The sequence below is a fragment of the Ochotona princeps genome, chromosome 27 (assembly GCF_030435755.1).
Source record: "Ochotona princeps isolate mOchPri1 chromosome 27, mOchPri1.hap1, whole genome shotgun sequence".
In the NCBI taxonomy this organism is placed as follows: Eukaryota; Metazoa; Chordata; class Mammalia; order Lagomorpha; family Ochotonidae; genus Ochotona; species Ochotona princeps.
Window position 1 is genome coordinate 23,089,562 of NC_080858.1, and position 144,179 is coordinate 23,233,740.

The window sequence follows — 144,179 nt, forward strand, 5'->3', positions numbered from 1 at the left end:
TCTTCAGAAGAAACCCCGTCTACCCCCACGTCTCTCTCTCTCCATCTTTGGGATAGCGGAGATGGTATTACCTTGGTGTTTCAGATTTGAAGATGGCTCTGGATAACAACCTGCCTGAATTTACTGAAAACTTCTTTTACCTGGCTATTTTCATACACTCATGGGTGCAGTAGGTTGCAATCAGCTTGAGGGCATAAAGGAAAATTTAAGAAACAAGTTTCTTAAGTTTATAGTCTTGCTATCTAAAGAAGCCCCTGTGAATAAACAGAATCATACTGAAACATAGGCTAGGGCCTAGAAAATAGATACTTTGTGAAAAGCCCAGTACTGACTTGTACTCTGTAGAAACTTTCTTTGTACTTTCTGTGCCAACTATGACATGGTCTAGTTTTTAATAAGAAGATCTGCAATTCCTTCAACAACAAAAACAACCAGAAATGAACACTTCCAACCCCAATTTCCCCTCTCCGACGCGGACACTTGGAGGTGCTGCTCCCTGCCACCTACCTGACAGGGCAGTGTGCAGCATGCCTCAACATCATCCCCAGGAGAGCTAGAGTGCAGGAGAGGAAAGGCAGCAGCTTCCTCCAGCAGGTGCAACTGTAAAGAGAGGTGGGCCCTGGCATTCAGGGTTATCTCAGCAGTCCTGGGTGGTGCGGTCAGAAAGACACTACCCCATCATTAAACAACACCTTATTTATTAACCAGCCCATAAAAATAATGAGACTACTTACACTGCGAGGCCTAGTGTACAGTCCAGCTTCTTGCTCTGACTTGCAAAAGCCAAGGCATAAATTACGGAGCCAACCTTTCTTATTCTTCCAGAGTGAAAATGGGCAAGTCAGAACAGGATGATTCTTCATCATAACTGAAGCCATTTTATGATGTAGAAGTTCCTTTTTCCTATTTTAAGTAGGGAAAGTCCATTCTTGAGGATGTGCTGTCCCACAACCAGAACGCTCTCAGGATTTGTGACTTGTCTGTGGTTTATACTGACTCCACCTTCCGTTATCATCTTATACCTGGAAACAGAAAGGCGTGTTACTACAGAGGCACTCGCTGCTGACTTCTTCACTGTATTTCACTTCCGTTTCAGAGGCTGACTAGTTCCTGTCTTCCCTCTGCTGGTTCACTCCCTAGATGGCCGCAATGGCTAGAGCTTGAGCTCATCAGAAGTAAGGGCTGGGAGCCAGGAACTTCCATGTCTCCCATGTGGTTGCAGGGGCTCAAGGAGTTGAACCATCCAACACTGCTTTCCCAGGCTATTAGCACGGAGCTCAATGGGAAGAGGAGCAGCTGGGATACAAACCGGCACCCATATAAGATGCCAGCACCACAGGTGGAGAGTTAGCCTGATACACCACAGCACTGGCCCCACGCTTTTCCTTCTGCCTGTCACCAGCCTTTTCAGACGGGTATGAAAAGGGCCCCTATCAGGGGTCTGTCACATGGGTTGTGACAGACTCCCAAGGGTCCACTACAGGTTCATTTCACTGTTAGAAATGCCAATGAAGGAAACAGGCTGGGAGCCTTCCCCTTCTGACAGAGGACAGGGTCATGGGGCCTGGGCCTGTTTCTGTGAGGTCATCCCTGAGCCGACCGAGCCAGCTGTGTCTACTCAGCTGCAGCACTGCCCCAGCGCGGGGGTACCGTGCTCTCCAGACAACGGAAGGTACCGTCGTCTACGCGTGTTGGAACGACGCAACCTCTTCAAGGAACAGGATGCTGTGAGAGCTCTGTGAAGAAACACCCTCTCAGCAACATGCGCTGTGCACCCCAACTTCTGGTGGCAAATTCACCGTGAACCCGAAAGTGCCCTCCTCCTACCCTCGGGGGCCATCCGGGATGGCGTTGGCTTTGCGGCATGTGTCCAGCACACTTGTTCCAGGGTCAAGAACCAGCTCAGAAAACGAAGCTTCTTTAAACAGCTCCTTTAACTCCTCGTCAGACATGACCTCTAGTGCGTCGATGCTGCTGTGGTAGAGGGCTCGGGTGCACCTGCAGCACACAGTGACACACGCATGACCAAGTGCTCAGGCAGACGCACAGCCCCATGCCCACTGATGGGTAACAGGAGGTGACATGTGCCAGGCTGAACTTTGGGAAGGACAACACAGATCCAATTTGATCATTCTTATGATGTAATTAAAATGTGATATTTTATATTATATATAAAACATAAAATATATCACATAAAATCTGCATTATCACATACAATATACTAAATAAAATATATATAATACACAAAACAATTATGTAATATATAGTTACATACTATATATTAAAATGTATGTTAAAATAGAAGCAATCAATTACAAATAATATGAAACATCTGTTATTATAAAATAATAAAAATAATTATAATTTAAGTAATTAATTCAAGACCATCTTTCTGTCGAGTAAACGGGCTGCACTGTCAAACTCTGACGACAGCAGCTGCCAGTGGCGAGTGATGGGCTGACCGCAGGGAGCGCTGCTACCTCTTGGCAGAGTCCAGGCCCTCCCGGCCATGGACCAGCTTCGTGACCTCGGCGGCCAGGCGCTTCTGAGGAGTCCGTTTCTCTGGCTCTCTCTGGTGCAGCTGCATGAGATGGTCAATCTCCGGAAGGGGCAGGAAGGTGAAGAGCTTCAGGTACCTCAGGGACAAGAAGCCAAGGACTGCATTCACGCGGCACGCCTCGGGTCTCCACCAGCTCTCCTACTCTAGGAATAGCCCGCTGCTTATCTGTCTGAACCATGAAACGTAGATGTGTAGCAATGCACGCCCAGTGACAGCACACAGCGCCTGGGCACACACCACGGCGGAAGAGAACACTGGCTTGTGTTTTCCCTGTTTCCTGTGGGCACTGCGGCAGTGTTCCCTCCCTTACTCACCTCAAATGGAGGGCACCTTTCCACGGCAGTGACAAGCGCACTGTCACAGCCTTTACTCTGCTGACACAACACACACAAAGGGACAGACACCAGCAATAGCTTTAAGAAACCTCTTAAAACATCTATTGAACTTGCATTGCAGTTAAGGAACACAACCCTGAGGCCAGTGTGGTGGTATATCAGGCTAATGGCCTGCCTGCTGTGCCACTAATGCATATGAGCATCAATTCTACTCCTGGCCGTTCCACTTCCTGTCCTGGATGTTCCAAATCCAGCTCCCTACTTCTAACCTGGGAAAGCAGGGGAGAACGGCCCAGCTGCTTGGGCTCCTGCACCCACTTGACAGATCTGGAAGAGGTTCCTGACCAGCCCAGCTCTGACTTGTGGCCATCTGGGGAGTGAACCAGTGGATGGAAGAGCTCCCTGTCTTTCCCTATCTCTCTGTAACTCTTTCAAATAAAAATTAAATGAATCTTAAAAAAGAAAAAAACAAAAAGACATACAACCCTGGTTGTCCCCAATGAAACCCAAAGCCACACCCTGCAGCTTGGCAGGAACCCCGCCATCCTGCCTCTGGGAATCTCTTCTCTGTCCTCACTTCATGTCAGGAAGTGTTCATGACTGCACAGAAAGTGACACGTCGGAACCTTTTTTTGTGCTTGGCCCCCGGGGTATGTCAGGCTGTTGGGGCAGCCCAGGCGTGCCACTGTGTGCCCAGCACTCCAGGTGCTGATGCATCCCACCTGAGGCGCACTGCGCGAAGGCAGCAGCGAGATGACAGGCTGAGTGTAGTCGCCTTGGCAAGCACTGCCGAGGGCTTCCCCAGGTCTCTCCGCCCTCGGACACTCTCCCCAGCACCTGCCCCCACCGGCTCCGTGGTCAGTCGTTCTGCAGTGTGCCACCTCACCTGTGCTTTTGTTGCTTTTCCCTCTGCATTACTGAGGATCAACCAGCTGCTGGCCGACGGTATGGGATCTCCGTGACAAGCCTGTCTCTGGCCAGGTTTCTGCTGCACTGTCTTTTTTGTTGATTTACAGAAATTTATATGCATTTGAATGTGAGCTCTTTATCTGTTAGCTAAGTGACCTTAAAAATACTTTCCCAAGAGCCCAGCTCTGCAGTGCAGCACGTTAAGCTATTGCTGGCAGCACTGGCATACTGTATGAACCCAAGTTCAAGCCTGGCTTCTGCTCCAGCTCCCTGCTGATGTGCCCGGAAAAACAGCAGAAGATGGTCTAAGAGCCACTCAGTGGTGGCTTTTGATGAACAGAACTTAATTCTGACTTCGTCTGGTTTATTAATCTTTCCTTACGCCCAACTCCTAAAGATCCTTTCCTATTTATCTTCTAAAAGATTGGTTTAAGAAAAATATTTTTTTGAAAGGCAAAGTTAGATACAGAGGGAGAGTCAGAGAGAAAGCTTCCATCCACTGGTTCACTCCCTAAATGGCCACAATGGCGAGAGCTGGGCCAGCCCCAAGTCAGGAGCTTCTTTCAGGTCTCACATCTGCATGTGAGACCCACGGACCTGGACCATCCTGTGCTGCTTTCCCAGGCCATTAGAAGGGGGCTGGAAGTGGAGCAGCTGAGGCTTAAACCACACACATGGGAGGGTTTGGCTTCTATTATAAATGAAGGTGCATAAGTTCCCTGCACTGATGTCTGTGCACAGCATATAAGGCTGTGTGCCCAGAGACCTCTAACTCTCCAAGTGGGTCAGCAGGCCAGCCTCACCCCACAGCTGCACTGCCTCCTTTGCCAGAGACAGAGGGAGCAGGTAGGAGGAGGCATACTGGGTACCAAACAAGGAGGAATTATGCAGCTTTTTTGTAAGACTCACTTTCAGGAACTTGTTTGAAGACATCTCATATCTGAGTCTGAATTCTCTAACTTGCCGGTCTTTATATATATATATATATTTCCTGAGACTCAGGGATTTCCCTTCCCATCCTATACAACAGCATAGTCCTTCAACAACAGTCACAAGCTTATTATTCTGCTATATGAATCCTGACATTGTAGGTATCAGACAATGGCAGAAAGCCCAGCACACTACTGTCAAGACAACAGCTTTGTGGGGAGTCCATCTCTGATTCGGTAGTAGAGATGCACACTGCATCCACCCATGCTTCCTCAGGTCCGTTAGCAGCAGCAGACACCAGAGCAGAGCCAGTGCCCACACAGAATGCTGGCACTGCAACCTGCGGCTTTGTATGTTACATAAACATGCAGGTTTTTATTTTCTTCAATGGCATCTTCCAGTGTTTTCAGAAATTCAATTTTATAACATTTTAAAGAATTATTATTCCTATTTTGATAGTACAGTAGTACCAAAATAAAGCATTTTCTTGGGTCTGATGTTGAGGCACAGCAAATTAAGCAGCCCCCTGCAAATGCCAGCATCCCAAATGAGCATTGGTTGGAGTGCCAGCTGCTCCACTTCTAGTCCAGCTCCTCGAGAATGTGACTGGCAAAGCAACAGAACATGGCCCAAGTATTTGGGCCCCTTGCTACCCATGGTAAAAGTGCCAGAGTGAGCTTCAGGATCCAGTTGACACACTGCTGTGTAGCAGCCATAACTGCCCTTCTCCCTCTCTGTGTAATTCTGCCTTTCAAATAAATTTTTAAATCTTAAAAAGCAAAACAAAAAACAAAAACAGCCTTTTCTGCTTTCAGGTATGTCTGCTTTATCATTAATTTCTGCTCTTCTAAGAGCTTTAACAAAAGCCATGGTAGCTAATGAGGAAATCCTTTCGAAAAAGAAACTTTAGGTACTTTGTGGCACAGCATGTGAAGCCCCTACTTGGCAGCCCATATCCATAAGTCCCAGCTGCTCCAACCCAGCACCTGGCTAATGTGGCTTGGAAAGCACTGGAGGACGACTTAAGTTCTTGGACTGCTGGCAGTTTGCAGACCCGGATGGAGCTGCTAGTTTCAGTCTGGCCCAGCCTGGCCACTGTTGTATTTAAGGAAGTTAACCAGCTGGTGGGAAGCTCTCTCTCCCTGTTTGGTACTCTTTCAAAAAAAATAAATCTTAAAAAATAAGGCATCCTGGGAGTGCAACAGAAGGCTCCTGCTGCATTAAAAGACCTTCAGAGGTGTATTGAAAGGGAGACAAAGTCCACACGAGGGTAGTTGAGATGAAATGAAATGAATGAAGAAAAAGATGCCAGGGAGGAAAGCTGCAGGTCTTCTATTTCACCCATAAAACAGCCTTTGGAGCACAGTTTATATTACAGTGTTGCATGTTGTGTGATACACTCTGGGCCTTAAACAGAATTTAAGCAAAGCAAAGCAAAAACAGTAAAGGGCAGGCGGAGACACACTGGCTCACACTGCACCCTGAGTCGGGAGCTCGTCCCAGCCCTTCCGGAGGACTTACCTCTCCACCGCACTGTCCTGCTGCCTCACGAAGAACTGATAGAGCTCAAACGGAGACGTCTTCTCTCGGCTCAGCCACACTGCATTGCCGGCCGACTTGCCCAACTTTGCTCCGGCCGTGCTGGTGATGAGAGGGACAGTGATGCCAAACACGTCTTCTCCAGTCAACCTGCGCGTGAAGAACAACCCCAGGAGGTGCCTGAGCGCGGGGGCGACGTGCCACGGCTCGCTCTGCCCTAACTCCGCATCCTTGTCGCAGCCTCCGCTCCTTCCACATCCACAGTAGAGACTAACCGAAGGCAGGCAAGCTCTGGACCAGTGGAGGGGACGGTGCCAAACCACCGGGGACCAGCAAAGACAGATTTGGGAAGAGGTGGTAAAGTTACTGCTTCAGGGATGTTTGAGTCGGGCTGTGTAACACATGGGCTGGTCGGCTACCCCCTCAAGAAACGCCATTAAGACCTAGTTGTCAAACACTCGGAGCTGGGAAAACACTTTTGAGATGCCACCAAGGGGCTGAGATCAGCTTCAGGGCGGGGGCAAGGTCAAGGTGGCATTCCACAGAGGAATAACAACCGAAGGCCCGGTAAGAAACAAAGGGAGGATGCCTACGCGAGACCCCACCCACACACAGCCGACAACCTTCCGGGGGTCAGCTTCCTGCACAGCTCTGCCTGACGCCCCTTCCTTTAATGCCCTCAAATCCGTCGGCTGGTTCTCACTAGTCTGTGCTGCTAACGCCATGACAGACCCCAGAATGAGAGCAGGGCAGCACCCCACTGTTGCTAACCGCGCACCCCCAGCCGCTTACCTGTGGATGAACTCGTATCCGGACATGATGTTGCCCAGCTGGTCGGAGCCGCCCAGCTGGACCCGGCACCCGTAGCGCTGGAACAGGTGGTAGAAGTCGTAGGCCTGGAGCACCTGGTACAGGAACTCGGCCAGGCTCATGCCCTCGGGGCTCTGCAGGCGCGCCTGCACGCTCTGCCGGCTCAGCAGCGTGCCCATGCGGAAGTGGCCGCCCACGGCCGACAGAAAGTCCACCAGGCGCTGCGGCTCGTACCAGGCCGCGTTGTCCAGCACGGTGAAGCGGCCCCAGGGGCGCCCGTCGGCGAACACCTGCTGGTGGTTGGCCGCCAGGGCCTCGAGGCCTCGGCGCAGGGCGCGCGCGTGGGCCTCCACACGCTCCGCGCCCAGCGCCTCGCGCTCCTTGGTCCGGCCGCTCGGGTCCCCCAGGCGCGCCGTGGCGCCCCCGACCAGCGCAATCACGTCGTGGCCCGCTCGTTGGAAGTGAAACAGGCCCAGCAGCGCCAGCAGGTGACCCACGTGGAGCGAGTCGCCCGTGGGGTCGAAGCCGCAGTAAATGGTCTGAGGAGAGAAACTGGCCGAGCTGCGGTCGAAGAGCTCCGGGAGCTCCACCTTCGTCCCCCTCTCAGGGAAGAACTCTTTGAACAAACCCCTGGCCTTCTGCGCCGCCAGGACCCCCTGCGTGCCCGAGTGAGCCCTACGCAATCCGGGGCGCAGGACTTTGGACGGGCCTGGGGTACCGGGCCACCAGCCCCAGAAACGGCACCTCAGCAAGGGCGCCGCCATCTTGGCAGCGGCACGAAGGGAATGCTGGGAGCCGCCCTTTCGGCGCCCGCCTCCTGCGTCGGAGGCCGCGACCGTGTTTTTTGCGCATGCCCGGGCTGCCCGGTTGCTTAGTAACGGCTCTGGCGTTCGCTAGAATTCTGCGGGTCCGCCGGAGGAACACCGCTTACATTGCTTAAACTTGCTGCTTGTGCTTCTGACGGCAGTTCCTACCTCCTAGGGCTGTCAGGAAGATACGTGAAGGCATGTATCACCTAGTAAAGTTCTCTGCGAACGTTAACTCTGAGTTTTCACGTGACAAGACTGTGGCGCGTAAATTGTTTGAGTACTTTTAGGTAGTGGAGACACGGCTGAGCGTATCTCGGTCCCCCGTATTACTTCCTCCTGGAGGTGGCAGTCACGTCCAAGCTGCAGCAAGAGAAAATTCAGTATCACGAGCAAGCCTGGATTCAAAGTCGTAGTCCCTGTGGTCTCAGCGCGCCGGGTGCCTTCACCACCGACAGCTGGCTGACAGGTGACCCAGCTCCAAATTCCCGTTTTAAAAGGACGCATCTGCCAGCACGCCGTCTCTGGTGGAGCTCTGCACTCCGTGCTGGAAAGCTGGGTGCAGGAGGTTTACCGGGACCCGACTCTATCTGGGGGCAGAAAGGGAAGCAGTGTGAGGACAGGGACTCGGCCCTGCTGGGAAACGTACCCCCATTTTAGTCTGGCCCTGCCAAGGCAACAACAGCAGACAGGAGTGGAAATTCAGTGCATGCATACCAGGCTAATTTTCAGTTGGATAATTTTATGGCCCAAGGCTGATGTGATAAATATCCCTTCGGTCCTTGGCAAAACAACAACAAAAAACCCGTGGCCACCCCTGCACCATTCCCTACAGACCTTTCTGTTTCTTAACACGATTAAGTCGATTCATAAGATAAAATTCCATTTTAAAAGCTTGTTTATTTGCGTATATACTGACCAGTGAGTTGACTTTCTCATTGCCCAATAGTAAGTTTAACAAGATAATGAGATGTACCTCCAGCAGGCTCTCTAGTGTAGCTCCAGATGTTGAAGACAGTAACCATGACGTGTGTCCTCATCTTGTCCGAGACACTGGGCAATGTGCTGGCACCACCTGCTGCTCCACCCGCCAAGCTCCCGACACTCCCAGCCCCTCCACTCAGGCTTCACAGCAGGAAATGCTCCTGAATGCTAGGCATATATGTGTACCCTTGACACCTAATGCAGACTTGCACAATTTTCAGATTTTTTTTTTTTTGGAAACTTTTTTTTTAGTGTTTTAGCCAATCAGATACAAATTTATCTGTGTATTTTTAAGCTGTATAAGTAATTTCATACCACAAACTGACTTCATGTTGCGGCTTAATGACTTTGTCACTTCAGGAAGCCCTACTCCTCCTTGCAAGTGTGTGCACCTGTGTCAGCCTTGTAGCTAAATCCTAGCCTTGCATACATCAGGATCCTATATGGGTGCTGGTTTGTATCCCGGCTGCTCTACTTCCCATCCAGCTCCCTGCTTGTGGCCTGAGAAAGCAGTGGAAGACGGCCCAAAGCCTTGAGACCCTGCACCCACACAGGAGACCTGGAAGAAGCTCCTGGTTGCTCGCTTCAGAATGGTTCAGTTCCAGCCATTGTGGCCACTTGGAGAGTGATCAAATGAATGAGAAAATTCCTTTAGAATTTTATTTCAGTTTTTCTCCCAAATTTCTTTTGTGATCTCTCACATACTGAAAATAGTTTTCCTTCAGGAAATTTCAATTATAGCTCCTTTTTTTTTTTTGTTCATTTCTCTGCGTCTCCCAAATCCCAGATCCCCACCTAGATGGTAATCAGAGCTTATTAGGACATAAGTATGTGTGGTTTGCTAAGTTACAATAACAGGTACAGATTTCTGCTTGGGTTAGTCTTTCTTCCAGGCTCCCTTCTAGGTCTTATTCTGACAGGCATCTCCTCCATCTTCATTCCAGGAACTCCGGGCAGAAAAAGCAAACCACTTCCCACCTGGTCTCCAAATATGTTTTGGGTTATGTCCCCCATCAGTAAAGTATGAGCATTCACTATTTCAGTGTGTGATAGAGTGAAAGCAAGCGAGCACGAGAAACAGCTGCTATTGTACTACTGACGTGATTCATTATGTAATAACACCATCCACAAAAATGAACTAAAGTATAAAGTTCTAATTTTTCATCCTGAATCCCAATGAACAAATCTATAGCTTCTATTGGTTGCACACATCCCATTCTAAGAGAAATATCCTACAGTTCAGAACAAAGTATGACTAAGCCAACCCCCTGCAGTGGTCAGTTTCCCATGGCTCTTTTCATGGGACAATTTTAAAACTAGAATTTAATAGTTTTTTGGTTTTTTTTTTTAATGCATAATCCTTCTTACTTCAGTCCCAACTAACTTAATCCTGGATTTTTTCTTGTTCTTTTATGACTTCTGTCATATTGTTACTTCTTTTATTCAGTCTTTGAAGTCTTGTCTTCCCTTAGGTAAACTGCTTGCCATCATATTTTGACATTTAAGAACACATGTGTCGGGCTTTAGCCAGTATTGCTCCCAGCAGTACTTGGAAGGATACACATACAAACGAGCAGGGAATTCTCTGAGAGTTCACCTGGAGTCTGTCCAAGATGGAAAGGACCTGGAAGCCATTCAAAGACTAAAGGAGCTACCAATTGGGTGGATAATTGGAAAGTAAGGTGGAATTTCCCACATGTAAAAATATGAAAAGAAGACCTCAATAGGTACAAAGGCTATGTTATTTTCCATTAGAAAACTGTTTACTCCACAGGAAGAAATGTAACCACAGCCACTTCACTCTCATATGCTGGCATCAAAAACCTCAAATCTCAGGCATTTAACAATGCATCCAGTTCTCCCTCAGAGAAAAAATGAACTGGTTTTATTTTTCCATCTTTTCAGATGTATCAGCTACTCGAGCAACAGTGAGAGTGATAGTCCATAAGGTCCTTTTGGCATCTTTTCATTTCACCAGCTCTCTTGGCCAAGCTTCTCGGCAGCATCTGAGGAACAGTTGCCTGTCTTTGTCTCCAAAAGGGAAGACTGTGGACTTCCCCTCTGCAGATGCTGAGGACAAAGATGGACACACTCGAAAGCCCCGCTTGGGGCAGGGCCCAGTCAGTCCCCTCAACTGGGCAAGAGGGTGTGTTCTCACGGCATGCCCCACCCCAGCTGGTCCCTAGCCAGGCTCTCGCTGGAAATGGAGGATTTCAGCTCAGAGCTCAGCATATAACTCACATGCCCACACTCCTCGTAATTATCTGTGGGTTTCACAACAGTGAAGAGGAAACAGCTTAGAAATTGCTCTTTCATAACAAATACCCTTATATGAAGGCCAATAAATGTTAATGTATAACCCCCAAAAGCTACAAACAAGGAACTCACGCAGTTTCGTGTACGGCCATAAGGACAAGTGACAACTTTGCTAACACTAACCAATATTTTTGTGTTCTGCACCCAAGAGAGATTCAAAATTGCTCGAATCCTTTTGCAAAAATACTTTCAATTCTGAAGGCTATTATTCAGTTTGCCTTCTGCCTCCTTTTACTAAACTAAGTGATTCTAATTTTAAAAGAATTCTAAATGTTCTTTCTTTTAAAAATCCATTCAATTGTACTTTGAATTCGCTCCATAAACCATACTTTTAAGTCAAATTAACCTCAACTTGATCAGTTTTGTAAGATTTAAACAATTGTGGAAAAGTCAGAGGAGGTTTTTTTTAGACTTATTTTATTTATTTGAAAGGCAGAGATATAGGTTGAGAGTCAGAGAGAGAGAGAGAGAGAGAGAGAGAGAGAGATCTTCCAACTGTTGGTTCACTTCCAAAATAACCACAATGGCCAGAGCTGAGCCAGTCCAAAGCCAAGAGCCCGGAGCTTCTTCCAGGTCTTCCCCGCGAGTGCAGAAAAGGGGCCCAAGTACTTAGGCTATTATACTCCACTGCTTTCCCAGACACATAAGCAGGGAGCTGGATTAGATGTAGAACACCTGGGACTCGAATGTGGCAGGTTGACTGCTATACCGCGGTGTGGTCCTGAAAAGTCAGTTCTTTTACCTGAAAGACTGGAACCTAGTGTTTCTTGATACCCTAAAGACTCTTCTGTACTTCATTTTCTATCTTAAGAGTGTCCCCTCCCTGCTAGAGAGGACAGCTGTTTAGTGGCTTTAAGAGTTACCAGAGGGCTGGACCCATGTGTTAGGTTTGTTCCTCCAGGGATTTAGAGTTTAGACAAAGATGGCACTGTCCATCAATGGCAAACCTAAAAGCTGGTCACACACGATGACAATCACACACAATGATGATCACAATGACAGTCACACACGATGACAGTCACAACATGACAGTCAGACTTTACACACTAGGAAGAGCCATGTATAAGGTCATAGTAGCACAATGTATTCGACAGCAGGGAGAAATGTGCTGGTCCTCTGTCTCAAACGTTTTACTTACCAGTGGATGACCAAGAGCACAAAGCTAGAATTCAGTAGGTAGGGCAACTCTATGACATAGAAACCGCTTTAATATCAATTGCTCAGATGATAGAGCTGAAGTATCTTGGACTTGGAGCGACAGAGCTGGTTTAAACAGATTGCTCTGGCTTCTGGGCCCAGGTTTTAGTCCCTGGCTTATCTCACATCTATCTATGCAGTTTTTTCTTGCATTGCAGTTGTGTTTGCTCACAATGACAGACTAAAATGTTGTTTTAAAGCAGGTGTTAAGTGGGTCAAGTAGTAGGACCAGACAACTTTAAAACAGAAGCAACTCCAGTGAAAGTTCATCATAAAAATTTTCTTCTGAATTATATCTAGAAGGGTGGAGGGAAGTTTGCCGGGTGAAGCAATGGGGAGAAAATGTATTTCAGGGCAATGGTCGTACATGAGCGAAGGACAAGACTAAATGACTGAAGAACTGTGGCAGGTTCATGTGGCTCTAGTTAAAGGTTTGAGGGGCAGGTGTCAGTACACTAGCTGCTTATAATGGAATTCACAGATTATAACAAGTTGTTCACACTCATGTCAGACTGGAACACAGACTGCATCTAATAATGAGAAGGAAAGGTTCTGTATATGACAGAGGTTATAAAACATGAGCTAAAAGACAATTTTGTTTCTCACAATGATGGATTATATAACCAAGCTTATCATTTTTCAGGGCTTAAGGAGGCCACTATACCAGAGATGGCTTAACGGACTACTATCGTGAATCAGCAGTGGCAACTACTTTCATGGACACCAGGTGAAACTTGGCAAGAGCTGAAGCCAAACATCATAAACTGTATGACTATATAGAAACTTTGGGCACTCCTCTTGGATTTTGTTCTACTACGTCTGGGGAAAAGAGCATAGTGCCTGCAGCCTGCAAGTTGGGGTTGGCCCTCCCATTTGCTACAACTTAACTGCCAGGAAGCTCGATGGCCGCAGGAGGGAACTGAAGGCAATGTGAGGTGCCTCCCAGAGACCGCCACAGAGGCCGAGCCCTCATGTGTGCACTGGCAGGGGGTTTCTGGGAATGGATGACTAAAGTTGCTGCCTGCCTCAGCTCAGCTCCAGAACGCACGTTCACCAGGAACCATGCGTGTTGCCTGTGGGATGGGGAGCAGCTATAGATGGATAGGGGATGAGCACGCTTGCTGCAAGTGAGGATTTACTGTTAACTAATGCTTTGATCTAAGCCCTCTGCAAGGATTTACTTGCACTTCACCTTTGCGGGTGCTGTTCCAGCCCCTGGAAAGCATCCCTGTCGGTCCAAACACTTCGTTCCACCTATGTCTAGGAGTGGACTTTCTCTTAATTTTTGTAGCATTCTGGGCCAAATCACAAATAAACAGCTTTGCTGCTTTCTCAGGTGTGTGTGTGTGTGAGTGTGCGCGCGAGCGCCTCCCCTTCTATGGTGCCAATTTCTTCAGGTGGAAACTAAAGACAATGGTAAGTCTCTTTTACAGTTTTAATAGATTTTAATTTTTTTTGAAAATAGTTTTAGGGGTCTGGCACAATGGCTCAGTGGCTAAATCCTTGCTTGCAAGTGCTGAGATCCCATATGGGTGCTGGTTTGTGTCCTCGTTGCTCCCATTCAGCTCCCTGCTTACGGCCTGGGAAAGCAGTGGAGGATAGCATAAAACCTTGAGACCCTGAACCCACATGGGAGTTGCAGAGGAAGCTCCTGGGTTCGAGTTGGCTCACCTCTAGCCACTGTGGCTACTGGCGAGTGAACCAACAGACAGAGATCTTTCTGCATCTCCTTCTCTTTGTAAATTTGCTTTTCCAATAAAAATAAATAAATCTTTAAAGTAAAGAAAATAGTTTTAGGACAATGAAGCTTTAGGTCATTCACTCATGACCTATCTATGAAACTTTTTACCATTCAGTTTTACTTGGGGATTGACAATTTTCAGAGAAGACAGAGACCCTAGCTGATGTAAGTTCCACTAGTTAGAATGGATATCTGAGACCTAGCAGACAGCAGATGTTTGTAGAATGAATGAGTGGGATTGATACGAAGGTCCACTCAAATAAAGAGACATAGACATGATGGCAGAAGTGCTTGGCTTCCTACCACCCACATGGGAGATGCATATGGTGTTTTTGGCTTCTGGCTGCAGCCTGACCTAACTCTTGCTAATGCAGGCGTTTGGGAAGTGAACCATTGGATAGTGGAAGATTTTTCTCTCTGTTCCAATGATTTTGGTACTTGCTAAAATAGATGTTGTCTACCTTTTTCTAGCTCTTGCATAAATTAGGAGTTTCTCAAGTCCCAGTTGCTGCACTTCCACTCTATCTCCCTGCTAATATGCCTGGGAAAGCAGTGGAAGATGGCCCAAATACCTGTACCCTTGCACCCACATCGGAGAGCTGCATGACACTCCTGGATCCTGGACTAGGCCTGGCTCAAACCTAGCCACGGCAGTGTTTGGGGAGTGAGCCAGAAGCTGAAGGGTCTCTTTCTCCCCCATCTCTCCTGCTCTCTCTGTAACTCTGCCTTGAAAACAAACAAATCTTAAAAAAAAAAAAAAAAATTTAGGGCCCAGCAGCGTGGCCTAGCAGCTAAAGTCCTCGCCTTGAGCGGGATCCCATATGGGCGCTGGTTCTAATCCCGGCAGCTCCACTTCCCATCCAGCTCCCTGACTGTGGCCTGGGAAAGCAGTTGAGAATGGCCCAAAGCCATGGGTCCCTGCACCCGCACAGGAGACCTGGAAGAAGTTCCTGGTTCCCGATTTCAGATTGGCGCAGCACCGGTGTTGCTGTCACTTGGGGAGTGAATCATTGGATGGAAGATCTTCCTCTCTGTCTCTCCTCCTCTCTGTATATCGGACTTTGTAATAAAATAAATAAATCTTTAAAAAATTTAAAAACATTGTTCGGTCCATTTTCCCATTAACTCTTTGAATTGCCCTAGTACAGCTGAAACAGTATATAATGGAAATACTTTCTTAAAAGCAAAAGGAACAATGGGATCAAAAAGATAAGCAAGACTCAATAAATAACTGGAATACAGAAACACATTTTGTCGATGGACACTGCACAAATAATTCCTTTCTGAGTTTCAATGCAATGATTTCCAAAGGTGAGGTCTGAAGCCAGAAAACCAAAACAATGACTCACAGGCAGCAAGTCCAGAAATGTGCAACTCCTGTCCACGGGTTTAAGAATGAGGAGTCTGGCTAATTGCTGGGGGTTTTGTCAGCCTAATGCTGCGAATCATTTTTCAAGAAAGATTAATTTGCAGAGCATAGTCTTGCTGCAAATGGGCTTTCTCTAATGGCTTCCTGGTGCAGAAGACACTCCTTCAGGTGAGCTCAACCTTCAGTGCAATCTGCAGTTGTGAAAGACAGGAGAAATTATTTGTTCCCCAAAACTTAACTAAAACTCTTGAAAACCAAGTTCCCAATAGGGCCTCATTCAAAAATGATTTAGAAGCATCTCTCAAACTGCTGGATTGTTTGATCCAGGAAATTTTTGAAGTTCTTTTTTTAAAGGAAAATTTTAATTAAAAATTTTTTTTGAATCAGGACCAAAAGTCAGCAATGTCCACATGACATCTCAAAAAAAAAAAAACAGAGTGCAGATGAAATAGTTTAAAGCAATAAAGCATAAAGAGTTTAATTATAATGTGTGTGCTTGCAGAGTTCAATTAACTCTAAAAAGGCAAAGAGGAAATGAGTTGCTACATCAACTGAGTGAGAGCATGCGTGTGAATGCAAATTCATCCTCATTTAAGCAAGATAAAAGAACGGTGTGAGAGGGATGGGAACAGGGGAACAAGAGAAAACCTGCTTCGGAAGTCCTATGTCTCCAAGGATCCTCTGGGAGAGAGGGCACAGGAAGGTCATCTGCTGGTGTGGAGCGAGATGGAGCCGGATGGCACCAGATGAGACCAGCCCCCCGATCCCTTGCCCAGATCTGGAGTCCCTGGCTGGAAGTCTGTCTCAGACAGCCTTTGGGTCCTTGATTTTACAAAGAATGGACTCGGAAACACAGACAATTATAGTACCCAGAAGACTGCCTTGAAAACCTAGTTTTTAAAAAGAGTAAACATTTCTGGGAAGCTAATTATCCCAATACTTCGCAAATAAAAATGGTTGGAATGCTGTAACAGGATTAGCTATGCAGGAAATAGGATTGATTCTAAAGATTTCCCCACTTACCGAGCTGGAGACCAGACCCCAGCATCCTGACCCCTTGCTTGCTTACAAACACAGCTGTTGCAGAACAGCCTCCCAAACCTTCCCTATGCTTGTTACAGTAGGCAGGCCTAAGCACTCGCCAAGCCCTAGGTGTGAGTCTCAGAAACTAGGTTTTCCAATACAGTAGGGTAGAGTGAGAAATTTAGAAGCCTGACTGGGTACTGAGTACCCCAAGGCAAAACTTAAATCCAAGTAGGGCTTTTTATTTGTTATGTCTTAATATCATAATAAGCAGACCAAAATCTGGAAGCCTCTTATCCAACAGAACCCTGTCAGATTCACTGTGCAGCTTGAATGTCCGCGACCCTTAATGCTTAGGACCAAGGGCTTTCAGATTCTGGAGGGATTTGTTTGGAAATTTGCCAACTTTACTGATTGAACATCCCTGATTCCAAACTCAGAAACTTGGGATGTGTTACGTCGCACAGATGTGTGGAAGGCTTCAGTTTGGATTTTTGGATCACGGATGTTCAGCCAGTGTGAGTCAACTGTAGATCAATTTCCATCACATCATTTAAACATTTGTGGCTTATGGTATGTGTCTACCTAACAGCTCTTTTAGTCATGCAGGAACTATGTGTTTTTGACACTGGTCAGCAAATACACTATGGAAAAAATTGCTAATCACATAATTTTTTTTTTTTTTTTTTGAAACTCAGATCTACAGAGAGGAGGAGAGACAGAGAGGAAGATTTTCCATCTGCTGATTCACTCCCCAGGTGACCACAAAGGTCGGAGCTGAGGCAATCTGAAGCCAGGAGCCAAAAACCTCTTCCGGGTCTACCAAGTGGATGAAGGGTCCCAAGACTTTGCGTCATCCTCAACTGCTTTTCCAGGCCACAAGCAGGGAGCTGGATGAGAAGCGGGGATGCGGGGTTAGAACTGGTGTCCATATGGGATCCCAGTGTGTGCAAGGTGAGAACTTTGGCTGCTAGGCTACCACACAGGGCCCAACCCATTACTCTTTATCCATAAACTTTCATGCACTCTGTCCAAATTGCAATGCAACAACTATGGTAGAAAAACTTGCCATAGAAACACCTGCAGCATTTTAAAGCTCAGATCAAATAGATTAGCTAAAAAAAAAATTGCTGTCTTCCTTAAGCATCCCTACATATAGAAGATACTACTGGTTGGCTACTAATCTGTTTGTTTTTTCCTTGATAATAACCCCCTAATTTTGTACAATGATTGAAGCTTCATGGGGGAGGGTAGGCTCACCCCGGGTGAAATGTGACTGTCTTAGATAATATCTTCACTTTTTGGCCTAGGAATGGACATGTATGAAATTCTTGGCAAGAAGAAATGAGAGGCATCTAGGGCCTGGTGTGGTGGCCTAGTGGCTAGGGTCCTTGCCTTGAACATGCCAGGATCCCATATGGGCGCCAGATCTAATCCTGGCAGCCCTGTTTCCCATCCAGCTCCCTGCTTGTGGCCTGGGAAAACAGTTGAGGACGGCCCAAAGCCTTGGGACCCTGCACCCATGTGAGAGACCCAGAGCAAGCTCCTGGCTCTTGGCTTTGGATAGGCTCAGTTCTGGCCATTAGGGACAGTTGGGGAGTGAATCATCGGACATAAGTTCTTCCTCTCTGTTTCTCCTCATGTCTGTAAATCTGACTTTGCAATAAAAAATAAAATAAATCTTAAAAAAAAAAGAGAGAGACATCTGAAGAAGACCCTTCAGAAAAATTACTAGTATCAGAAGAGGTAGGGGTCTTATTGTGGTTCATACTTGCGACACCTAAGTATTGCGTCGCAGTACTAACCCCTGGCCTGGCTCCTCCACTTCTGTGCCAGCTTCCTGCTGACATAGTCTGGGAGGCCCAAGAGGCGAGATCTGCTAGGAGTTTGCAGCTGTTGTGGGCACTTGGGGAGTGAGCCAGTGGGTGGGAGATTGCTTTCTCTGTAGCCCCAATTCTCTCCCTTTCAAGTATATACAAAACATGAACATTTTTAAAAAGGCTGCAAGAAAGGAATGTGCACCTTTCTGTCCTCAACCTGGCTCCAAGACGCTCTGTGGAGCTGCAGAGACTGACAGGAGGGCCAAAGGCAGCATGGGGAGGATTTTGAGCAGAAAGATGGAGCCAACTGGTTCTTGACAACTGTAAGAGCTGCTGAAATAGCTCAGTTCAAGTCTATTTCTGATCTTTCTGCTATGGGAAAACAAAAGAAAACAAAAAACAACATGCTTTCTGCTTAAACCAGCTTGAACTTTTGTTATTCAAATACGAAACACAAGCTAAGTGACAAAGGAAGAGCCGCAGGTGGACATAAAGAACTTGGGCGTTTCTGGTAGGAGCCACAAAAGGAGTGTGCCATCCAGCCTGCTCACACCCGACTTGTACAGCAAGGAAGCTGTAACAGCAAGACCACATAAACAGGAACTTCAAAAGCCTCCAAGAGTAAGAGAAGTTCCTAGGGAAAAAGAATGGTCAATTTTCTGCACATTATAATTTCTCCATTCTTATTATAGGTTGGCTAGGTTGCTTTTCTTGCTTACCATTAATTCTGATTTAACTTTTTCTCAGTGAATGATGGCATTGGTCCAGTGATGTGGTGTAGTGGGTAAAGCTGCTGTCTGCAATACCAGCACCCAACAAATGCACCAGTTCAAGTCCCGGCTGTTCCACTTCTGACCCAACTCTAGCTCCCTGCTAATGCCCCAGGTAAAGCCATGCATGATGGCCTGAATGCTTGGTCCCCTGCACTCATGGCATAGACCTGGAAGAACTTCTGGGCTCCTGGCTTCGGCTTGACAAAGCCCTGACCATTGTGGCCATTTGGGGGAATGAACCAGCGGGTGGAAGGTCTCTCCCTCAGTCTCTCTCTGTGTAACTCTGCCTTTCAAACAAATAACTTAATAATTCACCTCTGTCTCCCCGACCATTTCCTGCTCACAAGCCATCTATTCCAGATGAACAATGTGGACGTAAAACTCCTTAACCTCAACAGCTGATGGCTTTTCCTTTACCAGGTGCAGGGCACAGGACTCAGGTGATTGTGCTCAAGCAAGACCCGGAAGAGCTGAGGTGGCTGTTCAGACTCACTGCTGACCTGTGCTTGCCTCCAGGAGCAGGAAATCAACATATATGTACTAAAAAATGGAACTAAAAAAAGCAAACCGTGTCCAAAGGCCTGGTGGCTTCTGGGAAGCACATCCCACGGCTATAAGAGGATCTGCAGTAATGGGGACTTGCTTTCATTCTCTGCCAGATGTTCCGGGGTAGAAGCGTACAGGCACACCTCACGTTCCAGAGAGCTCTCCGTATCTGCATGCGATGCTACAGGATGTCTGTCCTGCCTCGGGGCTGACTGTCTGGTTCCCCTGGGCAACAAGCCACCTACCTCCCAAGCCACACCCAGGTAGGAAGATGGAAGAAGATGTTCAGCTGATGATCCCAGTCTACTGAAATCACTGACTTCAGAGTTTTCCAAAAGTGTTCGGGACTAACCCTAGATAAGGTTATTAGTAATCGAAGGCTGAGTCTCCTGAGCTGGGCTGTGAACCAGATAAACCCAGATGACGCATTTTGTCCTCTTGTCTGTGGCTTCGATCTTTGAGCCAATCATATCTACAAAGAAAAATGCCAAAGAGATGAGTTCACAAGCAACAGCAAAGGTTTCGCAACCAGAGAACCTCCGGTAATTACCGTTTACTGAGCCGGTGCTGTCAGGCACTGTTTGAAGTGGATTTATGAAACTGGTCATCCTGAAAACAAGTGGACAGGGTGATTACTGCTTTCACTCACACATCACAGGCCGGGAAAGGCAGGCTCTGTGAGGAATAGAAAGGTCCCAGTTACTAAGTGGAGAAGCAACCCAAGCCCAGATGGGCTGGGTGCACAATCAGTCCTCTTAACCATGGATGCCACAGTCTAAATATCAGGACCTCCACGGGGAGATTCCTGCCTCACTCCTGGTTTAAGGGGGACCTTGGAGAGAAGTCAGCTCATCTGGGTTCAGGCAGCCTCTGTCTCCTTCTACCCAGGCCACTCAAGGGCTGGGAATAACTGTCTCTGCTTCAGGGTTTTGTGGCATGCACGTGAAATGTAAGCAGGAAGAAAAAGAAAAAGAAGTCCATCATTGATAAGGAGGCTGTGACAAGAACTCAGTGTCCAAGCTTGTCCACCATTCCAGTCAGAGCTGACCGCGCAGCCTCCTGCTGGTCCGGGACCCAACCTCGTTCTGTCACCTTCTACACACCCAGGTTTTCAGGGTGATTTGCCTCTCAGGTGTTAATCCACTTTGCTGGTGGCAGCTGTGTGCGGTACCGCAGTTCAGATGCTGCGTAGGATGCCCGAGTTCGACATCAGAAAGCTTGGGTTCAAGTCTTGGCTCAACTTCAAACCTGGCTTCCATCAGGATCACCTGTACCCTGGGAGGCAGTGGGTGATGGCTGCCCTTGGGAGAAACTGACTCTGCTCCTGCCTCCTGGATTCGCTCTACTCCAGGCCTGGCTATTTACAGGGACCTGGGGAGGGAACCAGCAGAGAGAAAATCTATTTTCATCTTTCTGCCTTTCAAAGAAACAAAACCAAATGACTTCTATCTCAGTACATGGAATTCTGATCTTTCCTGACTATGATATCAGGCAATTTTTCTTACAGTTCTTAAAAGGCTAAGTTTATTTTATAAGTGGTGAAACTCAGCATCATGAAACTCAAAATGTTAAAATGGGATTTTACTTTGAAGATGCACTTCCTCTTTCATTCATTTCCCTTCCACAAATCCCTTAATGAAACAGTTACCAAGTCTCAAAATGGGAAGTGAACGGGGTCATGTGGGCATTAGCTGAATGAAAGATTGCATGTTTTTCTTCTCTGTCACATTAATAAGAACTGATTCACTGTTAACATGAAAAGATACTCGGAAAAGCACTTGGCCAGATGCCTTCTAAATTCCTTCCTAATCCTGAGAATCTGCGAGCGAGGCTTCTGTGATCTTGCACAAAGTATACATATAGTGAAGGGCTTCTCATTCCAATGTAGTATGTTCATTACATTTTTCAAGTAGGGGTAATTTATTCATTATAGTATATAAGTTTATATGTAACAATATGCATATACATACACATAGCTGCTTCTCATGTCTCCTAGGGAATTGCTTCTTCAGAGGGGAGTAAATTGGTTTGAAAGCAATTAATCCTCTTCTGCTGTTTGTTCTCCCACAAGACATGTTAATTCTCCCCTCTTTCTCCAGATAACCTTTTAACTGTTTGTCAGGTACAAATGTTGCTAGTGATGGAAATCTAGGGCAGCACCCATATTCCAGAAGACAATAGCAATATTTTCCTTTCTAAAAGATTAATTTTGGGCCTGGAATAGTAGCCTAGTGGATAAAGCCCTCATCTTGAATGTGCTGGGATCCCATATGGGTGCTGGTTCATGTCCTGGTGTCCCTGCTTCCCATCCAGCTCTCTGCTTGTGGCCTGGGAAAACAGTTGAGGACGGCCCAAAGCCTTGGAACCCTGTACTTGTGTGGGAGACCTAGAACAAGCTCCTGGCTCCTAGCTTTGGATAGGCTCAGCTCTGGCCGTTGTGGCCACTTGTGGAGTGAGTCAACAGACAGAAAATCTTCCTCTCTGTCTCTCTTCCTCTCTGTATATCTGACTTTACAATAAAAACAAATAAACCTTTAAAAAAAAAGATTTAAAAAAAATTTGAAATGCAAAGTTACAAAGAAAGTGACAGAAAGAGCGAGAGTGCTCCCATCTGCTAGTTCGCTCCCCAGTTGGTCACAATATTAAGGGCTGGACCAACAGCCCAGTTATCCCACTTGGGTGGCAGGGGTGCCTGCACTTGTGCCCTCTGTTTTCCTGGGCACATCCGCAGGTAGCTGGATCTGCAGTGAAGCTTGCAGACCTAGAACCAGCACCCACAGCGGATGCAAGTGTCACAGGTGGCAGTTTAGCCAGCTGCCCCACGTCACTTGAGAAGGGAGCAGTCTTTTGGAACCTGAGCAGCAACAAAGAGGCCCAACTCAGCCATCAGTTCCTGGGGTGTCATGGGCACAGGTGGTCACAGAAATCAAGAGCTGGGAGCAGAGAGATTGTTGATTCAACACAAGGACTCCTGCCAGCTCTTCCCGACAGTAAAGGAGAGAGGGGGCAGAGCAGAGGGGCCATGCAGGCGTGGGCATCAGGGCCACACACAGAAATCTCAGAGCAGCTGTCATTTGCATGGCCCTCCCTTTTGTTTTCAGCTAGCGCCACCTTTCTTACAGAAAATGGCTTTTGGTAAAGAATTTAGGATTCTAGGGAATCAATACAAGAATTACAAAGTATTAGACCTTTAGAAACTGAAGTTTACAAAGTCCAATCCTCAAATGTCATGTGAATCACTCCACACAGCCAGATATAAACAAATAAATCACACAAATCCATGCGGGCAGAGGTACTCCGGCCTTGTTCTGGGTTGAATAGTTTTACGTGCTTGCTTATTTTCAACTACTTGAAAGGCGGTATCTTCTATCTGTGGGTTCACTGCCTGTTTGCGCACAGCCGCGCTAAGCGGAAGTCAGGACCTGGTGCTCCACCGAGGTCTCCGTGAGGGTGGAAGGCGCCCAGGTGCTGAGCCATCACTGACTCCTCCCATGACACACCAGCAGAGAGGTCAGAAGCAGAGTAGCTGAGGTTTGAACTGATGCTCTGATATGGGAAGCAAGCACCAGGCAGCAGCTTCACCTTGTGTGCCACAACACCCATTCCTGTCTTGGTAAGCACTGGGGACTCTACTAATGCTTAAAACAAACAAACAAGCAAAAATCCACATTATCACTAGAATTCTACAAAAAGGATAAATTCTTTTTAACTCATTTTTGTCGTAGATGATTAACCTACGCTGCCTTCATTAAGCTTTTAAAATTGAAAAATCACTTAAGTTACGAACGTAATACAGACTTAGTAGACATTTACATGGGAAATGGCAATTTACTTTTTATTAGACTTTTCTGGTCAAATGGCTGAAGGATTTTCTTATTTCCTTAGGACAAATGTCAATGTTTTTAAAAAGCAAAACAACAGAATCGAAGTGAGCCTGTCTCTACGTGAACAGCTTTCATTACAGCCCAGCCAACCTAACACTGGACACAGGTCCACTTGGCTGGACCGTGGGCCACCTTTCCAGCACCGTGGTCTCTCCCGGTGGCAGATGGCCTTGTGGTCTCCTCACCTTCTTCCCAATCACGACTCTGCCTCTGCTCTTCCCAGAGACTCTAGAGATGCCTCGACTTGAAGCCTCAACTTGAAGCAACGGCTTGAGAAATCCCATGAGATGCAGGCTCTGTGTAGTACTTTTTAAAATGTTGAGCAAAGTTGGGTTGGTTGATGATGTCACTAATTAAGTTGAGTTTTCTGTTTCCTGGGCTGGCCCATCAGTCTGACCCAAGGGTTTGGTTCTTTCTGGGGCTGAAGAGTGCAGTCCAGTTTTTCCTGGCCTGAAACAGCCTAGGCAATAGGTTGCACTGTATGGAAGATATTTGCATTAAATTATTTATTTCTTTGAACAGAAGTATCATTTATTCATTGCTTAGGGACAACATTGCATTTATAGCCATATGTGCTTTTCTCTGTGGGAAAAAAAATTCTTAAATCTGCTATAAGCACTTTCTCTCAACTGTGTCTTCCCACAATCATTCATGCTCTGAAATCTAAGTTCCTAAGGTTCATTTAAAATCAGGGAAAACCCCAAAGGGATCAACACAAGCAAACCTACAATTTTGCTGTTACACTGTCTCCTGGAGAACTCTGTACATTTCTTGGCATTTCCCTTCTGTTTCACTGCATAACAAAACACTGTGGGCTCAGTGGAAAAGCAATGCGCATGTGTGAAAGCAAGGAAACCCGCAAAAGAACACGAGTGTCCATCAGACTTGCAGAGCCCTAGTTATAGAAAAGTGTCTTCCTTAGCAGTACTGTCAGCTTCCATTCTCCAGGCACTTGCAGCTTGGTCCTGGGGGCCGTGCACCACAGGCCCGCTGATGGGGTATCATGTGCAGAGGGAAACACTGCCTGTTGCCAGGATCCACTGGCAGCAAATTTGCAAGAATCTTCCAGAAGACTAAAAAACGGTGTTCTCATTATTTATTTTCTGGATTCTGAGAACATGGGCATAGAAAAGGTTAGAAACAAGGCATGCTGTCCAGGCTTTCTTGGATTGGGTAGTAGAAAAATAGGTGGTTTTCCTTCGGGGCTTTCTTGTAGCCGAGAATGGGGAGGTGGGGGTTTCAGAGAGCCCTTTTCCTCGTTCCTCAGTCCTTCAGAGAGTGGTAGGCTTTGGCAGTCCTGCTGTTGACAAAATCTGTCTTCTTAAACTGAGCCTTTGGAATAAGCAAACAGAAACATGAAAGGCAACAAACTCCTGAGATGAGAACCAGTGTGCTGTTGAGTGCTGTCTCACCTCTCATCCGGCCACTCATCGGACTCGGCCCACCGTTCCACCCCTGCTGCTTCTTACCTTTTTGTAGGCGTTGTGGAGCTCGGTGTGTGCCCACAGGGAATACAGCAGGACACTGGCTGCTTTGCTTGCCTTGTTGGGGGCGTAGCTGAAAACAGAAAAGACATTTCAGGAGCAGTGCGAGTGTGGGAGGTGCCCGGCCCAGTGGGTTCCCTTCCTCAGCAGCCACGACCACTAGAGACGAGCTTCCACAGGCAGGCAACACACTTTGTTTGAATTCTTATAAAGTACGAGGGCAGTTTAGACAGAAAATCCCTTTTTACAAGGAGCACATCCTTAGAAATGTTACAAACTTTGAATTTGTTTATAGAAAACAGTTTGTATGTATATATTAATGAAGCATGATTTATAGAATAAGATGTGAGAAATCCTGAAAATGTATGTGCCTTTTAAACTTAGTGACTGTGAATATCAGAATAAAATTATTTTTCAAGCTAATAAAAGGGATTCCTATGGCAGCAATTGTTAAATGGCTATCAAAAGAACTATAAAAGTTTTAGTACAGAGCCAATGGGAAAAAATGTTCCTGTACAATGGTCAAGACAGGAAATGAAACTAGGTGTCTATCAATGAGTAAATGGCTAAGGAACACATGGTCTATATACACAGTGGGATATTATTCAGCTGTAAAAAAGAATGAAGCCCTGATATTTGCAGCAAAATGGAAGGAAATGAACACCACTATGTTAAATGACATAAACTGCACATAGGAAGACAAACATCATTTGTTTTCTCTCATGTGGAAGTCAATCTGAGCTTAGACTGATGATTAGTAGGAGCTGGGAACGGTAAGAATGGACAGAGGTGGACTGGTAACAGGCACTAAACACAGTCATACAGAAGTAACAAGTTCGGGCTTGGCACGGTAACCGAGTGGCTAGGGTCCTTGCCTTGAACACACTGGGCTACCATATGGGTGCCGGTTTTTACCCCAGCGGCCCCGCTTCCCATCCAGCTCCCTGCTTGTGGCCTGGGAAAGCAGTCAAGGACGGCCTATAGCCGTGGGTCCCTGCACCTACGTGGGAGACCCAGAACAAGCTCCTGGCTCTTGGTTTCGGATTGGCTCAGCTCCAGCCGTTGTGGCCACTTGTGGAGTAAATCATCGGATGTAAGATCTTCCTCTCTGTCTCTCCTCCTCTCTGTTATCTGATTTTCCAACAAAAAAATAAAACTTAAAATAAAAAAAGTAACAAGTTCAAGTGTTCCACAGGCTAGTAGGATTGTTAACAGTTCACAGTGATGCATGACATATTGTACAAAGAACCAGAAGAGGAGAGCTGCCTGGTTCCAACAGAAAGAAATATGAAAGGCTGGCCGACTGATCAATTTAGGTTGTACGTAGGGCACTGCTCTGTGCCCTACAAAAACATGTAGTTATTACATTAATATAAAATTTAAAACAATATAATAAGCTGATGTGCAAAATGATCATGCCAAGCACTAACTGAATGACACTGACATAAGCTCTGGATGTTCTGCTTTTAAATTTGTGCTTCTCCTTAAATATCCACCAGGCCACGCTGCCGAGCCCTACTTCTCCTTAAATATCAATGCCTCCCCAGATTTCCTGTTACTTCTTTCATTGACTAGTGCATGGCTGATTTTTGTTTAAAAAAATCCCCTTCCTGGAGAGGCTAACGCACACCCAGCACAGTTACCCTACCCACTGAGTCCCACCCCAGATGCTCACCAGAGCCACGACTGGCTCTGGTCACAGCTGGGAACCAGAAGTCAGCACTGCAGCTCCCCTACAAGGCTGGCAGGAATTGACTGCGTGGCCACCATGACTCCTGCCCACAAGGGTCTGCGTGAGCAGGACGCTGGGGTCAAACACTCTGCTCACGTGGGTCTTTTTGAAAGAAAACTATCATTTAAACACTATTTAGATAAGGAAAATGTACAAATACATGATGAAGTATTACTCTGCCATATAAAAGGATTTAATTCTGATATCTGAAAAAAAAATTAAAAATGGACAGAACTGGTAATCATTACAATGAACAAAGTAAGGTAGAAATACAAAGACAAATATTACATTTTCTCAGATATGGAAACAAATACATATGAGGTGATACAAATGTGAATAGCATACTATTTGTGTTTAGATAATTAATATTGTTTTCACTGAATTATACCACCAGCATAATACACCCTTCTTTTCTTGTGTTACGATTAGTGTCATGAATACATGATATTAATATCCTGGTTTCAAAGAAAAATAGTATGTATGTGTTCATGTGTAATAGCTACATATGAAATTAATATGACAAAATCTTAAAAATGTTTAAGCCCAAAAACAATTTTAAAAATAAGCATTGAATATAGGTATAGGCATAGTAAAAATTATGTTAACTACAGATAATAGTACATGCACTACAAAAATGACTTTATATAAAAGACATTGAGACTGAGACAGAGACATGGAGATAGACAGCTCTCACCCACAGCTTTGCTCCTCATCTGCCCTCAACAGCCAGGGCTGGGCCGGGCCACAGCTGGGATCGTGGACCTTTAACCCAGGTCTCACACCGGGGTGGGGATTCGGTGCCTGAGTTGTCAGCTGGTACCTTCCTGACCGCACAAGGCAGGGGGCTGCACTCGGAAGGGCAGCCAGGCCTTGAGCTCAGGCATTGCGACAGTGGATGCTAAGGCTCCAAGCAGTGCCGACTGCCGCACCACAAGTTTGCCCAGACGTGGGCATCCGAGCTGCTTAACTGATGCTGAGGCAAAACTTTTCAAAAATAATTTTTCTTTAAAAATTACTTTTATTTGGTTTTAAAGGCAGACAGGAGAGGAAGAGAGAGAGAGGAGAGAGAGAGAAACAGAAAGAAATGGTCAGGTTACGATTGATTGGATTGCCATGTGGACTTGTGATTTGCTATTTCTAGTGGGCCCTGTTATCACCAAGCTTGGTTAATAAAGATTCCTTAATAAACTTTTTAAAAAGGAAGAAAGAAAGAGAGAAACAGAGAAAGAGAAATCTTCTATCCACTGCTTCATGCCCAAATGGCTACAATGGCCAGGCTAATCCAGGTGGAAGTCAGGAGCTCTGTTTCTTCTCCCATGTGGGTGGCAGGGAGACCTTGGGCCATCTTCTGCTGCTTTCCCAGGCTCATTTAGCAGGGAATGGAGGTGGAGCACCTGGACTCAAACTGGCACTGTAATATCGGATGCCAGCATTGAAGGAAGCAGCTTAGCTTGTTGCCACAATACTAGCACCCTAAATGTTTTTTTCCACATCATAGGAGTTTGTAAACACATAAGCCAGCACCAGGAACGCAGAGCTGCACAGAGACTCATGCTGAGTTCATTCATTATCTGAAAGCTTTTCCGTTGGTATCAGTCTTGCAGCGAGCCTAAGTCTAATGAACACTTCTTAGATGTCTGTAGCTCCAGGATGTCTTGCTAATAAACACATGTGGCAAACAGATTCGTGAAGGTTGTAAGGTCTCTAATAGATAGAATTGCAAACAGTTCTTAAACTGTTAAGGGTGTCATATTCACTTTTTTCTTTACAAGCTGGTTGTTTGGCACTTGGAACTCATTTATCAACAACAGCCTGTTGTAAATGATAATTGGTTCCCAGGTTAGCCCATAAACCATAAATCAAATTCAATCCTGTAAGGAAAGAGCAGCAGGGAGACCCTGTGGACACAGCATGTGGGGACAATGCATGCGCAGATCCACAAGCAGCTCAGCAGCACACCGCCTCATCTTGCTAAGCTGCAAGAAGCGGCCTCAAGTGATGGTCTAATTTCATTGGCAACAATTATGACTGAGGACTCAAGTAATTAAAATCATATTATCTTACAGCAATTTGCTTAGAAGGTTGAGCCCCTGGGAGAGAGTCAGTTCTGTTTCAAACCAATCATTCATTTGAGCAGTTGAAAGCTCCTGAGTCTGAGGGATCAACATTCAGGTCTGGGCTCAGGGACGCAAACGCTCTGCAGCGAGGCCATGTGCAGAGCACGAGGGGCTCACCCTGGGTGGGACTGGGGTGGTGCAGGTGTGTGTTCATCTCAGGACAGCACGGATCCCCTTCTCACTCCCACACAGCAAAGGACATGTCTGTCCACCGCATGCAGAGTCAGTTTGCTTGGCATGGAAAGTAGGCAATGATAGATGTTGTTTCCTGGTTCTTTGCAAGGTGACATATTGGTAACAAGATGATCAATCCAAAAGTATTGAAGGAGCAAAAGATAACCTTCACAACTCCCTCCAATCCCATCACTCTAAATTAAAAATCTCTAGTAACCGGATTATATAGGATAGTTGAAGAAGCTCAGAAAACACAGAAATAAAAGACTTGGTGGGAAAAAATTTTGTACTTGTGTATGATATTTACATAAAATGCATCCTCCATGAACTTGAAGACCTTTTGTGCACAGGGACAGGGAGGTGGGAGAGATGTGGAGACAACACAGAGACCGACATTGTTGCTGGCCGCTCCCACTGCTCCTCCAGTGCCGTTGTGTGTTGGTTGTCACTCCACAGGAGCCAGTAAGGAAGAGGCTTTCCCAGGCCACGGCTCTGCCTGGACTCTGCTGTTCTTAAACTATGGCTGTGGCTCTGGGAAATGAATTCATTAGGTCAATAACATGCTGAAATGCACACCAAGACAATGTGTGGAGTCTGACTCTGTGTTGATACTTTACAAATGTATCTCTCAATGCCATTTTTTCCATGAACTTAATTAAAAAAATGTATTTGAGAAAGAGAGAGACATTTCCCAGATACAGGTTCATTCCCCAAATATCTGCAATGGCAGGGGCAGGCCAAAGTGGGCTCTCAATTCACAGAGGAGCAGAAGATCTAAGTACCTGTGCTATCACCGGTCACCTCCCAGGGTGTGCAGATGGGAGCAGAGTGGAGCTGGGATTTGAACCAAGGTACACTGCCTGGGTTGCAACGTCTGTGCAGACTTATCACCACGCCCAACATTCACTGCTAACGATGCTACTGAGAAGAGAATGGGTGACTATGTGACGGGGCTGTCTCATTCTCTTGAACACCAAGGACTCAACCATGTGGCTGGCCCACCCTGCTTCAGGATCTGGTCTGTGACCACGCTGCCGTGGTACTCACAGCTAGGTTATTTAATCATGGTGGCTGGCACAGAGGCTAAGGGACTTACGTGTCACCTGCGCTGATGGCCATCACCTTCTGCAGGCCCCCAGTGTTCAGTAGGTCTCGTGCATTCTGGTAGCTGTTCTGGACAATATTGTTCAGCGTGTAACAGGCAGAGGCTGTAGTCTCAGTGAGCAGCTCAGTGCTGGGGACTGTGTCAGGAATTATGGAAACCAAATCCGGCAGGGTTTCTTTGGCTATAAAATGAAAATGAGAGAGAGCGAGAGAAAAACATTTGATTAAGAAGATTTTTTCCTAATTCCAAGATCCCAGGACATGTTGGGTAAAGGAAGTTTTTGAAAACAGAATTAACATATGAGAAGATGCAATCTCTCACATCAAAGTTTTTAAAACAAGATCTTTTAGAAGGGATGCTTTATGCTTAGTATATTAAAAATCTTTTCAAAACTAAACAGTGTGACATAAACGTCAAGCATGTAAAACATTTTCATGTCCTTGAATTCAGTAATCCTACTGGGAGTAGACTGCAGAATGACTTTAAAATAGAGAAAGCTTACTGTGCAGATCTTTAAGCATTATACTCATACACGCATGAAAAATTATAAAGCCCTCAATAACTCAATAAAAAGAATATAATTAAAGAACAGAAAATAACTACGAATAATTTTACCTTTTCCTAAACAAATTCATGAAGCATATATAACAAGAAAATGTTTATGTTAACACTGTCTGAAAAATCAAGCTAGTAATGTATTATGCAAAAACGGGTACGAGAAACCTAAGAAAAAAATACACTAAAATGCTAATAGGATCTGTTTTTCTTCAACAATATTAATGGTGACCTGAAAAGAATCATAAAAAATTATCTCAACTTCCACTTCAGATCTCCCATGCAGGTGGCGGGGACCCAAGTATTTACGTTATCAACTACTGTTTAATTAGCAAGAAGCTGATATGAGCAGCACAGCTGAACTCAAACTGGAATACATGGTCTTAAAATGCATTCCACCCACCGGCTCAGATGCTCAACTCCTGAATAAGACTTTTAATAGTGCGATATAAAATTAAAGTTGCTATATGACACTGCACTGGAAGGTTATAGCTCAATGTTGCATTATTGAAGCATATTTTATTTAATGTGTAGGCTTAACAAGCTAAGCTTGTTAACATAAATGTGAACTGGGATTCTACAGACTAGTACTCCCACATACATTATTTCAGGTGAACCCTGGGGAAACCCTGTTAGGTGGTGGTCTTTAATTCCACTTGGTTTAGAGCAGTTTAGTGACCAGCCAGGAGTCTGCGAGTAGGATGCAAAGCCATTTCTCCTCTATGACATACGTTAGTCATCAGACTATGTTGCCTTTCTTTAAATTTTGAGAAAATGTAAATCTGAAGTTTACTGGTATAAATTGAAGCAAAACATGATGACTTCATCCAGGTCAGTACATGGAAAGATTTCTAGTCTAGAAATTTTTCATGAGAAACAAGTGTGCACCCATATGCAAGCTGATTATATTTATGGCTATTAAAGCTCTGGCTCAAGATGGGTCCTATGCTTTAAATTCTGTATCCGACATGAAGCCAATTTGGAATGAAAAAGCTTCTGTGTATATTTGTATTTTTTTGAAAGACAAAGAAATGGAGAGAGAGAAAGAGAGGAAGGGGAGAGAAATCAATTTCCGCTTCCACTGATTCACTTCTAAATGCTCCAAGTGCCGGGACCAGAACATGCTGAGAAAGCCATCTGCATCTCCCCTTGGGTGGCAGGGTCCCCACCTGCTGCCTCCCAGGATGTGCGTTAGAACAAACTGCATCTGAAGTGGAGGGATACTTGAACCCAAGCACCAGGATGCTGGATGCTGGCATCCCACACAGCGGCTTAACCTGCTCTGCTGCAGTGCCAAATTCAATTTGGAATTTTTAAATTGCATCTATGTGGCTGAGGCATCTTTCTGCTGAGGCACTTTATTTTTAAAGATTCATTTATTTGAAATGTCGAGGTGTAGTGAGAGAGAGAGAGAGAGAGAGTGAGAGAGTTAGAGACAGACACAGAGAGATCCTTCAGCCGTTGTTCCATCTCCCACTTTGTGGGAGCCTCATTGGAAACGGGGCAGCTGAACACAAACCAGTGTCCATATGGGATGTAGGTGCTACAGATGGCGGCTTTACCCTCTATGCCATAATGCGGTGTCCTCACTGCTGTCCTTAAAATGAGATTTACCCATGGAGCCATCTTACAGAATCCTCTGGGCTTTCGCTATACCCTGCCACCAGTCAGGGGACTGCAGGTGCTGTGTCCAGCAGCGTTTCTGCCCTGGGGTACGCGTCAGTGAGCAGAACAACATTTACCTCTGCAGTGTTTTGAAGATGGCGTTGAATATTACTTGAGAAAAACAAAACAAAACAAAACAACATGAAAGTAGAATATACCTCTATTGAAGCCTGGCAGAAAAGACCACAAACGAGATAATGGTGAGAACACATTCATAACCCTGAGTGCCCAGGGCAAGGTTCCTTTTAGCTTCGCTGAAAAGTTCTAGGCTGTCTTTGTAATGGTCACAAAACCATTGTATGAAACTTCCTGTCACATGAAATGACTTTAAGGGCTGTCATTGTGGCATTGCAGGGAAGAGTCACCACCTGTAGCCTAGCTGCTGCTCTTCCCATCCAGCTCCAACTTCAGGGCCTGGGAAAAGCAGAGGAAGAGAATCAGAGACTCAATTGCTTGGGCCCTGCCGGCCGTGTGGGAAAGCCAGATGGAGTTCCAGGTCCCTGGCAGGTCTATTCATCACCTTTAACTCCTGATTTCCACTTCCTGTTCATCGCTGTACAGAGACTATCATGCAGACAATGAACTGCATTTGGACTTTCGGTTTCTTCTTTTTTTGTTTGTTTTTAAAGATTTATTCATTTTATTACAGCCAGATATACACAGAGGAGGAGAGACAGGAAGATCTTCCGTCCGATGATTCACTCCCCAAGTGAGCCGCAACGGGCCGATGCGCGCCGATCCGAAGCCGGGAACCAGGAACCTCTTCCGGGTCTCCCATGTGGGTGCAGGGTCCCAATGCATTGGGCCGTCCTCAACTGCTTTCCCAGGCCACAAGCAGGGAGCTGGATGGGAAGTGGAGCTGCCGGGATTAGAACCGGCGCCCATATGGGATCCCGGGGCTTTCAAGGCAAGGACTTTAGCCGCTAGGCCACGCCGCCGGGCCCAGTTTCTTCTTTTTTAAAGGTTTATTTTATTTTTATTTGAAGGCAGAGTTACAGAGAGAAGGAGAGACACAGAGAGAGAAATCTTCCATCTGCTGGTTCACTCCCCAGATGGCCACCATGGCTTGAGCTGAGCTGATCTGAAGCCAGGAACTAGGAGCCTCCTCCGGGTCTTCTGTGTGGGTGCAGGGGTCTAAGCACGTGGCTCATCCTCTGCGTTTGCCCAGGCCATATCCAGGGAGTTGGATCAGAAGCAGAGCAGCCAAGACACCAAGCAGCACCCATGTGGGAACAGCCTGCTACGCCATGTCTAAAGAAACCAAAAGAGCGCACACAGACACAGGACTGACTCACCGATCTCATTCTGCAGAGAAGGAATCCGAGACAGGTTTCTCAGCAGGGAGACCGCAGTCTTTTTGACACTTGGGTCGCCAACGTGCAGCATCTTGCGAGTGTGCTGCAGGCCGTTTTCCTTCTGGACCACCGTCTGAGCTACTGACGTCGGCATCTGTTGTGAGAGATGTGCCGGTGAGTGCTACAGCGCAGCATTTGGGGAGTGAACCAACAAATGGAAGGCTCTCTCTCCTTTTCTTTAACTCTTTCAAGTAAATAAATAAATAAAGGGACGGCTCTTTTTTTGTCTTCCTATTCAGTTTTGGCACTTTACATAATTTGGCAAACTCATGTATTTGTACAAAACCCAGTTGTTTCTGAAAGAGATGCGAGGCTTTTGAAGGCAGGAATGTCACTGATTCAACTACCTGTATCCGTACCAGGGACCAAATGGCAAGTCACAAGTCTGGTCCTCCAGAGGCCGATCTGATTGGAGTTCGGCCGACCACCTGCTTTCAGAGTGTCCGAATGCTGAACAGGCCTTGCCTCACAATGCTGGCTCTTCAACAACGGCACCGAGGCCCATGCCTCTGCTTTTGTAGTAGATATTTCATATTACATTTCTACTTGAAGCTACTTAGAGGTCACCACGCCAAACATTTCTATACTTTTTTTTTCCTTTTTTCTATATTTTGAATTTTATGGTACAATTCCACAGGGTCTGGGATTCCCCCTATCCCAATTCCTACCCCCAACTGATTTTCACCATATTATTATACTAGTAAAGCCCTTCCTAAAACTCCTATTACCCTTTTTAGCACTGTTTGGGATATTTATCTTCTGCATTTATCTCATCTAAAAACTGCTTATCTCCCAGCCCCAACTCCCCATTGCCTCTTCCTTCTTATACTTTTCCATTCTAACTTTCATAATGGAGATTTTTAAAAAGTATGTAATTGAGCTGGAGAGTGAGGGGCAGTGTCTCGCACTCCCTGTTCCCTCTCCACATGCCTCCAGGAGCTGGGGCTGGGCCAGGAGCAGGGAACTCAGGGTGCGTCTCCCACATGTGCACCAAGGGCCCATCACTGGAGCCATCACCTGCTGTGCCTTAGCAGAAGCTGAGCAGGGATGAAATCAGGCCCTCTGATACAGAACGACAGAACAGTCATTCTCACACATTTTCAAATGCTGGCATATAGGAGTTCTAGTTGGTAATTCTATTTATTTTCCTTATGTAGCAAGTTTATCTTATTTAAAAAATATTTATTTATTTATCTGAAAGAGTTAAAGAGAGAGAGAGAGAGAGCCTTCCATTTGTTGGTTCACTCCCCAAATGGCTGAGGCCAGAGCTGAGCTGGTCCAAAGCTGGGAACTAGGATCATCTTCCAGGTCTCCCAGGTAGGTGCAGGGGTCCAAACATCGGAGCCATCTTCCCGTTTCCCAGGCCACAGGCAGAATACTGGAGCAGAAGCTGAGCAATGAGGACAGGACATGGCGCCCGTCTGGGATGCCAGTGCTGCAGGCACATGATGAGTTGACTCCACCATGCAAGCCTCATGAGCAAGGTTCAAAGCCCACCCTGCTGAGATTTTCCCACTGTCCTCAATGAATGAGAATAAATGAATGTGCTCTGAACTTTCCCTATGCTGAGTAAACATCATTTGAATGTCCATATTTCATCCAGAGTCACATGTTTTGAATAATTTTTATGTTAATATTAAAGTGCTTTACATTTATATGTAAACAGCCCTAAATAATAGGGTATCATACAGTCTTTTTTTTTTTCAGTCTCTCATTTGTGGGTTGTCTCTTTGCTCTATTATTACTTTTGCTGTATAGAAGCTTTTTAGTTAATTTGTTAATTTTTCTTAATCTTTGTTTTTTTAAAAAAAATTATTTATTTTTCTTGGGAAGTCAGATTTCCAGAGAGAAAGATCTTCCACCTGCTGGTTCACTCCCCAAGTGGCCCCATCAGCCAGAGCTGCGCTGATCCGAAGCCGGGAGCCAGGAGCCTCTCCCGGGTCTCCCACGCAGGTGCAGGGTCCCAAAGCTTTGGGCCGTCCTTGACTGCTTTCCCAGCCACAAGCAGGGAACTGGATGGGAAGTGGAGCTGCCGGGATTAGCACCGGTGCCCATATGGGATCCTGGCACGTTCAAGGTGAGGACTTTAGCCACTGTGCCGGGCCACTTACATTTTTCCATGTACAAAGTTATGTTTTCACAAACAGATAAACCGGCTTCCTCTTTTTCTTATTGGGATCCTCTTTTGTCCCCCACCCCCTTTTTTTGCCTTATTGCTTTTGTTCCTTTCAAATTCCATCTTTCCTTCCTTTCTTGCTCCTTTCTCTTCCCCCTCAATCACTGTCTTTCTTTTTGTTTGAGTTATATTTAGGGCTAGGAAGTCTTCTGTCTGATAAATTCTGTTGCTGAGGCTCTCAAATGCATTTTTACTTGATGTAGTGAATTTTTCATGTTTTTCTAGTCAATGGTTCCTTTCAGAAATTACAAAAATGATGGACTCTATCACACTATGTAAGAATAAAAATGAGAAAAAACAATGATCATAACGGTTGTAATGTAGGACAACTTTAGTGAAAAGCATCTCATAATTTGCAAGGATCGCCCCGTGGGCTGCGGCTCTCCTAAGTCCCAGCCAGGCAGCGCTCTCTCGGCTGAAGTCTGAGGTCGCTATGGTGTTAACCCTCTGGCATGATCAGGACAGCTAGAAAGACGTCTTCCTGGGTGGCCCTTTTTGGAACAAAACTTAAAAAGGATTTTTCCCAGAATGAGAAATTTCTGCCCCCATTTTCCTTCTTGAAAATCAGAGTTACATGTTGGGGTCCGTGCAGTGGATGTGGGAGACACGAGGGTGTGAGGACATTGTTCCATTGTAGGCAGGGCCACAAGGAACTTCCCGCTGAGGCAGGGCCCAGCGGATGTCTACAGTCACCTGAATGCAGCTCCACCTTCCTTTGCATGGATACCGGACCACCCTGCGGAAGAATTCTAATCTGCCCAGGCATTTTTGCTATTGTGAGTCTGGCTTTTTACACAATGTGAACTTGGAGGTTAATGTCAATGATAATGTCTTACAAAAAGGCCTTCTATTATTCCTACTGTTTTGGCTGTCGCCATTGACCTTATGCTAATCAAGGGACTTATATTTAGGGTTCCATTCTTTCCTTAATCTTTAGGTTCTCCTTTTCTTTGTGTACAAGATTAGGTTGTAGGATAAGAATTGTAGCAGGAATTTCTATTGTTTTTGGATAAAGCAGATGGCATGGTTGTCCTTAGAAACACCCACTTGACCATGACGTGGAAAGTCTGAGCCAGAGTTTGACTGATTCTGTATAAATAAAGCGGACAGCTTTACTGCGTCGTCCACTATCATCAAGGAATTCTGGTGGTCCGTCTCTTTCTTTCTTTGCGCCGACTCCACGCACACTTTGCGAGTTCTGAACCTCGGCTGGAGCTGGACTCCAGCAGTTACAGAGAGAGCAAGACAGGTATTTCTGTTCATGCACAAGCGTGTTTCGCAGAAAAACAGAGAGATGAAGATCTGAACATAGTCTTAATCACATGGTCAGTGTTTCAGACTGAGGACAAGCTTCTGTGTGAACACAGTTATCAGAGAACGGCTTCTGAGGTAAAGAATAACTAATCACCTTGTTCGCTTCAGGCCTGCTCTTCTCTGTGATGACGGATAGCTGGCAACTGGCTTTATAATGAACTATTTAGCAGTGCACTCAAATCATTTTATGATCAAAGCAAAGAATATAAGCTTAGTTAAACGAATTAAATATTTAGAGAATTCCTGAATATGTGTAAAGTGCATAGGAGAAGAAATAAGCTTTCAGTATGTTGTATATTTTACTTTACTGCTCTGAAGTGACTACATCTGGAAAGAGAATCAGCTTTTCATTTTGTAATTAGATTTCTAGGACACAAAGGCGCAGATGTCCCTCCCAACCCCACACTGCCAGCAGGCATCTGTTGTTTTTGCCTGCCTAGCATTTATTCCTCCTTCTTTTCCTAACTCCACTCCGATTTTTCCATTAGGAAGCCATTCTTTTGCCTTTTCAGTCCATGTGGGGTACATGACAGGGACCCTGCGCTGCTAAGATGCAGGCTCCTGAAGTCCACAGGCGGGTGTGTGGCCCGGATCTGGTCAGTGAGGACACCACAGCCTCTCAGCCACCGGCCATGGTTCCGAACGGACCAGCGAGCCAGAGCAGACACATTCTCTGAGTTGTTTACACTGCAGTTGGGAACATCGTCTTGTTTTTCCTTGTGGGGATGGTGGGCTGGCAGAATACCAGCCTCAAATAATTCCTGGCTGTCTTTGTTACAATATGGGCAGTGCTGTTTGGGAACGAAATTAACAGAGCAAATGAAGATGCAGCATGCTTGTAACGCCCAGGGCACCTAAGTCTAGTTGTGACAGACACCCTGCTCCACAGTTTCAGTTCCAAGGGCCAAAAATGCCTCTCTTTTTTTGCTTGAACCGCTGGAGTAGGATTCTGAAATGTGTACTGAGTGATGCTGAACAGCACAGGTATCTCCAAGTCTTGTGTCTACAGTAAGGCTTGGCTTTCTTCAGCAAAGCTGAAGGCCCTGGAAAGCTGGACCATTCTCTGGCAACTGCTAAGAACTGTCCTGGGAAGTGAGAAAGCTCTTGCTGTTGGTTCATGCTTATGCTTCACTTCTGAACCTAACAGGGATGTGTGTGTACTGTGGGTTTTTTTTTAGGTAGAAGAATGGGCATAATTACCGGTCCACTTCCTGCTGTGAGGTTCTGGAGAGCTCCCAGAGAGGCTTCCTGCGTGAAGTTCCGGACACTCTTGGCAATCAAAGACAGATACATCCTAATCACGATGGAGTGCCACAGCCACTCCACACCCTTGGGGTTGCTCTTCTCCTCTGGCATCGGCATGTCCTGGTAGTGCTAACCACACACAAGAGAATCCACGATTAATGTACTTCCAGGAGGGTCTACAATCCACACTCAAACCAAGAGACCAAAACATGATCTGAAAAGACTAATAATTTGTCCCCAAAGTTCTTGAAGAAAAAACTTAACAAGCTCCTTAGCTTTCAGCCCATCATGATCATTTCTTTCTAACATCATCCTACCTTAAACTGTTCATTTCATAACGTGAGAGAATTCTGAGGACTAAGCACAGATAGTTCTAGAATGGTTTTCAGGCTGCTTCTAAGCTAAATGCTAAATTAGTCTCCACCACTCCTAAGATAAGCAAACAGCCCTGTCCTGGACAGGTTGTCCAGGACAGCACCAGACTTCTAAATTTACCAGCTGTTCTCCAAGTTCACAAATATGATATTCAGAGGAGTAAAGGGTCACATTCTTTCAAATCCCAAATATGTATTCTTCCCTGTGATGAGGTTTGCCTTCAGCGTGGCTGACATTTGCTTTTAGAATGCTCAAAATCAACCATTAAGCTGCTCTGGGCATTAAAACAATGCATGTACTATTGGCCATGTTGCATTAAGCTTATTTTCTAACCTAAAGGACAAATAGACTTTAATAGCTAACAACGCAATCATGCAGCCAGATTGCCTGGGACTGGATGCCATCCCTTCCAGTTATTTGTTGAAACGTTATAGGAAACTTAATTAACCTTTCAGTACTCATTTCCTCATGGGTACATGGTGGCGTTAATAATATACAACTCAAAGGGTTGATGTAAAGACTCAAAGAACTTAAACTAATGCCCACCCACTAAATACTCAGAAATGCATGCACATATACTTATGCAGCATACACTCTCTCTCTCTCTCTCTCTCTCTCACACACACACACACACACACACACACACACACTTTCTCTGTCTCCCAATGTACCTCTTTTACTTTCCTGCTTCGGCTGCCAAAACACCCAACACTTTTGTTGTTGTCAGTCTGGATAGTTCGGTTTTGAATGTAGACATTCTGGGAATACTTCTCCGGGAGCTCTGCCTCCAACTGGTAGGAGAGGTTATGAAGAATGCACACGCAGTTCTCTGTGGCCTGAGAAAACAGAACACGAATACTAAGCACATACAATTAGATTCTCTTGTGCAAGCAGAGCATCGTGGCAGTGGCCTGGCCAGATGTGACGGCCGCAACTGCTCTGGCCGTGGGGTCCTGGGGGAAGTGGAAGATGACAGCTTGAAAGGCTAAGGTTCCCTGATGAGCAGTCAGGACAATGCTCAAAAGTTCAGGCTGAATTTCTAGTTATAGTTTGGACACAAAACTTACTAGTAGCAATGCTGAGTTGGAGAATCGGAGGAGATAATGTTGACAGGGGCCCCTGGGGAGGCTACCGCAATCTACTCAGTAGAGAAGAGGCAAAAATGAGGACAAAAGTTATAGCATAGGACTTTTCTGAGCCAGGGTATGTGTGATCTGCTGTCAGTGGAGGTCAGAAGGGAGGGATGGGATGTATCCACACGCTTGTCTTCTTTTCGTGGGATGATGACCATGAGTAAAGATTACACAGGGTAAGCAAGTATGAGGAGATGAAGGAAGAGACAAATTCAAGTTCATGGTGTAACACAGAGCATATGGGTTTCTTTTCAATTTTCTCATAGAAAAATTACACAGGTTTGCTGGGCTTAAAAAAAAAAAACCCTAAAATAATGAGGCTGGATAGATTTCAGTTTTCCTGGAGCTGGATGGGAAATCTTAGGATTGGCAAGTGAGTCTGTGAATAAATCCAAACCTAAGCAGCTACTTTAGAAATATTCTGAAATGTCCTGCTAGGACAAAAAGAGATAACTCAACATGTGAGATACTTAGTCTTGAATTACCTTGTCATCTGGCTGGTAATCCGCAATGGTTCCTCTGACGTAGTGGACCAAGGAGTCGATGAGCCCATCACACCTTCTCATCACTTTCCTCCCATCAGAGCCAGCTGAGCTCATGTTTCTATCAAGAAAAACAGATTAATAAAACCACTTCTGAGGTCATGTATCACACGGCTCTTAGTTGAGAGCTTTAACTGATGCTCAGTGCTGGTGTGTGGCGGCTGGTAAATCTGTGAAAGCGTCTCAGGGTCAGTAGAGTACCAATGCCTAGTGGTTGTCAAAGCCGGACACAACTTCCAAACATCGCCAAACAACACATGGCCATGTCTGCTTCACTCCAAGTACCAAGGGAAGGGCACTCTTCAGGCTTTATGCCGCTCTCTGGAGGGTAGAGAGAACCAAGTGTTCTCCACTAAAAGAACGAACAGTGCATTGGAAATCACAATGCACTGGATATCCAGGTCTCGATTCGCTTCATGTCTTGGTGTTTAAAAGATGTATTTATTTATTTGAAAGTCAGGGGCCAGCATTGTGGTACAATGGATAAAGCAGTCACCTGCAATGCAGGCATCTCATACTGCCACTGGTTCAAGACTAGCTAGGCCACTTCTGATCCAGCTCCTTGCTAATGTAACTGGGAAAGCTGAAGATGGCCCAAATGCTTGGCACCCTACAATCATATGGGAGACCCCAAATAAGCTCCGGGCTTCTCGCTTTGGCCAGGTCCACCACAGGTTCTTGGAGCCATCTAGAAAGTGAACCAGAAGATGTATTTATTTATTTATTTGAAAGGGTAAGAGAGAGGGAGAAGAATCTTTCCATACACAAGCCCCAATAACAAAATCATTAAAAAAAAAAAAATCACAGTTGCACAAAGAAGTTCTGTATCTGCTTGTTCACTCCCCAAGTAAGCACCACAGGGCTGATTCAGGTAGAAGTCAAATACTTCATGTACTAATTATAAAAGAACTTAAAGGTGTGATGATTCCTCATTTGTAACAAGTATGTTAGATTGTATCATTTTGGGGCTTGTAGATTTAACTATAAACTGTTACAAATATAAATCAAATGCTGTATAGTATGACTTTATAATGAAAATGGCAGAGAGGGGCCAGGAAAAAAAAAAGCAATTTTCTAGTGTTTAAGACCTAATTAAAAAGCATAACTAATGGAGTGGGCATTTTCTAGCAGTCAAACTGATACCAGTTGGGCCGCCCAAACCCCCTATTTGTGGAGTACCTGGGAGTCTCTGCTCTGTTTTGCCCATGGCTGTGGGTATCTGGTGGCTCAGTCAGTGGATGAAAGCTCTCTGTTTTTCTCTCTCTGCTCCTCAAATAGATAAAACAGAATAAAGTCCTTGCCTTAAAAAAAATAAAGAACCCTGACCAATAAACTTTGGGCTTAGTCTATTTCTAGCTATAACCTAGGACACCTTTCTATACACAGTAACTAAATCTGCAAGTGGACCATGCTTCCTCTTACAGGAATGAAGCTTGTTAAATACAACACGTTGATGCATTTTGGTATAACACTGAAGATTGAGGCCGTGTATCCATTCTGGTATTATTGTTACTATCTTCCTTTGGGATATGGCTTTCTTCTTCACATTAGCCATTCAAAAATGTCTTTTCCCTAAAATGTTGCTGCCTCAATGAACAAGAAAGCACACCCCTGCAGATTTCAGAATGTGAGAATCATGACTATTCCCTTTAACCAATGTTAGTTGCTAAGAACTGTTCCTGTAAGATAGAATGTATCAAACCAGTTTCTTTTACTGGTAGCAAGACTATCCAAAATATATTCAAGACTTTTTCTTCATAATGTCGTGGTATCATTCTGAGCACCAAGAAGTAAAACTGATATCTTTTTTGGTCTTATTTTCTTGATCTCTAAAATCATATTAGTACTTAAAAAAGTTCATGAAAATACAATGAAAATATTTTAGTGTCATAAAAAGTTTTGAAATTCATATATAGTTTCCCATAACACACATTTTCCATGAAATATCTGAAAATCCTTATAAATTGTTACACCCTCTTTCAGTTCCATTTTCCATGAACTTTTTCAAGGACCATTGTAATTGTACTATCTTATTTTAAGAGGGCTCCTGTTTCACAATACCTCTTCAATGCATATTTGCCAAAGAAGCAAACAGAAGTATATCCAGAGCTGAGGAAACCTGGAAGTGTAGAATATACTACTATGTTCTCTCAAAGATCACACTTGTAGGCTGATAAACTCTTTGAAACTGACAATGTTCACTGTCTTTAAGTCACAAAATAGCTATTTCATCATGCAATCTAACATTTGAGATGAGAAGACTAGTATACCTAAGAACAATACTACAATATTTTAATGATTGCTGAATTGAAACAACGGAATTTTTAATTTTAATAAAATTCCTTTTGTGATTGTGACTCTTCTAAAAAGATTAAAGATTCACTCCCCTATTTCCACTGTGTCTTTGATTATTTGACAACTAAGAAAAAGGTAATGAATCATTGTATAAACTCAAACCATTTTTGCTCTGGCTTTGTCTCAAGAACCTTAAGCCAACATTCTCGCTGTTGTGAGCCCTTTCATTTCATGGGCTCTTAGGAAGCCTAACAGAAAATGCAAGGATCTTTTCAGGCCTCCTTCTCTACTTTCAGAATTTAGCTTTTCCTGGGGACAGCAAATATGTGGAGGAGGAGCCTGGAGGAGAGGCCTCTTCTCCATTCTTAGTTCTTATCAGCACAACAACCCCAGAATAGGGCGAGCTCATCTAACAGGTGACCAGCCTGTCATTTGTTTAGTAAACACCACAGATGTACCCCCGCCCACCCCCACCACCATAAGACCATGCTAGCACATGTCTCAGAGCTCTCCTTTGAGCTTTTCAACTTCTGGTTTGAAGAAATGGCCGTGGTCAAGAACTGCTTTGACAAATCAAGAGGCCTGTCCTTCCTCCTGGGTAAGCCCACTAGCTACCTGGCAGATGGATGACTTAGCAGTGTTTAACTTGAGGGTGTTTATTTTGAGTCTGAACGGTAACTGGATTTGGCAGTACTGCCAGTTCACACGTACTGACTGCGGCCTTGTAGCATGGCATTATCCAGACTTGACTTGCTTGAAATGGAACTTATCAGGGGATTCTGGCAGCTGATACCTTTGCTGACAGGAAGTGCATGGAAGCTAGTGCTTCAGTATTTGCTCCTGCATATCAGAAATAGTTCCAACCTTACTCAACTTCCCAGTATAGAAATGGTAAGGGCAGATTATTTTATAACAGAAGGCAATTTGTTCTGTACCATTCTGAAAATAGCTAATAGTTATAGAAAATGATGTATCCATCTTAAAATACTTTTTCAGTAGCTAGCACTTGAGTTTGGGGAATTGATTAACACAGCTATCCTTGGGCAGAATTAATCGTTCTTCAGCTTATCTCCTGAGTTCTGATAAACATTTATTTCTGTCTCCCATAGAAAAACCAGTGGAGGTTAACGATATACAGTAATAAAGAATGTATAAATGAGGGCCCGGCGGCGTGGCCTAGCGGCTAAAGTCCTTGCCTTGAAAGCCCCGGGATCCCATATGGGCGCCGGTTCTAATCCCGGCTGCTCCACTTCCCATCCAGCTCCCTGCTTGTGGCCTGGGAAAGCAGTCGAGGACGGCCCAATGCATTGGGACACTGCACCCACGTGGGAGACCCGGAAGAAGTTCCAGGTTCCCGGCTTCGGATTGGCGTGCATTGGCCCATTGCGGCTCACTTGGGGAGTGAATCACCAGACGGAAGATCTTCCTCTCTGTCTCTCCTCCTCTCTGTATATCTGGCTGTAATAAAATGAATAAATCTTTTAAAAAAAAAAAGAATGTATAAATGAAACACATCGAAATAACAAAATTATTTTTTTAAAAAAAGAATGAGCACACAAACCCAAGTAGTTACTTAATAAGAACTACCAGGCTTACCCACAGAATGAATTCTTTAATTTGGTGCCCATGATTTATATTCTAATATAATTTAGCCTAAATCTGAGTAAATATGTAGGTCCACGTAAGGAAACAAGCTACATCATGTTTTACAGTGGAAAAACTAGGTCCCCGAGGGGTGGAAATTTGGCACAGTGATTAAGATGTCTCCTGGGGAGCTACAGTAGCCTAATTCTCTTCCTGCAGCGTTGGCATTCCATATGGATGCTAGTTCAAGTCCCATATGGATGCTCCACTTCCGATCCTGCTCCCTGCTTATTACATGGGAAAGCAGCAAAAGATGGCTCAAGTTCTCAGGCACCTGCACTCACAGGAGACCTGGAGAAGCTTCTGGCTTTGAATCAGCACAGTTCTGACACTCAGATCTTTCTCTCTCTCTCTCTGGCTGTCCTTTTCTCTGCAATTCTTCCTTTCAAATAGAAATAAATACATCTTCAAGAAATGATGCCACATGGGATGCCTTCATCATCCCATGGCACAGCCCTGAGTTTGATTTCAGCTGCATTTCTGATTCTGGATCCTTGCTCTCCATACAGGGTCCCAGGCCCAACTGCTGGGATTGGAATGAGAACCAGCAGATGGAAGATTTCTCTCTGTGTGTCACTGCTTCTATATACAATACAAACAAAAACTGGTTCCTAGACTGGGGGCTTTTAGGCTAAGGGCCAAGGTTTTTCTAAGGAGAAAGGAGGTGAATAAGGAGACGAGCCACTTTTCAAACACAAGCAAGGCTGTCTCGAAGTTCTTCACTTTCACTGGTTCCAAATGTTCAGGCGCCGCTCTGACCTGTAGGCCGGTGTTTGACTTTAGGAATAGTTAGTCTGGTAGTATGGGGTGTAAGGGCTGGGGTGTGGCAGACTAGACCGTCTGCCAATGAAATGTCCAACGAAATGGCGGCACAGCCTCATTTATTTAGGAGGATTCAGGTGTTTTGGATGAAAGATGATCAGGAGAAGCTCCTGACTCTGTCCACAATCACTCATTTCGCACATTCCTGAACATCACAATGAAAAAGGGAAAAGAAAATACTTTGGATCTTGCTGGAATTAGGAAGAAGAAGGGCGCGTCTTTGTTAAGATTGTTGACAGTGGGATTAAACCTCAAGTTCATATGGTAAACTAACCAATGTGTAAAGCAAACAGAAAAACAGCTGCAATTCAGTGTGTGTGCTAAGTTATATGGGAGACAACTTAGGAACACATGATCTGTCACTCTCAAGAACTCCAGAAATTAGAGTACACCTGGAATTCAGTTCAGAATCCTGTCCTGTGACTAGCATTTGCAACCAGAACTCATTGGTTCTAGCAGGGCTTTTCTCTGGCTCTCCAGGTAAGATGGTCTCTGTGTGGCCATGTGCAGGTGTGCTGTTCTTACCTGGTTTGCCTTCCCAGCACTGGAAGGCAGGCTGTTACAACACAGAGCGCCCCAGGACAATAGCAAACTGATACAAAATATTCATATTTACAAGTCACAATTAGTTACCAGGACATAATGAGACAATAACAGGATGGAAGTGCATCTTTTTATGACCTGTCACCAACTCCAAAAAATATTTCTGTGAAACAGCATTTTTGTTTTGGTGAGGCTACTTAATAATGAGGGTGGCTTTCCACTAACATAGTGTCTGTGCGTATCATATAAATTACTGGTGGCCATGAACTAATTTTCATAATTATTAGAGAGGTACACACACACACACACACACACAGGGACTGAGAGAGACAGTACATTTCCATCTGCCGGCTTATTCCACAAATCCCTGCAATGCTCTGGGCCTAATGGAGCTGAAGCTGGGATTCATTCCAGGTCTCCCACATGGGTGGCAGGAACCCAGATTACTGAGCTACCACCCTTGCAATCACAGGAAGCTGGAATCTACAGCTGCAGTTGGATGTTGAAGCCAAGTACATGGCACCACTCTTCAAGGTCTGACCAGGATACTGAGCAGTGATCAATGTGCTTTAAAAAACTGTGGCTACATCTTGTGTTCAACAATAACTACAGGCTTCAAATCCTGTCTACTGTAAATTGTGCAGTCATGCCCCAAGGGGTGCCAATCAATCCAGCACTTGGTAGGCAGAGAGAGAATTCATTCCAAGACCCAAGTAAATGCTTGATGAGACATCAGCTGATAAGGAGGCATCCTCCTTCCTCCTGTTATTTAAGATGTAGGTCTGGGCTTTTGTTCAACTCTGGGCTGACACATATCCAACACTTGGGCCTTGTCTGTGATTGTCCAGGAAGCCGAGGCACAGGCAGCTGTGGTTGCACACAACAAAAGGAGAGCCTCAATTGAACTTCAGAGAACAAAACCTTATGGCCGAAGAAGGGCTTGTCTGGGACTCAGAAGACAGCATCAGTTCCTGAAGGAATCAGCAACCGTCTGCAGACAGGAGCAGTCCTGGGAGGTCTAGCAAGATCCTGTACCTCCACACCTCGTCCCTTCCAGGGTAAGCAAAAATAATGACATTTCACTGTCTGTCACACATTAGAAACCAGAGGGTGATGGAGCAGAAAAATCTATGTTTAAAAATCCCTTAGTGGGCCTGGCATGGTGGCCTAGCGGCTAAAGTCTTTGCCTTGAACACGCTGGGATACCATATGGGCACCGGTTCTAATCCCGGCAGCTCCACCTCTCATCCAGCTCCCTGCTTGTGGCCTGGGAAAGCAGTTGAGGACAGCCCAAAGCTTTGGGACCCTGCACCCACTTGGGAGACCTGGAGGAAGCTCCTGGCTCCCAGCTTCAGATCAGCGCAGCATCGGCCGTTGCAGTCACTTGGGGAGTGAATCATCGGATGGAAGATTTTCCTCTCTGTCTCTCTTCTTCTCTGTTTATCTGACTTTGCAACAAAAATAAATAACCCCCCCCTTTTTTTTTAAATCCCTTAGCTCTGCTTTTGTGTATTTTTGAGCTTTTCAAAAGCATTTTGAATACCTGCCTCAACCAGTAATCATCTGGTTGGCCCAGCATGTTGGCTCAAGTGGCTAATCTTTCTCCTCCAAGCTCTGGCATCCCATATGGGTGCTGGTTTGTGTTCTGCCTGCTCCACTTCCCATCCAGCTCCCTGCTTATGGGCTGGGAAAGCAGCAGAGGATGACCCAAAACCTTGGGACCCTGCACCCACATGGGAGATCTGGAACAAGTTCCTGGCTCCTAGCTCTGGATCAGTTCAGCTCTGGCTGTTGCAGCCATTTGGGGAGTGAACCAGCAGATGGAAGATCATTTTGTCTCTCCTTTTTTCTGTAAAATCTGACTTTCCAGTAAAAATAAATAAATATTTTTTAAAATGGTAGCAATTTTATAAGCCATTTTCTTAAGGAAAATGTGTTTTCAGGAACTTATGCATTAATATTTTATATATGACTATATTTAAAAATGAGGTGGACAAGGGATAGAACGATGAACCAAAGACAGAGAGGGACGTTCAAACATCCCCACTCATCCTTTAACAGGTCTTTAAGTATGACCTGCTCCAACAACTTCCCTCAGGCAACCTTAGGCAACCAACTGTCTCCATTCCAGCTCATTCCTTCTTTTATTCCTCTTATCAAAAGTGTTGTTAGGACCTCCTCAGGTGCTTATCATCTCTGTTAGTCACAAGCTGCTCCAGGGTGAAGTTAGGTTCTATTCATACCCTGTGGAATTTCTAAAACTCACGTTGCTTTAGATTCAGCAGGCATTCACTAAGTATGGAGGCAGTGATGACAAGGCTGGATATAAGCCAGGGGTAAAAGCCCAAAAGGGCTGAAATGGCGGCCAGCCTCCAAATTCTGATAAATATTTCTATATATAACTGCGGAAGAGTCTCAGGCACTTAAGTTCTTCCACTGAAGAATGAGAACGCCAGAACAGACTGCCTGGATATATTCATGCTTGGTCTCAAGTGCTTTCTAACACTCTGAAACCCATGCTTTGGGAGTAAGCGGGGCCCCTACCATTTTTCATGGTCATAAGTTTGCTCAGGGCTGTCTTCAGAAGACGCACCAATTTCTCACCCATACATTGCTTCAGAAGGCGCATGAGAAGAAAAAGGAGAAAGATGCCATCATAAGAATGATCTGGAAGATATGGGCACTGCAGTACAATAGGCCACGTTGCCATTTGGGGTGCCCAGAAGCCATATCAACATTCCTGGGATGGAATCTTGACTTCGCTTCTGACCCAGCTTCCTGCTAATGCCCCTGGGAGGCAGTGGATGATGGTATAAGTAACTGGGTTCCTGACACCCATGAGGAGACCTGAGCAGAATTCCTTGCTCCTGACATCTGGCTTCCCCATCTCAGCTCTGGCTGTTGTGGACATAAGGGATGTGAACCAACAGATGAAGGTTCTGTGTGTGTGTGTGTCTCCCTGTCACTCTGCCTTTCAAATAAATATATAAAACTCAAAAAAAGGGAAATCCCAGACTCTGTGGAATTGTGTCATAAAATTAAAAAAAAAAAAACACTAAAAATAAAAACCTGATAAAATAATGGTATGGGGAATGCAGAAACAATGAAAAATCTTTGGCACAAATTTTGGATTTACCTCTGGTAAGAACCACTGGCATTATTTATCTGACATCCAAAGGTTTTTGAATAAGCGCTATGGAACCACAGTCACAACTCCCAGAGCTGGCACTATGAATCCCAGGTTACACAGGAAAGCAGAGGACCACATCGTGTGTGTGTGTTTGTGTGTGTACAAAGGCAAACATGTACACGCAGTGGGGATACAGAATCAAAGGAGGCTTTTTCAGTAGTTCAAAATTCTGTGATTACCACACAAATCTGGAATTTCAGGTATCTGAATAGCCTATTAGTTGGAATCAGTTAGGAAACATTTAAAGTAAGTTACACTTCATACTTCAAGTAAATAAAGACAACTTTGAAAAAAAATGATCAAATCCATAATCCCTTACAAGAAAACCCAGGAACTGCTTCTCTGAAAAAAAGATGTTTCTGGGGAAATGTGTGTCTTAGCTGTTCACATTTTGATGTTATGGTAATAGTGAAGGACAATTCAGGACCAGAAGCAGGGGCTGGAAAATACTTAACCAGGAGGAACAGGATGGGGGGGGGGCCTCAGGGAGAGCAGGTGCCAGCTTCTGAGAACACTCTCACTGAGGCTGATTTCAAGCTGCCAACATTATGTCACTGAATATGGAGTCATGAAAAGATGCCAACAGTCAGGCTCACAGAGCGGCTCCGGGACACACAGGAGCAGTCGGTTTATTTGCCCTTTCCTAGCTTGGTGTTTCCTGCTCAGTGTGCTGGTGTAACTTAAAAACACAAACTTGCAAGAGCCCATCATTGTGCCAGCTGTAAAATCTGTATCGCCTTTCAGTGGAAGACTTCAATCGTGAAAAGCACGTCATTCCAAAGGAATCTAAAGACAGCACCTAGGCCCTGGCCAATGCCGCAGGCCGATGCTAAGCCTCCAAGTCAGTCATTGGCTACTGGGCACATACGCTGCACCTGCAGTGCTGGTCTTTTCAGAGGTCAGGCAGTTCATGCTCTCTTGGATGAATGTGCTTTCACTGGAGCCGGCTGGAAGGGAGAACTACTGTCACAGTCTCCAGCTCAGTAGCAGAGCACACATCTTCACTTGCCGAGAAGACGCAGCACGACTGCCACATGCAGACCAGAAATTCTCTCAGTGTCAAGCCTCGTCAACAGAGAAAGTCATTGGTGTTCCTTAAACTTCTTCTCCAGAGCAGACAGATGAAAGGATTGTAAAACACTAAGCGACATCAAACATGCCAAAAATCTATGCGGCCAGTACAATTTACTGTTGACTCTCAACCCACCAGAGGATGGAGTAGCTCATGAATTAGTATCAACTAAGAGAGTTGTTGATTTCATGGTCTTAAAGGATAACTACCATTGATTCTTACTAGAAGCAGTCAATATCTGTCTGAAAACACATTTAGAGTAGGCAGGGAATAAAAAGTGGCTACTCAGCAGACGACTCTATTGTCATGGAAATCAGTGTTCTTAAACTGCTGCTTCTGAGACACCTCTTCTCACATCTGACATCTGGAATACGTTCCTCCCGGCCCTCAGTGGCCAAGCGGCGACAGCTGGCTACCTTGCAGTCACCTACGCAGCTCCCGGGAGGATAACCAACTAGATTTGCTTCATCCTGACTAAACACCACCTGTGTAAGTTCCACCTGTATAGAAGTTCTACAGCAAAAACACAGAAACACAGACCCAGTGGCCTGCCGAGAACTGGGCCACTGTACAACGGCCTTCTTGACATCATGATCAAGAAGGGGGCTGTGGACACACGCCAAACACGAATGCAGCTAGCATTCTGATTAAAAGCTAGGGTTCTGAAGGCTGGACTCCTGGCTTTGGATTCCAGCTCTTTTATCAGCTGTTTGGAAAAAATCACTTAAGCTCCCTTAATATCAGTTTTCTTATCTACAAAACTAGGGAAAATCTCCTTTATAAGGGTTAGAATATTGAGAAAATTCCTATATAGCTTAGAATAGTTTCTATAAAACAATAAATGTTAGTTATTTTTGAAATAAACTAGATATACAGATGAAATAAGAGCAGACATTTTAGGAAGCACAGAGAGCGTGGTACTCAATCTCCCAGCATTGTGTTACACTCTGCTTTTGAAAAGAGCCCAAATTAGTAGTAGGGATCATTTTGAAAAAACTCTAAAACATTGCCATTCTGACTGGAGTGTTACATGTTCTGGAAAACATATGCCAACCAGGGCACTGCCTTTCCTATTTTAGGAATAAAGTCACTTCAAAAGATGTGTGGAATGTAGAATTAAGAGACAAATATACACTGGTGCAAAAATATTTTTGAATTCCATGCACAGAGAACTCTTCAAAAGTTTATAGAAAACTTATTTCATAAAAAAATCCTAAGCATGAATTTGAAACTTCTTTAATAGCAAAGCCAATGCATCTTTTAATTTCACTTTTCCATAAACTTTCTGAGGTATGCTCATGTATTTTCTGATCTTTGTTCAGAACTGGAGATCATGGAAGAGATCCAAAACTTTCCAGTTGCTCAATGTACCATTTCTAGAAATACTATAACTCCTTCCTCTTCCACTAAACTTATATTTTTGTCCTCCACAAAGCAAATTTTGCTTGCAGAAGAAAGGAAAATTGAACTGCTTAACATTACCCTCAGGGCCCCCACAATCTGGCTTTAGCCTGTGTTTTCAACTTCTGTTTCTTTAGTTACTTTCTGTTACAAATCCCACTGACTTGTTTTCATTTGTTCATTCACTGAGTTGCTCATTTCATTCAAAAACTATATATGCTTCCTTACACTATGCTAGGAATTAGGTCTGATTAAAGATGTAAGAAATTAAAGATGTAAGAGATTAAAGATGTAAGAAAAACATACAGAATTAGCTTTTTTATATTTAAAAATGAATGGTTTAATTTTGAAAAAAATTATATAAATTAAATTTTAAAAAGAAAATAAAAGTATTTCATGATCCCACTCATAGGTAGGTGGAACATAAAACAAGCTTTTGAAAGATGGTTATAGATGAGGAGACTAAGTATTCCAGGAACAGATAACAGAAAATGCTTCCTGGGCTGATCAATTAAGTTTTGACTATGCAAAGGGAACTAGGACATCTTAGAAAAAAAAAAAACTGCTTTGGTGTGTATGAGGCATGTTTGTGGGCATAAAAGGAACACAGTGTGGCCCAACGCAAAAACACTGTTCATGGGTATTTCATAAAGCTCTTGGAAATTGGAATTAAAAGACATTTTTCTTTGATTAATAAAAATCAGAAATTCATAGATAGAAGGGTTAGTCAAAACATTCATGCAACATGCATACTATGAAGGAATTATGCATGCATTTCAATCTTATTTTTTGAGTCAATTTTTACATAAACTTTTAAAATGTGTTTATTTGGAAGACAAAGAGAGGTAATAAAGATCTGCCATCCACTGGTTCCCTCCCTACTGGCCGCTGCTGACACTGGGACAAGCCGAGTACGGCCAGGACTCATCCACTGCCACCTGAGCGTGCGTGCAGCAGCAGGAAGCTGAACTCAGGTGCAGAGCACCACTGCATTCCAGGAGACAGTTAACCTCTAGATTAAACACTTGCCACCACAAACTTTGGCAAGTAGACTTGTCTAGGCTGTAATTTTTGTTTTGTTTGCTCAAACAAGCATTTCTGTGCCTCTTGATATCTAACAGAGTTGACCATTGTTGCAGTATAGCAAAGTATACCTGACTAGGCAAGGCCAGTTCAGGGAAGGGTATTTCCTTTTTTTTTTTTTAAAGATTATTTTATTTTTAATTGCAAAGTCAGATATACAGACAGAGAGGAAGATCTTCCATCTGATGATTCACTCCCCAAGTGACCACAATGGCTGGTACTGCGCCAATCCGAAGCCGGGAGCCAGGAACTTCTTCCGGGTCTCCCACACGGGTGCAAGGTCCCAAGGCTTTGGGATGTCCTCGGCTGCTTTCTCAGGCCACAAGCAGGGAGCTGGATGGGAAGTGGAGCTGCCAGTATTAGAACCGGCGCCCATATGGGATTCCGGGGCGTTCAAGGCGAGGACTTTCGCCACTAGGCCATGGTACCCAGCCAGGGGAAGGGTATTTCAAACGACATGTACCTCTCTGAAGCAGTCTGGAATGAGACTTCCCGGAGCCTGGCACGGCCCTCTGAAGGAACAGGCTGATTTTGTCTGACACAGGCCTAAGTCAAGTTTGCCTGTGACATTTGTAAAGAAGCAGCACAAAGGCCTGGCGTGATAGTGTAGTGATTAAAGAAGCAGCCCAGTGTGCAAAACAAGATCCAGCAGAGATGAGCTCAAGACAGAAAAGAATGAGTCCCAAGGCTGCTCAATTTCTCTCCCAGGCGGCGAGGCCATGGCTCATCGTCCACTTCCTTCACTTCCATAGGTCAGTAAATGAGGCTCTGTGACCTTGAGCTAAGTTTTTGCTAGTTTGAATGGACGGCTCTGATTGCTATGTCTGCCTGGTAAGAAACTTGACATGGTAAGGCCATGGCACTTCAGACAAATGCTAAGACCTGAAATGTGTTTAAGCAGCTGGATCAGAAGCACTGTGGAAAAGCAGTTCAAAAGAGGGATTCCATGGAGACCAGGCAGGCTCTTCTTAAGCCTTCAGGAATTTGATCCTGTCTTCCACTCCTCACCCAGGAGAGTCCATCAGGGCCTGGCTTGCCTCGCACATTTCTGATCCCACTTGGCTGGCCAGCTTGGGCCCTTGGCTCCAGACTCCTGCTGTGCTTTCTGGACCTGAGTGTCCATCAGCAACCCCTCGCAGGGGATATGAAGCCAGCCTACGGGGCCTTCCTGTGTGAGTTCTGATTCAGTAGCTCTCGGTGGGACCTGAGACTCCTAACAAGTTCCAGGGAAGCTGCTGTTGCTCTTGTAGCCGTTATGTTCTGAGATCTTGTGCTCTCCACACAGGTCAGTGTAACTGTACTCCAGTTCATTTGGTCATCTAATCTCCTAGGAGATGAAAGGTTCTTCATGCACCCCTGAGTAGCTACCACACAGCTTTACACAAAATTAGCAAAAAAATTTCTGAAATCCATGTATGGAAGGGGTCTTCAAAAAGTCCACAAATATATGTGTTCTGAAAACACTACATGAACTTCGAAAGAAACTTTCAAAGTCATTTTTCATACACTTTTTGAAGTGCCTTCATATTATGTTATGATTAACTTTGGGGATAAAATAAGTGTCATAATAAATCCCCTTAGCTACCACCCAAATAGAGTCTCTCAGAAAATTAGGAAAAAAGTTGATCAGCCATTGGGCACAGCGGTTAGGACACTTCTAAGCTAAGCTGCTGCCTGCACGCTGTCATCATGTTTGCCAGTGTTAGTTGGAGTCCTGGCTGCTCCACTTCCCATCATGCTCCCTGGCAATGTGCCTGGAAAAGCAGTGGAAAATAGTGCAAGTGCTTGGACCCCTGCACTCAGGTGGGAGATCTGAATGAAGCTTCTGGCTCCTGGTTTTGGCCTGGTCAGTTATGGCTGATGAGGCTCCCTTCCCCTACCCCACTCTGTAACTCAGCCTTTCAAATGAAAACAAAACAAAACAGAAAAGGTCATTCTTGAGATGTCCCCCCATGCCATATTGGAGCACCCGGGTTCTAATCTTGGCTCTGCTGATTCCAACTTCCTGTTACTGTGCAACCTGAAAGACAGTGTGATGGCTCAAACAGCTGGGGCTTGCCACCAATGTACGGGGCCTGGATTGAGTTCTTGGTTCCTAGCTTTGGCCTAGTTCAGTCCTTTCTGTTGTAGGCATTTGGGGAGTGAAGCAGATGGAAAAGCTCTGTCCCTTTCAGAAAAACAAAAAAAAACAAAACAAAAAAACAGTATATCTAGAGAAAAGACAGAGAGGTAGAAATATCCTGGTTCCCTTTGGGCTGCCTAATTTTAATTTTTCCACTGGGCTGCTGTGGGTAGGTACAGGGTAGCATTACCTGAGGCATCCTGTGGCATTGTAGAATATATCAAAGTCAAGTAAACCATTTGCCTTGGGGTAGTCTCCTTCCGGCCACCCAGAAAAGGGGATGATGATATTTTCAGTCAGGATGAGCAAGGCTTCTGTTATCATGAGATTCTTGAGTTTGTCGTTAGAGGACAAATTCCACAGCAAACCTAGAAAATCAGAGTCATCGTGAGAATAGTGCAAGGTGGAGTCAAAAGTTCAGACTGTCACCTCCAGACCCAGCTATCCTGCTCCTAGGAATATACCCAAAAGAAATTAAAGCTACGTGTGAGAAGGAGATCTGTAATCCTATAGTTACAGCACAATCTACAATAGCAAAGACATGGAAAGAATCCAGATGCCCATCCAAAGACGAGTGGCTAAAGAAACTGTGGTACATCTACTCCATGGACTATTACTCAGTCATTAAAAAGAATGAAATTATATAATGTACAACTAGGTGGTCCCAACTAGAGATCATTATGCTCAGTGAAATAAGTCAATCACAAAAAGAGAAATACCATATGTTCTCTCTAATATAAGGAATCCATCAAACAAACTGGAATGTATAGAGGTAGAGTAATAGAGACTACCATATCCAGAAGTGAAGACACAATCCAACATGCACCTCTACTTCCAAACAAAAGATGGACTCCCAGTGAAAATGTTGGATATATTTAGACAGTGGGATGATGGAATGTCTGACACTGTCCGTACCAGCAATGTTGGGGCACACTTAAACAGGAGACTGATGAAATTGTAACTCCTTATGAAGAGTTGTAACATATGAGAAAAATCAATCAGGGGGTGGGGTGGAAACTGGGGGTTGGGGGTGAGAGAGGAATCCCAGACTCTACAGAATTGTACGATAAATTTCAAAAATAAAAGTTAAAAAAAAAAAAGACTGTCACCTCCAAGACTTTGAGTAGTTATGGCAAAAGAAACAAACAAAAAAAGATTTGGTGACCAGGAGTAGGAGGAAGAGGAAGGTAGACAAGTCCTTTGTCAACTGAAAGAATTTGTTTATGGCTCATTACATAATTAGATGAGAATGGAAGCTGGTTCAACGAACAATTAAAGATACACAGCCTAAGACATAAAAATGTACATGTTGAAATTAAACAGAATGTCAGTGAAAGCCAGTAATACTTAAACATTTATTGCTGTTTGTCTTTAAAGACCCTATTACAGAGCTGACCTCATTGGGATAATGAACTCTGGGCTCAGCAACAGGCAGACACGAAACAGTCCTGCTGGGTGTAGGGCATCACCATCATAAAGAGCCTCTTTGCTTACTTCTCCCTGCGATCATGGGGAGACTACCTCCCCTGGCCTCCCATCCTCACTACCCATAAATTTTACTTGACATTTTGCTTGAATAAACAGCCAGGAGAGCCTGCACTAAGTCTTTTTCCATGCCTGTCAGCAGCAGCTGATCACCACCACCAATTAGTGTTTATTGCCTCCAAATCAATGATAAATGTATGCCCTCCAGGAGTTTACCCTGGCTACCTGCTGTACGTCTTATTTTACAGCTTGGCAGCGTAAGCCAGAAAGAAGCACTGCACCTCATCTATCTGCCAGCTTGCACCGCCTAAATACTGTTCAATACTAGCACGACAGTTACTAAGGTTCCCTTTCCTTCTCAATCCCCACACTGCAGGGAAGGACCACAAAAGCCCCTTAGGAAGACGTGAGGACGACACGGTGCTTTCCAGGGCATTTATGACGGGGAGATTGAAACTTGATCCTGAGAGAGAATGGAAAGCAGTATTTACATTTAGGATTTTTCTAGTAAATTTGGTGCTCAAGTATTTATGACTCAGTGGCAGAAATGCATAACGACTGCTACCCCAGCAGGGGTGTACACTGGCTTCATTATCTGTTATATTTCAGTGAGATACCCCAGCTCAGTATCTAGGCAAGCGGAAAGAGCTGAGGCTTTCTTCCTTTCCTGCCCTGCCTCTGCGCCGACAGTTCCTAAATTCACTGTTGTCTGTCCCAAGAAAAGGGGAAGTACAGGCACAGAGCACGGTCCACTTTATGAAAAAAGTGCACGTGGCAGCCTTGGCTGAATGAGGTGGTGACATCACCCCCCCCCCCCCCCGCCGATCTTAATGCATGATAACTTAGTCTGCACAGTTAAAGCATGGTCATTATTCAATCATACTTGCATCTGGCCCAATCAATTAAAGCACCTTATGCCAAATATGGACTCTGGGCTGAACTAGTTTGCTCTAGTTATGTATACATAGAAGGGAATTCAAAAATTAGTGAAAACAGAATTAAGAGTTCATTTTAGTGTAAATCATTTTGAAATCCATACCTAGTTTTTTCCATAATACACATTTTTCTTCAGATTTTGTGAGGATCCCTCCTGACTGGTTTTTGGTACAATAGCCCAATGTCGCCTGCAGCCTGTAGCCTACATAAGGCTTCTATTAAGTTCAGTAACACTGGGTCCGCTGCCGGGTGAGTATGAGATCTCTGGCCTGCTAGGAGCCTTGTCCTGGTTGAGCTAGCCTGTGGCTTAGGAGCAGTGTGCCCCGCTGCGTTTTATAACACAATGACCTCATTCCTCCCACTTGATCTTAAGAGGCCCTGGAAGAGGAACAGAAAGAACGCAACTCAGAAGGTGGTTCAAAGGCAGCTCTGAGGTTGAGTTTTAGTTTCTAAACTACAAAAGAAAGCTAGAAAGGAGAGAGAAAAAAGAAAACTTCCTGAGTTCTAAATAAGCAAATAAATTAATAGTCTCAGCCTGCCCGAGGCAGGCATAATGACATTTCCTTTTTAAAAAGGACCACACAGGGCACTCAAAGGGAAGCATACCTTACAACAAAAACCAGAGAGGATTAACCCGAACAAAGGGAATGGAATTTGTCCTCCAAGAGGCAAAATATCCTTTGTAGCACAGCATACCACATTATTTCTACAGAAGTATATCGTTCGACAAGTTTTAGTGTGATGTTTGAATTTTCAATGTAGGCTATTGTATGGAAATGTCAAGCCTGTCACATTTCTAGATGCCAGGAAGGTGGTAAAGCTCCAATGCTCAGCACAGATGTGGAGTTCTACACAGTACTGTACACACACCCTCACACACACATACACACAAAGCAGTAGTGTGAGACAAAAGCGCAGTAATCCGAACATACAGTTCTGCCACATTTTTGAACAGTGAAATACCAGTAGAAAAATCAGGAAAATATTTTACACTAAGATATTAGGGCTAACATGAATAAGAATACATGTTCCTAAGTAACTATGAAATGCAGATTTAAACCACCAGTCATAATTTTCTATGACTCTAGGAGGCAAAACTAGAACTAGAAAATTCTAAGAAAGAAGATTTCAGCTCACAGAAAGTCTGTGACAGTTCTAAGGCAACACTGAAAAAACTAGACAGACCTGCTTGTAAGGTGATCCTGGCCTGTCAGTGGGGCAGGAGAACTGAGCTCATCCCTTATTGAGACAATAACAAGGGCTTGTGTTCTAGCAAAACCAGTGTTTGGACTAGCAGCCTCAGCAGGAGCCCAGCAGTAAATCAGACCGAGTCGCCAGCTACACCCGCACTCACTGAGCCAGGGATTCGGGCTGGATTCTAGAAGTTTACAGGTAGATAACCATTCCAATTTGTGGCCGCAGAAAACCAATGTACTAGGGAACTCTGAACAGACGTTCCTTACAGGGGGAGACTCTGGACTGTTGTATGGGTCAGGTCCTCCTCATGCCAACTGAACATGGAAGACAAGCTGTGTACGAGGGAGGGAGGATTATTTTGGCTCATGGCTTTGAAGAGCCAAAGTCTAGGTCTGGCAGGCCCCACTGGCTCCACAGTCTGGGTGGCAACAGTGGAGTGTCAGTCACTTGGTAAGCCAGGAAGCAGAACAGAGAAGCCATGCCTGCTCCCCAGAACTAACCTCCAAGGTTAGTTCCAGTGACCTAAGGACTTCCACCTCCTAGACAGTGTCATCTGCTTAAGTGACCACGCTTTCAGCACTGACACACTTAAGTGACCATACTCTCAGCACAAACCATGCAAAACTTTTGGGGATTTAAACTGTGAACAACTACTTGAGTCTGTGAGCCATATCCTATTCAATCCTTAGAATTCCCTAATATGTTATTTACAGTTTAGGCTTTTTTTTTTAAAGATTTATTTATTTTTACTTGAAAGAGTTTCAGGGAGCTACAGAGAGACAGAGTGAGATCTCCCATCTGCTAGTTTACTCCCTAAATGTCCTCAAGCTAAAGGGGGGCTGTTTCAAAGGGAGAGGCCAGGAGACATGTCTGGGTCTCCCATGTGGATGCAGGGCCCCAAGGCCTCAGGTCACCCTCTGCTGCTTTTCCAGGCCATTGGCAGGGGACGCAGGAGTGGAGCAGCTTGGACTTGAAGCAGAGCCGATACAGGATGGTGGCAGCACAGGTGGAGGGTTACCTTATGATGCCACCTGGACAGCACCTGTTTTCACTCTGTATTTTCCCACTTATTCACAGTACGTAAGTTCCTTTTATTATAATTTTTTGTTGCAGCTGGTGTATTCATGATTTTTATCACTAGGCTCTTATTCTAATCAGAGAACTGGATTCTGATAGTGCTATAATTTGGGTAATTAGTAATTATGAGTGACTAATAATTGTATTAACCAGAAACTGACTGCCAACTGTGATGTTTGCAACACTGCAGTTAGTTAATAAAAGCATCTTACAGATATTAAAATCCATATTTTACTAACATTGCCTGCTAAGACAGGAAATAGTTATTTCCCTAACTCTGCATAAACACTCAGACAGCAAAACTTGTGCACTGTAAAACTGAATCCTTCCTTCACCGAAGAGGAAAAGAGGGGATGACAGGAGTAGCAAGGGCAAAAGACAAAAATGGTCCTTTTTAAACTCGCTTTTCAAAGTGGCCACTAAGCAAAAGGATTATTATTATTCTTTTACAATTCCTCTGGCATGGATATATGCCTTTTTTCACCTAATTTTTAAAAGTCTCACCTGGAATTATCAGATTAATCCAAAAACTACTTTTCTAAGTTAAATAAAAACTCAAAATGATGCATATTTTGAGTGCAAAATAAAACATACACTTAGTTAAAGAAGGTACAAAGGGCCTGGAGCAATAGCTCAATTGTCTATTCCCCACCTCCCTTCAAATGCCAGTATCCTAAATGGGTATATGGGTACCAGTTCGTGTCCCAGCTGCTCCACCTCCCATCCAGCTCCCTGCTTGTGCCCTGGGAAAGCAGTCGAGAATGACCAAAGTCTTGGGACCATGCACCTATGTGGGAAACTCAGAAGAAGCTCCTGGATCCTGGCTTCAGATTGGCTCAGTTCCAGCCATTGCAGCCACTTGGGGAATGAATTAGTGGGTGGAAGGTCTTTCTGTCTCTCCTTTTTTCTGTAAAACTGCCTTTCCAATAAAAATAAACAAATCTCTAAAAAAAGAAACGAAGGTACATAATGAGTTTTTATAGCAATACATTTTTCACAGGATTAACTTATTTGAAAAGCAGAGTTAAAGAAAAGTGAGGAAAAGACAGAGGTCTTATCCGCTGGTTCACTTTTCAAATGGCTGCAAAAGCCGCTGGTCTAGGCTGAAGCCAGGAGCCAGAAGCTTCTTCTGGGTCTCCCTCATGAGTGCAGGGACCCAACCCCTTGGGCTATTCTTGCTGCTTTTCCAGGTGCATTAGCAGGGAGCTGGATGGGAAGTAGAACAGCCAGGACTCAAACCAGCACTCATGGGATGCTGGTGCTGCAGGCAGTGGCTTTATGTGCTATGCCACAATACCAGTCCCAGCAATACATTTTTGATGTTCTCCTACAATACAGAAATTCAATTACATACTTTCATGAAGTGTGCAGAGATCAATATGCATGTCTAGCAAATTTTGCCACCATCCCCTGACTTTTCTTAAAACATGCTGTTTGAAAGAATGACACCCCCTAACCAAGGCCCAGTCCACTCATTCCAGCCTATGCTCACAGCCCAACATGCTTGAAGGTGAACTAGGATGTGCTATTCTCATTTCAATTAAACACCACCACCACACTGAGGAAGGCAGAAAAGCAACTTCACAGGAAGGAAGTCTTTGATCCCAGTGCTTTTCTACCAGAAGACAGAAGAGCTTCCCTCCTAGGCTAGTTGGGAAAATGCCAGAAGGTTGGTGAATTTATGTTCCTTCCTGGTAAACAAAAGTTCTAATGATGAACTTCCTATCCATGCACAGAAACACATGGCTTGAAAAAGTCCGAATCTTATCTTCAAGCACACCTGAGTCTCATACTTGTGCATAGTCTAAGATGTTCACAGGCCACAGGCATCGGGTTTAGACTCAGCCATAAGAAGTTCATGTGGACTGTGCAGTTATGCTGCAATAAACACAAGCATGGCCTAAGTGGCAACCTAATTAGTATTCCCAGATGCAAAGGTAGTTCAGGGAGGAAGGAAGGAAGGCATCTGGAATGCCATAGAGAAGAGACTTCAGCGGGTGTACTGCAGGATCCGGGCTCTGCAAGTGGTCCAGGTGTGGAGAAGGATTCCAGCCCAGCACTAAGGCAGAGACAAAAAAAAAAAACAAGGATGAGAAGAAAGTAGGAGATAGATCGGCAGCTCCTTGGGGATTACAGATCCTGAGCTAGAAGGAGTGAGAAAAGACATGGCCACCAAGGATCTCTGGCCTTGAATCATAAATGTGTGGGATGTTACAGAGCATGGGCAGTATCTTACAAGTGACAGGGAGCTTCATGCGACAGAAAGCTTATTTTAAAAAAACTCACTGGGCACAGAGTGGAGGATAGACTGGCAATGTGTAACGCTGAACCCCAGGGAAGAGGCTACTCTGAGACGTAAAAATGGCAGAGGCAAGAAGAGACACAATTAGAATCAAAACGGAGTCAGGTAGAACGCTGATCTGAGAGTCACAAATTCCTTCCCAAACACAAACAAACATGAGTCACCATGTACCCCCAAAGGAACACACGTGGTGATGCTGCAAAGCATCCCAGTCAAAGTGGGTGTGAACCTGGCCTTGCTCTTCAGTAACTGTGTGGCTCTGGACAAGGTACTTACCCCGCCTGGCGTCACCGTGACAATATGCACATCACCAGTTATGCTCTCCGCTCTCAGGCTCTTGTCAGGAAAGAGGCAAAACAGAAAGTCCTATCTTAACAAGGGCTTAGTAAAAAGCCATAGGAATAGGCCAATAAAAAAAGATTCAGGAGAAGTAGAGAAAACACTTATCTGGCACTTATGTTAGCAGAGCCAAAGGAGTTATTTAGAAGGGTGTATCTCAAAGGCTCACGTATCGCTTTCATTCAATTAACAAGTAATGAACACTCTCCAGGAAGGATGTTTGGCTTGTACCAGAAATTCTCAGTACTGCACAGCCAACATCCATTTATCAGCTCTCAAGATCATCTAATGATGCCTGGATGGTTTCTATGGCATTAAGATCACAGAGCTTTCCCTTCCTACTGGCTGCGCAAGAGGAAAGGCAGTGTGAATCGGCGGACTACTCCCGTGAAACACACACACACACACACACACACACCCCTTTCCTCCCAAGACCTTAGTTGTGCTCCCTAATGCCAACAGCTCTATTCCACTGCATGATTAGCAGCTTCTGTCTGTTTCTCTAGTTTGGCAGCGATGTTCACCTTGCCAGGAATGACTTTCATTCTTTACAACAACAACCCAAAGCCATCCCTTCTTCAAGGTCCACAATGAAACACACCTCCTTCAGGAAGTCTTTTCTGACTACAAAACAAGAAAATCTATTGGAATCTCTCTGAGGTTTATCACTCTATTTTAAACATATTTTTAAAAAATTTGTTGAGTAAGCAGGTAGAAAAATGAGAGGCCTTTATTGCTTCATTTTAATTTGAGATGCAGAGGGGAGGAAGGAAGTGGGAGGGAGAGAGAGAAGGAAGGAGAGAGAGAGAGAGCGCGAGCGCGTGAGCGCTCACATCCACTGCTTCAAACGCTAGCAGTAGCCCCTACCCAGGGCTGAGAGCTGGGACCTCAAGCAGGCTGCTCTGGGACGGCAGGGAGCCACTGACGTGAGTCATCACTGCCGCCTCCCACGGTGGACACCAGCAGGAGGCTGGAGTCAGAAGTGGACGGAGGCAGTAGCCTAGGTACTCTGGTCTGGCACGCGGGCATCTTCACTGGGAGTCAGATGCCTGCCTATCTATTTCCATGAAGGAAATTTTAGGCTCTAAATGTGGTTTGGTCTTCAGTTTTTTATGGTTATCTTTCACGTCTCGGTAGATGGAAAAACAAAATCTATAACCTCAGTGGGGTATGATTCTCCATGCTAGAACCCCAAAAGCTTCTCAATAAATGCTGGCTGAATCAAGGAGACTCAGCTGCTGTATGCGCTGTAATGTGAGCCATACATATGGAAGGAAACTCTCACAGGACACACAGCACACGGGCTGAAGGGCAGCTCGGTTACCTTTCCTTTTGTCTTATCAAATTAAAATACATCCAGACAGAGCCTGGCGCGGAAGCCTAGCGGCTAAAGTCCTCGCCTCGGACACACTGGTTCGTGTCCCAGCGGCTCCGCTTCCCATCCAGCTCCCTGCTTGTGGCCTGAGAAAGCAGTTGAGGACAGTCCAAAGCCTTGGGACCCTGCACCTGCGTGGGAGACCTGGAAGAGGCTCTGGGCTTCTGGCTTTGGATTGGCTCAGCTCTGGCCATTGGGAGTGAATTAGCGCGCGGAAGATCTTCCTCTCAGTCTCTCCTCCTCTCGGTATATCTGACTTTGCAATAAAAATGAAATAAATTAAAAAAAACCCACATCCAGACAGAGAGCTCAGCTGTGACATCGTATGAACACATGTTCTAGGAAATGATGAAAGCTGATATGGAGCAGAGGAAGGAAGGCAAAAGTACAAAATACCCTCAATGAAAAGTGAGATTTACACTGTATTTCTTCTTAAACTTAACTATTTATCAGAACACAGTCAACGCTTAACACTAATTTCAAACAAAATTGCATGTAGTAAAAAGTATTAACTTCTTGGAGCCTATATTTTCTCAACTGTCAAACAGGTTTACTTTCCAATAAGAGCTGGAACCCTGAGCGTTCTGTGAGAACTATTTAAGAATGACCGTGCATCCCTGGAGACCCTGAGGGTTCTTACTCAAGTTTCCATAAGGCCACACTCGAGACAGCTGTGCTCAGCCACCCCACTGCACCTGTGACCTGCGCAGGGGTCACAGGCTGAGAGCTCGGGGTGACGGTAGGGAGACTGGTTCACGCTGAAACATGAACTTCACCGTGTTCTTCTCCACCGCGAACATGATTCATTTAAACAAAACTAGCCCCCTTCCTCTAGGCTTCAAGGACATACTGCTAAAACTACTGTTTTAATTCTGAGCACTGGGGAGAAAGTTATTTATTTGTGTAAACCAGCATTTGAGCAGAAATATGAAGTACACAATGAAAACATGTATCCAGCCATTCTTTCTCTCATTTTTTACAGTTTCAGGGAAGGGAAGCTAGGGAAATGGCACTAAACTGGGAGGGAAAGATCGGATTTTTACACCATTTGCTTAAGTTGACCCTATGTATTGGGAAACTGTGTGACTCTCAATCTCACTTTTCTGCATGGATCTAGCTGATTGCTTAGTAAATAATAAAAATAAATGGGTGAGGTTTTTGTTGGCTTCCTTTAGAGTGTTTTGAATACTTGAAACTTCACATACACTGTCAAATTGTTATGCTTGATTATGGTGAATTTATGCAGAATTTTCATGCATTTAATCTTGCCAACAAACTATTTTAAAATCATTTAGTAAAAGGCACATAGAGTTTTTAATTTAAAATATTAAGGGGCGGGGAGAGAGAGAGACAAATGCTGTGGCATGAGGGCAAAGTCACTATATGCAGGGCCAGCATCCCACAGGAGTGCCGGTTTGAGTCCCAGCTGCTCTACTTCTGATCCAACTCCCTGCTAACGAGCCCAGCAAAGCAGCAGCAGATGTCCCAAGTCCTCGGGCCCCTGCACCTACATGGGAGGCTGGGATGAAGCTCATGTCTCCTGGAGTTGGCCCGGCCCAGCACTGGGTTTCACACCCATTTGAGGACTCATCAGTGTATGGAAGATCTCTCTGTGGGTGATTCTCCCTCTCTATTAACTCTGCCTCTCAAATAAACAAACAAATCTTTACAACATATATGGAGCAAAAACTTTAGAATTGTTCCTTTCATAAAAAGGAAGGAATTCCTGCACGGCTCGGCGGTAACGATGTTCCTTTAGAGTCCGTGACTCAGGTGGAACAGCCGCACAGCGCTCCCGGCCGCTGCACGGTGGCGCGCAGTCACGCTCACCTGTAATCTGCTTCTTCGTCTCCAGGTCTCGGGTTTGCTTCAGCACCTGCAGCAGCCGAGGCACCCCGTTGAGTTCTGCTACTTCCAATTTGTTGTCATTGTCTTCAAACACCAGATTTCTCAAGGCGCCGCACACGGCTCGCTGCACGTCCTCATTCTGAACTTTGAGGAGCTGCAGCAGCTTGGGGATACCGCGAAGCTGATTAACCTGGGGAGGAAGCAGACGCATATTCCAGCTATGCTCCACCACACTCAGCATCGCACATCATGGACACTGACCTGCCCACACCTCCATCAAGGTGGCACGGCCTGGGTCTCACATCATACAACACACACACCCCAAGTCTAAGGCAGTAACTAGTGTCAGTTTACGAAAAATGTAGAAAGTTCAGACTGAAATGTGTGAAACACTTGAAGGGGAAGGTTAAGTGATACACCAGCTAGTTCAGTCATAGAGCTGAAGTCGGAGAGAACTGGGAACCCAGGGAGCAAGAAAAGCTACATGGGAGACAAATTCCAGAAATGTCTTTTCTAGTACAAAACTTTGCCTATGGATATAAATTGCTTTCATCAATATTAGAAGCCAAAAATTAATTTACCATGGCAACCATGGTGGCGAACTGGCCCTAAATACAAGCTATTCTAATTGCCAATTGCTTTGAATATTTCAAAAGATTCTCATAAATTATGCATGTATTTTAAGTAAATGTGAGGATTTTTAAAAAAAGAAATTCATGAAAAACTTCTCTACTAAAAAATAAAACTCAAAAATAGTAATTTTGGATGCTTTCATCATGAAGAAAGATACCCTGATTGGATTTTACCCAATTTATATATGTATTAAAATATCATGTTCCATCCCATAAATATCTTAATTTTTATGTCTTAAAATTTTCACTAACTAAGTTTTCACAAGAAAAACAGAATTTAAAAAAATTATTGTGGTACAAAAAATTGTGATAGTTTTTTCATAATGTACAGTTTTTTACAAACTTGTAAGATTTCTTGTAAGCATGGATCTTAAAATACGTTTTGCACTTAAGTCAATGTCTTGTTTCTTAATATTTTTAATAATGAATTTAAGCTTAGTTTTGTAATAATGCTTTAAAAACATTTCTGCAAATCATGACTGGTGGAAATATGTGAAGTAGGAACAGAAACAAGACCATCTAAAAAAAAAAAACAGATTGAACTAACAAGATTTATTTTTTGTCCAATGGGCAAGGGAAACTATGTCTGCAAAGGTCTCCGTGGCTGCTTGAGGAGACTGAATCAGGGACAGATAAGAAGAAAGGCAGGGAACTTCTTCAGGAACCAGCTGCATTCACATATGGTGGTGACGGGGACCAGGACAGCAGCACCGAGCAGCAAGGGAGAGAAGCGGGTAGATTCAGGACACTTTCAGGAATAGCAGCATCAGTTGGATCTGAAGACTGAGAGAACACAGGGGAAACCCAAGTGTCTCTGACATCCAGGAAGTGGTGACTCCCCGAGTGCATCGACCTTCCACAGCAGAGGGGACCACACGCCCTCAGGGAGCACTCTGGGGAGCAGGTCTACACCACCCGACTGCGCGCTCACAGCCACTCGGCACTGCAGCTGTCACGTCTCCTTGATTAGTAAGAAAGCCGAGCCTCAGAAAAAGCAAACACGCTGCCCACGGTCACCTGAGTACTCAGGGGGCTGGGATTTCAACCCCAGCACCGTGTGACTCAATTCCCCATGGTCCAGGTTCCCAAACAGCAGGGAGGACACACTAAGCACAAGTTGGAGAGAAGGGAAACAGCAGATCGTGTGCTCATTGATGTTGAACCCCCTGTGGGCTTCCGGTCAGCTGAAGGGCGTGTGCTGTGGAATCCAGGCAAGACCCAAGGGCTGGAGAGGGTGAGTCACCAGAAACCAAACCGTCACAGCACCAGACAGCAGAAAGAGGTCAGGGGGCCGTATACAATAAGAAAAGCCCGAAAAAAGCAGCTCAAGAAGGGTATTTCAGAAACAGAAAATACATAGAGGAAAAGTGGAGGAACCTAGGAAACTATGGGACAAAGTAAGAGTTTCAAAAAGAAGAAAGTACACCATGTCAAATGTTAAGCGTCTTAAGTAAAACACAGACTGAAAAGTTGACAGTATACCTTAAAAATAATTGATTTAAAATTTCATTCTATATCCATGTCCCAATCATTTTTCAGATACATTCAAAACTACATGATCATGCTTAATATTAACGGGAATTTGTTAATGCTATTTGTGCTAATTTATGGTATTAGATTTTTTTCCTACCAAGCATGTTCACTATCAGCTTTGAATACAGTTTCCATGCTTCACTATTCTCAAAACCAGTCATTTTTCCAGCTTTGCATGTGAAAAAATTCAATCCTATGTGTAAGCAAAATATTTATAATCATATTAGTAATTCAGAAGATGGCAGAAATCTGGCCCAGACGAGGCAACAAAAGAATAATTTCACATTGTAAAGTGAAAGCTCATATTATAATGCCTGGTTTTTTAAACCTGGGAACAAAAAGAGGTTTAGATTTATGTGATTTCCATAAAAAGACCAACTTCTAGCACACATATCTTTATCTATATATATATAAAAAGCGAATACTAGCTATATACTTTTAAAAATACTTATTCATGCTTCCCTTGGAACAAACAGCAAAAATAATCGGATGTGACGATAGACCTTTGTAAGCAACTCAAAGGCCACAAAATAGATAAACTTGACTTCGTAAAGGTTTTTAAATCTTGAGTGATGACAGACACTAAAGTCAGGTTAAAAAAATAATCAAGTAGGAAAACACACATGCCTCATATGAAGGCAGTTCAAGTTCACGCTGGTGGAGTGGTGGTGGGTGAAGCCTGTGACACTGGCATCTCACACTGGAGTGCCAATTCAAGGTCCAGCAACTCTGTCTCCCATCTGGCTTCCCGGGGACGCACCTGGGAAGGCAGCAGCAGATGGCCTAAGTGCTCTGGCCCCTGCCGACCACGTGCGAGACCTGGACAGTGTTTCAGCTCCTGCCTTCAGACTGGCCCTGTCTTACCTCTCGCGGCCAAATGGAAGATCAATACTTGTCAATTCTTTCCCTGTCACTCTGTCTTTACAATAAATAGTAATGTTTTTTTAAAGATACAAGTATGGATTTAAAAAATTTTAAAGGTTCACAGAAAAATTAAATAGAAAATTTATTGTGGCATAAAAACTTTGGAAATTCATGTGTAGCTTTTTTATTACTCAGATTTTCAATTTACTTTTGGAAGCGCCTCACAGACAACTGTGGATGAATGTACAATCATGGGTAAAGAATCTCTACAAGTCAATTAAGGAGACACAAATCTTAGGAAAAAAATAAGCAATGGATTAAAAAAATGACAAGTAACCGAAGAAATACAAGGTAAAAAATACGCAAAAGTTTCTCAATTTTATGACAAATTCACAAAATCAAGTGAAAATACCAGCATTAGGTCCTTTGACCTGTTTATCTCATTTTCAGGACTAACCACATTCCTCTCCCCTTGTGAAACTTCAATTCCAGTGCACCATCAAAACCAGTAGGCTGCTGGGATATTGTGAAACACAGATTTGGTTCACATCTGTGTCCCTGTTTGTTAGCACAAAACTCCTAAAATCCCGCAGTCTCTGAGCAATTTGTGTCCTGAAGAGCTGCCTGACGGGCTGGCCACCCCTAAACATCCAAGACAAGACTGGAGGGGTGGGACTGTGAGTCCCACTCCACAACCTCCAGGGAGAGTGGGAGGGCTGAATACTAAACTTACTGTCATTGGCCAAGAAGTTAATCCATGAAAATCCAGAAAGGGTATTTGGCCTAGTCATTCAGCTGCACATTGGGACTCCATAATGGAGTGCCTGGGTTTGAGCTCCTTCCCCTCTTCCAATTCCAGCTTTCCATTAGAGCACAAGCCAGCAGACTGACGCAGGCACTTGGGACCCTGCCACCTGTGTGGGAGATCTGGATTGAGTTCCCACTTGTAACTTTGGTTTTGGTCCAGCCCTAGCCATTGCAGGTAAAATGTGTAAACCAATGGCTGAGAGCTAGCATGTACTCCCCTCTCCTGGCCACCCACCACCTCACAACCTACTAACCAGCCAGAAGTTCTAAAGGGATGAGTTCCGAGAGCTCTGGACAACTGAACATGCTGAGCTTGCTCTGCCCAGAAAGGACACAGAAACTCCAGACCCTTCCCGCACACCTCACCCTTTGCATCTCTTCACATGTAGCCTCAGCAACTGTTGTGTGAACAACCAGGCACATTAACCAAACATAAGAAGAGGACTGTGGAACTCGTGGTTATTGCCAGCAAGACACCCTGGGGCGTCCACCACTGAGCTCTGACACTGTCTCCAGGTGGGTGGCTGCGAATCCATGCAGTGGACACTCCAGACAGAGGGTGCCTCGTTAGCGTCTGCTGTAGAACTACTCCTTTCCTTGCATTTAGGTGGAAATTCCCACACCTTTTCAGGTCACAGGTACTTTCAGTGCTGACTGGAAGGAGAGGACATTAACAACAGTTATTTTTTTTTCTACAGAGTTATTCCCTGTGGCCTTTGATCCTTTCATGCTGGGTTTGATCCATTCAGGCTGGGTTTACTACCAGTAACTCAGGTCTGTTTTCCGTCTTTTTGTTGGCTGCACTTGAATTGTAATTATGCAATTTATTTACCTCTCCTGTAAGTGGATGAAACATAAATAAGGAAAGAGTTTTGTTTCTCTGAAAACTAATATGAATGTTTTGAAAATACCAGATAAAAGTGAAGAGGTAAAAGCTCTGTAAGTAGCTGGGCATGTGGTGAAGCAGGTCAGACCACCTGGTGGCATGTCTGCATCTTGTATCGGAATGCTGCTGGTTCAAGCCCCAGCTACGTAGTGGTTCCAATCCAACTTCCTGCTAACATACTTGGAAGGCAGTCACACACATGGGTCACTGCCACCCCGATTTCCTGGCTTAAGCCTGGTGCAGCCCTGTTTGTTGCAAACATCTGAGAAGTGAACCAGATGATGGAAGACATGAAAAATCAATCTTCCATCTGCCTTTCAAATGAATAACAAATAATTTAAAAAGAAAAACATTGTATTTAATTTTGGATGCAATTAATGAAAGAGACTAGGGAAAATACAAATGTCATTAACTTTCCCCTCTACTTCAAAGAAACTACTTAAGTTTCTTTGACATCTTCAGGTGCATCAGCAGGAAGCTGAGTCAGGAGGCCTGGACGTAAGCCAGGGTTCCAATCAGCCTGCACCCCACGGCCAGAGTGTCTGTGTTCGTGTTCAAGTGCCCTCTCTGTTCCGATTCCAGCTTCCTGCCAATGTGCAGGCGACACAGCTGGCTCGAGGAACGTGCTCCTGCATCGTGTGTGGGCACTCTGGGCTGAGTTCCCCAGCTCTGGCTCTGGCTCTTGGGCACATCTGGGGAATAAATCAGTGGGTGAGAGATAGAGCTCTCCCTCTCCTTCTTCAACTAAATACTAAAAACAAAAAAACCAAACAACCTACAGGTAAAACATTTTCAGAGATAATAAGTCTGCAATCATTCATCATTAGCAGACTTGGATTAAAATAGATGTTACATAAAAATTCTTCAAATAAAGGAAAACGATAATAGGACTTATCTGCACAAAGAAATGAAGAGCACTTCAACAACTCAGATGAAATGGACAGATCTTTGGAATGACACGAATGACCAAAGATCACTAAGAAAAAAGCATCCAAGTATCTCCATATCAATGGGAAACAAACAAAACACAAAATGGAATCTGCAGTGAAGAATCTTCTCACAAAGAAAACTCCCAGCCCAGACGGTGTTACTAGCATATTCGACCAAACATGCAAGGAACAAGTGATTGCAATTCTAACCAAACTCCTCGAAAGTGAAGAAGATGGGATGCCCCTACAATTCCTCCTTGAGTTCAGTATTAGTCTGTCTCTATTGAAAACGACACCAAGACATTGCAAGAAAATTACCAAGCCTATCTTTCATAAATATTGGTATAAAATTTCTCCTGCTTAAGAATTATTTATTTATTTCAATGTCAAAGTTATAGAGACAGAGAGCGAGAGCAAACCACACAGAGAAGCTTCCTTGGCTGGTTCATTCCCCAGATGGTCACAACAGCCGGGCTGGGCCTAGCCGAAGCCAGCAGCCTGCAGTTCCATCTGGGACACCTGCATGGATGGCAGGGACCAAGCACCAGGGCCGTCAGCAGGAAGCTGGATCACAAGTGGAACACCTAGGACTTGGACTGGTGTTACAGGCTGTGGCTGAATCTGCCGTACCACAGTGCCAGCCCCCAAACTGCTTAATAAAATTTTAGTAAATCTACTCAAAAAACACACAAAGTTAGAGTACCTCCCAATCAAGTAGGGTTAATCACAGGAATGAGGTAATACTTTAAAAATCAATCAAGGCAATTTAGCACAATAGTAACATTCCAATAAAATGCCACTGAAACATTTTAACATGTATAAAAGCACGTGAAAACTTCCAATATCCAGTAAGGATCTTAGAAAGCTTCAGTCAGGCATTTGGCCTAGTGGTTAGGCCAGCAGCACAGCCGGATCATCTGCATCATACACCCAAGCGCCAGAGTGTGAATCCCGGCCCTTCTCAGGGTTCCAGCTTCCTGCCAGTGCAGACCCTGTGACGCAGCAAGCAATGAGGAGTGAGCTCTGGTCTGGTCAGTCACCTGAGAAACGTGGACTGAGTTCTCAGCTCTCAGCATCAGCCCAAGTCCAAGTGCTGCAGGCATTCAAAGCTCATGCCGAGCAGGGCAAGGGCGTGCCTGCACACCCTCTCTGCCTCTCAGAGAAATAATACGTAAGTTTTTATTTTTTAATTGCAATGTCCATAAAAGTAGGAGGCAAGTTCTTCATTTTGATGTGGTCATTATGGAAAACCACACAAGTAGCTAACACAATTAATGATGAAAAGATGGCTATTTTCCTCAAAGATCAGAAAAAGAGTAACATGCCCACCCTACTTCTCAAGACTTTATTGGTAAGGCTTTCACCATTACAAAAAGAAAAAAAACCCAACATGTCTAAGGAACAGGAACTCTATACATTGTTGGTAGAAGTGCCAGATGGCACAATTACTTTGTAAGACAATTTGGCAGTCTTTTAAAAGGTCAAACATAGAGTTGGCATGGTGGTATTGTAAGCTAATCCTCTGCCTGTGGCACTGGCATCACTTATGGGCACCGGTTCAAGTCCCAGCTGCTCTACTTCTAATACAGCTCCCTGCTAATACGCCCAAGGAAGTAGTGGAACATGGCTCAGGTGCTTTGCTGCCTGCATCCGTGTGGGAGACCTGGAAGAAGCTTCTGGCTTCCAGCTTCAGACCTGCCCAGCTCTGGACGTTGTGGCCATTTGGGGAGCAAACAGATAAAAGGTCTGTCTCGTTCCTTCCCTTTGTAAATCTGCTTTTCAAATAAAAAAATAATTTTTTAAAAGGGTTAGATACATAATCTACTATGTCACCTAAGCACAGTACTCGCGGGAAGCAGCGGAGGCTCAGGTTACTGGGTTCCTGCCACCTGTGTGGCAAACCTGGATTCAACTTCAGGCCTCCGGTTTCCTCTGCGGCCACTGCGGACAGCTGGGGAGGGAGCCGCTGGACGGCCCAGCGCTGCCAGTCTGATTCTCAAATAAACCAATAATTACAAAGAAGACTCTTAAAAACTGATTAAAATTATCTCAATTAAGTCGTTAAATATGAACTAGCAAAAATGGCCACATTTAAACAATTCTTGCAACCACTGCAGCAGTTTGAAAGAATGAGGTGGGGTTAAAATATATGGAAGACTTCCAAGATAGAGTAGTAAATTTAAAAAAATAGGTACTATGATATTCTTTGTCATTTAAACAAAAAGAGGATATTGAACTACTTCTTCCAACAACTATTTCTGTGTACATAAAATATTTCTGGAAAGATACCCAAAATGTGTGGGGGGAGGGCAGGTGTAGAGTGTAGTTTAGAGTGAGAGGGAGTGACTTGTCACTGAATATCTTCTTGAACTACAGTTGATTCTGCCCCCCCCAACCAAATGTATCACTTTTTAGAGCAAATATATCATCACCTGCATATTCAGGCTCTGTTGAGGTGCCCTACAGGAAGACCTGCAGAAGTATCCAAAGGTGAAGGTACACACACAGCTATTCATCAAGCAACTGCCGTGATAATGAATAATTTAATAAACACGAGTTGTAAAGCAATGGCTGTTTAATGCTTTTTTTTTTTTTTTTGAAATATAGAAACCAATTGCCCAAGATAGCTCTGCTTCTCTCTCTCAGAAAAATCTCCAAGTACACAGTGCTGACAGCAAGTGCCTCTGCAGATGGTTCTAAATGGGGAACTGGAGAGAGAGAGGCTAAGGGGGAGGTTTGTATAGTACTTTATTTTTAAATTTCTAATTTACTGGGAATGCTTTTTTTGTAATGACTATTTTCTTTTACACTGAGGAACCTCAATGGAGATTTTTAAAGGCTTATATAGAAGCTGGCATTGTGGAAAAGTACCTGAAGCTGTTTCTTGCAACACCAGCATCCCACATCAAGAGAAACGGTTTGAGACCAAGTGGGAGACCCAGATGGAGTGGGATCTCCAGACCCTGGCTCCAACCTCAACCAGCCCTGGCACTTGGGGCCACTTGAGTGAATCAGAGGATGGAAAACTCATCTCTCCCTCTGCCACTTTTTCAAATCAACCAGCCAATCAATCTTGATAAACACGAGTGTAAATGATTAGCCTTGGGTCAGGGTCGCGCCCACAGACCTGACCCTGCGCTGGGTTTTGAATGGCCTGAAGATGACACTCACCCTTTTCCGTGCTTCGGACTTCTGGAAGCACTCATGCTGGATGAACGTGGCGGCGGCAGGGATCCTGGGCAGCGGCGTGTGGTCTGCATCCAGCATGCTCACGGCTCGCTCCAGGGTCATCTCCAGGTCCGCATTCCTAGAGAGATGGCACAGATTCAGCAGGACCCAGACACGTACCCACTCGTCCTCCAGAGAGGACTCAGCTAATCCCGGGAAGCACCTGGAACTCCGAAGTGTCAGCTTTTCTTCAGCCAAAAGAAAAGTCAGGAGCCGGGACTGGAAGGCGTAGAGCTAACTGTAGACTAGTCCGTGGAGACAACACTGCATCAAACAGAAGCAGGGCGTACATCCAGGAAAGGAACTAGAATGTTTTTTTTTTTCCTAAAAATATACAGCATCATTACTGTACCTTCAAATGTGACTTTGAAGGCACAGTAATACTTTTTAAGTAGGATTTAAGGTAAATTTATTCATAGAAATGAAGTTTTTTTATTCTCACCCTGATAACTTCACACACAAGAACGTATTTCCCCTTTAAAGCCATCAGATTGTTTTCAGAGGTACCTAGAATCCTAGTTCACCTGAAAATGAGTTTAAAAATAGAAGCATTCAAAAATATTCTTATTTGTTGCATGGAATAGTGTGTGCAAGCAATGAAATCTAGAAGAACTGAATTCTGTTTTATTAAAAGAAGTCACGCTGTAGTGATGATATCAGGGATGGTAGCAATTATGTGCAATCATGTGTTTTCCTGAAGAAAACAGTTCCATGCACGTTCTGTCCCCACCTGCTCTGCTGTTGCAGCAGCACTCCCTTCTCATCTCTCCCAGGAGCACACACCAGTTCTAGGTGATGATGCAGTCCAGTGCAGCCTGGGTCAGAGGGCAGACAGCAGTGACTGCCAAATGCCTCCACTCTTCTTCCTGCCGGAGGGATGGCGAGCCCGGGCAGCTCGTTATCCACGCGGGTGCTGGTGCATTCGTGCCGTGGTTAGCACTGCCCTGTAGAAGCCTCACTCAGCTCGGACATCTTGGAGTCACAGTTAAGACTCATGCGAGAGGTCATCTGGGAAACTACTTGCAAAGACGGTTCACCTGATTCCTTGCAGGTGATGGAACTGGTGAGCTCCCAGGACCCTCTCCAGGATGTGCCGGCAAGAACACGGGGCAGATTCTCTTCTCAGGCTGTCCCACAGGACTGCAAATGTGCACAGGTGTGAGTGTGGATGGGCAGGGAAGGGTGTGCTTGCCTGGGGTGGGGGTGCTGCATGAGGGCACCCCAATGGCCTCTTGATTGAAAAAACAATCTCGCTGCTTCTCAAACACACCTCCCAACATACAACTGTGACCTAAGAGCACATGGGGGCAGAACATTCCTGGTATCTATTCTGAAAAATATAAAATGATCTCATATTTTAAAATATGGTGGTCCAAGATTCAAACTTAACTGGTTCAGCAAAAGTAGATTTAGCATTGAAGCTAGAATGTGCGCCACTTCTACTTCATATAAACAGTTTTAAGCCTTTTAAAGAGATGTACATACTTTCACGTTCATAGACTCATGCTTTTACGAAGTAAGTCAAACTCTGAAAGTCTCAATCTCAACAGCAATTTGAAATATTTACCACTCATTCTTGTAGGTGTTTTAACAGCTGAAGAAGAGCATTCCGCTCAAGGTTGTTTTGTTTTGTTTTGTTTTTTAAGATTCAGCCATTAATCAATCACAAAACCCATAAATGACTCAGGAAAGCTTGAATTTCCCATCTCTTACACCCACAAATAATTCCATTACTCTAACCCTTTATTTGCCTGGACATGATTCACTAAGAAGCCCTGCATTCACTCCGGGTCAACGCAATGGAGACAACTCCCTAGCTACATAACAACTTCCTCAACAAGGCTCTCTTTCTTTTTCATTTTTTAAGATTTATTCTATTTTTATCGGAAAGTTAGATATACAGAGAAGAGGAGAGAGAAAGAGGGAGATAAAGATCTTCCATCTGTTGATTTATTCCCCAAGTGACTGCCATGGCCAGAGCTGCGCTGATCTAAAGCCAGGAGCCAGGAACCTCTTCTGGTTCTGCCACGCAGGCGCGGGGGCCCAAGGCTTTGGGCCATCTTCTACTGCTTTCCCAAGCCACCAGCAGGGAGCTGGATGGGAAGTGAGGCCGCTGGGAGTAGAACCAGCGCCCAGATGAGATCCCAGGGCGTGCAAAGCAAGGATCTCAGCCACTAGGCTACTGCAGCAGACCCTCAGTAAGGTTTTCTATGATACCATGGCATCACTGACACCCAAACTCCCTAGCATGTTTTTTGTCATCATCGTGACCCCAACCTGTCTCCTCTCCGTCACGCTCAGCCCTCTTGCTTCCCACTTCTCTGATCCACTGCCTACCCTCTAATCACCCCGAACTTCCAGTTTTTCTCCAAACTGCCGCCTTCTTCAGAGGCCACCCACTTTGGCTCTTCCCAGGAAGTTTTCCCTTCTAGACTCAGGTCATCTCTGGATTTTCCGTGCCTCTCTCCCCAGTTTAGTCTCGACTATCCAAGCGCATCTTCTTACCCTTTCTCTCTCTTTCTTCCTTCCCTCTCTTCTGACTCACTTATGAAACACTCGGTGAAGCCTACAGAAACAAGGCCTGAAAGATGGCTTGGGGCCTGGCTTGGGGCACCCAGGAGAGCAGCTGTTCCTTGCACCCTGGATCTGCTGAATATACTCTCCAAAAGAGTCTGCCAACAACTCTAGTTAGTGGTAAAACGACATCAGTATGAAGGAAAAACTCAAGAGGAAGCACAGTAAAATATCATTGATTAGAATATGAGATTCTAATTCCAGAGAAATATTAAAAACAGTAATTCGTGCATGTGTGCAGTTTCCCAATAATCAGCACTTCTGTCAACCAACCAGCTGAGCCGTGCCCACATTAGAATGTGGCTGCGCTGCATTCTACAGCAGGCCAAGCAACCATCAGAAGGCAGCCTGCCAGTGTGTCGGAGGCTCGGAACATGAAATCCCCCTACCGAGCAGAGTGCTCCGGACGGGTATGTAACTGTAGACGCAAAGACAGGTTTGAAGGTGTTGTGAGAGTCTTAGATGAGGCCACAAAGCTTTAAACTGGGGTGTTAAAAATGGAAATGGCAAGGAAGGTAGAGTTGGAACAGACTTGAAATCAAAGAACTAAGGCAGTCAATGATGAAGAGAATGTGAAGGCAGCTGAACCTCTTTTGTGCTCTGTACTATGATATAACCGGGCCAGTGACCTTGCAGAAGACCGACTGTCCCTATGCCAGCTAATCCCAGAACACACGAGTCAGTGCCCTGCAATCCCTCCACACAGCAGCACATAAATCATCACCAAGCACTCCGGCCACATGTTCCGTTTACTTTCTCTTTGATGCTCTTCTCGATCTTCCTGTATCCCACTTGACTTTTGTCTCCATGGTGCTTGCTGCCAGAGCTGACAACCCAATAGTCTTCGGTTGGCTCATCAGTCCCCAACAGCAGCAGCAGGAATTCTATTTTCAGAAAAATCAATCTATAATTGTAACTTGGTGATTTATTCCTGAATTGCCTGACGTTTACAAAATTTATTCAAGAGGGAGAACAATCGGGAGAATTGCCCCCTGCTGGTTTTATCACCAAGCACTTAGAGTGGCCAGGACTGGTTAGAAGCTGGGAGGTGGACTGGTTAGAAGCTGGGGGGTGGACACTCAGTGCAGTCTCCCCTGTGGGCCATGAATGCTTTCATCTAGTGTAAACAGTAACAGAAGCTGGAGTCCCCCACAGGAATTATGTATCAAATCCAGATGCTCCAATAGAGGAGGTGGGTGCCTGAACCACTAGGTTAGCCGGGTCTACTTAGTGCTTTCTTAAACTGTTTTTTCTTTTAATCAGTCTGATTTAGAATAGTTCACGACTGTGTCTTTTAATTCCAATGTCTCAGTTTTCAGCTGCATTAGTAACTGGCTTGCATCTATACATGTTACCCCATTATATAGGCTTATGGTTACATCTTCCTACAGTGTTAGCATATCCCACATCACAAAAGAAAAGTCCGTTACGTGGGGATTTATAAAGCCTGAGAGTAGCTGGAGATAGTCTGACAAGTGGGACAACTGAAGTCAAGGACCAGAGCGTGCAGTGCTGGCGTAGACACCTCAAGGGCAGCCTGGGAAACTGACAAAAGCCATGAAAACCCAAAGAAAAAGGGATGCAGGCAGAGGTAGCACCTTGGTCATTGTAGGAAATAACTCTGGCTTGTTCTTCTTCCTTTTCATGGGGAGTAAAACCCCTCGAAAATCAGAGAACACAACTGATTGCTGATAAGACGCCACGTGGAATGTCCACCTGCCAATCTGGCGTGGCTCTGCGCCCACGGAGGCAGCAGGTGGCGGCTCCAGCACTCGCATCCCAGTCACTGTCCTGGCGGGTGTGGATTTTCAGACTCTGGGCTTCAGCCTGGCCCAGCTCTCGCTGTGCTGGGCGTTTGGGGAGGGAGTCAGCGGACAGCACAAGGCACTTGCTTGCTTTTTCTCTCTCGCAAATAAAAGTGGAAAAGATTTAAAATAATTAATTGCTATGATTTTTAGTTTCTAGAACTGGGAAAATCTCAGGAAGATATTTTTGTCTTTTGCTTTTAATTTCTGGATCACAAGTATTCTGTGTTCTTTGAAATAAAATTAAATATAATAATAATTTATCATCTAGGTAATGATCTGAAACAGTATAGTGAATAGTTTTTCAATAGTATGAGCAGCAAAAATACTTAGATGACAAAAAGAGTTCCCACTTCCTTTCTTCTTTCTTCATGCTTTTACCAGAGTGCCAGGCACAGCCTTCCCTGTGTTACCGAGGGTTGGGACTGTTAACATAGGCAAGATGCTCCAATGCAAGCTCAAAAGACGCTCACTGCTGTGTTCAGCAGGTTAAGCCACCACATGCAGTGCCAGCACCCAGCTCCTCCATCTGGGACCCAGCTCCCTGGGAATACACCCGCAGACCATGGTCCAACTGCGTAGGCAAAACACAGACGCAGAGCTGCACACGTAAAAGGCGATGGGAAGAGACAGCAAACACCACAAGATCACTGGTAGCCGCAACCAGCAAGCAGAGACTCAGTACCCTGCCCTGAGGGGATCAGATCACGACTGCCTGAGTCACCGATCTTATCACCCATCCGTTTCTCTACTCCGTTCTCAGTCACTTCCTCGGTTTACAAATCTGTGCCTCAACTTTCACCTCGAATAAGGTCAAGCTCCAAAAATGCGATCTGCCAAGCCATAAAGAAAATAGGAACGTGGGGAAAGCAACGACCTTCACAATCCCGTTATTCGTAACAGTACCATTTTGCCAGACAATAGGTCAGAATCAAAACAGAAGGTTCTGGAGAGCAAGGGAAGGAAAGCGACACGACGACGTCAACGGCCTTTCTTCAGTGCCCACAAAGTTGTCATGGCGGGACGACGCTGTTCACAAAACACACTGCCAGGAGTAAGCATTTTCTCTTACTCTCCCTTCACAGGGACTTCCCGGGCCCAGCAGTAAATGCCGGCCGCCAGCATCTCAATGCCACATGGACACTGCAGGGCCCATGCAGCCATCCCCTGGGAGGACAAGTCTGGCCCCGTCCCTGAGGGGGTCCAGGACAGAGCGTTTCCCCGATGCCTTCCCGCCATGGCCACAGCCCACTTCTGAGGAGACTCACCCGAGCTGCCCGTCGGGGTAGGCGCCGGCCGCGGCCTGGCCGGCCGTCAGGTGCGTCCTGCGAATGCCGCCGTCCAGCGTGGCGCTGGGCCCGGCCTCCCGCTGCGAGCGCGCGCTGTGGAAGGAGCTCTGGTGCCAGGAGGTCCTGGCGCCCCTGCTCTGCGTCACGAGCTGCAGCGGCCGCGGCGCCCAGCTCAGGTAGTTCTCCTTCTCCAGGAGGTTGCCCATGCTGTGACTGGTGGCGGGCCGCGGGTAGGTGAGCACGGCCGGGCTGACGGCCGCGCCGCCGTCGAGCGCCGTCGAGTACTGGTACTGCCTGTGGTAGGTGTCATAGCGGCGCCGCCGGCCTCCCGCCTGGCTCAGGCCCACGATCTCGGAGCGCGCGTAGCGGGGCGGCCCCTGCGGCGTGGGCCGCGCGCCCTCGGGGGGCCACGGGGCCACGGGGCCCGGCCGGCCGCGCGCGCCGGGCTGGGGCTCGCTGGGCACGTAGAGCAGGCGCTCGGGGCTGCTGTCGGGCGACACCTCGAGGCGCCGCAGGGGCTGCCTCAGCGCCCGTTCTTCCACCGACTTCTGCGAGCTGTACTGCGCCGCCCCTCTCCTCCAGCGGCCCTCGAAGGTGGCGGTATTGCCGGCCTGCGGAGAAGAGAGGAGGTGAGCGGAGGCGGGAGTGCCATTACCCCGGGAGCCTTTCCTCTGAATCCAAAGACCACAGCCCCTTAAACCAGACTTGACTAACCTGAGTACTGCTTTTAGTTTCATTTTGTTTTTGCATTAGGAACTGATAATGCTATGGGCTAGCAGTCAAGACACACTTGGGACACTCGCATGGCACATTACTTCTGATCCAGCTGCCTGCTGAGGCAACAGGATGACTCCAAGGGCTTGCACACCTGCCTCTCACGTGGGAGGCCTGGACGGAGCGCCAGGCTCCGGGGCTGCCGTGGCCCAGCCCTGGCTGTTGCCTACATGTGGGGAGAAAACTGGTAGAAGACCTATGTCTCTCTCTCTCTCTATTTGCCTTTCAAGTAAAACACATCAATAACACGTTGAAAGTCCCCAACCTTCCATGGTGCCCACACACTCGGTGTTCTCCACACTGGTTTAGGAAATAATAACACTTAGAAATAAGCATCTGAGAAAATAAATCTAGGGGTGCTTGAGGGTGTTTTTTCTTAAAGATTTATTTATTTGAAAGGCAGAGTTAGAGAGAGAGCTCTTCCATCCTTTGGTTCACTCCCCAGATGGCTTGGGCTGGGACAGGCCACAGCCAGGAGCCAAGGAGCTTCACTGAGGTCTCCCAAGCTCTGGGCACGTCTTTGGCCGCTTTCCCAGGCCATCAGCAGGGAAGGTGGATGGGAAGTGGAACAGCTGGGACTCCAATCAGCACCCAAATTAGGCCACAATCCTGGCCTTTGAAAATGTCTTCTTGGGAACCTGATAAGGTCCTACCTTGAGCACATCATAGGTCTTAGTGACAGGGGACCGCCCTCCGACAAAATCGTTTTCCACCAAGTGTAGGTTGTAGACATATTCAGGAACACTGCTGGTTCGGTGTAGATTTCCTGCAATCAAACCAACACCGAAATAATTCAGCATTTAAAGGGACTAATCACTGCATAACAGCTATAGATCAAATTCTTACATTTTTATAATTCAGGCTAATGTTAAACAAGTGTACCATCAGTGTTTTTAAATGCTGACTGAATACTACCCTCAGATGTGGCATGTGGTCGAAAATCATTCAGACGTTTTCTGTAGAATTTTCAAAAGCAAAACTGATTTTAAAATAGAGGGGAGAAGGGGCTGACAAAAATGTAAATCTGTTTGGCTGTTACCCTGCTACAGAATATGACTGAGGGGTCAGTACATTCTGTTTCTCAAGTCAGGGAAGAGCTGTGTTCCCGGGGCCCAGAAGTCAGGAGTTTTTTGTAATAAATAGGTGTAGGCAAGAAATACAACAGTGACTCAACACCGCTAGATAAGACTGCTTGTGTAAACAAGGTGGGTCAGTGTGGTCAGAGGAAACTGGGGCAACTTCACACAGGGCGGGAGTATGTGCCAATACACAGGAGTGTTAGAAAAACATCTGTGTTCTGCAAGTGACTGCGCCTCTTAGTTGCATGGTCTCACACGCAGCGCAACCTCCCAAAAACACCGAGCCCGAGGCAACCTCACTGCCACCTCCGTGAAGCCGTAGAGGAATTCTCAACGGATGCAGCTCTTACACAGCTTAAAATAAAATGCTCCTCTTTGACTTGGGGACCCAACGCTATGTCCCTCTTCTATCCCCTTTTATCCTTTTTTTTTTTTTTTTTTTAATCTTTACTGCTTTACTCCTTGCTTACCTCGACAGCCCCATGCTAAGGCAAATCCAAACTAGAGTCTCCAAAACTGGGGTTAAGCATGTAGCCTACTGTTGCAGTGTCCATGCCCTCCCGTGGAGGCCACGGTTTGATTTCAAGCTCTCATTCCTGATCCCAACATCCCGCCAACGCCTGCCAGGAGATGCAGCAGTGACAGTCCGGGAACTGACCCCTGCTGCTCTGCGGGGACCTCTGAATTGAGTTCTTGGCTCCTGGTATCAACCCTTGCTGTCACAAGCATTTGGGAAATGAACCAAAAGTAGGGAGCTCTATCTCTCTGCTTCTTATTTTCTAGTTCCATCATTTAAAAAAAATTTTTTTTTGAGAGATAGTAGTTAAAGGCAAATCTTTCATCCTGCAATAAGCAGAGCGAGACCAGGAAGAAGTCAGGAGTCTGGAGTTGCATCTGGGGCTCCCACTTGGGTGCAGGGACCAAGCGCTTGAGCCATTAGCTGTTGGCTCCCAGGCTGCACATCAGCAGGAAGCTGGATCTGAAGCACATTAGGGGCCTGAACTCCTTGGAACATGTACATCTCCACCGCTGAATAAATGTCTACATGTCTAGTTCCCTCTTTTAACAAAAAGTTTTCAGCCTGTTATGTAATGTTTTCATAAATCTGAGAGGGAATTGGCCCAGTGTGCTAGCCCAGTGGCTAAAGTTCTCGCCTTGTATGTGCTGGGGTCCCATATGGGTGCTGGCTCTAATCCCGGTGGCCCCGCTTCCCATCCAGCTCTCTGCCTATGGCCTGGAAAAGCAGTCGAGGACGGCCCAAAGCCTTGGGACCCTGGCTTGGCTCCCAAGGCTTTGGGCCCCTGCACCCATGTAGGAGACCCGGAAGAAGCTTCTGACTACTGGTTTCGTATGGTGCAGCCCTGACCACTGCGGCCACTTGGGGAGTAAATCATCAGATGGAAGATCTTCCTCTTTGTCTCTCTTCCTGTCTGTATATCTAACTTTCCAATAAAAACAAAATAAATAAAAATTAAAAAAAATAAAAATAAAAAATCTTTAAAAACAAAAAGAAAGAAATCTGATAGGGAAAATAGTCAAATAATTCTTCTAGGCCTCAGAGAATCACAAAAGATACTGAGAACAAAACACATAAGCAACCCTGTTCTACCACAAACAGAACACACTTTTCCCACAATCTGTTACAAAGCTGAATTTCAAGACTGGAGCAGGTGTTGTAGGGCAGTGGATTTAGTGTCCTCTGCGGCTCCAGCGTCCCACATGGACACCAGTTTTTGAGTCGCAGCAACTCTGCTTCCCATCCAGCTCCCCTCTAATGGGCCTGGGAAACCAGCGGAAGAAGCACAAGTGCCCCTGCCATGGAAGACCTGCATGGAGTTCCTGGCCTCTGGGTTTCACTTGGCCCAACCCCAGCGACTGCTGCCATTTGCAGAATGAGCCAGGAGGTGGAAATCTCTCTTTCTCTTTAACTCTGCCTTACAAATTAATAAATTTAAATTTTTTTCAAAATAGTCAGGATTCATTCACAAGTTAATCTGGAGGGAGGAGGAGCAGAAATTGTTGATGGCAGAGCTAAAGAGTCTGAATCCTCCCAGATTGTGTTTGTCCACATGTCCTTCGTTCCTGGAGCCAAACAATCTGGCGGGCAAACAGTTTTATGGTCTCAAGGGATGCTGGGGAGGTAGCTGCAGACTGCTAGCTGTCAGCCTACACACGGGGGAAGTGAAGGCAAGCCAGGTGTGTCCTCTTTGCAGGGTCTCGAGTGCTGAGAGAATCCTGGAACCTTGACCCTGTGTGAGGGGAAGGGTCTTGCAGATGCAGCTCAGCGTGTGGCTAAGCTAGCCCTGGACAGCCCTGCTCAGGCCCAGGCCACACTCCCAGGCCACCAAGGAGGGACGACTGCACGGGTCCTGTCCGTGTGGGAGAGCAAGCCAGCAGGACAGGTTTAGGGAACACAAAGTCTCTGATCTTGGGGTCCAACACCACAGGGCCTTCAGCACCAGGCATGTACAGAGCCGGTAGGGACAGTGCTAGAAGTACCCCAATCCCTACCTCATCTCCAATAAAACAGAAGCCTCTTCATGAGGCTGTGACCAGGCAGAAAAGGATCAGTCAGCTAATGGATAAGAAGCCAGATCTATGATCTTTTTTGGAAAAAGTAGTTTAGGGTTATCCTCGTTCAAAATCTTTTTTTTTTAAGATGTATTTTTTTTAAAGATTTATTTATTTTGTTACAAAGTCAGATATATAGAGAGGAGGAGAGACAGAGAGGAAGATCTTCTGTCCGATGATTCACTCCCCAAGTGAGCCGCAACGGCCGGTGTGCGCCAATCCGATGCCGGGAACCTGGAACCTCTTCCAGGTCTCCCGTGCGGGTGCAGGGTCCCAAAGCATTGGGCCATCCTCGACTGCTTTCCCAGGCCACAGGCAGGGAGCTGGATGGGAAGTGGAGCTGCTGGGATTAGAACCGGCGCCCATATGGGATCCCGTGGCTTTCAAGGCGAGGACTTTAGCCGCTAGGCCACGCCACCGGGCCCAAGATCTATTTATTTTTATTGGAAAGGCAGATATACAGAGAGGAGGAGAGACAGAAAGATCATCCGTCCGCTGATTCACTCCCCAAGTGGCCACAATGGCTGGAGCTGAGCCAACCTGAAGCCAGGAGCCCAGGCTTTTTCCAGGTCTCCCACATGGGTGCAGGTTCCCAAGGTTTTGGGACGTCCTCGACTGCTTTCCCAGGCCACAAGCAGAGAGCTGGATGGGAAGTGGGGCTATCGGGATTAGAATTCGTGCCCATATGGGATCCTGGAACATGCAAGGTGAGGACTTCAGCACTAGGCTACTGCGCCAGGCCCCCTTGTTCAAAATCTTAAACCATATGAAAACTGCAAATGTGAATGTGCAAGTCAGGGACCATCTAGAATGAGAAAATAGTAACGATCTCTTGGGGATCCTGGGGGAACCATCAATTCGTGTATGCTACAATAAAACACCAGATCCTGAAAGTGTGTAATTTTAGTATTCCAAGAAAAATGTCTACAGTTGGGGCTAAACCAGCCCGTTCTTACCGGTGATAATCCTTCTCTCCTACTTCTAAGAGTAGGTAAGTACTCAGAAACCTTACTGTTCACACCAAGATTCCTGCCAATATTTGTAAAATGACAGGACTCAGTGAAAGAGTACAGCTTAACCAGCTAATTAACCAGCGACTTAGAAACAAGACTGCTGCGGTGAGTGGCGTCACTCTCGTCAACACTCACGTGGCTGGGGGTTCAAGGCTCTGTCAAGCAACTCTACAAATTCCTTAGATTGCAATTTATGCTCCTTTTAAAGAGCACAGATTATTTTTGCTTCTTAACAGTGCTGGAGGAGGCAGAGCTGATTTGTTGTCAGTTTAGTGGAGGAAAGCTTAGGCTATTTGCTATGAATTTCAAAGATATGATTGTTTAGACTCCAGGTTCCTTCTTTATGCTATTTTGCTATTCAGTTGCTCAGTGCTTACTCTGGAATTGTCATTTATCAAAATACCAGAGGGGAAGTTATCACAGTTTTTTCTAGGAAGACCAGAAACAATTTTCTCTTCTAGAAACTTTACCTGGGCCAGTGCAAGTACTCTGTAATTATTAATTCTTGATTTATTGAAATAATTTTAATACTTATGTTTCTATTACTTCAAAGGCAGAAAGAGGAAGGCAGGCAGGAAAAAAGGAAGGATGGAAAGGACAGAGGAAGTGAGGAAAGGAGGGAGAAAAAGAGAAACAGAAATATTTTCCATTCTCTGGTTCACTCCTCAAATGCCTGAGAATGCCTGGGCAGGCCCGGTGGGAGGCAGGAGCCTGGAACCCAGTATGGGTCTCCCACATGGGTTGTCAGGGATGCAGATATTTGAGCCATCCGCCATCTGTTGCATCATAGTCTTGTGTCAGCAGGAAGCTAGATCAGAAGCAGATCTGGGACAGGCTGTCTAAACCATTGAGTAAAATGCCTGCCTCTGAGGTAAGCTGTTAAAAGTTAGGGACCCCCCCAAAAAAGTTAGGGACCTGGTGCAGTAGTCTAGTGGCTAAAGTCCTCACCTTGCATGCGCCAGGATCCCATATGGGCACCGGTTCTAATCCTGGCAGCCCCACTTCCCACCCACTGATTCAATCCCCAAATGGTCAAAACAGCTGGAGCTGGGATTGGGCCAGGTGAACACCCGACACCGAGAACTGTCCAGGTCACCAAGATCGATGGAGGGAACCCAAGCACTTGGTCATTTGCTGCTGCTTTTGCAGTGCGTTGGCAGGGAGCTGAATCAGAAGTGGAGCACCCAGATTTGAACCAGTGTGCATAATGGATGCTGGCATCACAGGCTGTAGCTTAACCTACTGTGCCACAGTGTCAGCTCCTGTGACATTTCAAATGACTTATTTATATCAAAAGGAGGTCGGTACATGGAGTCTTCAAAAAGCTCATGGAAATGTGTATTATCAAAAAACAATGCATCATTCCCAAATTCTCTGCAAGAAATTGATCTTTTCCATGAGCTTTCTGATGTACCCTCATCCTTCCCCTAAGTTGAAGAAACCTATGAACTTTGGTGACACCAGTGTGTTACATTTTATGTATTTAGACAAGTCACTTACATGCCTCAGCTTTCCATAATTCCCAGGATACCTGAGAGGGTTTGGCCTGAGATAATATCGAGCCAAATACTTCCAACAGTGGTAAGCAGGCACCAGTGCTGCAGCCTGTGGCGCCGGTGCCCCCTATGAGTGCTGGTTCAAGTCCTAACTGCTCCACTTCCGATCCAGCTCACTGCCAATGTGCCTGGGACAGCAGCAGGGGGTGGCCCGTGTGGGAGACCTGGAGGAAGTTGCTGGCTCTTGGCTCTGGTCCTGCCTGGCTGCAGGCATTGGGGCCATTTGGGGATTGAACCAGCAGATGGAAAGATCTCTCTCTTTCTGTAACTCTTCCAAATAAATCTTGAAAGAAAGAAGGAAGGAGGTAGAGGAAAGAAGAAGGAAGAAAGGAATAAAGTGGCAGGGTTCTCCCCAACTATGGCTGCTTGGTGTTGAGGAAGCCATAAAAGCCAAAATTCACTTTCACCTTCCCCTGGTCTTGTCTCCCCTGAAGCAGGCAATCAAAACTCAAACTGACTTTCCCATGAAATGAGTAATAAAACTCTCATTCCAGAGGGGTCCCTGTGTGCCTGGAAGACAGGAATGTCTCCCAGGGAAGAATCCAAACAAACAGGCTTTGCTCAGTGCCCTCAGTTTATGACTGTGCTCTCCCTTCCCTCCGCCTGGGCTGTCCGGGAAGTTTTCCCTCTTGCTTTGGCCTCCATTTCTGAAGGACATTTAGATTAAATGCAAGACATTTAGATTAAATAGATGTGTATGCCGCTCTCTGTTTTATCCGTCTCTTGTTATCACAGTCTCAGCCATAAACCTAGAGAGATGGCTGAGGAAAGAAATCTAGTCTTTCCCACACAGCCGATGTGCAAAACTGAGACAGGACTTTAAAATAAACCTTGGGTCACATAGACACGTTATTCCCAGCTTCTCAGCAAGAAGGACACACTTGTCTGCATGCTTTAATTTACAGTGTGCTGCACGTCCAGGTGTTTGTTCTGCTGAGTTTACCAGTGGTGTTTAACCTGGCTGCCTCTGGCTGACCCAGACACTGGGACACAGGACACCTTCATTATAAACTTTTCAGCCACACGTGCTTAGCAGAGAATGTTTCCTTAAGGTGATGAGGCACTGATCAACAATAATTTAAACATTTCATGATTTTCTGATTACTACTGACAGGCAACAGTATGTAAACTTTTTCTATGAAAACTGTGGACACTTTACTGAGCCCAGTCAGAGGAATGAGATTCCAGCTACAAAGTTCTCTTCCTCTACCATTCTCAAATAACCACAGATTCAGGTCAAGCAGGGTAGTAGGAGCACAGGAGAGGGCTTGTTGAGCTACTGCAAGGACTGGAAACGCTGGCAACTTAGCAGTGGGAGAGCCTCGCAGCATAATGAATGCAAATTTCTCTTTTGAATGTCCATATGAACAGTATAATCCCTACGCAGCTGTGAGGGGGAAATATCTTTATTTCTAGTCATCTATGCAAGTAGTGCCCAAAACAATAGATTATTTTTAGGATTAAAGGCACTAAATGTCCATTATCAGCTTTATTACAGAATATGCTTGTGAAATATGCTTATGAGCTTGATAAGCCTCTAATGTGATTTCTATTATCTGTTCATGGTCACAGTTTTACAAAACCAACCACAGCATCCCTTATGGCAAGGAGGCGACAGAGAACAGCCAAACAAACAGCACAGCTTGTACAACACCTGCCTCTATTATGGAAAAGACAGAGGCACTCTGTGTAGGAAAGCACCTTTTCCTTCAACCATGCAGAACTCTCACACAGTGGTTAGAAAGTGGTTTGGTTCACATTAAGCTCTAAAAGGAGGGTTTCTGGAAAATTTTGTTTATGAAGACATTCCCTTGAAAACAGGTCTGGTTAAATGTGTGCATAAAAACCAGCAGGTGTTTACTGCCAGGATGGAGATAAGTGCTCCATTTTAATTGTGTCAAGCAGTCGGCTTCACAGTGTGGAACTGCAATGTCTGTTTTATGTTTTTCAATGAAAAGGGAGCCTGAAAGTCTAAAAATGCTCACCTTCCTCTAACTGTGGTCCCACAGCAGCCTCTGAGAAGCAGCAGCCCTCCTTCTCTAGACAGACTAGAAAGACTCTCTTCCGTTAGAGCAAAATTGGGGGCATGCTTTGTTTTCACAAGCAAAACAATGAACATCTTGAAATTTATTAGAAGGAATTTGTATAGCAACTCATATTTACACAGATTTGTAAGTCAATTACTAACCCAAGTAGGAGCTTAAAAGAAAACTTGAAAAATGTTAGGACTCACTCAGGACCTGGCGTTTGTCCTCCTGCGTTGCTGAAAGATTCTGTTTGCATAAGCTGGTATTTCTCCAGACTCACAAGTTAAAAAAAAATACTTCTTTTATCTTTCATTCTTACTTTCCAAGAAAAACAGCCAGATATTTATAGAAACTATAATTCTATGTCTTGCATGGAGCCCAGACAAGCATTTGCTGAGACTGGGAAATGAATGGATTCTGTTGATTTAGAAAACATGATGAAGAATAGGTTTAAAGCAGGTCAAAGTCAAGTAATGTTTTGTATGAGTAAAAAATCACCCAAAAGTTGTGCAGTAATGTTCCTTGTAAATCCACCAGGAGGAACAAATCAATGAACCAGTGGCAAGCTGCAAAGTCTTGGCCCTGCCCTGAGTTCTTACCATGTTGAACACGCCAGGGACAGACCAGCTGCCCTCGAGAGTGGGCCACGTGCTCTGCATGCCGTGCCAGAGCAACTGGTAGCTTTCCCCACTCACAGACCGCCCCCGGAGCAGAAGCTCTTGCTTTTCAGGAGGCCCCTGAAAGACCACTGATGGCATTTTGTGGGGCATCCTCCAAGCACTGTCCTGGACAACCTCAGAGGATCCTTTCACATGGCAGATGCCTACCGCATTTTGCCTAAGGTGCCAGAGTATGTGCATATAGAATTTCTGATCATAAACTGATGGCATCCTGGTAAAGTATTAAGTAGGTGTGAATAACATAGAGGAATCTTAATCTACTAATTCCTAAAGCTTATCTTCTAACTTGGGCATACCTATCAATTTATTTGTTTAGCTATCCCATAATTACCTACAAGATTTTATAATTGTAATGAAAAATATCATATTATATTTGCAATGATAAAACTATAAAACCCCCCAAATATTTTATTTTTTGTTCTTGAAAACTCCTCACTACAGGAGTGGACACTTGGCCTAGCAGTTAAGATGCAGTTAATGCTGTCCGTATTCCACACTGGAGCGTGCAGGTTCCAGTCTTGGCTCCATTTGGGATTCCAGCTGCCCGATAATGCTGACCATGGGAGACAGGCGTGGTAGGTCAATAAGTTGGGTCCCTGACACCCAAAGGAAGACCTAAGTTCAGTTATCAGCTGCTGCTGTCAGCCTGGCCCAGCCTTGGCTGTTACAGGCATTTGTGGAATGAAGAGGCAACAGGGAGATCACTGCCTCTCATCCATCTTTCTCTTCTTGTCCCTCTGCCTTTCAAATAAAAATAAGTAAAACAACAACAAATTCGCTGCAGCTCTGCTCGGTAATCGATCTCAAGTCATTATATTTTCATAGCGTCAACTTGCCAGAGCTAAAACCTCCCAAATGAATCATAACTGCCATTTCTTCTTTAAATTCAGCAAAGCTGCCAAATGCAGTGTCACAAAACCCCTGCATTTGTCCCATTCCTCCCCTGCTTAGACATCTTCTGTGACTCACAGCCATCAAACTGTTTATCTTGCATTGAGGATCTCTACAATAAGAGCTGGAAGGGAGGGATGGAGGAAGCTTGTCTGGAAGGGAACATAAACCACTGAGTTTTAAGGGGCATGTAAGGGTTAACCAGACCAAGATGGGAAGGTTTGGGAGAGAGGTGGGATTGTATTTGGGGGTGGGGTGGGAATGGTGACAGGGTGGCGTTTGAGAAGTTGCAGGCTTCACATCACAAAGGACTTGGAATGCCATGTTTAATAAGGATTTACTCCAGTTGATAACAAGAAACCAATGGAGTGTAAGTTGGAAGATGACGCAGAAATTTTAAAACACTCAGTCAAGTAGCTATGCAGACAATGGATGGAAGTGAGGTCAGTTAAAGGAGGAAAGGTTATCTTATCTCCCAAACAGATTTTTACCTCCTTGACGTAAAGAATCATACCACCACTTCCATCACTGTCCTACACGAGCACCTGGCAAGGTAGCCATGTTGGCTGTGCATTCAGATCAAGCGAGGCACACAGATTCAGTCTGCAGGTCGCCTTAGGTTGGACGGGATATCACAGATTGCTAGAATGGAGCCCAATGGGAAGTGGGAAGCTTCATGTGCTCAGGGACTTTGTCCTGGATAGATAAGAAGCAAGGCTCAAATATTTCCTGAAGGAGGAAAGAAAAGCTAACTGTTTCAGCAAGGTTGATTCTACGTTTGGATGAAACTTACATCTTTAGGTCTTGTGTATTTACCTGAAACATTTTGCTGGTCTAGAATTATTTCATATTTTCCATCAATAAAAGTTTCTATTTGGTTTCATCTGTTGTTAAAAAAAAAAAACCACCAACATCCAATAAACCTGCCATCAGCCTCCGCACGCATGTTACTTACTGAGACTGAGGACTCAGCGGACACCGTCCACAGAACGTCGATTGTGCAATGGTTTCTCCTAGACATTCTGGAAATTTAAGATTTGCCGAGCTTTAGTTATATCATGAAGCCTGAGTTGATTAGTCCAAGAACATGTGAATTTTTAAAAATGGTAATAATGGTGGTTTGTGTTTTTAAATGATCAAGTTTCCTTTTTTTTTGGGGGGGGGGCTATGTCTACTCATTGAGCTCCTAAACTTGTCTTTAAGAACATAACTGGGTGGGGAGAAGTGCTGTGACGTAGTAGTTTAAGCTTCAGCCTGCAGTGCTGGCATGGCATCCCCTAAGGGTGCCAGTGCAAGTTCCAGCTGCTCCATTTCTGCTCCAGCTCCTTACCAGGGTGGCTGGGAAAGCAGTGAAAGATGGCCTACATGCTTGGGTCCCTGCACAGACATTGGAGATTTGGGAGAACATCTGGCTCTAGGTTTTTGAATTGGCTCAGCCCATACTATTGGGGCCATCAGCAGAATGAACCAGCAGATAGAAGCTCTCCTTTCTCACTCTCTCTTTCTCTGTAACTTTGCCTTTCAAATAAGTAACCTTTAAAGAAAGATTGTTTTCCCCTAATTTATTGTCTCTTTCCACTTTTTATTGTTTCTTACTTTCGAAAGAGTAGTATGATATTCAGACACTTGTAGACAATACACAAAATAACTAGAGTCCAATATTAGTCTTCAAATTATATAATTTGAAGCTTTTGTGCATCATACAAAATGGAAATAAATGCAGACCACATGAATCAACTGTGATTCATAAGCTTGAGGCTTTTAAATCACATTTCTTCTCATATGTCCTTATGATCAGATAGATTGCAAATAATGTGTTAGTTCTCTCAGAGAAGAAAAACATCAACATTTTAAATAATATGTATTGACCAGGTTAGAAATTCAATTTCACTGTAAGATTGACACCATTCTATCTGAAGACACAATAAAGTCAGAATGTATATGGCCTTATTTTAAGCCCAAGGGGGAAAAAAAAACTTTTCAAGCCTCTATGGAAACTGACAGTGTAGGAGAATGAGCCAAGCATATCTCACTCGAATGAGGTACCCTCTGTGCCAGGGACCCGGGCCAGCAGCCAGCAGTGGCCAGGGGCACAGTCAGCGTGTGGGGCGGCTTCAGAAATCAGCCAGAGTGATCAATCTCCTTTGAATGCGACGACTTCCTCCTTCCTGTCTGTGACCTAAGCAACACTAAACTTGCATCAGATTCTGCTTCTCTGGGGGGTACTTGAGGCTTCTTCTAATTCCACTGATCCCAAAGCTCCCACAACACAGCCTCACCCGTGGCAGACGGAGAACACGCCCTGTGGAGCCACTCTGCGTGGATTCCAACAATCTCATCTGCAAACTTCTGGAAGCCCCCTTAAATATCCTCACCATTTCTGAAGGTGTGAGGTTTATTTCTCCAAATCACCCTTTTGTTACCTTCCTGTTTGATTTGATGGATTATACTCAAGTATCTCAGGCAAAACAAAAACACATACTTTTTGTTTCTTGACTAACTACACCCATTCTGCTGCACGTGGAACATGGAGTGGCCCTGGCTGGTGGACGTGGGATGTCTCGGGTCCTTACTACAGACAGTAAGACCAGGGTCTGACGCCCCACCAGATAACTTTCTCCCTTCTCCTGATCCCTCCTACATTCTCAGTGACTGGTCCCCCAGCTCCCACAACTGCCTCATTCCTGGAATTCCTTTTTGGCAAATCGAGTTCAGATACTACACTTGATCTTAGCCAAAAGGTCGAGAAGCGATTGGCAAATCGAGTTCATACAGAATTTGAACACTGTCTCTCCCCGCCTTCCCTTCCCCATTATCACCTAGAAACTGCCTTTGTGTTACTCCAAAGTAACTCTCCAGAATGCAGAGTTCTGTCTCCAGAATCCAGTGATCCAAGCTGCTTCCAGCTAAGTGAACAGTGTGCGGGTTTTGAGGGTAGGTTTCCAAAAAGGCTGTAAATGCACTCTGACAGCCTTTAATGCGTGCTGTTAAGCACTATATATGGCAAATTAAAATGTGACTTAGGCAGCTGGGGAAAACAGGCGAGGGGGGATGGGCATTTCTCCCTTTGCTGATACTTGACAATGCTTATATGTGTGTCTTCACTGTGATTTTTAGAAAAGGATTCAAACAATTCACCACGATACGTATCATTTCACAGTGCTGCTGCCCAAGCGAGTTAAAGCAATTTAAAAAATTACTAAGGATGAAACCCTGTCTTCGCCCCCCCTCCCCCGCCACTACAGACATTAGAAGGAAGCTGCTCAGAGGGCGTGAAGACCTTGCAATGTGCGGATCAACAATCAGTCACATTTATCTCTTTGAGTTTCACAGATTACGTGCTGCCTTAACCCATAGGTATGTCAACAATTCAGAATTCTCCAGGGTCGGCTCTTGCCTGATTTGTGTTGATACAGGAGCCTTTCCAGGCCAGCAATGTTTCAACAATTGCCTGCCTGTTTCTACTTTATAGAGACAGGATAGAACTACGGAAATAATAAACACAACAGACACAACCATTGCAAAGCCCTGGACTATTCCAAAGAACTCTAATTAATCAACGTATACTAACCATCCCTGGTAATTGTTGTATAGCGTGTTCACGTTAAATTCCTTCTAAGCCTTGGAAAGCAGAGGCTTTCAAGTAGGTGGGTGTCTGCTGCCTTATCTCTCCGCTGGGTCTGCACTCCTGTGTGGGCTGCTGAGTGCACTGCTGCTTGTTGGGGAAAGCTGCTGTTGTCATCAAAATATTTCCAGCGCTTTGTTCCTTGTTGGGGGCGTCATTCAAGTGGTTTCCCTAAGCATGAGAGCAGAAGCCTGGAGATAGCACCCCTGTTCTCTCAGTTTGAACTTCGTGAACCATAAAATATTCATGCTGTCTCCACTAGAATGTTCTTTCTCCAGCCTCCTCCCTGGGGCCAATCCTACTGAATTGTTGAGACCTGACTGGCCAGTTCCTCCGTGTGGCTTCCCCAAATTCCCATCAGCCAGTGGTAAGTTAATACTTCTGAACTGTATAATGAGTTAGTGTTCTTTTGAGTTACTTATTCTTTCGTAGTAGGAGATGGGTTTTTCTAGAGGGAGGCTTCCTTCTTGCACCTGTCAAGTTCTTGGCTGCAAGGAAGCAGAGTATGTGTTTAATTCACCCTGCAATGTGCCCTGCACAGAGAACAGACTCTTTTGATGGTGGCTGAATTCATCTGTTACCCTGCAGAGAGTTCAGGCCTTGTGTGGGGTTGGGTCTAAGCAACAAACGCTGACAGACAGACATGTGCTTCCTATGTAAAACAGATCGTTATCGCTATCCCCACCCAGTAACTGTGTAATGCAGACACGATTCTCCAATCCAGGGAGACACACAGCCGAGGTCACCGGCACTCCCCTCCCATGTGTTCCCAGCTCCGTTTGCCACTCACTGAGCAGCCCTGTCCAGCTGCTCTTCCTGGCTGGTCACTGTCGGAGCCCAGGAGAGAATACCCCCCCCCACACACCCTGTGGGTCTTACACGCTGTTCTGGTTTCCTGTTAGCCCTGGGCCTCTGGGTGCTCAGGGTTGACATGTGCAATGACTCCACTGACCACAGGCTGGACTCGCTACCCCCGGAGTCCACTGCCAGATTCCTAGATCCAGATTTAGGATCCTTTCCCCCAGGGCAGTGGCTGTTCCGCATTGTCAAGACCTCTCCACCCTGTCCAACTGCCTTGATTTTGTTTAGAGGAGAATGGAAGGGGCCATGGGGAGGCTAGAGGTCTGAGAAATCACACTTCTGCAATAAAAACCACAACACTGAATGATATAACTGACCACTGGCTTAAAAACTCAGGTTTGAGAGTTTTTAAGTTCAGCTCTGCCACTTACTATCTGTGGCAACTTGAATGTTACTTAGCTGCTTAGTTTCCTCATCTGTGAAACAGGAATTAAAAGCCTGTCTCAGGGACGGCAGCATTGTGGCTTAGCAGGTAAAGCCTCCAGCTGTGAAGCCAGTATCCCATGCAGGCGCCAACTCAGTGCTGAGCCATCAGGGAGCCAGGCAGTGCATGGAAGATCTCTCTGTCTGTGTCTCCTCTCAGTGTAACTCTTTCAAACAGATATATCTTTAAACAAAACACCTAGCTCACAAGTTTGTGCACATGTTCTTGCTATAAACAACATTGTGGATGGAAACCATGACATCCGATTCGTGGCAGAGTGAGAACTCACATTTCCTCTTTACTTGATTTCTGCACAAGTTGAAAATGCCAGGCTCTGGTGGTTTTAAATCTGTAGTCTGACCCGCGAAAGCTTTCCTTTTTCCCTCAAGGTTCCTTGCACACTGACAGGTTCAACGTCTTTCCTCCCCTCTGTAGTAAACCCCATAATACTTCTAAAGGAAGAATCAAACAGGCGGCACACCACGCAACAGCTAGATCCATAATTAAAAGGACACACGGTGCTGCTCCATTTTAATGACTGCGCTATCTTCTTTCCACTTCGCTGGAGTATCCATTAAAGGAGTGTGTGTGCAAACTCTTGCACCTCTGGGTTGCATTTTTTTATTTTTTGAGACATCTGCCTTGTACCCATGCCTACAATCTTGGCTGGCCCAGGGAGAGGGGGGTAGCCAGGGCTTGGGAGCTGGGCGCAGCTGGGCGGACTGGCTGCTGCCAGCAAGGCCAAAGTCCCCTTCCTCCTCCTCCGCGAGGTGGTGTGCTTGCTCCCTGGCCCAAAGACTCCAGCCCAATTTGTTCACTTTCTACATGAGCCGCTCTCTGGGTACACTGGGTGGAGCACCCCAAAGTACCTGGGCGAGGCTACCCAACCTCAATTTACAGGTTATAGGAGCGCTAAGGCTTTCAGGTTTTCTTTTTATAAAAGTATGGCTATCGTTGACTCTTCAAACAGCCCATAAACACCAAGGGCACTTTCTCATGCACACCAAGAAAATTCTGCACAATTTCACTTGAACTTAGCCAAAAGGCCGAGAAGCGATTCTGCGCGCAATTTCAAAGTTTTCACAGACTCCTCTTCCTGAACCTCTAGGTTAGGTTCCCCTGCAGTCAGCAGGGCAGGGTGGGCGGGAGTGAAATCCTGGATATTTCTCTCTCTCTCTCTTTCTCTCTCTCTCTCTTTCTCTCTCTCTCTCTCTCACACACACCCGAGTGCGAGACCACGGAGAAACTGCGGCACCTTTGTGAGCCGGTCAGCGTGCAGGTACGGCCGGACACACAAGGGGACGGCGAGCAACAGGTGGGCAGCACACCGGGGCCAGCACCCCCAGGAAGCCGCGAGGCGGGCGGCGAGGGAGAACGAGGGGTGGCGGTGGGCGGCGCAGAGGCTGCGGAGCTCCACTCACCGTTGGCCACGAAGCTCCGGCCCTTCCGTGCTAGGGTCTGCTGCACCTGTTCCTGGATCCGCAGGCTCTTGGCCGCCTGGCCGCCGCGGCCGCTGCTGCCCGCCAGTTTCAGCTTGGCCTCGGAGGGCAGGGCCAGGCTGGAGCTGTCCAGTTGTCCCAGGATCTGCTGGCCGAGAACCGTGCGGATGTAGCCGCACTCGGCCGGGGTGCCGGGGGCTGCCATGAGGCCGCTGCTGGGGGCGACCGCGCCGCTCGCCTAGCCGGGCAACCTGCGGCAGAAGCCGCAGCCGAGCTGGGAGCGCTGGTGCAAGCCCCGCCCTCCAGGCCCCGCCCCCGGCCCCGCCCCCCGCGCCGGTGAGCGGAGAGCGCGGCCCCGCGGAGCCGGCGGAGGGGGCGCGGCTGCGGCCGGGTACGCGCCGGGCGGCAGCGGGAGCGCGCGGCCCGCCGGGGTCGCGCACGTCGTGCGCTTCGCCCTCGGGGAGGCTGCGGTGCCCGGGCGGCGACCGCGAAGGTCTCCTCGCGCAGGTGCGCCCGGCGGCGGCGGCCTCTGAGGAGCTCTGGTTAGTCAGGCTCTGTGCGACCTGAGGGTGAGGCAGGGCGAGGGCAGGGAGGCTGTGGGAAGTAAACGTTTTGTTGTTTTGTTTTTTTTTAATAGTTTCCCCCCTCTCAGTACAACTGGAGGACCGCGTACTTTTTTGCGCAGATGCAGTCCCACAGACATATGTTCGTGCTCCTTGAGAGCTTCTGTTTTCCCTTGCAGGCTCACAGACTGTACCAGTACAGTCCCCTCGCCCACGCGGAGCAGCTCCGCGAGGCGCCCGGCGCGGCTGCCGTTCGGAGGCGACTCTGGGCCGGCGCCGGCCTGAGTTCTGATATCCCGCACGAGCGAGCGGGAGCCTGAGAGCCAGCGGACGAGGCTGGCGGACTGGCCCGGCTTTCAGGAAGGAGAAACCGGGAACCCTGGCCTTCTCTTGGGGTGGCTTGGTTGACGTTCTCCCCGCCCAAGTCCCCGAGTTGCTGTCAGCCTCCGCACTCGCTCGGGAAGGGAGAGACTGCAGCGTCCTTCTCCCTCCTTCACGCGCGCGGGACCTGACTGTCCAGGGTGGTGGTTGGCTCTGCCCTGGACCGAGGCGCGTGGCAGGCGGTGCCGAGGTGGGCTCTCGGGCTGGAGCTTGGAAGCTGCCCCCTCCTCTACCACTCCCGCCATCCCAGCAGGACCTGTGTTTAGGTAAATGACACCTTGCGTCAAGTCCAGTTATGCAGACGCAACTCTGATGCTGAGACTGAATTGACAACAGAAGGGTGAAGCGAAGGTCAAGCGATGACAGGTTTCCAGGGACAGAGCTCCCGGTCCCTGCAGTCTCCCTCCCGGGCCTCTTCCGGCCTCCCTCACTCTGCTGCCCCTCTAGGGTCAGCTGGGCGCCCCTTGTGTGTGTGTTAACACTGTATTCTGAAACTTTCTTTAAGAACAGAGTGACAAAGAGAGTGGGAGATGTTTCCACTTGCTGGTTTAGTCCTCAAATCCCTGCACCAGCCAGGGCTGGGCCCGGCCAAATCTGGGATCCAGGAGCTTCCTCTGGGTTTCCCACCTGGGTGGCAGGGGCTTCAGGATGGAGCTGTCACTTACTGCGCCTTAGTGGGTAGCTGGACCAGAAGTGGGGTGCAGGTGTCCCCAGCAGCCACTGAACGCTTGGTTTTTGTGCCTGGAGAGCCGTGGGTTTATCATCAGCTCTGCCTCCCTCTAAATCCCTCACCGAGGGAATGAGAGGAATTTTTCTCATTTATTTTAATAAGCCAAGCTTCACTTATCATTTTCCTCACAAATTACTCTTTGAGGTGCGGTATTGTCAGTGATTATCAAGCAGGTAGCTGCTGGTAATTGAGCATGTAGGAATCCTTTTATTGGGTAGCTGTCGTATCTAGGAGGAAGGGGATGAGAAGGGCGGTATGTGAGAAAGAGTGGATTCAAACCTTAGCTTACCCTTTGCAAGCAGAAAGGCAAGCGAGCCTCTTTTCTTTTTTACAGCTCAACTTTCTTATCTTTAAAAGGCCAGTGATAAAAGGATCTTCCCTGTCGTGGGACTGTGACATTGACCAGTGAGTAGCACTAGCACGTGGGAACGGGCACCCTCTCCCTGAGGCTCCCTCTGAACTGCCTCCCTTCCCGCAAATCGACGTACTTCAGTGAGCCCCTGCACACGGCTTTCCTCGCTGTTCAGCTTTTCTGTCACACAGGCTTTGTGTTTTGCTTCACTCTTGATTGTTTGCCTACTGGAATATAAACTCCATAAAAGCAAGAACTTGTTGTTTTAGATGACTTGTTCTTTAAGACCTAGGGTAGATAGATATTAAGCATAAAATGAATGAATGAATGAATGAATGTTCAGCAACTGTTAGTAATAACTAGGCTTTCAGATTTTTGGATGACTTGTTATCTTTTTCAAAGTCGCGTAGATATTATGTATAGCAGATTGACTTACTTGTCTTTGTAATATTCCTTATACATTAGGAAAGCTAAAATAAGCAAGTTTTACATTTTTGAATGCTCACAGAATTAGTGATTCAGTATTGCGGTCTCTTTGAAAATGGCAGGAGCGGGAACCTTTAGAGGACCCTGTTGGAGGTGCCAGCGCTAATGGCATTGCCGTGGTTGCCTGTAGCACCAGGAACCGCGTGCACTCTGGCGCTGCGCCTTAGAGTCTCAGTGCGTTCATATTCTGGTCCAAGGCGCCCATCCCAGCCGCTGCCGCAGGGAGCTTCGGGCCAACACACCGGAGCACAGAAATTAGATGCTGTGGTTCATTTCGTGGTGTTTGGCTGTTTATGATTCGAGTTCAGCTTTGGAGACTTGTCCGTTCCTTTTGCTTATAATCACCAACAGAATCTGATCAAAGAAGCAAGAATTCCACAGGAATGCAGAAGGGACTGCAAATAATAGATAACTACACATGAGACTAAAGCTTCTTTAACCATGATCCTACAATAGGGATTCAGAAATTCTTTTAAAATTTTAAACATAGGTTTTTATCTAGTTTGTATACACTAGCCATGAAACACTTTTGTTTTTATTGTTTTCAAGTCTACAGGTACAGCTTCTTCAAAGTAATCGTTTACTTCCTTTTATCATACATAAATTATTATGTGAGAATATATAAGCATTTAGGAATTTATTAGATTACATGTTATAGATCTAGAGCAGATATTATATTTTAATTGATAATATTAAAGAAGATTAATGGTACCAAAATTTTTAGATTCCTATTAAAAAATAAACTAACACATTTTCATGAATGTCAACTGGCGTGAAATATTTCCTGCTACAATCTCTTACCTATTAATATCTATTGCTTTTAAAGAATACTTCCTAAATTAGTGAAAGGGACCTGGCAGGGTTTATTTCCTCTTTTAGCAAATGACTGTGTTGCTAAGGCAATCAGCAGTTTTATCATTAGCTACATACAACGAAATTTGGATCAGGTCTAGAAAGGGAAGCTTTGAAAACATGTGGGTCTAAAAACTGTTCTTGGATGGAGAGTTTAAGCCCCAGTGAGGGGGAAGGTACCAACCCGCACGCAGATGTTCGTTTTGTTTGTATTGTCGGGTATTCTGTCAGTGTGTAGATCTGAAGCCTCTTGGTCAAAGACCCCAAATGGGATGTGGGCGAAGAAACCAAGTGGCCCCCAGAACTGGTGAGGAGCAATCTGTTCATTGTTGTGGAGGCTTCCAACAGTTCCTGTAAGCATGACTCACGGGCGTGTTGGAGCATGGACACCAGAGAAAAGAATAGCCTCTGGGATGGATGGCCACAGCCGCTGTCATGGTGGCCTTCAGATCTTTTTCACCTAGCGGCTGAAGGGAGGGAGGACTGGGGTTGAGTCCCAGCAGTCCTTGCGCTTCTGTTAGAGACTGTGGCCCACACTGATTTAGTCCCTGCCACGGAGCCCAGCATTGAGGTAACTGCCGGGTGCTCAGTAAATCATGAGTGGCCTATGATGTCACACCTAAAAGTGTGTTGGCTAGTTAGTTACTGAGTCAGGCCAGGTGCAGCTGAGCAAATGGAATGCCAGAGTAACTCTTGCCTGTAGGAACATAGGTAAAATTTGCTTTTTAAAAAATATTTGTCTAGTAATCTCTAAATTTATGATTGTATCAGAGAAACTTAGATTAAGTTTTATAAGTGTGGAGAATATAGAGCTTCAGGGTCTGCATTGTTTAAACAGTTTTGTACTGTTGGGGCCAGTATTGTGGCATAGCCAGTTAAGCTGCCAGAGGAACTGGCATCCTGTGTATGATGCTGCTTTAAGTACTGGCTGCTCCACTTGCAACCTGGTTTCCTTCCAATATGCCTGGAAAAACAGAGAAGGGCCAAGTCCTTGGGACCCGGCCACCCGCGTGGGAGACTGAGCTGGAGTTCCTGGTCCTTGACTTTGGCCTAACCTGGTCCTGCCGTTTTGGGCATGTGGAGAATGAACCAATGGCTACAAGTTCTCTTTCTCTCCCCCTCTCGCTGTTACTCTGTATTTCAAATAAATAATTACGTCTTTTAAAAGTATCATATTCTACTTTTTTTGTTTAGAAATTGAATGAGATTCATTGATGTTCGTGGGTATATATTCATTTACATATAATTTTCTGTTTAAATTTTTTCCCTCTTTTCTCCATATGCTGTTATTTCCTTAAAATTCTAAAAATTGAAGTACTACGTTTTATATTTCATAGGTAGAAGAATATTACTAAAAATATGGCTCAGGCTTTAGAGTATCATCCCCACTCCACTGACTGGAAGAACTATGCCCAAGGCAAATTTGACTGATTGGACACAGTCCTGGTCTCTTAACAGAGCTCTCAGCCTACGCACCAGGTGGAGTTTAGCGTGCTGCAGAGCAACCTGGGGTGCTTACAGACACCAGGACATTTTGTGGGATGTGAAGCCGTCCCTGCCGTCCCTCTCTGGTGCTTCAGAAATATGCGGAGTTCCAGTTCCTTCCGCATCACAGTGAGGTCACTGGTGCTTGGACGGTCAACATCCTGGGTTTTACCCAGAATACACTCATCAGTGATGAAAACTGTGAAGAAACTATGCAATTAAAGCCTAAAAAGTTTGCTTCCTACTTAGAAGGAAAAATTACATAAAGTTTTTACAGTGTTAGGAAGGAAAGCATGCAATTCCTATGAAATGTAGTTATAGTCCCAAGTAACAGCAATTCATTAACATAACCCTATTATCTATTATTTCATTGCGTTCTATTCTTTCCTTAATTATATCTTTGGTATGGATTCTAATTGAAAAATTCTTCAGGCTGTGGGCTTTTGGTCTAGCTGTTAAGATGGCACTTGGAAGGGTTGGCACTATGATGTTGTAGATAAAGCCACTGCCTGCCATGACAGCGTCCTGTGTGGGCACTGGCTTATGTCCTGGCTGTTTTATTTTTCAGCGCCTCCACTTCCAACCCTGATTCTGTCTAATGGCCTGGGAAAAGCAGCAGAGGACAGTCCAAGTGCTTAGGCACCCCCTGCTGCCCAAGTGGGAGACTAAGATGAATTCCTGGCATCTGAGGAATAAGCCAGCGCATGAAGATTCGCGCTCTCTCTCCCTTTCTGTCTCTATCTCTCTGTGTCTTTCCTCTCTCTGTGACTTTCAAACACACACACACACACACACACAGATGACATTTGGTATCTTCACATCCCATGTTGGAGTATGTAGGTTAGGATCCTGTCTTCACTTCTTATTCCAGCATCCTGATGCTGTACATTGTGCAGGATGGCAGGTGATGGCTCAGGCAGTTGGGTGCCTGCCACCCACATGGGAGGCGCTGGTTGAGTTCTGGGTTCCAGGCTCTGGCCTGAGGCAGCTCCGCCTGTTACCGGAATTTGGGGAATGAGCCAGTGAGTGGGCCATCTCTCCCTCTGCCTCTCTGCTTTCAAATGAAGAAGTGCCTGAGTGAAGTTGAGGGGTTGGGGTGCCCTTTCTTATTTCTGATGAAATGTACCTGTGTACTAATTCTTTCCTCTTCCAGGAATGAGCTTTCCACATATCTTTATGGGATTGACTTCTTCCTGAGATTCACATTTGTTGAAACAGCTCTTCCTTGGAAACAAGGATTTATGCAAACAGCAACCACATCTTGTTCGCCAGTTTGTCTTCAGTGATTAAAATCCATCACTATGAGCACAATAAGATCACAAGTTATTAAATGAATAATAAAAACATTTTAATTTTAAACTCAGAAAGAGCTTAAATGTGGGCAGAAACCTGTTTGGTATTTTTCTGAAAGATGGTGTAATGAAAGATGAGATTCTGATACTTATATCATTATCATTATCATTATTATTGCTTTACTTAATCCTGTGAGTAAGTCTGTTAAGCGAAGGTAAAGTTGAGCAATCGCCTGTCTCCACAACTTCTTTTGATCCTGGAACCTGCATCCTGGCGCTTTATTGTTGTTCCTGGCGTATCGCCCAGAGCCACCCCCTTCTAGTGAGGGCTTCTTTGGCAATCCTCTGAAGGGCAAAGGCCTTTGGGGAAGCTCTCAACGCCCTCGGTTTCACAGGCAGGTCTGGACAGAACGGGCACTTTTTGACTCCCCGAGGTCACTTGTTTTATCTTCCCAGCCCAAGCTTTCCCATACAGATTGCCCAGGACTGCCCCTCGTTGCATTCAACTAGCTCACATGTAGACTCCATTCTAAAGTTCTGCTCCATTCAAGCTTAAAAATGTGGTATCTTGGAGCGCAGGAAACTTGGAAGGGAAATCTCTGGCCTTAGAACCAAAGCCAGAGGGGCTCCTGGAGGCTGCCTCGTTGGACACAGTCGGGGCCACGAGAGGACAGACTCTCAGCCCTCACTGCCAAGGTAGCTACGATTTGCTGGGGCGTTGGACGAGCCCAGCAAACATTTCAGTTTTGCAGATTTCAGCAGGTAACCTGACTTTTGAGCCATGTATAATGTTGCGATTATTGGCACAATAAACCAACTGTCAAGGATATTATCAGGGAAGGACTTACGTGAGGAAATAGCTGGTGAGCTCTTCATTGCTAATTGCCCTGGCATTCCAAGCTCTTCCTCTTGGGCCCCGCCCCAGGAGGTGACCTTATGTCACCACATGGGACTCCTGTGGGTAAACATTCTCAGGCAGCCCAGCCGATATGCTTATCGCTGCCTGAGTGCTCCGTCCATTTCCTCTTACTTCCAGTTGATTTCTGTTCGTCTTTTAAGGTCCACTGCATGCTGCTTCTGCAATCCTCTTGCCCCTCAACACCTTAGACCCTCTGTTTGCACCACTGGAGAATCTAATGAGATAACGCTTTTAGAATTCAATTTAGTGTCTGGAAAACAAATGCCTGCTTTATGTTTTTGTTTTTGTTTTTAAGATTTATTTAGTTATTTGAAACAGACTGATAGAGAGGAAGAAAGGTCTCCTATGTGCTAGTTGGCTCTCCAGATGGTTGCGACAGGCAGGGCTGGGTCAAGCAGAAATTAAGAATCAGTAAAATGGAGGAAGTGGGGTCTAATTATTCCAGTTATTGCATTCTAAAAGAAACATTCCAAGCACAGGCATATATGGGGTGCACAGAGTGAGGAAGCAGTATTTAAAAGGTGAGAAAGTTCATACACACAGACCTGCATGAAGACGTAGGTGAGGAGTGGAGTGAGCCAGAGAGGAAGCAGAGGGATCCCGGCGCATGCAAGGCAAGGACTTTAACCACTACGCTAGCGTGCCAGGCTCGAAAATTCTTTATAAATTGTGAAGTGCCATGTAACTCGCATGCTTGAGAATGTTTAAATATGTGCCACTAAAGGATTTTTGGGGGAGGATTATGCTTTTATTTGTTTGTTTATTTATTTATTTATTTATTTATTTATTTATTTATTTATATTTAAAGGTTTGTTTATGGGCCTGGTGCCATGGCTCAGTGACTAAAGTCCTCACCTTGCATGCACCAGGATCCCATATGGGCACTGGTTCATGTCCCAGCTGTTCCACTCCCTGCTTGTGGCCTGGGAAATTAGTAGAAGATGGCCCAAAGCCTTTGGATACTGTACTGGAAGAAGCTCCTGGCTCCTGGCTTCAGATGGCTCAACTCCAGCCATTGTAGCTACTTGAGGATTGAACCAGCAGATGGAAGCTCTTTCTCTGTCTCTCCTTCTCTCTGTAAATCTGTCTTTCCAATAGAATAAATCAATCTCTAAAATAAATAAATAAATAAATAAATTGGAATAATAAAATAGAATAATATAGAGGGGTGAGAATGTTGGTTTACTCCCCAGATGGGTATATGGACAAGCCAGTGCTGGGCCAGGCTGAAACCAAGAACCCTTTCTGAGTCTCCCAGGAAGGTTGCAGGGGCCCAAACACTTGGCCATCTTCTGCTGCTCTTCCTATGCTGTTTACAGGATGCTAGATAAAAAGTGGAATAGCTAGGAGCTGGTGTGGTGGTATAACAGACTAATCCTCTACCTGCTACTGTCGATATCCCATATGGGTGCTGGTGCGTGTTGTGCTATTCCAGCTCCCTGCTAATGACCTGGGAATGTAACAGAGGATCGCCCGCAGCCTTGGTCCCCTACATCCATGTGGAAAACTCAAAAGAAGCTCTAGGCTCCCAGCTTCAGACTGGCTCAGGTCTGGCCATTGTGGCCATTTGAAAAGTGAACCAGCACATGGAAGATCTCTCTCTCTCTCTCTCTCTCTCTGAGTTTCCAAATAAAATACATATTCTAATTTTTTAAAAAGTGGAGCAGCCAGGGTGTGAACTGGTGACCACATGGAATGAAGCAATCGCATGCAGTGGCATTACTCAGGATGCCACAACTCTTGGCCCTGTTTTTTTTTTTTTTTTTTTTTAATTTCAAATTTTTATTTAAGAATCAGAGAGACAAAAAGGGCCCTCCCATCCACTGATTCATTCTCCAAATGCCACCAACAGCCAGTGTTAGCTAGCCAAAAGTGACAGCTGGGAACTCTGTGCAGGTCACCCTGGGTGGGGGCAGAGACCCAGTTCTTTGTGCTATCATCGCTGCTTTCCAAATGCTGCATTTCCAGAGAACTGAATTGAGAGCTAGAGCTGGGTGTCGGCCTCAGGCACTGTGCCCTGGGATGGGTGTCTCTCCTGCCAGGCCAAACCTGACTGACCTGGGATCATGATTGTAAAGCAGCAGTAGGCAAAGTTGTAGCTAGGAACCAGGCATGCAAACAGAATAAGGCACAGTGTTGTCCTGAAGCAACATTCCCGTTGTAGACAGGGAGATGAAAGTTAAATAACACAGGTGTGTTTAAAAAGATTCAAACCACAAGAAAGGATGGAGTACAGAATAATGTGCCAGATAAATTGGAAAGCTCAACAGGTTGGCATAACCAGGAAGGATATTTACAGAGAGTGTGCTGGGTGTTAAACGAGCTGGGACATGGGGTGGAGAGGTGGAAAGTGGGTAGAAGGTGGAAGTGGTGAACAGCCCAGGTGTAGAGGCAGAGGAGTGTGGCAGCTGGAAGGCAGATAAGCAAACCAGTCCAACTGGAGTCATTCAGGCCAGTGTTCACAGCTTCAGCTGGACATCAAAATCAAGATTCCTGGGCTCCATTGCACATGAGTTAAGTCGGAGTCTCAGAGGAGTGAGGGCTGGAACGTGTAGCCTGATAAAACATTCAAAGAGCCAGTTTGTAGGACTACATGTGTGAAGAGGATTAGTGGATCATAAGGAAGAAATTTAGCTGAGCCCAAACTCCAAAGATCTTGATTGTTAAGATTTTGGGCTTTACACAAATCAATTCTCAAGAGTTAGTAATGCATGAACAAATTGAAAACTACTAGGTGCCAGTTTATAGTTTTGCAATTATTTCAAGACATTTATTTCAAAGTTGCCCTAAGTAGCAGATTTACTGCTTAATTTAAATCTTTGTGGGTATGCTACATAGGACACTGGAACATAGTGGGTTAAAGGGAGAGATGTCTCCAGGAACCCTCCGAGAAAACTGCAGAAGCCAGTGGAGAGTCATGGAAAGTTCTTGGGAAGCGATTGTGCTCACAGGTGTGTTTGAAGCATGGATCTTACAATCCCTGGAGCGGCCTGCTAGTGAAAAGAAACCGAGATAGCGCAGCTGCAGTGTGGGAACTGGGGCGTCATACAGAATGCTACTATAGGGATTTTAGATTGTGTGTGTGTGTGTGTGTGTGTGTGTGTGAAAGTTGAACTCATTTTACAATTACAAGTTTAAAAAGTTTCTTTTTAATTTTTTTGGAGGACATATTTTAAATTCACATTACAGACAAAGGCTTAATACTGCATGAAATAGAGTTCAACAAGTAAAAAGTACAAAAACCGTAGTTCAGCAGGAAATTGGGCAAAGGTTGTAAACAATAATCAAACGAAAGACTTTCAACTTCATTCATATCAAGTAAGTTTTTAAACTGTCACAAAATCATTAAAACTGTAATATTTCGCAATATTTTTTTTTTTTTACAATTTGTTTTTATTGGAAAGGCAGATTTACAGAGAAGGAATAACAGAGAAAGATCTTCCATCTGCTTCCAAATGGCCACAACAGCCAGAGCTGAGCCAATCTGAAGCAAGGAGCCAGGAGCTTCCTCCAGGTCATTCACACGGATGCAGGAGCCCAAGAACTTGAGCCATGCTCTGCTGCTTTCTCAAGAAGGGAGCTGGATTGGAAGTGGAGCAGCTGGTATCCAAACCCTATGGGATGCTGGCACCATAAGTAGAGGCTCAGCCCACTAAGTCACTGTGCTGGCCTCAGTTTGCGAGTCTTAAAAGCAACAACAATAACAATGAGTTAGTTCCAAGTTAGTTCATTAGAGAGACAGAACTTTCTTACCCACAGGTTTTCTTCCCCAGATGTTTACAGTAGCTGAGGCTGGGCCAAGGGGGACCTGGGAACCTAACTGAACCCCCACTGCAGCCACCAAGTGCACATTAGCGGGATGCTCAGAACTGGTACCGGGGCTGGGACTCCAACCCAGGTACTTTTGTGGGGGACAAAGTAAGATTGCTTTTATTTTATTGCTTTGGCTTTTAACACATGCAGCCTTTGTAAAGGAGAATGCCTTTTTTACTGATTTGCTTGGGAATCTCAAATTTCTAGTTCTATCAAAAAGCTGAGGAAACGTTCAGATAATTTTGCGAAGTGAAATGATTTTTAAAAATTAAATTTATTTTTTCTTAATTTAGTTTTGTTTTTTCTTCTTTTTTGCTTTTATTTATTAATTTTGGTTTTTACTTTTTTGTTTGTGAAGTGAAACGATTTTCATGATAATACAGAGACTCTTTTTCAACCTGTTGACTTCTTCACTGGAAAGCATGGCAGAGTAAAATTGCTGGCACAACAGTGGGCCCACCCTGGACCAATAGTCACTGTAATTCCTCATTTTAAAATACATTTCTAGGGCCCGGCGGCGTGGCCTAGCGGCTAAAGTCCTCGCCTTGAAAGCCCCGGGATCCCATATGGGCGCCGGTTCTAATCCCAGCAGCTCCACTTCCCATCCAGCTCCCTGCTTGTGGCCTGGGAAAGCAGTCGAGGATGGCCCAAAGCCTTGGGACCCTGCACCCGCGTGGGAGACCTGGAAGAGGTTCCAGGTTCCCGGCATCGGATTGGCACGCGCCTGCCCATTGCGGCTCACTTGGGGAGTGAATCATCGGATGGAAGATCTTCCTCTCTGTCTCTCCTCCTCTCTGTATATCTGGCTTTCCAATAATAATAAATCTTAAAAAAAAAAATACATTTCCATTTTCAGTGAGTTTTTGTTGGTGGTGGTAGAAGGTTTTGGATATATTTATTTGAAAGGCAGACAGATATCCTTTATTTGCTGTTTTATTCTGCAATGCCCACAATAGCTGGGACTTTGCCAGGCCAATGTCCGGTGGCTGGGACTTTATACAAGTTTCCCAAGTAGGTGGCAGGGACCCATGGACTTGGGCCATCACCTGCTGACTCCCAGGCTATGCGTTAGCAGGAAGCTGCAAGCAGAAGCAAAGGAAGCACGGGTACTTAGGGAAAGCACCGTATGCCGGAGTCTCCAGAGAAACTATCACTTGTTTTCATGTGATACTTTCACTAGGATTTTTATTTTATTTTATTTTTATTTCAAAAGCAGAGTGACAGAGAAGGGGAGATAGAGACTTCCCAAATGGAAAAATGTAATTATTTCACCTTTGTAGATGTTTTCTTGAAAATAAATAAATGCCAGCAAATATTGGTTGCAGATGACAGTTTTTAGTACAAAATTAGAATTTCAGAAAACATCTATTTGTCACCATTGTCCCACAGTTTCCTGAAATGTGATATTACAATTTTTAAATGTTGTAGTAAGATAGATCAACATGTGGAACAAACACATAGCTCAAGGAACTAAGATCTATAATGTTGCTGTCATGGATGTGCAAAGATCTGCTCAAAGTGCTAAACACACAAATGGATTTCCATGAAATGAAAAAAAATTAATTTCAGATTCTATACCACAGATTGTCTTTTAGATACTATATCTACTAAGCTTTCCTGCTTTATCAAAGAAAATGCCCACAAAGGCTTTTGAACTTGAGCTGCCTTTTAAACTCTTCTCACGCATTGTGTTACACTGGAGGATGGGTTCCAACATCTGAATGTGAGGAACACATTCGTATCCATACAGGCAAACAGTCCCCCAAACAGTTCAAACCAGTACGCTAGTAAGTGCTTGTACTTCCAGAACTGTGCCCAGTTACCCAAAGGTAGCTGCAATGTCCATCAACACATGAATGAGTAAATAGATCCATAATAGAATCTTGTTCAGTCATAACAAAGAAGAGCTAGGTGCAGGAGAAGTCACTCCTTGAGACACCCACAGGCCATATTGAAATACCTTGCATGGAGTCCTGCCTTGACTTTTCCGATTTCCTACTCAGGCATCCTGGAAGGCAGCTGGTAATGGCTCAGGAAATTGAGTTTCTGCCACCCATATCAGATACTTGAATGGGTTTCCTGGCTTCAGCTTGGCTCAGCCCCAAATATTGCGACCATTTGGGGAGTGAGGTACTGGCATCTGCTGCCACACGGGTCTGTCTTGAAAACACTGTACTAGGTAAAACAAGCAAGACACAGGAAATTGCATGTTGTATGGTTCTACCTAAATGACACGTTCATAATAGGTAAATGTATGAAGACAGGAAACAGGTTGGTGGTTGCGTTAGGGAAGAAAGGAATGGTGACAACTGTTCAGTGGCTGTAGGATGTCCTTTTGGGGTGGTGAGATTATTTTGGAGGTTGTTAGATGTGATGATCATAAATCATTGTGAAGCTATGGATGCTACTGAATTGTTCCCCATTTAGCATTGTTATTTTTTATGTTATGTGAATTTAACTTCAATTTAAAAAACAATCACAGCTGGATCATCACCAGATACAGGCCCTGGCACTCAGCAGGGTACCCAGTTTCTTTCTCAGTTTTACTCAAGTAAGCAAAAGGAATGCTATCTGTTTTCTTTTTGTTGGCAGTGTTTCGAGTATCTGGTGCAAGTATAATCATTATTTTGGCTATTATAAGACATAGCGCTGCAGTTTTTGCTTTGATATTCTTTCCATTTGTTGTGTCAGAAGAAGGCAGAATTAGGGAGTAGGCTAAAATCAAATTGGTATTTGTTACATAAATGATTGGTGGGGTGAGTCTGCTTTTAGTCACAATTCTTTGAATTCTAAAAGCAAGAAACTCGAGAATGTTGATGTTTCCTACTGAAGAGCTGACATGCACCAAGACTGATCAAATAAGAAGCTATTAGCATCTTCAGTGGCTCAACCACAGCTGGTAGTCACAAATTGAGTTGTCTGACTGCCTCAGTCACATTTTGGGCAAAGTCCTAAGCCTCTTGGATAAGGGAAAAGCAGCTGACTCAGTTCTGGGCCTTGTTACTGACCTCCCCTGCTAAGTAATTAGAAATAATGTGACTCATCAAGAAATCAACATATTATGTCATGATACAGGGCTTCATAACAAACTTTAAATTTCATTTTCTGTGTAGTTTCCATGGTGGACACTTGAGAAACTGATCAGGAGCCAGTGTGCTCTAGCATAGCAGGTAAAGTCACATCTCACGTGGGCTCTGGTTCATGTCCTGGCTGCTCCACTTCTGATCCAGCTTCCTGCCAATGTGCCTGGGAAAGCAGCGGAGCACAGCTCAAGGGTTTGGGCCTCATGTGGGAGACTCACGAGGCACCTGGCTTTGGACCCAGCCAACTCTGGCTGTTGTGGCCATTGGGGCAGTGAACCAGTGAGTGGAATAGTTCTGCCCCACTCTCTTTCTCTGTCAGGCCCTCTCTGTCTCTCCCTCTCTTTGTACTCTGATTTTCAAATATATAAATAAATTAAAAAAAATAAGAATGAAAGAAAAAGAGATGAAGTTGTTAGTAGCAAGGCGAGGTTTTTGAGAAGCTAGAGAAACTTTTCAAAGGGAGAGTGAAAATCAGAAATTAGGATTTCAGACTTCGTGACTGAGTTGTTGAGGTAGAAGAGACACATTTTGGCTTCAGTTTCTTCGTGTGTGAAGGGATGCTCATGGTACTATTCACTCAAGACTTTATGAGCAAACACATGCAGGTAAACCGATTTTTTTTTTGGTGGTTGTTTTTTTCTTTTGTTCTTTAATTTTTTTAAGTGAGGGGGCAGAGAGAGGTTAACTTTTTTTTTTTTTTTAATATAAAGACACAGAGGCGAAGAAGTAGAAAAAACATTGTCTATCTACTGGTTCACAGTCCAGATAACAGCAATAGTCTAGATTGGCCACACTGAAGCCAAGAGCTGGGCATTCCACTTGGGTCTCCTGTGTCAGCTACAGGGACTAAAGCACTTGAACCATCACTGCTGCCTCCCAGAGTATGCATTAGTAGAAAGGCGGATGGAAAGAGCTGAAGCCAGGACTCGACCAGGCACTCTGACGGGGATGCAGGCAGGCAGGATGGATGAAGACAAGAATGGAGAAGTATTTAGGGCTGGTGTTGTTATGTAGCATATCAATCCACTTGCTGCTTGTGATATGAGCATCCAGTATGGGTTCTGAGTCATGTCCCATTCCACTCGCAATCCAGCTCCTGCCAGTGTGCTTGGGAAAATCAGTGGAAGATGGCCCAAGTATTTGGACTTCAACACTCACATGAGATACCTAGAAGCAGCTCCTGATTTAGGCTAACCCATTGTGGTGGCCATCTGGAGAATAAACCAATAGATGGTAGATTTTCTTATTGTAACTCTGGCTTTTAAATAAATTCACGAATCTTACAAAATGAAAGAAAGGTAGGGCCTGAGAGACCTGGAAGAAGTTTCTGGCTCTTGAATTTAAATCGGCTCAGCTCTGGCTGTTATGGTCACTTGGGGAGTGAACCAGAGGATGGAAGATCTTTCTGTCTCCTCTTCTTTCTGTAAATCTGCCTTTCCAAGAAAAATGAGTAAATCTTTAAAAAGAATAATAAAAGAAGGGTTGCGTGAGGGATAGTGTATTTTAAAATACTTAATCTGAGAGATACCTAAGGATGTGAACATGTAAGATTGTTGCCCTGGGGCCTGTGAGCTCCTGCTCTCTTACTGGTGTGGGATAAAGTGGAACAGGGTTTTCTAGACCTTACTGAGCTTCTGAACCACGTTGAGAATCGTTCTAAAAATATAAATGCCTGTACCCCAATGCAAGGTGTTGACTGCAGATCTGGGGTGCCGTTTAGCAAACTGTGTGGTTTTAAAATGTCTTCAGATGAATTCTGATGCCTTTGTGCTGTAGGCTCCCTTCCAGAATCTGGCTTTCTCTGCGGAGCAAGACAAAGACCTTGGCAGGTAGCTCCATAGCTGCCTGGTTTGCCTGCCCAGGGACTGATTGTGGAAGAAGCCAGCGTTTCTCCGGAGTTGCACGCGAGCTGCAGTAGCGGCACCCAGTGGCTGTTTCCGGCCCTTTCCTTCTCAAGCAGGACCTGGTCTTTGACGCTTTCCAGTTTCGTCTTTCCCATGAGTTAGAGGAGGGACCCTTGAGCTCTGACATCCCTCAGCAGCACTGCTAACAGAATGAAAACACACCAACAAGGAGCATTGCGCCCCGACATGTGATCCCCTGTGTGCTCTCCAACATAAACACCTTTGTTTGGTTCCAGTAACAGGTGGTTTCAGTGAAGCGAAAGAAAGCCAAGCCTAAACGCCATGCAAAAAGCATGATAACACTGAGCAAACAGTCCGTGTGTTTAACAGGCTATGAAGCCGGAATGAGGCAGCATCAGGAGCTTGCTTCAAGCAAGGATTCTGCAGGCGGATGCCAAGAAAGTGAGATGAGGTGAAGGTCAAGAACCCCTTCCTGGCATCCATGCTGAACTGAAACTTGGTATCCAAAGAACAGTGCATAGTAGAAGTAGATTTGGAATGTTTGTGTCTTGGTTCAGGGGTGCAGGGTTCTGTGACATGTGACTGTACACTGTGTGCCTTATGCAAACAGAAACGTGTTTCCTGCTGTTTGGGATACTGCAAGTCCAAGACTGGTGTCTAGGGGGGAGCAGTTTTTTTGTTTGTTTTCTTGTGACCTCACATGGTGCAGAGGGGAGTGAGAGCTCTGGGGTCCCTTTTTGGGGGCACTCCTCTTATTTACCAGGGCTCCATCATGATATGATTGTGCCAAAGGACCCACTTCCTGTAACTATCACCTGGACGTTAGGATTTCAGCATAGAGGCCAGCGTTATGGTGCAGTGTGTTGTCCCCTCTGTTGCTGGCATCTGCTGTGGGTGCTAAGTTGAACCCCAGCTGCTCCACTTCTGACCCAGCTGCCTGCTAATGTGCTTGGGAAAGCAGTGGATGATGGTTGAAGTACTTAGCTCCCTGTTACCAATGTAGGAGTCCCGGATGTAGTTACAGTTTCCTGGCTTTAGCCTGGTCTAGCCCCTGCTGTTGTGACTACATGGAAAGTGAACCAGTAGACAGAAGATTTCCCTCTCTCTTTCAAATAAATAAAAATAAATCTTAAAAAATTTTCAGTGTGTGAATTTTGAAGACACAAACCCATACACAAACATAATACTTTGTATATTTCAAAAGTAAAAGATGTCAATAGGTATTTCCAACTTTATGTAACTCAGGAAGTTGAAGTCAGCTCTTATAGGAGGGACCTTATCATATAGCTGTTAGGCTTTTTACCGTGTGACAGTTTTCACCAAAGGCTTTCTTCAAACAGTGAGTCTGTAATCACAGATGCTATGACTAAGACTCTAAAATTTGATATACATACTGTAAGAAATATATTTTCTAGGTAGAGTCAGACACACCCAAATTATAAGCAAAAGAAAGAGGAAGTTAGACAATTGACTGGCGTGTGGACAAGAGAAGGCTCTGTGTTTAGGTAACCTGGCTGTGGTGCTTCACAATATTGGCTGAGGAAGAACATTCAAGAAGAGACACGGGGGAAATGAGCCCATCATTTTGTAGGTGGGTTAAATACTGCCTGTCTGCGCCTGGATTAGCCGCTGAGCCCAGGCCACCTGTGCTTGTCTAACTGCCTTGGCTCTACCATCGCAGGAAGTACACTTCACATTTCCTCTCTGTTTCTGAAATGTCATTTCACTTATCTTTTATTCATTGTGTCTGTCCTCTAATTCTAAACTCTGAAAATACAAGAAAATCGAACACTTAAAAAATTTGCCTCTTACCACCTTCTGCGTGGGGAAGAGGATTAGTGCTTTGTTTAGCTCTGAGGCTGAGTAATCATTACTCTTTAGTAGTGGGTAGATACACTGAACACGCTGTTGAGACCAATTCACATCAAAACTAAAAACGGCAGTCGGCTGAGCTGGTGGGCCATGGGCTTGCCACTGTAGGCAAGTTGATAATCAAATAATGAACAGAGGGAACTTTTATGAGTTATCGTCTGTTTTTGAGCTGAATGTTCTAACATTTGTGAATGACTAAGGGATGAGGCATAAATCTAGAATGCCTCAGTTTCACATTCATATGAGAATAATTGGGAAGGAATAAGGAGGAATTTTTGGTGACTTCTGAGTAATAGATGGTTCTAAGATAGAATGTTCTACCTTAAACCAAGAGTGCTCCTGGATTGAACTACAGAATCTTCATAAACTGAGAAATTGTCTAGAACCTTTCCCCTACAAAAAGAAGCAGGTTATTATTATTTTTAATTGTATCCAGTTAAATGTTAATATAGATTCAACAAAATTGGGCCATCCTGGACTGACGCCTAGAGCATAAAATTGCAGCTAATCATAACTTTGTTTTGCTAAGTAATTTTATCTGTTTTTTTTCTGATGAATCACAACATGAGATTTTATCTTGCCTTCAACTTTTTCACATACTATTGATAGTTTCATTCTAAAATGATATTTTTGATTAAGTAACTTCAAATCATCTAATTGGTTCACCCATTTGTTTCCTAGATTGAATATGAGCATACTGCCTTACCATAGAATATTTCATAATTGCAGTCTCAGTTCTGATTGCTGTTGAACACGGAATGTCCTCGAAGCGTGGACTGAGATTGGACGAGGCATCCGCCCCTTTTCTGGACTTTGCTAGAGCTGGCTGCAGCTCATGCGTCCCCCAGTTTCTCAGAAACTCAGGCTCACTATTTGATGTAATGCTTTTTCCTTTCTGAAACCAGTTCCCAAGGTGACTGCCACAGCCTTCTTGTGGCTGAAGCCAACGTGGGGTTCCTCCTGCCATCAGCCTTCAGAATTGCTGATGCAGAAGTATTGGGAATAATGCACTTGCTGACAGAGCTGTTGCTGAGCTCTGAGCCCCTTAGGCGAAGTAGAAACAGTTCCTGTATTCAGTACAACAAGGCCTGTTCCTGTCCTCAGTGGGAGAGTTTTTACATTTATTATTATTATTATTTTTGGGGGGAAGTCAGAGATACAGAGAGGAGAAGAGACAGAAAGGAAAATCTTCTGTCCGATGGTTCACTGCCCAAGTGACTGCAACAGCTGGAACTGAGCCAATCCGAAGCCAGGAGCCAGGAGCTTCTTCTGGGTCTCCCACATGGGTGTAGGGTCCCAAGGCCATGGCCCATCTTCGAGTGCTTTCCCTGGCCACAAGCAGGGAGCTGGATAGGGAGTGGGGCAGCTGGGATTAGAACCTGTACTCATATGGGATCCCAGTGCATGCAAGGCAAGGACTTTAGCTGTTAGGCTACCATACTGGGCCCACCAGTGGGAAAGGTTTACAGTAAATGCAAGAATACTGTGAGTTTGAGTGTAACTGTGCTGTTTAGTGGGTTAGGCAGTGGCCAACCTGTGTGGACGTAGGCGCTGGTCTTAAGTGTTGCTTCTATTTAAGGAGGTTACATTTAATTAAAGTCAAAAGAAGTATAAAAATGTAATTAAGAGTTATTAACGTGGGCTGGTAATGTGCTATATTGCTCTGAGCCCACGTCTGAAGCACCATCAATACTTATGGTCGCCGTTTGTATCTCAGCTGGTTTACTTCAGATCCCTGTTTGTGGACTGGGAAAGTGCCAAAAAGAGATAGAAGTGCTTACTCCTACAATTATAAAGTCAACTGAAAGCATTTCATTGTAAAAAATTAAAGTTAAAAAAAAAGAAATGAGGAAGAATTGTCAGATGGAGGGAAAAGTATGATTATCATCTTAAAGCTGTATGGATGAAATCCATGAAAATGTGTTCTCTTAATGTTAATAAAAGTAAATAAATCAATAATTTTCTTAAAAAACAAATTCCAAATTCCAAAAAAGCAGAGAAAAAATGAAGAAAGACTAAGAGATACTTTCGGAAGCACTTAAATTTGTCATTGGAAATCTTTTGAGACCAGAATTTTATAAAATTGGGTTGGCACCGTGGCTCAACAGGCTAATTCTCCATGTGCAAGCCCCAGGGTCTCATCCGGGCGCCGGCTCGTGTCCTGCCTTCTCCACTTCCCCTCCAGCTCCCTGCCTGTGGCCTGGGAAAGCAGTAGAAGATCCCCAGAGCCTTGGGACCCTGCACCTGCATGGGAGACCCAGAGGAAGTTCTTGGCTCCTGGTTTTGCATCGACCCAGCATCCATCATTGTGCCTGTTTAGAGAATGAACCAGAGGATGGAAAAATCTTTCTGTTTCTCCTTCTCGCCGTAAATCTGCCTTTCCAGTAAAAAAATAAATAAATCTTTACAAAAGTTGTTTTATAAAATTATCAACTTTTGGAGCTGGAAAGTCCTACCGAGTCCCTTTCTCTGTCCAGTTTTAAAACCGCGAAGATGGGGGTCCATGGATGGTAGGGCTTTGCACAGGCTCTGGGGGCACCAGCCCTCTCCTTTCTTCAGTTGCAGACTCGTGTCTGCTCCCGAACATACGGAGTGTATATTATGTAGAATGCATGTTTTGGTGTCCTTGCCTACTATTTCTGTCACTTTTTTTTTTCTGAGTCTTTCCATTGATTGTTCTCATTATTGTGAGTATTTTTTAAAATTTGTATGCCTGGTGGTTTTTTAGTCATATGACTTTTCTTCAGTGCTGGATTCCTTCCTCTGCATGTTTCTGAGTCTTGTTTTGGGCACAGTTATGTTTCATGGGATAGTTGAATGACTTTGAAGCTGGCTTTTAGTTTCTGTTAGGTGATGCCAGGGCAGCTGTTTGTCTAGGACCAGTTTGGGCTCTCTGCAGAGGCCCTCCCCATACTCTGCGGGTGGGAATGCGGGCACTTCTAGCCAACTGCCGCCTCTGCTCTTTGCAGATTGTTTTTCCCTCAGCCTCAGTAGTTCTCTCTCTCTCTCTCTCTCTCTCTCTCTCTCTCTCTCTCTCACACACACACACACACACACACACTGCCCAGTACTCAGCTGGGGATTGAAGGGTCCCTCTCCTGATCAGTGAAGCCCTCTCAATGCACCTCTTTCCTTACTGGTTCTCTGCCCTGTGACCTTGGGGTACCGTGGCTCCCTGGGCTCCCAGTTCTGTCTCTTCAAGTGACCCCGGGCTTCTACTGCGTTCTCTTTTCCTTGTGTTATGGCCTGTGGACTCCCCAGGTGGGCAGCTGGGGCAATTACAGGGTTAATTTCATTTGCTTACCCTCTCTCGGGGATTACTGCTTGGCCTTGTCTGATATTTAGTATCTAAAAGCTGTCATTTTGGTGTTTTTGTCCTTTTACTTATTTTTTTCTTAAAAGCACAGTTTTGTCACTTTATTATGTTTTAAAAAACTCCAACCCATAATTACAACCCCCAGATGTGCAAGGGGCTAGGCTAGACTACAGCTGAGAGCCAGGTGCACAAGCCAGGTGTCTCTGATGGGTAGCAAGGACCCAACCATTTGGACATCATCTGCAGCCTCCCTGGTCTGTACTGGCAGGAAGCTGGAATCTAAAGTGGATCTAGGGCCAGTACCACGGTGATATGGATTGTGGGCTCGCATGCTGTGGCTTGAGCTCTAAGTCACATGCCTGTGCCTTGATTATTTTAGGCAGAAGAGCAATCTGCTCCCTGGTCGTGAGGACTTGCAAGCAGAGAGCCATGCAGAAGTGGCCAGCTGTGTCCCTGAGCCATCTTGGAAGCAGATGTTTCATCTGACATGAGGACTGCTGTCTCACAAGAAACTCTGAGCCATGACCAGCTGGGTAAGCCACTTGTAATTCTCTGAACCATGGAAACCGTATGAAGTAATAAGTCATCATTATTTTGAGATGTCAAGTTTTCCAATCATTTGTTAAGTAGCTTACAGACGTTGGTACCTTGAAACTGAGAGCTGTCAAAACAAAAATTGAAAGCTAAGAGTGGCTTCTTTGGCAGCTGGCAGTAGAAGGATTTTGAGGGGAGCCTAAGTGAAAGCCCCAGGTAGCTTGGGGAGCTGGCCAGTAGCAGCCGAAGTCCCCTTGGAAAGTCCAGCAAGCACTTGCTGGAAATTGAGGCGAGAGGAATTGGAGACTGGATAACAGGAGGAACTGGTTTTGTTGTGGTAGAAGGCATAGTGATGCTGTTGCCTGGGACGAAGTGGAAAGCTGAAAATACACATAACGAACTGCGTCTTCTTGTTAAGGAGGATTCTAGGCAGAGTGTTGAGAAGATTATTATTTTTTAAAAGCTTTACAATTTTTGTTTTGTTATTTACATAGTTGATCAGGGTGGGAAGGATAGAGGGTTAGAGAAAAGTAGGTGTGATTATTGTTTCCAAATTTTCTGTTTAATCTTCCTGTATCTGGGGGAAGGGGCACCACAAGGGGGAAAGCCACACCCAGCCTCCCAACCTCCCCAGTACCCAGTGATGAGGAAAGGCTGCATGATATAAACCCAGGGTCCCTGATATGGCACATTCCCTGAGGGTTCTGCCCAAGTGGTTTCACCAGTTTTGAAATGCTGTTGATCTCGCTGATCCTAGGGTGAGGAACTCCTTCCAAGGTCCATTGGTTGACATAGCCGAACTGTTTGACTGGGGTAGTTGTCCAATTTGTTCTGTCTGCCTTACTCTGCTTTGGCACCAGATGTCCTCTGCAGGCCCCAGTGGGCTGCCATATCTTCTAGGCCAGCCGTCCACTGCACTGTCTTTTCCACTGAGGAGGTCCAGCTCTGACACATGAACTCCATGGTTGGGCTACCAATCCTGGATGTGAGACCCCAGGCCCCTGCATGCTACCGTCTGTGCCATTGCCAGATCCCTGCAAGCCCACACATCAAATCTCCACAAATGTGCCACAGTGAACTTCCCACAGTGCCATTGGCACCCTGGACCACCCAACCATGACCTGGCAGGACCCCCACCCCTGGGATTCACGGACCTGGCATCCCCTACACAGGCTGGCACAAGGACCCGGACCATGCGAAGACGATTATTTTTTAAGATTTATTTTAATTCATTTTGGCTGGTTGAGTTACAGAGAGGGTAAGAAAGAGGTAGAGGGAGGAAGGGAGAGAGAGAGCGAGCTTGCCTGGTGTAGGCCATGAATCTTGGATGGAGACAGGGCTAGCAGACACCTGACTGACTTGTGGGTTAGAGGCAGAGGAAAGCAGGGGGCCTGTACTCAACAGGTGCTTCTTTGCCATGGAGTGGAAGAGAGTTGTGGTGCGAGTGTGTCCTCGTTTATACAATAGAGGTTTGCTTCTGCCTGAGGAGCTTCAGGCATAACAAGGTGAAGATCTGAAATACAAGGGCGTGTATGTTTTGAACAAAGGCCATTGCTCAGAAGTCTGGTGCATGTTCTTTTTACGTGTATCCAGGCTTTAATGCCAAGTTCAGGGTATATATAATTTTAAAACTAGAAACACAGGTCTATTTCCTGTTCACTTCCTCCAGCTACATTGGCAATACAACTTTCCTGGATGTTGAAGTATTTTGCTTATGACTAAACAAGTTCTGGAGATATCTACACCGTTGCATTGCGTTGTGTCCTTTGTGTTTGGAAACAGAATGGGGTTGTGTCTTAGAGAACATTCAGTGTGTCTTGGTGGTGATGATCGTTAGCTCAGATATAAAATTTTTCAGTTATTCATAGTGTGGAAGCCATTCACAATATTCTATTTCACACCTGCTGATGCAGCTGAGCTACTAATATTACTTGTGACAGTTTGCTATTATCCCTCTATGTTAATGGGGGCTCTAATTGAATGTGATGTTGGGACCACTGATGGTCATAAGACATTGTAAGAGTATAAAACATTAACATATGGGGCCCGGCGGCGTGGCCTAGCGGCTAAAGTCCTCGCCTTGAACACCCTGGGATCCCATATGGGCACCGGTTCTAATCCCGGCAGCTCCACTTCCCATCCAGCTCCCTGCTTGTGGCCTGGGAAAGCAGTCGAGGACGGCCCAAAGCATTGGGACCCTGCACCCGTGTGGGAGACCCGGAAGAGGTTCCAGGTTCCCGGCTTTGGATCGGCGCGCACCGGCCCATTGCGGCTCACTTGGGGAGTGAATCATCGGACGGAAGATCTTCCTGTCTCTCCTCCTCTGTGTATATCTGGCTGTAATAAAATGAATAAATCTAAAAAAAAAAATTGAATGGAACTATTAAAAAAAACTAACTTTAAAAAAATTAACATATGACTTTTAAAAAAGATTTATTTATTTTTATTGGAAAGAGATTTACAGAGAGAAGGAGAGACAGAAAGGAAGATCTCCACCTAATAATAAAGCCTGTGGCTTCTGATACAGAAGATTTTTCAGGAGCTTTTCTCTGACCGTGTTCCATCTTCCCAGCCTAGGCCTTGTTGATCACACACAGCCCATAATGGATCTACCTGTGAGCACCCACTCATGCTTCCATAACATATACGGTAAACCACACAGTTTAGGAACACCTTCCAAAATGCACGGACTTCAGTTCTAATGTCCACTTTCTCAGAACTATGGTATAGGATTCAAGTGTCCTCAGTGGTGGCTCAATCTGCTGTGCCACAATGCCCACTCCACTTGGGGGCTTTTCTTAAAGGAATGTCTCTATGTGGTGGGAAGTGACGGGCAACTAAATGTTGAAAAGTTAAAATCAGATTTTGGTTTAAAAATACATACAAACTCTGATTTTAATTCAGGACAGGAAAAGAGAACCTGGACCTGAGGTGAAGTGTGTCTCAGAGCTGGCTGCTGAACACTGTGCATCAACTGGCGGAGTGTTGGCAGCTTCTGCGGGACAGGGCGCCAGGACCCACTCCATGCCATGGGCGGTGCGGGTGAGCCGAGAGGAGTCATGCCGCCTTCTGAAGTAGAACCATATGGATATCTAAACATATTTCTCATGTCCCTCCTCAGTCTGGCACCTGGTTCTGGAGGCTTGTGGTCCAAGATTAGGGGCTGCACCGGTGCGGCTTCTGCTGTCCGTGCTGTTGTTGGCAGAGTCCCCGGGAGGCACAGGGTATCACGTGATGAGAGACAGAATATGTGTCTGTTTACATCTGCCTCTGTCAACTTGTCACCTCCCTCTCCTTATAAAGCTTGCAGAGGCACAGGTGCTGGGCAAAGCAGTGAAGGCTCTGCTTGGGATGGCTTCAACCCATATTGTGGTGCCTGGGTCCCAGCCTCATCTCCACTCAGAGTCCAACTATTGTGTATCCTGGGGGGCACTGCGTTAGTCCCTGCCAAGCTCATGGTGTCACCTGAACTGAATGTGCAGCTCTCAGCTTTGGCCTCGCTGAACTTGGCTGTTGTTGGTTTCTGAGGAGTAAGCCAGAGGACAGTTGTCTTCTGTTTGCCCATTTCTCTCTCTGCCTCTCAATTTATTATTATTATTTTAAACACGATCAGGAATCAGTTGTGCAGCTCTGCTCTCGTGATGGAATTGGATCTTAATCGCTTCCCCAGGGCTCCAGCGCCAAACATCATGATTGGGTTGTCTACTCTATTAACCACATTGATTTATTTAGGGTTTAAAGTCCTGCTTGAGTGTGGGTGCCAAGTCATATTCAAACCAAAGCACTAGACATATTCTCATTGTATCAGACATTTTACACCAGAGACAGGAACATGACAATGGAGCTCTGAGTGTCTGCTGAGTAAATGGAGGAATTTGTCTGAATCCTCAAGGAGTTTTTGCAGATGGGTATTTACTAGAGAGAATGGAAACTGAAACAGCCCTGTATGTTGTGTAATGTTATTGACTATTGCCATTACTTTCTCCCAGAATTACTTATTGAATGGTTTCTGTGCATCTGACAATACTCTGGCTCTGTACAATAAACACAATGATACATTCACCTAAATGACCTTCACAACAAGGCCTTGTGGAAGGAAATCATAGCCATAAGACTGTAGGGGACATTGTGGAGCAACTGACCAGACTAAGGACACAGACTTTGTTGAACAGGTGTGGGAAACTAGATTTTGCAACAGGATTCCTTGGATTGAAGCCAGCCTGCACTCACCTTCCTCTTCGTGCCACTCTGATATGCATGTTCTCTTGTTTTATGTGCGTGAAGTGGAAACTCTGAGAGTGGAAACATTGCTTTGTTCTGTTGCTGTTACTGCCAGCACCTGGACAGTAGCCTCTGAGACATAGAAAGGATTACTGGGGGTTCTCAGACTTCTTGGCTTATGCTGTTCTTTATGTCGGAGAACCTTTTACAGATACTTGTATACAAAACAAAGTGAACAAGTGTTGATTTTCAAATAGTACTTTTTTTTTTAGGTCATAATAATCACAGAAAAGTCTGCTTTATAAAAAAGGTCAGTGAAGTGAATGCATTGTGATCTAGAGAGAAATGGGACTCCTTCAGACTATTTGTTCACGTAGTGTCTGACAGGTATCAAGATATGTCTCGCTTAAAATATCTGGTGGGAAGGGCAAGCCTGGTAGTGCAGTGAATTCAGCCAGTGCGTGGGATACCTGCATCCCATGCCAGAGTGCCCGGTTTCAGTCTTGGCGTCTCCACTTCTGAGCACACCCTGGGAGGGAGCAGGTGATGGCCCTGCCACCTGTGCGGGAGATCCAGAGGGGAATGCCTGACTCTTGGCTCTGGCCAAGCCCAGCTCTGGCTGTTGTGGACAGTTAGGGATGTGAACCAGCAAGTAGGAGATTCTTTCTCTCTTTCATTTTGTCTTGGAAGAAAATCCCTTCCAGTCATCCTGAAAGTTTCTTGTAGTGTATCCTGAAACCTTGCTGCATGCTTTAAAATACTAATAAAAAATAATTAGCTCAAGGTCGTACATTATTACTCCTGGCTATAAGACGTATTTCTGTGGCCCTACAGAATTTAGTGTTTCAGGCCATGTTTGACCTTTTCTGACTGCTTTTTGCTGGGTATAATCCATTGAAGTGATCACACAAAGATGAAATTGATTCGCATATTAAAAGTCTGAAAATATATGCTTGAAGTGGACCAGTGTTTATGATAACTGTTCCAATGTGATTAGAGCAACAGTTTTGTTTCATCTACTGGATTGGTTGTTTTTCATTGTTGAGGTTTTGAAGTTGCTTATGTATTTTGATATTAATCCTTTGTGAGGTGCTTTGCAAACATTTTTTTTCCCAGCCTGTTGGATGTCCCTTCAAACTCTGTTGATCACTATAATTTCCTTTGCTATGCTTTGGAGTTTGATATAGTCCCTTTTGTTTAGTTTTGCTTGTATTTTTAATAGTTTATTTATTTTGCTTGAAAGAGTTGCAGGGAGAGAAAGAGAGAAATTCTGTTTGCTGGTTCCCTCCCCAGATGGTCACAAGAGCCAGAGCTGTGCTGATCCGAAGTAGGGAGCCAGGAGCCTCTTCTGGGTCTCCCACGTGGATGCAGGGTCAAACACATTGTGCTGTGTTTCTGAGGCTGTAATCGGGGAGCTGGATCGGAAGTGCAGCAGACGGGTTTTGAACCATCACCCGTATGAGATGCCAGTGCTGCAGGCAGAGGATTCATATGCTATGCCATTGTGCCTGACCCCTTAGTTTTGCTTTTGTTGTCTGGTTTTTTTTTTTTTTTTTTTGCCCCTTGGGGTTTTATTCAAAAAGTAATCCTCTATACCAGTGTTATAAAACAAATCTTGATTCTAAAAATATTGCAAGGTGAATAAAAGAACACAACAGAGAGAATATAATGTATATTCTCTCTTTGTTTATTAAATGCTTTGAGAACCTCACACTTAGCAAAAACTTGTGGCTGGTGCAGTGGCAAAGCATGCAAAGCCGCAGCCTTGAACACTGGCCTCTCATACGGCCATTGGCTCGTGTTCTGCTACTCCTGTGTCATCCAGCTCCTTGCTGGGGCCCGGAAGGAGCAGAGGAAGGTGGCCTGAGTGCTGTGGGCCCTTGCTACCCCCGAGCGAGAGCCAGATGAAGCTCATGACGCTCGCCTTTGGCTTAGCTCAGTCACGGCTGCTGGGCCATCTGGAAAGTGAAGCGAAGACGGAAAATCTCTTTTTCTAATCAAGTAAATCAATCTTAAAAAATTAAAATTTGTTTTTGTTTTACTTCTGTTTATCTAAAATTACTCAGAAATGTCTCTTTTCACCAATTGTTTGTTTACATGTTGTGACTACAGTGATCATACTACAAGAAATACTGACTTAATATTATTTGTCGTTTAAAAATAAAGTCACACTTTTCATTTAAGGGGACGTACAGTAACTGTGTAATGGAGACTGTCATATCCAGACATGAGGATACAATGCAGTATGCATCTCTACTTCCAGACAAAGATGGGCTGCCAATGAAACTCTTAAATATATCTTGACAATAGGTTGCTGGACTCTGCTATTGTCAATGTCTGCAATAATGGACATATGACTGTGTATGAAGAACTATACTATAGTAATACGATAGGGAAACCAAGTGGGGGTGGGGATGGAACTTGGGGAGGGGATAAGGGAAATCCCAGGGCCTATGGAACTGTATCATAAGATGATTAAAATACAATGTAATTAATGAATTAAAAATAAAAAAAAAAGAGAAAAAAAAGCCACATTGTTTGACTCAAAGATGACCACTAGGTGGCAGTGTCACAACATTAAAAATCCCTTCTTGTACCAGGCGGGATAGCGTAGCAGCTAAAATCCTGGCCTTGAACGTGCTGGGATCCTATATGGGCGTGGGTTCTAATCCTGGCAGCCCCGCTTGCCATCCAGCTCCCTGTCTGTGGCCTGGGAAAGCAGTTGAGGATGGCCCAAGGCTTTGGGACCCTGCACCCCTGTGGGAGACCTGGAAGAGGCTCCTGGCTTCGGATTGGCTCAGTTCCAGCCATTGTAGCCACTTGGGGAGTGAACCATCAGACAGAAGATCTTCCTCTCTGCCTCTCCTCCTCTCTGTATAGCTGCCTTTCCAATGAAAAATAAATCTTTAACCACTCCCCCCTTTTTAAATAATCTTACTTAGTTGATAGGGTGCAAAGGGTCAAGGGCTACAGGAAAGTGGGTAAGACCATTGTTTCCACACTAATATCATCCTTATTTTCCTTGTATCTGGGGTCAGGGAGGAAACAAAGGGAAAAGCCCCACCCACCCTCCCTGCCATCCCAGGTCCCGACGTGAGGCATGCTCCGAGCAGCCAGACTTCGCTTCACTCGTTTGCTACACATGGCATTCTGTTTTGGGCCTTGGATTTCTTAGAAATGGTCCTACCATTGGATTTGGTGGGTCTCCCTGTTCCCCACAGTATTCTGTCACTGCTCTGTTGTCCCCTGGGTCTCTGTCCCTCTGCTTGGCCACCTTGCACTGTTCTGTTACCGCTGTGTCATTCCCTGGATCTCTCTGTCCCGTTGCCTGGCCACCTTGGCCTTCAGATAGCAGCTCAGCTCTTCTTGCCCTGTTTCTGTTCTCACAGGTAAGGGAGCAGGCTGCAGACTGCCTTGTGGGGGATCCTGGGACTTCTGGGGCTTAGAGGACGTGTGCAGTCCAGGGAAACTCAGTGAAAGCTTAGAAGTAGAAGTGCTCCTGCTGTGGAGAGCTTGGAAAGGCTACTAGGAAAGGCGACCCTGCAGCATGTGTGGCGGCAGGGGAGGCCTCTGAGGCGCCTGCCAGGACACAGGTCAGGGAATCAAAGGGGTCGGGTTGAAATGTGACATTCATAGCAAAGGTTGTTTTTTTTTTTTTTTTTAATTTTTTCCAATTTGTCAAATTTGCCAGATACTTATAAACATAAGTGCAAGTCTGGATGTCTTCTGTTATTCTAGGAGTGACCTTCATGTCAGTCAAAGGCTAATGATACATTCTCCTTGTTTCTCTTTGTTTTGAGTGAAATTCTATTCTTCATTTCAGCTTAATGACAAGTTTGATATTTACAAAACTACTTTTATAATTGATAGTATGTACGAAAGTATTAATTTGTATCCTGTGAAGTATGAAGACTTTTGTGAATATTCAATAGATTGGATTGTTCTGGTCTCTGTTCACATGCAGCTCTATTCTTAGAAATATAGGGCCCAGTGTGGTAGCCTAGGGTTAAAGTCCTTACCATGCACATGCCAGGATCCCATATAGGTGCCAGTTCTATTCCCGGCTGCCCCACTTCCCATCCAGCTCCCTGCTTGTGGCCTGGGAAAGCAGTTGAGGATGGCCCAAAGCCTTGGGGCCCTGCACTCACATGGGAGACCCAGAAGTTCCTGGCTCCTGGCTTCAGATCGGCCTAGCTCTGGTCATTGCGACCACTTAAGGGAGTGAACCAGTGGGTGGAAGATCTGTCTCTCTGTATCTCCTTCTCTCTGTAAATCTTAAAAATTAATAAATAAACCTTAAAAAAAGAAATAGAAATTGAATAATGTGACCTTCGAAGAGTCTTAAGATTTTACACATCATTGCTAAGTCTTGTGAGAGTAGCTTTAAAATGAAAGATCTGAGCCGGTCGTCATAATGTGCTTGTATGTTCCCAGCTAGTTTGAGTACAGGTAGTGGAATAGCTTTGTACTTCTATCTTCTATGGGCTCAAAGGAAAAAAGAAGCATGTCTGTTTCTTGTTTTCACCAAAAAATAAAAATAAATGAAAAATTAAAAACAAGACTGTCAGGGATTAGAAAGATTAGTCTTCTTATGTCACGTCTGATGAAGCAGAGCTGGGCCCCAGAGGTGGAAGCAGCCTTGAAGAGTACTTTGGTTTGCCGTGAAGGAACATTTGGACACGCGTGGGATGAGTGTGGGGAAGGCTAGCCCCACCGCAGCCACAGCACAAATGGGCTCTGAGGTCTGTGTGGGAAGCTTCTGTTTTGGCCAGGAGATGCAATTAGATGAGTCTAGATATTTTTTCTTTTTAAGGATTCCATCAACATCTTTTTGGCAATCCAGCTCCGAGTGCTGTCCTTTTGCTTCCTTTGAACTTGGAGGTTCATGTACTGACCAGCCTACCATTTCTGCTTTCAATTAAGATGGACTAAAGCCAGGATAAGCACATTTGCAGTAAGAGCTATTGTCTGAGCAGATCACCGCCCTTATAACCTAATTGCATACGTGCGTATGACTGCATAAATGGACATTCGACAGGCCATTTCTAGCCATTCTTTGTACAGGGTCTAAACTGCAGGATTTTAGGTGGAACTTCAGTTTTAGGCTTTAACTTTATGTTCTTCTCAGCAATGAAGGGCCAGCTGTACTCAGGCACGAGGACAAGGTCCATAGCAGGAACTGACGTTTGTCTGTTTGATAGAAGCACATGGCTTCTTTATTTGACAGAGGTGATAAATGATGAACACTTCCACCAGGGACTGAAATCACAAAACCCTCCAAGAGGTAGAAGCATTAAGTACATAAGTGATGCCATTTTAATGAAATTAAGTCCCTTCCAACATTCACATCTCAGTTCATCCATGTTGATTTCTCTTTAAAAAATGACCTATGTATTTGAAAAACAAAGTTGCAGAGCTACATTCAGAGAGAAACCTTCCAGCTGCTGGATTAACCACCAAATGTCTGCAACAGATAGTTTGGGCCTCACCAAAGCCAGGAGCCCGAACTCCAGCTGTGTCTCCCATGTGGGTGGCAGGGACCCAAGGCCATTGTTTCCTGCCATCCCAGGAGCATTTTCTGGAATGTTGACCAGAAATAGTGTAGCTGGGACTTGACTTGCCAGTGTACTGTGTGCTGATGAGTCTGCTCTGTGCACAGATAGTTTTTCCCATTATGAAGCTTGGAGGAAAGATGTTTACAATTTAAAGGCAAACAATTTCAGATGTGGATATATATACAAGCAGTGTTGGATAAGGAGATGGAAAGTGGGAGGGCAAAGGCAGTCTGAGTGCTGGCCTACAGGGACTGCAGAATACTTAAATTCTGATCTCTGAGGTAATTTGTTATGCAGAAATATACTTGTATAGCTAATACAAGGTGACTACCCTGTGAGAAATCTCTCAGGTGTGAACAACTTTGGCCTTTTCGAGGAATGGCAACAAAACTAATGGGACTAGAGTTTCCATTTTTCTAAAATGGTAAATGGTATTTAAAGTTTGTAAGTGGACCCAGCAGAGTTAGTCTAGTGGCTAAATCCTCGCCTTCCCTCCACCGGGATCCCATATAGGTGACAGTTCATATCCTGGCTGCTCCACTTCCTATCCAGCTTCCTGCTTGTGGCCTGACAAAGCAGTAGAGGATGGCCCAAAGCTTTGGGACCCTGCACCCTCATGGATGACCTGGAAGAAGCTCCTGGTTCCTGGGTTCAGATAGGCTCGCTTTGGTTGTTGAGGCCGTTTGGGAGGGTGGACCAACAGATGGAGGATCTTTCTCTCTGCATCTCCTCTCTGTAAATCTGACTTTCCAATAAAAAATAAATCTTTAAAAAAGTGAAAAGGTTTGTAAGTGCTCAGTATATAGTTTATATGCATAGTTCTTTCAAGTATCTTGTTGGGTTTTGAAACTTATGTTATACCAGGGTTTTAACAAACCATGATTTGAAACATACAGGAGAGGATATACATTTTATATTGTGGCTATGGTCAAGTTCCTGCCTTTCCAATGGACATGTAATTTATTTTTAGTAAAAGAGAGGAAAGTTTTTTTTTGAAACCAGCCATAAACTTGACAATGCAACTTAAATACTTTGAAGAGTAATATTATACTTGAGTGTAAACAGGTATTTAAAAAACCAGGCTTAATTCCCACTAATGATTGGATGCAGATGAAATCTTTGAGAATACAATAAAAGCATAGCAAATTCTGTTGTGTTTTTTTTAATGGAATCTCTGTTCTTTCTAATTATGGGTCATTGCTAAGGGACAATAGGCATAACTGGAAAGTTAATTTCATATATTAAGGTTTTGTTTATGCCTGAAAATAATTTGCTGAGCTTTTTCACCCAGGGGTGAAGGCTACTACCTCAAAGCGTAATCTCCCTGGCTGTCCTAATGTCTGCGTGGGAACTCTAGTCCTGCCAGTGCTCATCACTGAGACAGTGAGGGTTTCTCCGGAGCCGCAGTCAACGAGCCCTTTGATTACAGCTTATTGCACTGGCTAGAATGGAGATGCTCTTGTCAGCCCATAAGCAGCTTAGCTGCCTGTGGCATGTTCAGTTCCCTCAGTAAGATGATCCATGGAGCTTAATCCAATGACTATAAAATCCAATGATGAGGCTACTGATGTCTTTCCCAGGGCAATAAATGATACCAAATATCCTTAATGTCTTAGCCAAGGTTTGCCATCAATGTCAAGGATTCTATGCTTGAACAGAAGGCCTAGTCTTAGACCTTCAATGTAGCTAAAACCTCTCATTCTGATGTCTAGAGGGAAACTTAATGAAACTTCTCTCCATTGTATTTCCAGATTTTAGCATTACTGCTTCCAAACAAATTTGCCTGTTGAGAGCGTTTATTCTTAGTAAAAAATATTTTTTAGGAGGTATTTTCAAATCTTTATAGAAAAGACCCATTCCAATCAATCCTGCGATTTCTGCTTCTGTTTCCTGTGTTGATACCAGGTGAACAGCCATCTTCAGCAACATTGACCTCTTCTGTACCTGTCCCAAGTTCTGTGTGTTCAACTTAAACATTTCTTCCCCACACAGCCCTGCTTTTTCATTTCTGTCGGAGTTGCCCTAGTTTTGGATTGGCATTCACAGAGACCAACAATGTCAAATTATGCTTTGTGGATTGCTTGGTCACCAAAACACAGGGAATAATCCCAAGAAGCTATTTACTTTTTCCAATATGTTGGCACTTTTTTTTCTTCCAATGGTGAAGTGTGAAGGGGACAAAAATGCTGGCGCTGAGCTCAAATTAAGACCAATTATCCTTACAGCTTTTATACTCCTCACTGTCATGCATTAACAGTTTAAAAACAAGCAGCTTCACTTAACAATGTAGTAAGATGAGGGCCCACAGGCTAAAGTCCTCACCTTGCTTGCTCCAGGATCACATATGGGTGCCGGTTTAGTCCTGGCAGCCTTATTTCCCATCCAGCTCTCTGCTTGTGGCCTGGGAAAGCGGACAAGGATGGCCCAAAGACTTGGAAACTTGCACCCATGTTGGAGACCCAGAAGAGGCTCCTGGCTCCTGGCATAGGATTGGCACAGCTCTGGCCGTTGTGGTCACTTGGGTAGCAAATCAACGGATAGAAGATTTTCCTGTCTCTCCTATTCTCTATATATCTGCCTTCCCAATAACAATAAAATAAATCTTAAAATAATGTAGAGAGAATCAAGATGGCAGAATAGGGTAAGCACATGCTTAAACACATGGAGAAACATTAGCCAGTGCGAAAAAGAAAGGGCCCATTCCATGAGATAGGAGAGGACGGGACAACAGCAGAGGGACGCCTGGGGACTGACAGACACAGGAAAGCAGCGGACACAATGGTGTGGTGGTGCAGTGATCAATATCCCAGCAGCCTTCAGCGAGCGGCTATCTGAACTGCACCAGCAGCCAGAACTCCAACAAGTGGGGAGTGACGTGCACCAGGAGCTCAGGAGGTGAACCCAGACAAAGAACTGCCTGTCCTGCTGGTTTCTGTTTGATTTGACCAGGACCAGAGACAGAGCAGCAGGTCCATGTGTGGGAACATGATAGTTGAGCTGGGTGGGAACTCATTTCTGGCTCAGTGAACTGCTACAAAGTGGCATCCTACAGGTTTTACCCAACATAGGTCCGGGTAGCCCTCAGACCTGACGGCCAGGAGATCAAGAACTCTGGTAGTGGCTTATTAGGCGCCATTTTGTTCAGTGTGGAAAAACTTTAAGACTGCAGGAACAACAGTGAGCTGCGCATGCACTGAGCTGGGAGCAAACTCACTGAGCTCAGTGCATTGCACTGGTCCCACAGGAAAATAATACTGACTTTGGCATCATATGGATCCAAACGGGTCCATGTGGCCCTCAGACCTAACAGCAACAGGTTCTGGCAAGATCAGCACCACCAACAACCTAGCTATCTAGGACTCCTGTGTCTCCTTGATCCTGGGACCTGCTCCAACCAGAAGTGGGAGAAAGGTTTTACAGACAACGGTGCAGCCTCAGCACAGTATCACAGGTGGTGGAGAGTGGTGCGCCAGGAGCTGGGGCTACGGAGACCATGGTGGAAATCTAACATAAGAACCCAGATCTGGAACTCACTGGAGGGAGTGGCACAAGTGACTGCAAACAAAGAACCGCATACCAACTGCAATAAGTAAAATCGACTGTAGACCTGTGACTGACACACTTAGAAACCTGCCCCAAGGAGAAGAATATGATGACCAGAGGTACAATGACCAAGAGCAAAAGAAGAGACAAAGGCACAATGAATATTACTGAAGATTCCCCTGCAAAGGAGCAAAAGCCTTTGACAACTTCAGAGTTCACTAAGGAAGACATCAAGAAAATGGGGGACACAGAATTCAAAACACTTATAAAGCTTCTTATCAACAATGAGAGGCATGTAATACAGGACGTTCAAGAAATTTAAGTAGCATGTCACACAAGAAATGAATCAAACCAAGGCTGATATATCAGAAATTAAGAACACAGTAGAGCAAATTAAAAGTACAGTGGAGAGTCTCCAAAATAGAATGACGCAAGCGGAAGAAAGAATCTCAGGATTGGAAGATATTTCCTGTCACCAGGGGAAAACAAACAAAAAGCTGGAAGCAGAGCTGTATCAGGACAAAAAAAGTTTTCAAGAATTGAAAGACACTATTAAAAGGCCAAATATGAGCCCAGCGTGGTGGCCTAGCGGTTAAAGTTCTCACCTTGCATGCACTGGGATCCCATATGGTCACCAATTCTATTCCTGGCTGCCCCACTTCCCATCCAGCTCCCTGCTTGTGGCCTGGGAAAGCAGTCGAGGACGGCCCAAAGCCTTGGGACCCTGCACCCATGTAGGAGACCCAGAGGAGCTCCTGGCTCCCGGCTTTGGATTGGTGCAGTACTGGCCATTGCTGTCACTTGGGGAGTGAATCATTGGACTGAAGATCTTTCTCTCTGTGTCTCTCCGTCTCTCTATATATCTGACTTTGCAATAAAAAAAAATAAATTTTTTAAAAAAAGGCCAAATATAAGAGTTATGTGAGTCACAGAAACTGCAGAAAGAGAAACAGATTAAAGCTGTATTCAATGAAATAATAAGGGAAAATTTCCCTAATCTAGAGAAAGAATTGGGAAATAACATGCAGGAAGAACACAGAACTCCCAACAGGGTAGACCGAAAGTGATCTTCACCATGACACGTGATAATCAAGCTCTCTTCTATCAAACATAAGGAAAAGATCCTTAAATGTGCACGTGAAAAAAAACCAATTGACATAAAGGAATGCCAGTTGAATTCATAGGAGACCTCTCGCGGGAAACTCTACAGGCCAGAAAAGAATGGCGCGACATATTCCAGATTCTAAAATCAAAAAATTGTCAGCCCAGGATAACGTACCCAGCAAAGCTTTCTTTTGTCTTTGAAAATGATATAAAATTCTTCCACAGTAAGGAAAAGTAAAAGAATATGCCTCTTTCAAACCTGCCCTATAAATGATACTTAAAGATGTTCTCTTACCAGAGCAGAGGAAAAGCACCCACTAAAATCAAAGGCAAATGTGAAGAACATCCCAGTAAAATAACAGACGACTACCCCAGTCAACAACCCATTGCTAAAATGACAGGACCAAATTACCACCCATTTATATTAACCCTGAATGTAAATGGCTTAAACTCATCAATCAAGCAAACATCATAGAATAATAGACTGGATTAAAAAAACAAAACCCATCTATTTGTTGCCTACAGAAGACATACCTCACCAACAAAGATAAGTGGAAACTTTATCTCATGGTTTTTTTTTTAATTTCATTTCTTCAAAACTCTTTCTGATTAAATTCTGCACTGACTCATGATATAGTAGCATCATTTTCTTCAAAAAGGTTCTTGATTTCCTTTTTCATTTCTTTAGTGACACATTAGTCATTCAGTAGCATGTTATTTAACTTCATGACATTTATGCTTTCTTCTTTTCTTCCTGTTGTTGATTTTGTTTTGTGGCTTTTCATTTAAGGGGATGTATAGTAACTGTGAAATGGAGACTATCATATCCAGACATGAGGATACAATGCAGTATGCATCTCTACTTCCAGATCAAAGATGGGCTGCCAATGAAACTCTTAAATATGTCTTGACAATAGGTTGCTGGACTCGGCTATTGTCAGTGTCTGCAATAATGGACATATGACTGTGTATGAAGAACTATACTATAGTAGTTAAATAGACGAACTCAGTGGAGTTGGGGGGGGGGGTAAGGGAAATCCCATGGCCTACGGAACTGTATCATAAAGTAAAAATAATAATAAAAAAAATAAAAAAAAGAATGTAGTAAGATGGGTTTCATTTCAATCATAAAATAACTAATTTCCCTTATCCTCAACTTTTGAGCACATGTATTTTAATGTTTTGTGTGACAGCATGTTGGGTACAAAGCCCTTCTATAGCATCCTGCAGGAGGATAGTCTGTTGAGAGGCATTTCTGGTGTCAGTGTTTGATTTGGGAGCTGAAATAGTTTCTTTCTCATGAAACATTTTTTATTTGGAAGCCAAAAATTGTAGGCAAACTATGGTTATTTGAATTTGGTTGCTTTCAATCATTTTCTGAAAAATTAATATTGTGAGTTTGTTATTTCAGCTCTTCGTTGCCAGTGATAAAATTTGAACTTTCAATTTTTACAAATTTTGAAAATGTTGTACCACCCTAAGCTTGGTAGTTCCATCATACTTGAAGGTTTTTCTGAGCGTCAAAAGCATGGCAGGACCAAGAACGTACCCTGGCTTCTGGTTCCTGGTCTGTACTTTCCATGCTTCCTCTCTGTTTTTATGTATAATAAATCAAACTTGAATTTCTGAGAGCAGTATTGACAATCTTTCATATGATACTATTCTACATTCTTGCTTTACTTGGTTCCTCTATTAAACCTGCTCATTCACCTCAAGGTTAATTATTGTGTGCTATTCCCGGGAAAAGGAAGTTGAGATTTAAATGTGAGACTCAGTACTGTGCAATACACTTGCATTGGTGGCATTAGATGAGGAGTGGAAAAGTGATGGACAAACAGAGGAAATGAGTCAGCTTGTTCATTAGAAGAAAATGAAGGAGGTGACGACTGGTGAGCACTTGGCAATACAAATGTGCCTGCATACTTGAGTCATAGTGAGCAGAAGACCAGCTGTGGATTTGACGGTATAACAGGATGAAAAACAATTCCAAGTTCTATGTTTAGGTAGATAAAGATTAATCTGACCATGATATTGTTATCAGGTAGACAATTTGGGTAGCAGGAATCAGAAAGGTAATTTGTCAATCATATGAATAAGGATGTTGGAGGGGAAAATACTGGTTAACAATGCTGTAGTACTTAGCACTGTAAACTGCTGAGTCAAACTATTGTCTGACAATGAACTTCATTTGCTTCTTGTTTAGGCAGGAGGTGATCCCTAAATTTTATGGACGATAAATTAATAAGTAAATTAGACTGGCAAACCCATAAAGGGAATTTATAGTTGTTGAGGGGAATGTGTGTGTGTGTGTGTGTGTGTTGCACATATGAACCAGGGATCAAGGTCATGCATGAATGATTTTAGACATGAAGAGGTACACACTAGGGCAGGTAAGAATGTGTATTTGAATGTCAGTTTCCACTAAAAGGAATGACAGGAAGGATAAGAAAGCTATTGTACAGCTTCCCACTGTAGTTAATATGTCAACTCAAGTGGAATAGCACAAACAGCAGGGTTGCAAGCAGAAGGTTCAGGTCATGGTTGTCAAGGAAGTTGGTAATAAATGGAAAATAATTGGGAGAATATTAGACGTCTGAGATGTACTGTAAGACAGGAGTAAGTCATCTAGAAACTGGAGTGACACTTAGGAGTCTCAATTATTGAAGATGTGGAGTGCGAACCGACTTCAGTAACAGAACAAGAAGACTCATTGGGAAGCTACCATCCAGGGTCAGATGGAGACTAGCTCTAGCACTGACTTGGTGCTGTTCTCCCAACCCAAGGTGTTTATATGCCTTGTTCCCAGCACTATTGTGAAGCCTGAGTCGTCCAAAAGCTTTAGTTGCTAGGACCCCAGCCAGTGGTCCTGGTTGCTAAGATAGGAAGGGGTCCCTAAAACAGAAATAGATGGTGTTAGTAACAACTGTGTCCCCTGAAACAGGAATTTGAGTCAAGCAAAAGTCCTGAAACTCATTTAGATGCCTCAAGCCCTGCTGTGCCACTCAAGTAAAAACATGCTGCTTCCTGGTACAGAGGCTTCTGCTCCCCCTTTGTCCCACTAATTCCCTTCTCCTTTCCCATTGGATTCTAGATAACTTCAGGGAATATGTTTGTGGGGCTGAGGTCTTCCTGTACACAGTTGGAACCAAAGAACATTTGAAGCCATCTAAATATGCTGAGGAGCTGAGAAGGAGAGGGCCTGTCGCTATGTGATTCTATGGATGTTGAGTTCTGTGTTTTCTATTCTCTATATATCTCACTTGGTGGCTACCTGCTACTTTGTAGTATCTACCAAAGCCACACCGGAAGGACAAGCAAGTGCCCAAGTTAGTAAGTATCCCACAAAATAAAGACAGCAGCTGGACCACAAATGTAAGCCCTACTCAGCCCTCCCCTTGAGCACTTAGTTCCCATATACTGTCATCAGTAAACCTTTGGATAAAACCTCCACTTTTGCTTTGGAAAAGTCTGAACAACTCAGTGATTAACAGGAATGTAGAGTATCATCATATGGGGCGCTGGCTCATGTCTTGGCTGTTCCACTTCCCATCCAGCTCCCTGCTTGTGGCCTGGGAAAACAATAGAGGATGGCCCAAAGCCTTGGGACCCTACACCCATGTGGCAGACCAGGAAGAAACTCCTGGCTTTGGATTGGCTCAGCTCCAGCCATTGCGGCCATTTGGGGAGTGAACCAGTGGACTCTCCTTGTCTCTGCATAAATCTGATCTGTCTTTCCAATAAAAAAAAAAAAAAATCTTTAAAAACAGTGCAAGTGTAATACTCTTTTAAAGATTTATTTAGGGCCCGGCGGTGTGGCCTAGCGGCTAAAGTCCTCGCCTTGAAAGCCCCGGGATCCCATATGGGCGTCGGTTCTAATCCCGGCAGCTCTACTTCCCATCCAGCTCCCTGCTTGTGGCCTGGGAAAGCAGTTGAGGACGGCCCAATGCATTGGGACCCTGCACCCGCGTGGGAGACCCGGAAGAGGTTCCAGGTTCCCGGCTTCGGATCGGCGCGCATCGGCCCGTTGCGGCTCACTTGGGGAGTGAATCATCGGACGGAAGATCTTCCTCTCTGTCTCTCCTCCTCTGTGTATATCTGGCTGTAATAAAAATGAATAAAATCTTTAAAAAAAAAGATTTATTTATTTTTTACTTGAAAGTCAGAGTTACAGAGGTGCAGAGGGACACACAGAGAGAGATTTCCCATCTACTGGCTCATTTCCAAATGACCGCAATGGCTGGAGCTGAGCTAGCTGGTCTGAAGCTGAAAGCCAGCAGCTTCTGCCAGGTCTCTTATGTGGGTGCAGGAGCCCAAGGCTTTCTTGGGCTATCCTTCACTACTTTCCCAGGCTATTAGTATGGAACTGGATCAGAAGTGAACAGTTGGGGCTTGAACCGGCACCCGTATCGGTTAAAGGATTATTCAGCTGCTCCATCAAGTCGACCTCAGTACTGTAACATTGTTAACCACTGAATTGACAAAGATGTAAAATGAAGGTTTACAAAACTGTATTTGAAGCAGTACGGCTGCTTGCAGACATTTCTTTCTTTTCTGTTTCCGTTTTTTAGTTTGTTTTAAATTTTGGCTCCCACATATAAGGAAGAACATGTGGCATTTGTCTTTTTGGGTTCTGCTTATTTCATTCAACCTTATATCCTCTAGTTGAGTTTGGTTTGCTGCAAGTAGTAGAATTTCACTCTTGAAAAACTGAACAATGTTCCATTGTGTCTATATACCATTCTGTATCCATTCATTTGAAGAGGATCAACTTGATTGATTCCAGATTTTGGCTATTGTGAACATACTGCTATAAACATGGTGGGACAGGTAGCTCCTTGGTTCGCTGTGTTCACGTCTTTGGGTAGACATCCAGGAGAGGCGTTGCTGGATTCAATAGCATGTCTATTTCTAGTTGTTTAAGAAATCTTCATAGTGTTTTCTATGGTGGCTGCACTAATTTACATTTCCAGCAACAGTGTCTAAGTGTTTCCCTTTCTCTACATCCTTGTCAGTTTTTGTTACTCTGTTTGAGATTTTAGCCCTTCTGACAGGGGTAAGGAGGTATCTCATTGTAGTTTTAATTTGTGTTTCCCTGGACGCTGGTGACATGGAGCATTCTTACTTTTGCTGTAGTCTTATGGTTTCTTAGAGCTGTGACAAAGTAGAAACCCATTTTCTATTCTGGAATCAAGGTCAGATAGGCTGGTATGGTACACTATGGTAGATTCTTGTATTAATTCTCTGAATTCTGTCTCATCCCCCTCCTCTGTGGAGAGGATGAAAAATTACCATGGTGGTATTTGTAGAGTCTGGTGTGTGCTGGGGCCAGACTGGCATCAGGTTCTGTGAAGGATGGGGAGGCACAAGAAGGAGGTTTTCTTTTGATGAGCGACCCCTGGCTGAAGCTGCAGTGAGCTGAGCCTCCACTTTTGCCCTGGATTTGTAGGAGGCTTTCAGGGCTGTGGCAGTGAAAACAGCAAAGTTGCTTAAGCTTTCAGAGTACTAGCTTACTGGTGGCACTTTAGCAGTAATGACTGCCCAACTTTAAACTCAACCTATATCCACTTTCTATTTGTTATACAAGAGTCATTAATTATTATTAGAGATTTCTTCATTCTAAAATATGCTTGTACTATGCACAGTAAATCTAAGAACTCTATCTCCAAATCTCCAACTCCTCTAGTGATTTCTTGCAAAAATTTATTTTGATTTGAAGGGTGGAGTTACAGAGAGGAAAAAGAGAGAAAGAGAGAGATCCTCTATCCACTGGTTCACTCTCCAAATGGTTACAACAGCCAAAACTGAGCTGATCTGAAGCAAGGAGCCAGGAGCCTCCTCCAGGTCTCCCACATGGATACAGGGGCCCAAGAACTTGGTCCATCTTATACTGCTTTTCCAGGCAATAATAAGGGATGTGTGTCTGAAGTGGAGCATCTTAGACATGAACTGGCACCCATATGGAATGCTGGCACTACAGGCTGAAGCTTAGCCTACTGCACCATGGTGCTGGCCCCTCTTGTAATGATTTTATAATGACTTTCCTGATCTTGCAATGAGGCCATATAGTTGTGCTAAGTGTTTTTTTTTTTTTTTTTTTTTTTCTGGAGAGAAACCAGCATTCTGTGTCTTTACGACCAGAATAGTTGTGGGAATTGGAGCAAAGTGACCACATAAGTGAAGCCCTGCCTCTCCCTGGTGACTAGGAGTTACCTGATTGAATGCTTGCATTCCAGAGATAGTATGGTGTAATGAATTTACATTTCAAAGTTGAGAAGGTATTTATTATTGCACGTTTCCTCATACAGAAATTTTAAGGGGTCTGAGGTCATCCTAGGGACATAGTCATCATTTGCCAGCAGCTGTGTCAGAGTTAGACCAGGAAGAGGGTCTGGGTTATGAACACACCTGGCGTCAGGGGAAGTTTGCTTTGATTATCTCGGGATGGCCATTATTGCCCATAAAGCATGGTGAAGATTGTTAGCATTCGCCTTTTCCTAAAACTGACTGCAAATGGACGAGCGTGACCCATGCCCAGGGGAAGCAGGAGTCCGAGTGAGAAACTCTGGCTGTGTGTTCATAAATACATAACAAAGGCAGCGTCTCTTTTCCTTTAGCTAGCTTGGATTCTTAAAAGTTATCTGCTCCGTTTTTTTTTAATCTCAACTCTTACTCCTGCTTTCTAACCAAGCAGCGAGGAAGCCAAGGAAGAATAAGGTACTGCACCCTGTGACTATGATGCGGACTGCGAGGAGTCTGTTGACGACCTGACCATTTGCAAGGGATGCAGAGGGGCTGGCGCTAGTGCCCTGCCTGCCAGCGCCAGCATCCCATGTGGGTGTTGGGTCGTGGTGGCGGCTCAACTGCCTGCCCAGGAGTGTGGTACCCTCTCAGATGATGAAATCACCTCCACTCACTACTCATCCATAGAGAGGAATGTTTCATTGTTCCTAAGAAAGAGGCACAAAACACAGTCTGATTATACTACTTTGCCTGACACTTGATTTATTTTACCAGTAAATCTGTTTTTAAAAATAGAAGGCCAATTATTATGCCTGAGTGGCTTCAAAGCCTTCCCACTATTCCAATTTGCAAGTACATTGCTCCTATAGAAGGTGTAGGGGGGCTGCGGGTGTGTGGGAGTGAAGAGGAGACAGGGAGGAGGGGGCCGGCTTAGGGAAATGCTGAGGGGCAGGTTGTCAGAAGCTCAACAGCTTCAAATTATAGCCTGGAGGAGTTGCTTATTGTATTTCCTCAACTCAACTAAAGCTTGTTTGTCTTGGAGAGAAAACGAAGAATATATTGCTGATGTAGGAGATAAGAGAATACACACATTCCAAGGGCTAGAATCTACAGAAAACATTTTTATGAACCGTTTTGCAAACTCAAATGCCAACACGTTTTTATGCTTTGTAAAAATATGATTTAGTGGGAGTGTTACAGAACAAATAAAACCACAAGCGTTCCAATATCGATTACCTCCTTCTTTATTTTGATTTTACTTTTAGGAAGGAGGCAAAAGAAATAATACTTTAAAGTCTTGAACAAGCTAGTTTAAGATGGATCATCTCTGGTGAGACCGAATTAGGCACTCTTTGTGTTCTCAAAATATTTCTTAGCATTAGGTTCACCTTTATGTAGATCAAGTTATACAGTATTTGTTGAGAGGCCAGAAGACTCAGGCATTCTGTTCTCCTTTATTCATGTCTGAGTTCTGAATCCCTTGCTCCTCTGTGACGTCAGCTGTTGGGTGCCTTGTTTTGTGTCCCCATGCTGAACTCTGCTTTAGTGTTCAACCTTTCTTCTTTTTTTGGTGAAGAATGTGTCTCTAACATCAGTGCTGTTTCTAAATTTTTTGAATGTGATAATTATTTTCTCTCTTGCTGTGAAGGGTGTCTAGGTTACTGTTAAGCATTGTGGATAGTCTAGAAAGTCACAAATACTACAAGTTATATGTATGTCACAAATCAAACCTACTCTTATAATGTTTAGCACCAAAAGCACTTTTTGTTTCTATAATGGATTTATTTTATTTTTATTTGAAAGGCAGAGTTAGAGAAGGAGAGACAGCTGAGATAGCGAGACACAGAGAGAGAGAGAAATCTTTCATCTGCTGGTACACTCCCCAGATGGCTACAGTAGCTAGAACTAGTCCAGGCCGAAGCCAGGAGATTTTTTTGGGTCTTCCATTTGAGTGCAGGGGCCCAATCACTTGGACTCTTTTGCTGTTTTCCCAGGCCATTAGTAGTGAGCTGGCTTGGAAGAGGAACAGCCGGGACTTGACCTAGCACCTATGTGGGATGCTGGCAGTAGAGACAGAAGCTTAACTTACTGCACCACAGCACTGACTTTTAAACTGTTTTTAAACTGTTGTATTTTAGTCTCTAGCTTTTCCTTTTCTCCCTTTCTCTCTCCTTTTCTCCTTCCGCCCTCCCTTTCTCCCTTCCCTGCCTCCTTGATTCTACCTTTCGTAGTCTTCCTTCTTCCTGCTTTCTCCTCTTTCTCCTTTTCTTCCTTCATTTACTCACTCATATATTTAACAGTTTCTGTGAGCTGGACTGATTGTAGTACAGTGTGGAAATGTAGGTAGTAGGTCTCTCGGCTTTGCCAGTCAAGACCACATACCATGAGGTAGCGTGTGTGTGCTCCGTGAGGCATGCCATGGAGTTCTACATCTGTGTGCTAAGTGTTAGGTCAAGTGTGTCATACATTGTGTACTAAGTCTGTGCACTTAGGCTAGGTGTGCCTTTCTGTGTTGGGGCAGGTGTTAGATGCTCTCCAGGTATATACAGTTTGAAATACGATGTGAAGGGCCCGGCGGCGTGGCCTAGCGGCTAAAGTCCTCGCCTTGAACACCCCGGGATCCCATATGGGCACCGGTTCTAGTCCTGGCAGCTCCACTTCCCATCCAGCTCCCTGCTTGTGGCCTGGGAAAGCAGCTGAGGACGGCCCAAAGCCTTGGGACCCTGCACCCGCATGGGAGACCTGGAAGAGGTTCCAGGTTCCCGGCTTCGGATCGGCGCGCATCGGCCCATTGCGGCTCACTTGGGGAGTGAATCATCGGACGGAAGATCTTCCTCTCTGTCTCTCCTCCTCTCTGTATATCCGGCTTTCCAATAAAAATGAATAAATCTTAAAAAGAAAAGAAAAGAAAAGAAAACATAGCCTTTAAAAAAAAAGAAATACAATGTGAAATAAAATGGTCAGAGCTACAGTTTCTGTCTGAATGGTGATGGCTGGTAAGAGTTCACATAACAAAGCAGTGGCAGCAAAATAAAGTACAGTTGGTCCACCATAAAGCAATGTCTACAATTCTGGAATCTTTTTGCAAAGTCAGATATACAGAGAGGAGGAGAGACAGAGAGGAAGATCTTCTGTCCATTGATTCACTATCCAAGCAGTCTGAACGGTTGGAGCTGAGCCAATCTGAAGCTAGGACCCCAGAGCCTCTTCTGGGTCCTTGACTGCATTCCTAGGCCACAAGCAGGGAGCTGGATGGGAAGTGGGGCTGCAGGGATTAGAAACAGCACCCATATGGGATCCTGGCACATTGAAGGCAAGGACTTTAACTGCTAGCCTACCGTGCCAGGCCCAGAACATATCTTTTAAAATATGTATTTGGGGCCTGGCATGATGGCTTAGTGACTAATTCCGATCCTGCTTCCCAGCAATAAGCACCCTGAGAGCAGCATGTAATGCACAAGTGCTTGGCTCCCTGTCACTCACGTAGGAGACCTAGCTTGAGTTCCAGGCTCCTGGCTTCAGACAGGCCCAGCTGTGGTTATTGTTGGCATTTCCAGGGGATGGAAGATCTCTGCTTGCCTTTCTCTCCCAATTCCCCTTTCTTTCATACTCTACCTTTCAAATGAAGCAGAAACTGAAAACTTTATACTTATTTTTTTAATCATATTGAAAATTGGGGAAAGAAGTAGAATACTCCCAGTGCACATATGATTAATTAATTTGGGGTAATTTTCCTCTGAATGTAATCAAGGCAACATAAAACTTGTGAGTAGTAGATGAGCTGGAGGAACCAGTTGTGGCCAACCCCTGGGAGGAATAAATGCTTTATCTGGTCCTGCCTGGTATGCAACCTCATTTTGATTTGATTAAATTATGATTTCCTTTGGACTTCTTTTTCTGCAGTCCCTTTGTAAAGGCAGTATTACAGAAACTTTATAGACAGCACATTGAACCAGGAGAAGCTGATAATAACAAGGGGTGGTGATGTGGCTGTAAAATTCTTTTCTGAGCTAGATGACATGTTTATGACTAATTAACTTCATTCAGATTTGCTCATTTAATAGTGGCACCATTTCAAGTTAGAAAAATTCTCTGTTACGTTTCAAAGGATGTTGTTAATTTGTAAGATACTTTAGAGATGCTGGTGAGTGGAGGGCAAATTCTATGCGTATTCCAGTGTGTGTGTCACCCTGCATGCAAGGGCAGTGTAAATGTAGACTGTAACCTGCAGGGCAAGAGAAGTACTGGACACCATCTTCAGCAATTGCTGAGACCCTGGAGTCGTTATAGTTTCGGTAAGTGTGCTTAAGTGGAGCTGGGGCATAGAGAAGGACACTGAAAATATGGAGCTTCTCCCTGTACATCTGCATTCTGTTATCTAAAATGACGAAGCTTTAAAACCATCTGTCTTCACCCGTCCCACTCTGACCCTCTTCCAGGTGTTCCAGAATTCCCAGTTCTACAGGCCACCAGACTCTGGAGTCCATTTTTTTAGAATCACTTGGGAAGCTAGTTAAATGATCCCCGAGGCATGGAGATTTGATGCCACAATTAGGCTGCTAGCCCCTTGCACCGCACATCAGAGCGGATCTTCCCGATCACAGCTTCCCCCTAATGTGGACTCTGGGAAGCATTCGGTGGTGGCTATTGAGTTTCTGGCTTTGCAGGCCTTTGGGGAATGGACCTGCGCAAGGGAGCTTTCTCTTTTTGTCTCTCTCTCTGCCTCTATAATAACCAACAACAAGAAGACAATCCTTGCACTGTGATTGAAATACAAAGCTGTGTGACTCCAAAGTTTCTGTTATTCTTACCACACAGGGTTAAAATTTTACCTGATTCTGTGTCCACCCATTTTGAGAAGACTTTTTGTCATCATAAACCACTCTCTGTGACTAAAATATACCGATTCTTTGGAAAACAAAATTAAAAAGTATAGAAAACTGGGCCCGGCGGCGTGGCCTAGCGGCTAAAGTCCTCGCCTTGAACACCCCGGGATCCCATATGGGCGCCGGTTCTAGTCCTGGCAGCTCCACTTCCCATCCAGCTCCCTGCTTGTGGCCTGGGAAAGCAGCTGAGGACGGCCCAATGCATTGGGACACTGCACCCGCATGGGAGACCCGGAAGAGGTTCCAGGTTCCCGGCTTCGGATCGGCGCGCATCGGCCCATTGCGGCTCACTTGGGGAGTGAATCATCGGATGGAAGATCTTCCTCTCTGTCTCTCCTCCTCTCTGTATATCTGG

At 45.0% G+C, this 144,179-nt stretch overlaps 2 protein-coding genes across 2 annotated transcripts; both read right to left on the reverse strand.

Annotated features, from left to right (window-relative positions):
• Positions 1 to 678: 678 nt before the first annotated feature.
• Positions 679 to 8,255, reverse strand: YARS2 (tyrosyl-tRNA synthetase 2). The gene is made up of 5 exons (XM_004596430.4): positions 7,066 to 8,255; positions 6,256 to 6,423; positions 2,481 to 2,636; positions 1,828 to 1,998; positions 679 to 1,022 (listed from the first exon to the last, which is right to left on the reverse strand). Exons 1-5 carry the CDS (start codon positions 7,845 to 7,847, stop codon positions 863 to 865), a joined length of 1,437 nt encoding a protein of 478 aa, XP_004596487.2. The 5' UTR covers positions 7,848 to 8,255; the 3' UTR covers positions 679 to 862.
• A 16,366-nt stretch (positions 8,256 to 24,621) lies between these two features.
• PKP2 (plakophilin 2) lies at positions 24,622 to 97,029 on the reverse strand. The gene is made up of 13 exons (XM_058655772.1): positions 96,715 to 97,029; positions 81,220 to 81,332; positions 79,772 to 80,403; positions 74,068 to 74,203; positions 65,228 to 65,435; positions 54,877 to 55,054; positions 40,458 to 40,575; positions 39,511 to 39,675; positions 38,420 to 38,593; positions 33,670 to 33,823; positions 30,146 to 30,335; positions 25,012 to 25,099; positions 24,622 to 24,874 (listed from the first exon to the last, which is right to left on the reverse strand). Exons 1-13 carry the CDS (start codon positions 96,935 to 96,937, stop codon positions 24,806 to 24,808), a joined length of 2,448 nt encoding a protein of 815 aa, XP_058511755.1. The 5' UTR covers positions 96,938 to 97,029; the 3' UTR covers positions 24,622 to 24,805.
• Positions 97,030 to 144,179: the final 47,150 nt, after the last annotated feature.

Excerpts from the sequence above, each read along its gene's own strand:
- YARS2 (XM_004596430.4), bottom strand. The coding sequence starts at position 7,847 with ATGGCGGCGCCCTTGCTGAGGTGCCGTTTCTGGGGCTGGTGGCCCGGT. Across the intron at positions 1,999-2,480 it reads GGCCTGGACTCTGCCAAGAG|GTGCACCCGAGCCCTCTACC; the intron begins GTAGCAGCGCTC and ends TGTGTGCTGCAG. Across the intron at positions 1,023-1,827 it reads ATCCCGGATGGCCCCCGAGG|GTATAAGATGATAACGGAAG; the intron begins GTAGGAGGAGGG and ends TTCTGTTTCCAG.
- PKP2 (XM_058655772.1), bottom strand. The coding sequence starts at position 96,937 with ATGGCAGCCCCCGGCACCCCGGCCGAGTGCGGCTACATCCGCACGGTT. Across the intron at positions 80,404-81,219 it reads AGACCTATGATGTGCTCAAG|GCCGGCAATACCGCCACCTT; the intron begins GTAGGACCTTAT and ends TCTTCTCCGCAG. Across the intron at positions 38,594-39,510 it reads GAAGCAGGAAAGTAAAAGAG|CACTACCAGGACATGCCGAT; the intron begins GTACATTGGGAG and ends GTGTGTGGTTAG.